This window comes from Mycena indigotica (assembly GCF_014461135.1).
Source record: "Mycena indigotica strain 171206Taipei chromosome Unknown Mind.scaff0005, whole genome shotgun sequence".
Lineage (NCBI taxonomy): Eukaryota > Fungi > Basidiomycota > Agaricomycetes > Agaricales > Mycenaceae > Mycena > Mycena indigotica.
In genome coordinates, this window is record NW_023503004.1 from 4,746,053 (window position 1) to 4,867,308 (window position 121,256).

The 121,256-nt window shown below is 52.1% G+C and overlaps 14 protein-coding genes across 14 annotated transcripts; 7 read left to right on the forward strand and 7 right to left on the reverse strand.

Annotated features, from left to right (window-relative positions):
- Positions 1 to 12,154: 12,154 nt before the first annotated feature.
- MIND_00644900 (uncharacterized protein) lies at positions 12,155 to 13,592 on the forward strand (the record flags this gene model as incomplete). The annotated part of the gene is made up of 9 exons (XM_037363184.1): positions 12,155 to 12,189; positions 12,247 to 12,332; positions 12,386 to 12,489; positions 12,537 to 12,602; positions 12,643 to 12,719; positions 12,770 to 12,904; positions 12,952 to 13,050; positions 13,095 to 13,399; positions 13,450 to 13,592. 9 exons carry the CDS (start codon positions 12,155 to 12,157, stop codon positions 13,590 to 13,592), a joined length of 1,050 nt encoding a protein of 349 aa, XP_037221105.1.
- Positions 13,593 to 31,610: 18,018 nt separating this feature from the next.
- On the forward strand, positions 31,611 to 33,338 carry MIND_00645000 (uncharacterized protein; the record flags this gene model as incomplete). The annotated part of the gene is made up of 3 exons (XM_037363185.1): positions 31,611 to 32,107; positions 32,154 to 33,243; positions 33,291 to 33,338. 3 exons carry the CDS (start codon positions 31,611 to 31,613, stop codon positions 33,336 to 33,338), a joined length of 1,635 nt encoding a protein of 544 aa, XP_037221106.1.
- Positions 33,339 to 33,433: 95 nt separating this feature from the next.
- MIND_00645100 (uncharacterized protein) lies at positions 33,434 to 34,884 on the reverse strand (the record flags this gene model as incomplete). Its single annotated transcript, XM_037363186.1, has 9 exons — positions 34,832 to 34,884; positions 34,690 to 34,775; positions 34,538 to 34,641; positions 34,425 to 34,490; positions 34,316 to 34,380; positions 34,127 to 34,261; positions 33,979 to 34,077; positions 33,627 to 33,931; positions 33,434 to 33,576 (listed from the first exon to the last, which is right to left on the reverse strand). Exons 1-9 carry the CDS (start codon positions 34,864 to 34,866, stop codon positions 33,434 to 33,436), a joined length of 1,038 nt encoding a protein of 345 aa, XP_037221107.1. The 5' UTR covers positions 34,867 to 34,884.
- An 8,911-nt stretch (positions 34,885 to 43,795) lies between these two features.
- On the reverse strand, positions 43,796 to 45,751 carry MIND_00645200 (Chondroitin AC/alginate lyase; the record flags this gene model as incomplete). The annotated part of the gene is made up of 9 exons (XM_037363187.1): positions 43,796 to 44,428; positions 44,477 to 44,612; positions 44,657 to 44,824; positions 44,874 to 44,892; positions 44,940 to 45,035; positions 45,086 to 45,250; positions 45,305 to 45,360; positions 45,411 to 45,477; positions 45,529 to 45,751. The coding sequence occupies 9 exons, from the start codon at positions 45,749 to 45,751 to the stop codon at positions 43,796 to 43,798; spliced, it is 1,563 nt and encodes a 520-aa protein (XP_037221108.1).
- Positions 45,752 to 46,929: 1,178 nt separating this feature from the next.
- On the forward strand, positions 46,930 to 48,640 carry MIND_00645300 (Auxin efflux carrier transmembrane protein; the record flags this gene model as incomplete). Its single annotated transcript, XM_037363188.1, has 7 exons — positions 46,930 to 46,982; positions 47,038 to 47,125; positions 47,179 to 47,251; positions 47,297 to 47,437; positions 47,487 to 47,590; positions 47,642 to 48,429; positions 48,475 to 48,640. 7 exons carry the CDS (start codon positions 46,930 to 46,932, stop codon positions 48,638 to 48,640), a joined length of 1,413 nt encoding a protein of 470 aa, XP_037221109.1.
- A 5,300-nt stretch (positions 48,641 to 53,940) lies between these two features.
- Positions 53,941 to 55,379, reverse strand: MIND_00645400 (DDE Tnp4 domain-containing protein; the record flags this gene model as incomplete). Its single annotated transcript, XM_037363189.1, has 3 exons — positions 53,941 to 54,504; positions 54,551 to 54,956; positions 55,006 to 55,379. 3 exons carry the CDS (start codon positions 55,377 to 55,379, stop codon positions 53,941 to 53,943), a joined length of 1,344 nt encoding a protein of 447 aa, XP_037221110.1.
- Positions 55,380 to 67,329: 11,950 nt separating this feature from the next.
- On the reverse strand, positions 67,330 to 69,797 carry MIND_00645500 (uncharacterized protein; the record flags this gene model as incomplete). Its single annotated transcript, XM_037363190.1, has 5 exons — positions 69,304 to 69,797; positions 69,147 to 69,254; positions 68,862 to 69,101; positions 67,523 to 67,659; positions 67,330 to 67,469 (listed from the first exon to the last, which is right to left on the reverse strand). The coding sequence occupies exons 1-5, from the start codon at positions 69,711 to 69,713 to the stop codon at positions 67,330 to 67,332; spliced, it is 1,035 nt and encodes a 344-aa protein (XP_037221111.1). The 5' UTR covers positions 69,714 to 69,797.
- A 2,760-nt stretch (positions 69,798 to 72,557) lies between these two features.
- On the forward strand, positions 72,558 to 73,025 carry MIND_00645700 (uncharacterized protein; the record flags this gene model as incomplete). The annotated part of the gene is made up of 1 exon (XM_037363191.1): positions 72,558 to 73,025. Exon 1 carries the CDS (start codon positions 72,639 to 72,641, stop codon positions 73,023 to 73,025), a length of 387 nt encoding a protein of 128 aa, XP_037221112.1. The 5' UTR covers positions 72,558 to 72,638.
- A 14,448-nt stretch (positions 73,026 to 87,473) lies between these two features.
- MIND_00645800 (uncharacterized protein) lies at positions 87,474 to 88,883 on the reverse strand (the record flags this gene model as incomplete). Its single annotated transcript, XM_037363192.1, has 1 exon — positions 87,474 to 88,883. The coding sequence occupies one exon, from the start codon at positions 88,881 to 88,883 to the stop codon at positions 87,474 to 87,476; it is 1,410 nt and encodes a 469-aa protein (XP_037221113.1).
- A 971-nt stretch (positions 88,884 to 89,854) lies between these two features.
- On the reverse strand, positions 89,855 to 92,200 carry MIND_00645900 (Saposin B-type domain-containing protein; the record flags this gene model as incomplete). Its single annotated transcript, XM_037363193.1, has 12 exons — positions 89,855 to 89,980; positions 90,040 to 90,293; positions 90,338 to 90,445; positions 90,490 to 90,511; positions 90,564 to 90,710; positions 90,766 to 90,889; positions 90,943 to 90,972; positions 91,024 to 91,145; positions 91,198 to 91,375; positions 91,425 to 91,645; positions 91,700 to 91,966; positions 92,024 to 92,200. The coding sequence occupies 12 exons, from the start codon at positions 92,198 to 92,200 to the stop codon at positions 89,855 to 89,857; spliced, it is 1,776 nt and encodes a 591-aa protein (XP_037221114.1).
- A 1,715-nt stretch (positions 92,201 to 93,915) lies between these two features.
- Positions 93,916 to 94,462, forward strand: MIND_00646000 (uncharacterized protein; the record flags this gene model as incomplete). The annotated part of the gene is made up of 3 exons (XM_037363194.1): positions 93,916 to 94,158; positions 94,206 to 94,343; positions 94,391 to 94,462. The coding sequence occupies 3 exons, from the start codon at positions 93,916 to 93,918 to the stop codon at positions 94,460 to 94,462; spliced, it is 453 nt and encodes a 150-aa protein (XP_037221115.1).
- Positions 94,463 to 104,506: 10,044 nt separating this feature from the next.
- MIND_00646100 (Oxidored-FMN domain-containing protein) lies at positions 104,507 to 105,768 on the reverse strand (the record flags this gene model as incomplete). Its single annotated transcript, XM_037363195.1, has 4 exons — positions 104,507 to 104,632; positions 104,686 to 104,963; positions 105,018 to 105,456; positions 105,502 to 105,768. The coding sequence occupies 4 exons, from the start codon at positions 105,766 to 105,768 to the stop codon at positions 104,507 to 104,509; spliced, it is 1,110 nt and encodes a 369-aa protein (XP_037221116.1).
- Positions 105,769 to 107,927: 2,159 nt separating this feature from the next.
- Positions 107,928 to 110,026, forward strand: MIND_00646200 (MYND-type domain-containing protein; the record flags this gene model as incomplete). The annotated part of the gene is made up of 4 exons (XM_037363196.1): positions 107,928 to 107,981; positions 108,030 to 109,277; positions 109,326 to 109,470; positions 109,533 to 110,026. The coding sequence occupies 4 exons, from the start codon at positions 107,928 to 107,930 to the stop codon at positions 110,024 to 110,026; spliced, it is 1,941 nt and encodes a 646-aa protein (XP_037221117.1).
- Positions 110,027 to 117,323: 7,297 nt separating this feature from the next.
- Positions 117,324 to 118,437, forward strand: MIND_00646300 (uncharacterized protein; the record flags this gene model as incomplete). Its single annotated transcript, XM_037363197.1, has 6 exons — positions 117,324 to 117,400; positions 117,454 to 117,534; positions 117,580 to 117,674; positions 117,727 to 117,865; positions 117,913 to 118,257; positions 118,305 to 118,437. The coding sequence occupies 6 exons, from the start codon at positions 117,324 to 117,326 to the stop codon at positions 118,435 to 118,437; spliced, it is 870 nt and encodes a 289-aa protein (XP_037221118.1).
- Positions 118,438 to 121,256: the final 2,819 nt, after the last annotated feature.

Consider the following 121,256-nt stretch of genomic DNA (forward strand, 5'->3'; position numbering starts at 1 on the left):
ATCCTGCATGCCAAACCCCGGAGCTGCTTGCGGAACTCCCGCTCCACTACCGCCCTACTGCCCACTCCAGGCGCAGATCCGCGGCATCCACGCCGCCAATGACTATACCGGCGCGGACACTCTGAATCTGCGCGCACTGCCACAGACATGTGTCCGGCTCCGGTCCGTCTTATTTTTTGGGCGCAAATCGTGATAGAGAAAGAAAAAGAATCGAAACGGGCGCCGTTTATTCCTGAACTCCCGCAGTGTATGGCGGCACATCTACATTTACTTTGAGCTGCCGGGATGCCATCAACAGGCTCTGGGAGCAACCACTGTCCACATGAATGTGAGCAGCGGGTCGAGAACAAGCTGGCAGTGTTATGCAGAGCAGTGGATGTGAGGGCCAGCTCACTGACTGTCACCCCCATGAATGCAAATGCCAAGGGGGAAGGAAGAAAAAAAATTAAAGGAACATACGCACAAAATATTTTTTGAGGGCTCACAGGCAGCCCGACCGACCGTGACATGCGTGACATTTGCCTATTTTGGCAGGTGGTCCCACAGTCACATGGTCCACAGCCACCAGCAAATGAGACCAACTTTAGAGGTGGCTTGTTGCTGGTATATGCCATGAATAGACTTGTAAGCAAATCTTGTTTGAAATATCAAGGGCTGAATGTGAAGCTTGACATCCTGAGGGTCACAAATCAGTGACCAACATGGCCAGATATGATAATTTACTGATGGGAAGGCAGAGCCTAGAGCCTAACTTCATACGACATTGAAAATATACAGACTCATCTGTGTATACCTATCTATGGCTGCCTAAAATATGAAAAAAATTAATTACAGAAATACAAAATTAAGCCTGACTGGGGGACCCTCCGACCACTATCATGTACATGCTCCCCCCTTGGCAAATGCACCCTCCGACGCTGACCACATTTGCTCAACTTGACCTCCTCCGTCGCAACAGCATCCCAAACATTCCCCGCACCGATGATATTCCACCTGAGAACAAGCCATACAACTCCAGATACAGCTTGGCATCCACTCTCCCGGATACACCAGGTCCATCGAAAAGACAATCCAGCCCACCCTCTGCGACAACATCCAGCAGGTGCTGTCTTGGAGCACAATGGCACAGTCTGAGGGCGACAACACAAAAGCGTATGGCTCTGGCACCGCGGAGCTGAAGGGCATAGATTGCGCCAACGACACCGACTTAGAGGAACTGGCTGGCCTGCCAGTACTCCCTCCGCTCAGCAGCGAGCAACCTCCATCACCGTCCGTCACTGCATTTGAAGCCCAGGCCTATTCACGGCTCTTTTTTGAGTTGGACTGTGTGCAGCACACACTCAAATCGTGTTTTTTGAGTTGGACCGTGTGCAGCACACACTCAAATTGTGTTTGGAGGGGCTGGAGAGCTCTTCAAATCCAGCTGCATTCACAGCTGATGAGAATGCTCATCTGGCGGAATTTGAGGATGTTGTTGGACATCTTGCGACTCAGTTTTGCGCCCGACGTGTCAGTGCAATAGACTTGATTGCAACTGGTTCTAAGACCAGCTCTACTAGTACTGCCGCTTCTTCCGCCTTCGCCCGAGAAACGCCAGCACCATCATCAGTTATATGCAGCTACTTAGTACTTAGATTAGATTCCCAATGAAACATGTTTTTGGTTCAATTTTTCCTTGAGATCTATTGTAGTTACCAGAATAGGCAGACAATGGATCGGAGACCCAACCCAAGGAAGAGGCACATGATGTCACAAGTTCCCTGGACAAGCCAGAACGCCCGCTGCGATTTGAGCCATTTAAGGCTGCCAAAATTGTGGCAGGCACATGTGTCCGGACACCCCAGTGAGCTACTTGCTCCAATGTCATAAGACCTGTAATAGATTAATAGACCTAAGGGGTGCCATCTCCCAAGGAGGTGATATCAGTGGCATCTTCCAGAGTTGCTGGATCATGATGATAATTCTACCTTCTACATACTGTATTAATTAATTGATAATACCTGCATCTGTGGCAAAAACAGTGCACATTGATACTGTAAAGTAGTTGGTGCTAGTGATAGCATCTCTTAATTGCTAATTTCTTTAGCATTGGTATGTTTAGTGATGGCCAAGTCCGGTTTGGTCCGGTTCTTGGCCCTTTTCGGCCGAACGCCGGACCGCCGGTTCGGTTCAAAACGGGATTTTGCCGAATGTGAACGCCGAACGTCGGTTCGAACCGGCCCCGAACCGGCGTTTTTGGACCAAAAACGGCTGAACCTGGCCGAACCGAGGGCCAGGTTCGGTTCGGAAACGGCCTTGGCCGAACCTGAACGCCGAACGCGCGTTCAGTCCGGTCCGGTTCGGGTTCGCGAACCGGACCTGGCCATCACTAGGTATGTTACATATTGTAGCCAGGATGTTCTGTAAATATAACATCTGAGCTGGTGCTCAGTGGGTTAATATATTGATAGTTGTCCAACAATAAGTAGCTACTGGGAGCTCCACATATTATAGTGCTACTAGTAGTGATAGCATCTCTTGTTTATTTAGCATTGGTGTGTTAGCTTTCTAGACAGAAGATTCTGTGAGTATAACATTTCAGCTGGTACTTAGTCAATGTATTAATAGTTGTCCAACAACAGGTAGCTACTGGTAGCTCTACATATTGGTTGGCAGACAGTTGTAAAATACCAGTACTGGCAGTTTACTTGAGTACTCACAGAGCCTATACTTGATTCCTTATCTTTGACCTAAATGATTTAGCTCAGAGCTCTCAAGAGGTGCAGAGAGCCTCCATTACTAGTATGACAGCAGTTTTTCATAATAGACAAGAGAGCCTTGAACATGTCATATAACATATTGGTAGTTTCAGAACTTCAAATTAAAGCAGTCCTTCCAAAGGGGTCAAAAGAAGATTAATATATCATCATAACAAGTATAGCCTGAGGCTAAGGCTATGGTAGATCATAGTGTAGCTATATTAATAACATTTTGATAGACAGGAGTTTATAAAAAGCATAAGAAGACAACTAAGGATTATTTAAAAAATAATATATAATGAGGCTTTTTATAAGGAGGACATATTTGGTCTGGCAGGAGCATCTAGTGGGAGCACTGGGAGGTGCAGTAGCTCACAAAAATATTATGTTCAAATATCTTAAAACCAGCTCACAAAGTCCTCTATAAAGTTGCTATTAGGTATCTGAGTGAGTTTCATAGGTATTTTATTATTGTGGCTCAATGTGCTGAATCTGGTAATGCTTTAACCTCTCGTCACATTGAAAGTACTATAGCGAACTAGATTATTCTATGCAATGTGATAAATTCTATTGAGATAGGCATATAATTGATATGAGAGACCTGGACACCTTATAGGAGTTCAATGGTCATTTTTTTTAAGCAAAAAAACCCAATAGCTGTCTTAAACAAGTATGATTTCCATGACATTAGTTTTATTTTTCATGTCTGATAGCACATCAGTAGCTCCTCACACCTACCACTTAAATTTCTATGGAGATGGTTGGTATCATATATTAAAACAGCTCAGTGCCGGCATTGACAGGAAGTCATGCAGACGTACGTGGATTTTACGTGCCACCCCTCGGATACCGCCCGCCGGCGAGCGGCTGTGTGGGCACTGCAAAAGTTCTTTCCATGCCATAGGCACAGGTTGTCAGGGGAACCTCCCTTTCGGCCCCTCGGAGACGCCTCCGATTCCGGTCCGACTCCGGTTCCGACTCCGGTCCGGCCCTCCATCTCGCCCGCACAATCACCGATCCGTCAACGCCCTCCCAACGGTCACCCTGGGACCTTGCCTGCGACGCCGCCCAAGCCTTCTGTGCCCGACAGCGGCAGCTACGGACAAGCAGTATATAGTCAGCTCCCTAGCAGGCGGACCCTTAGAGTTTCTTCTCTTTGGATCCTCCCCTGCTAGGTCAGCTTCATTTGTATTTGCTTACCAATGTTCACGCTTTGGATCCTCCCCTGCTAGGACCTTGATCTCAGGCCTCCGGGGTTGCCCTTACAGCAGAAGAAACTCTCTACGGGATCAACCGGACAAGATTGCTAGGTTCGGCGCTGACTCAGGCTCGGAATACGAGTCCGTTCCGCCCTCGTCACCACCCCCTACCACTTGTCCCCTCCTCCTCTGTCACTCCTGTCATCCCCGCACCTGTCATGCCTTCCGGAGCTACTCCTGACGCTGACACTCGGCTGGATGCACTCGAGGCGAAAATCGACCGCCTAACTGAGGCCCTTACTCTTCTCACCACCCAGGCTTCCGCTGCTGCTGCCGCCGCTAATACTGCTGGCGGACCCCAAACAACACCACCCCCGGAGACGTCGATTCCGACTCCGACTCCGGTTCAGGGCGATTCCGAGGCCCTCTTTGGCGACATCAACCTCGCCTCAAAATTGGTCTTGCGACCAAACCCTCCGTTCACCTTCAACGGCGATCGGAAACGCGGCCGCGCGTTTCTCTATGCGGTCCGCACCTACGCGCGCCTTGCCCCTGAGGCCTTCGTGGTCAACGGAGAGGCGAGCGAGGAAAAGGCCGTCCGCTATGCCATGTCGTTTATGGCAGAAGGACCCGCTCAGCAATGGGCGGAGCGCCACGGAAGCAAAGCCCCGTTTCCGTTTCCATCCTGGGGCTCGTTCGTTTCCGAGTTCCGACTCCGGTTCGTCGAGGAGAATGAGCAAGATCACGCTCTCTCCAAACTGGAGACTTCCGCCTATCACATGGGCACAAAGGATGTCTACCAGTACACCGACGACTTCGAGGACCTGATGGACCTCGCCGGATTCGAAGACGCATTGGTCAAGGTGACCAAGTTCCGCCCACGGACTTGACCCCCTGATCAACAACGGAATCACGTCCTCAAACGACCCCCCGGACCTCCGGGACTACCTTAGCTGGCGCACCCGGGCCTTCCGTCAATACGAGGCCCTGGTCCGGGCCAAGCTGATCAAGTCAGCCGCCCCCAAGACGCCTGGCGGTTTGATTCGGACTCCGTTTCCGGTCAACCGCATCCCGGCTCCGGCCCCTTTCCGCCCGGTGGCTCCGGTCGTGCCACCCGCGGCCCGCGCCCCCGCTCCGGTGCCTCCAGCTCCCGTCCCCATGGAGTTGGATCGCACTAGGGCTCGGGGTGCCCCTCGTCGCGCCTGCTTCAGGTGCGGCGACCCAAACCATCTCGCCCGGGATTGCCCCCTCCCCGCGGACGTCCGCTCAATGGACATCCTCGACGAGGTGATCCAACAACTCGGTGACGAGATGTTAGCAGAGTTGATCGCCCGCTACACGGAGACAGCTGCCCTGCCGGAGACGGCTGCGGAGTCGATGGCCGGAGAGGATTTTGTCCCCTGCGACGAGTGACTGGTGTGCCCTCGTTCGCGTCCATAAATCGTTTCGCTTGTTTGTATGACGAATCAATTCCTTTGCCCTACAACGAGCCTGAAACGAAAGACATACCCTCCCCCGCCCCCGTTTCGACTCCGTCTCCGACTCCGCCCGCGACTCTGGTCATCGTCCTTCGCCGCCTCACTGCCTGGGAAAAGAAATTGCCCAAGCAGTACACCGTCGCTGCCTCCCCTGGAGTGAACTCCCTCCACCTCCCGTTGGAGCTAGAGTCCACCACCAGTGCATTGAAGCTCTCCCTTTCTGGGCTTGTTGACTGTGGTGCCACCTCCGACTTCATCGACACGAACTACGTCGCTCGGAATGGCATTCCGGTCCGCACCCTGGCGCAACCGATTCCGGTCTTCAACGTCGATGGCACTCCGAATGATGCCGGCTCCATCAACCAGATCGCGGACTTGGTCTTACGCTACAAAGGCTATTCCGAGCGTGTTCAACTTGCCGTCACCCATCTTGGTAAACAAGACCTCATCCTGGGGTACTCCTGGCTGCGGAAGCATAACCCGGAGATCGATTGGGAAACCAAGGAGGTCAAGATGACGCGGTGCCCTCGCGGCTGCTCCACTTGCCGCGAGGAGGAACGCGTTGAACGGACTGAGCTACGGCGACTCCGGCTGCTCCAGAAGCGACTCCGCTCCGGCCTGTTCCCCTCGGTCTGCGCCATGGACCTTTCTGGGTCTGATGACGGAGACGATTCCGTCTCTGGTGACGACTCCGGCCTGCCTGATCTGACGCCGGACTCCAACGACGACGATGACGATGGTCAGCTTGAAGATGGTGACCGCATCTTCTACACCTCGTTCCGCCCCTCGGAGGAGATACGCGCTGGCAGTACTGTCTCGCAACGCCTGGCCAAAGCCTCAGCTCATTCACTCAGAATTGCTAGCAAAATCTGGGCTACTGGTCAAGGGTGTTACTCACAAAACCTGGGGGACTGCCCAAGGGTCACAAATGTCACACTTTTTGAAAACTTATTTTATTCATATTTAGGTGTTAGATCATGATATTGATGATGGAATTGATGGCATCTAGATAAAGTAATTGATGTGGAACGATTTTTGATTGACATCAGTGCTTTTGATGGCTCTGTCAAGATACATCAATTAGGATGTATACCTTTGCCCTGCATCACAAGCCTACCTAGATGTTTATCCGGGTCTTCGGCCTGAAGAAATGGTGATTTGCCTTTCCATATCTGGTAATAGCTTAGTCATAGCTATCAAACTCATTGAGATATTCACAATTGATTGAATGTCACATTTTCCTGCATCCCGTTTGGGCTTGCCCAGTTTTGTGAGTAACACCCTTGACCAGTAGCCCAGGTTTTGCTAGCAAAACTGACTGCCTATCCTGGAAGCCTTCGCCAGGAACTCCGCCCCTCCGCCCTCCGACATCCCGGACTGGGCTAAGGAGTTCCAGGACGTCTTCAACAAGGAGTCTTTCGACACGCTACCGGAGCGGAGAACCTGGGACCACGCCATCGAACTCGTCCCCGACGCTAAGCCGACCAACTGCAAGGTGTACCCCATCTCGCCCCTTGAGCAACGCGAGCTCGACGTTCATCGAGGAAGGGCTGTCGACGGGCCGGATTCGCCCCTCCAAGTCTCCGATGGCGTCTCCGGTCTTCTTTGTCAAAAAGAAGGATGGCGGACTCCGTTTTGTCCAGGACTATCGGGCCCTCAACGCGATGACCGTCAAAAACCGGTACCCCCTTCCGCTGATCAACGACCTCATCAACCGGCTCAAAGGCGCTCGCTACTTCACCAAACTCGATGTTCGTTGGGGCTTCAACAACGTCCGGATCAAAGAAGGTGACGAGTGGAAGGCAGCTTTCCAGACTAACCGAGGCCTGTTCGAGCCCTTGGTGATGTATTTCGGCCTGACAAACTCTCCCGCGACGTTCCAAACGATGATGAATGACATTTTCCAGGACCTTATCCTTTCCGGAGACGTCATGATCTACCTGGACGACATCCTGATCGCCCATTCCGACCTCCGGAAACACCGACAGATCGTCCAGGAGGTCTTACGCCGGCTCCGGGAGCATAAGTTGTACCTCCGAGCGGAGAAGTGCGACTTCGAAAAATCATCAATCGAATACCTTGGAGTCATCATCTCCCACAACCACGTCGAAATGGACCCCGTCAAGGTCGCAGGCGTCTCCGCTTGGCCGACTCCGGACAACAAGAAGGATGTTCAACAGTTCCTTGGGTTCGCTAATTTCTACCGCAGGTTCATTCGGGACTTCTCGGCCCTTGTGCGTCCTCTCTTTGCGCTCACCAAGAAGGACCAGCAATGGACTTGGGGCGATGCGGAGGCCTCCGCGTTCCAAGCGATCAAGGACGCGGTCACCTCGGAACCGGTCCTGGCGATTCCGGACGACGCACGGCCTTTCCGACTCGAGGCGGACAGCTCTGATTATGCGACGGGGGCGGTTCTTTCACAATCCGCCCCGGACGGGAAGTGGCACCCTGTAGCATTCTATTCCAAAAGCTTAAATGATGTCCAGCGCAACTACGAAATCCACGACAAGGAGATGCTCGCGATCATCCGCGCACTCGAGGAGTATAGACACTTCCTCGAGGGCGCTGCGCACCCTGTCGAGATTTGGACTGACCATAAGAATTTGGAGTACTTCAGGAAGACGCAGCACCTCAACCAGAGACAGGCCCGCTGGTCCCTCTACCTCTCCCGGTTCGACTTCACGCTGCACCACAAGCCCGGCCGTGACATGGGCCGACCTGACGCCCTCTCTCGGAGACCCGACCACGGAGTCGATTCCGACAACTCTGACGTCGTCCTTCTGCGGCCCGAACTCTTCCACGTTCGCGCACTCGAAGGTGTTTCCGTTTCCGGCCCTGGTTCTGAACTCCTTCGCGACATCCGCGATGCCCTCTCCGGTGAGCCTGACTTAGAGGAGCCCGTCGCACTAGCGGCCCGGCAACTCCTAAAGGTCCAAGGTCAAGCTCAAGGCCCCCGCTCCTCACGTTCTGACGAGTAGGCCGTCTCTGGCGGTCTTCTCCATTTCCGAGGAAAGATCGTCGTACCAAAGGACAAGGACCTCCGGAGACGCATCATCGAGCTCTGCCATGACACCCGAGTCGCCGGACACGCAGGTCGTTTCAAGACCCTGGAGTTGGTCTCCTGGAACTACTGGTGGCCTCAGATGTCTCGCCATATCGGCCGGTATGTTGCGACCTGTGACTTGTGCTGTCGCACCAAGGCACTCCGGAGACTGCCCCACGGAGAACTGCACCCCACGGAAACGCCCCCGGAACGCTGGCATACCGTCTCTGTCGACTTCATCGTAGAGCTTCCCGAAGCCCATGGGTATGATGCGATCATGGTCGTCGTTGACACCCTCGGAAAGCGCGCCCACTTCTCGGAGTGTCATACAACGGTCGATGCAGTAGGGGCAGCCCGCCTCTACTACCGGAACGTCTGGCGGCACCATGGGACTCCGGAGAAGTACGTCTCCGACCGCGGCTCGCAGTTCATCGCGGACTTCACCCGAGAACTTTGGCGTCTAATCGGCATCAAGCCAGCCACGTCCACCGCGTATCATCCACAGATGGACGGTCAGACAGAGCGCGTCAACCAGGAGTTGGAGCAATACCTGCGGATCTTCACCAACTATCAGCAGGACGACTGGGATGAGTTGATTCCGGCCGCGGAGTTTGCTTACAACAACCATGTTCACTCCTCCACGCAGCAAGTCCCCTTCATGACGGACACGGGACGGCTTCCGCGCATGGGCTTCGAACCCGGAGTCCGTTCCGCTATGGAGTCTGTGAATGAGTTCCGCGACCGGATCGCCACTGGTGTTGCTGAAGCCAAGGCCGCGCTCACTAAGGCCAAAGAGGAGTACAAGCGCTACTACGACCAGAGACGCACTCCGTCTCCGGAGTTTAAGGTCGGCGACCGTGTTTGGCTAGATGCCTCTGACATCAGGACGACTCGCCCCTCGGAAAAGTTCTCCCATCGCCGCCTTGGACCATTCAAGATAGTCGCGGAGATCAGCAAAGGTGCCTACAAGCTCGACCTCCCTCCGCGCTACTCGAAGCTCCACCCGGTCTTCCCCGTCGTCAAGCTCGAGCTCGCCCAGGACGACCCCTTCGACGGACGCCCCGGCTACGACCAGCCCCCTCCGGACCTCGAGGACGGAGTCCCGGAGTGGGAAGTAGAGGAAATCCTGGACGCAAGGGTGAGGTATAAACGGCTGAACTACTTCGTCAGATGGAAAGGCTATGACGCATCGCATGACCAATGGGTCCGCTTCGACCGCGTCTTCGCCCCGGAGAAAATTGCGGAGTTCTACCGTAAGTACCCTGGCAAACCACGGCACATCGCCTCTGCGACCTTCGACTCGATTCCGTTCCGGTCTATGCGTCGGGACGCCGCATTCAAAGGGGGGGGGTGATGTCAGGGGAACCTCCCTTTCGGCCCCTCGGAGACGCCTCCGATTCCGGTCCGACTCCGGTTCCGTCTCCGGTCCGGCCCTCCATCTCGCCCGCACAATCACCGATCCGTCAACGCCCTCCCAACGGTCACCCTGGGACCTTGCCTGCGACGCCGCCCAAGCCTTCTGTGCCCGACAGCGGCAGCTATGGACAAGCAGTATATAGTCAGCTCCCTAGCAGGCGGACCCTTAGAGTTTCTTCTCTTTGGATCCTCCCCTGCTAGGTCAGCTTCATTTGTATTTGCTTACCAATGTTCACGCTTTGGATCCTCCCCTGCTAGGACCTTGATCTCAGGCCTCCGGGGTTGCCCTTACACAGGTTATTATACTTGTTCACAGGATGGGACATGCCTTAACATAGCTATAGTTAAAGAAAGCTAAGAGATAGATTTTTGGTCATAAAAATGAATAATTACTATGATGTGAATATAATTATATTTTGGAGAGTTATTCAAGGAATTAAACTACTTTCATATTATTTAAACTGATTTATCCTTTTTTTTGAGTACTCCAGGAAGTTACAAGGAGCAATAAGAGCATCTAACATCTGCTTTGAGTCCAATTTCAGTAAAGGTTGGCTATATTCAGTTACATAGGAAAACTAATTAAACTTAGGGAGTTCCAAGGAGCAAAAGGAGCAGCTCCAGGAGGCTTCTTGAAGCTCTTTATTAGCATGGAAATTTGACCATATTTAGCTATGTTTGATAAAGTAATTCAGGCACTGGATTCAGGCTAGTAACACTGTTATCTTGTGCTTCAAGTAGCTCCAAGTAGGAAAAGGAGCATCTACGGCCTCCAAATACAGATTTAGAGCTTATATTACACCAGACAACCAATGTCATCCCAGTCAAAATTTGTATTTTATTACCATATATGTACCAGGCTACTACCAGCATATATTGAAACTGACTCCCAGACACTCTAAGCTTCTGTAGCTACCAGCTCCCTGATCCTGTTAGGCATATTAATTGGTTACGAAATAGGTGACGTAACAGGCCTTATGGCATGACAGACAGTAGCACACTTAGGTATGTCCAGAGTATTAGCTGCCAGCTGGCATGCAGCGCACACTAGCGGAGAGAAGCTGTGCGAATGACCCATGCCATCCCATGCCACACCACAGCCATCAATGGCATACACGCTGGCTTGGCCACACCACTATGCAAGCTCTGATTTTTTGTAGAGCTGCCCACCCCAAAAGCGGCAAGATATTTTTGCCCATCTGGACAACATCCAATGTCTACACAAATTTTACCCAAACTCATTTTCACGCACTCTCAATTGGGTGATGGGGCCTCAAGGCCTTGGGCTCTTTGTAGTGATGCTCAGGTCTGGTTTGGTCTGGTCCGAGAACCCCGGGTTCAGTTCAAAATCGGGATTTTCCGAACCTCAGTCCGAACCGGCATCTGAACCAGTGTTTTTGGCCTAATTTGGCTGAGGCCAAACTAGGGCCTCGCCAAAGAGCCTCTTTGGCAGTCATGCCTGGGCCGAAACAGGGTTGTCACCCCGACAACTCACAAGAAAACCGGAGGATTTTTTTAAAATTTTTTAATGATGGTAATAGTGGTTGAAAAAATGGTGGCCTTTATCGATTAGAAAAAAGGTTTAAACAATGTGAACTAGATAGAAAGGAAATCTAACCAGAAAAATGCTTCTCAGATTGGAGGAGAAAAATGGAAGATATCTGGGCATAACAGGCTTTTTTATATGACAATGTTGATTCCTTTTTTTCTGATAGGATTGCTGTTCTACTTTATGGTGTCTTTTTAAATCCATTTTTCCCAACAGATAAAGGTGTGCATTTTTTGGGTTATTATTAAAATTGAAAAAAAAATCCTCTAGTTTTGTTCCAATTCCTCAGTGTGTGTGTGCAAGAAGGAGAGCGCTCCAAGAGCGCTCCTAAGCCCGATACACCGCACCTTGTACTACATCGCGCGGTCCAGACCCTCTACCCTTGGATCAGACTCGGAGACCGCTACGTCCAACGGATTATGCGCGCCGACATCGTTTCAGAGCTGGACGGCTGCACACCAGGCGTGGTTTGGAATTCGTGCAGGTTTCAGGATACACTCAAGCCGAGTATCGATGTAAATCGCCCCCAGCACCCTGGGATAGCTGCCATACGCCAGGGCGAATTATATAAGGACGGGCGTCTCTTGCAGTTTGGGCCGGCCGCCGGACGCGGGGCCTGATCGCCCACTGTCACAATTTCACACGTCCGAGGCACTTTGCTCTCGACGACCATCATTCTGAGCGCACGTCATGGCTTTATTAACCCGTTCGGGCTTTTCGGGTACGCCCTCATGGCGACCGCTGCTTCCCTGCAGAACATCTTTGCGTGCGTGATGCTGATGTGGTGGCGCACTCCGACGTGCCCGACTGATGTCCCCTGCAGGCCCGTTTTGCTTGGCTCATGGCTCAATGCGATGGTCTACACGCTGGAGCTACTGCTCGCGTATCAGTACTACTGGAACAGGAAGCGTGCGTGCTTCTTTTTTCGGTTCTTGCCTGCGGCTCAGGCGTCCCACTGGCAGACTCTTCTCCCGGCGCAAACACGACTCTGGTGCGTTGCGTTGTGGGCTTGCAGCTTTTTGTCGACACGCTTGCCACGCTGTCTGTGTTCGCATACGCGTATCTGGTGCGTCTTGTCGGTGGCCTGGGGCGTTGTCCATTGACTGCTTCAAGTTCTTGGTGGCTCACTGGGGAGAGCCGGCGTATCTCACGCGGAACCCATGGCCGGGGTCTATACACGTGCGTGGCTTGTGCACTGCAGGTTCTTTCCCTCATGCAGACGATTGACCAGGCCATCACCTCGGGCATTGGCTCGTTCATCGTCCACTTGTATCTGACGTGGCGGTACTGGAACTTGTAGGGTTTTTTTTTTGTCAGACCTGATGAGCAACTCACTGTGCGCTCAGGTCCAAGAACTACCTCGTCGCTGTCGGGCTGGGTCTCGCCGCGCTGACGTCGACGGCGGGCGCCTTCGCTGCAGGCATCGTCTCCGCAATGCGTGACGCGGTCGTGGAAAGGGACAGGATCATCCCCATCTGCATGTGCGCTGCCCGTTTCCCATCGCAAGTATATACTGACTCGCCGGCAGGGTCTGGCTCATTGCCTCTGTCGTCGCCGATATCGGCATCGCCGCTGCTCTCGTCTTACAACTGCGCTCATACAAAAGCACCTTTGCGCGGACGCAGTCGTGCGTGCTCTTGCCTTGCTACACACTTCGCTGACAGCCTGTAGTGTTATCCACCGGCTGATCGTCGGCGCGATCCAGACGGGCAGCGTGACTGCGGTCGTGGCAGTCGTGGTCCTCACCACGTTTGTGGTGTGGCCGCGGACAAGCATCTCGCTCGCCGGGTGGTTCCTCCTCGGCCGGCTCTATGGCTGCACGCTGCTGTTCAACCTCGTCGCGCGCCGGCCGGGGAGCGCAGGCGGCACGAACCAGTCCGACGACCCCGAAAACTTGTCCGGATCACGCGGGGCCGTCAGCTTCGTCAGCCACCCGCGCGAGCGCGCGACCCGGATGGACACGTTTGGCGGCATCCGTGCGTGATTCGTTACAAACCTCATCCCTGCTGCTGACCTTTCCGGGCAGATGTCCACCAGATTGTGCAGGTCGCCAAGGACAACGATCTCCGCGGCCGCGGGCTCGAGTCGAAGCTGGCGGAGGACGCGGAGATGGCGGATGACGCGAGCGTGGCGACCGGGATTGGCAAACATGGGCAGCCGATGCATTGAAGACTTTGTGTCCTTTAATTGTACTTACTGCGAGGAGATCAGGTGGATATGTATAACGCGATCCTTCTAAATATGCTTGCTGAACCACTTAAATCGTCGGGTGGAGTACAGGTTGACAACTTGAATCAAAAGGGGGTGGCGGCCCTTTTGATCATTTGGGCCACCATAAATTGGCGCTTCACCGCTTCTACTGCTTCTTTTGGCGCTGCATCGACGCATTATCTCCGCGGTTGGCGCTGCATTACGACATCTTGGCGCACCCATCAGATTGATGTCACGCGCGGATTTTCTTGACTCTGGACCACCATCATCAACTGGTTCCCTGCTTCAACAGAAACACTGACACTCTGTGGATGATTCTCATTCATGAAGGCATCAAACTGGACAACTACTGTCACACCTCTGCTGGTGACGACTCCAACGGCTCTCCGTTAGTCGTAGATTAAGACTCGCAGTGTGCTGGCTGGCAGACCTCCGCTTCGAGAGCTTCCTCGCGGCCTGTTTCGGCTGACATTTAACTCTATCATGGTCTTGTGGCAGCGTGACCGCCACGACTCTCTGCCACTGTGCTCGGCGACTACACTTCAATCTTGGCTCCAGAGGTCTTGCGCAAATCGGAATTGGCGCCAACCGCATACCTGACCCGGTACCGCGGTAATGCATCCAAGCGTATGCAGCCGGTGGCACCGTCCAGTAGGAGGACTTCTGCCCACGGCTTCTCATCAGCAGTGCGCATACATCCATAACCAGTCATTTTTGTGCCGACTGCTGACTCTGCAGACGCAATCACGCTCCCCAGCTTCTACACACTCAACCCGCATGTCAATGACGCGTGCGCGAATCCAAGGTATGTCTCCCTCTTGCGCGCCGTACGAGTAGCGGGTGCTGACCATGCATGGGTAGTGCTTCTGCTCATCTCGCCGGGCAAGACCCAAACGTGTGTTCCGACTAGTATAGCGTATCTATTTGATAAGGCTTCAGCGCACCGGGCTCCTGGGCTGTCCGTGTTTCGCGCAGCAGCTGAATTTGACTTCATCGATGGACATGAATGCTGCAAAGATACCTCAGGCTTCATCGCTTACAACCGACAACCGGCGTACTAAACACTTGGTGGCAACCCAAATGATCATCGGGAACCTGCGCGAAATGCTGCGTCGCGTGAATATCGGCGCCGTTCCACATCTTCGCCGCTCAGCATGCTTTCGAGCATCCTTTCAGCGTACGCCTGCGGGCATAGCTCGAGAGTATCAGTATGCTGGGTGAGATTGTTGCCTGGGCCGTCCTGGTGCACCACGACTTGGGCCGCAGTGTAACCGGCGGCGCTCCTATGGACAATGGCGAGGTCAGCATTGGCTTTGGCGGGGCCATCCATGACTGTCTCGTCGAGTTCAACGTTGACAGCGTCACGGAAGACCTGGACGGTGTCCCCGGCCGTCGCTCGTGGCCTGTTGCTCGAACAGCGTGAGCCACTGTTTGGCGCGGCGGAGAGGGTACTCTGCGATGAACGACTGGTACTGGGCGCGCGCGGCACAGTTTCAGGACGCATGGAGGTGGGATGGGGATTCGGGCAGTCTGCGGGGACTGGACCGTGGCATTCCAGTCCTCCAGGTGTGAGGACGCGACAGCGTGAGCTGTCGTTCCGCGTTTAGCGGCCAGCGAGCCCCGGTGGCGCCCTCACGTCTGGACGAACGCTAATCGTGGAATTCCGACTTGGATCCCGGGCCGGGCGCCCAGCCTATTTTCTCAGCGGCTTCTCGCGTGAAGTTCAGAGCTAGGCATCAGTGTAGTAACTACCAATAGTATTAACTGTCAATGGTCAGTTGCAGCACCCCAGTCAAGCCTTAACGCCGTGCACTGATAAAATGTTGGCGCTGCGCCACAGAATGTTGGCGCAGCAACATGTGATACTGGTGCTTCAGTCACGTCATGCTGGCGCTGCAGTTCTGTCGCACTGGCGCTGCTGTGACGCTGCATTGGTGCTGCGCGTCACACGCTTGACGCTACATGTCACACATCTGGCGCTGCAGGGTGACATGTAGGTCACACTTTGGCGCTGCAGCGTTCCAATGCACCAAGTGCAAAATTTATGACAAGGAGGAAATGTGCTAGATACATAGTATGAGACCTAGTAGATAGTTTCCTCACAGGCTCTAACATAGATTGCTCATAATAAGCCCCATAATTCAATTCTAAGTGAATGAAGGAAAGGGGATTTTGTTGAATTCTGTCATTATTACACTGTATATTGAGGTGCAAACCACATGTAGCTATGCTAGCTAAGCAGTTTTATATATCTGACCCACTAATTCAGTGGTAAAGAAAGAGGTTGGCACATTTGCGTCCACTCACTTCACATCAGTCCTCCTTGATGTGAGCAACATATTACACCGTCACTATCTGTCACAGCCTTGGCGCTTCACACGTCACAAAGTGGCGCTCTGAGCGTGACAGATTGGCGCTTCCAGCGGTGAAGCGCCAATTTCTGGTGGCCCTGATCATTTTAGTTTGAGATCATTTGTAAACGATAATAAACATTTAAATAATCATTTTGTTTGGCTGACTGGCAAACAATAAATAAATGAAAATAAATGATTGTCTTCTAATATAATATCTTGAGAATTAATATTGCCTGGTAATATGATTTGGCCCTACTGGAAAATTACTTTAATTTTTTGGTCCTTGATGTCTGCTCAGAAAATTATCCTTCTTAGAATCATTTGTAAATGATTTAAACCATTTTTAAACATTTATTAATAGTTTTCATTTAATTTGGAATTGCCATAAACGAAGACTAAATGATTGGAGTCCTAGCTGCCGCTTACTGGGGGTGGCGGCAGTGCGACATTGCCGCTGTCCTTGTTCGGCTGGGAGCCGCCCTTCGTCACACGAGCCACGCTCAGTTGTGCGAGAGCCGGGCAGGGCTGCGGCAGAGCTGCGGCAGATCTGTCACCAGTCGCGCACTGCAAAAACCACACAAGAAGCCACCCACCCAAAAAGTTCAGTACTGAGCCAATATGATTGAAGAGACCCAAAATTGCTTTTTGAATTTCAGCTTTGGAACTTTCTGAGGTAAATTTTAGCCTTTGAGCTTGATGTCTGTAAGATTCATAATAGACAGCAGGATTGAAACAGCTAGGGTATATCAGCCATCAATTGTAAGTTAGCATAACATGTTCAAGGCATATATACCATATATACAATTTACTTCAAGTGATCAGCAGATTTCAGAGGAATGTGTGACCCTTGTCATGGATCCTTTATATAACTTAAAAATCATTATGACCTCAATAATAATAATTCTATCCTGGTGGTATAGTCACACAACCAAGTCCCAAACTCACAACAGTAATACTACTGTCCCATTTTGATCAACTGTCCAGGACATGTAATATGTAATGGGATTCCCATAAAAGGCAACTCCAGCGGCAGCCAAATATTCTGTGCCTCTGATGTGCAGACCTACCATATCAGGAGGAGGCCACATGAAAGTTGGCCATTGGCTAAGTTGTATATCTCTGCCTAAGGTCACTGGCCTATAAGATTGAATACAATACCACAGTATTCTCTCACTTCAAGTATATACAATATCTGATATCTGCTTAACTGTTATATCCGTGTCGATTCCGGCATCCGTCTCCGATATCGACTCCGGTATTTGGTTTTTACGCAATGAAGATTTACTGAGCGTTTCCAATTACTCCAATTTATGATCTATGCAATCATCTATGCCTTGTTCCTCATATACAACTCCTCTTCTACTTTACTTGACTTTGTTCTAATCTTGTTACTTACTTTGTTATACCTTATTCCGTTTCCGTTACTTCTCGTACTATAAATAGCTGGAAGCTCTCCGCAAGTTCATTAACAAGAATCTCCGCTCCGGGTTCATTTATCCTTCACGCTCTAGTCATGGCGCACCTATTCTTTTCGCTAAGAAGAAAGATGGCAGCCTTCGCCTTTGTGTTGACTATTGCTCCGCCAGCTTGAACTTGTCAAACTTGGTGGCCATGCCTTTGCCTCCTCCCGTTTCCGTTTTGCCTGGCCGTTATTGAACTTGATCGCCTCCTTGAGCGAAGCCCGGAGGACTGCAAAGTTGAGCGGAATACCTACAGTGACAGCGGTGGTGACCATGGTGAGGATTATGGACCGGTACTGTTTGGGCATGGCGCGAGTGAGGAAGGCGGCGTATACATCATCAGAGAGGATGCCACCCGCAGAGATGTACTCATTGCGCTTCTTGATGAAGCGGTTGATGACAGCCAGAACATCCTTGCCCTCCTCCCCAGTGCATTCGATATGGAGAAGGTCCCCGAGAAGGTCAACCATACCAAGAGTGCTCTTGCCGTCGAATTTTGGGCAGACTGCTTGTGCAGGTACTCGTTCATCGCGTCTTCGTACTTGTCGATGGCGGCTGCATAATCGGCCGGAGTGTCGGCGTCCGGATCACCGGGATCGGCCGCTTTGGGCCGGGGGAGGCTCCTTTGGCTCTTTTACTCACCCTGTGAGGTGCTTGCGGAAGCCTGGTTGCACTATGAGCGCTTCCTACATCTTCTTCTTGTAGGAGACTCAATTGGAGCTGCCCTGCAGCAGCTTGGGTGTTGCGACTCGACCGAGGGAGGTGTCAGCAGTGAAGAGGTCAGATGACATGGTGTAGGAGCAGTCAGATCCTTAATCTGTTAGAAGATGGTGTCAGCTGTGAGAGAAAAGAAGAGATCAGTGTATTAACCTGTTAGAAGATGCTACAGGAATGAGTAAGCTATTGAATGAGTAGAAGGGAATGTGCGTACGCGTCAGCTCTGAAAGAAAAGAAGAGCTGATGTAAGTGTAACATGTAACAATCGATATCGAGCACTTCGTTGGGAGAATGGGATGAAAGAAAGAAAGGTAAATGATGTATTGTAAGTATAATAAATATAGCTAACAGAAGGTCATCTTCACAAACAGCACAGGATATGTTTCTTCTTCTAGCATATCACACACCAGGGATTCAGACAAAAGACAACCCATGGGTTATGTACCCACGGGTTGGCAGGTAGGAAATTTGTTATCTATACCCATACCCATGTGGGTAAAACCCATGTACCCATATGGGTATGTCTTACCCATGCTATTGCCTAACCACAGTGGAGAATGCTATGTCTTTGCTTATTAGCAGCTTATAAGAACAACAGACAATCGACGACTTAACTCATATTATCATATCCTGAACTATTCCTACTAAGTATCGTAGAGAAAATCAGTGTTGGATTGTGTAGCCAATTGCCAGTATAATAGAAATGTGACCTGGAGTACTAATTAACATCACATCTCTCATACTATCCTCTACCACCAATACATGATTATCTCAGCTAACTGTTGCAACCTTTTCTTAACAACACCAGGATAAACCTCCCTGAGAATTCTCATGGAATTTCCAGAATTTTCAGAGAAATTTAACCAGATTCCCTAGAATTTCCAGAAATTTCTGAGAATTTCCATAATCAACAGTCAAATTAACACAAACCAGAACAAATTATAATGCATAACAAGTGTGAAAGTTTATCTCTGCAAGCTTCTATGTCTATCTTTGCTATTTTAATTATAGACTTGGAAATTACATTGTTCTTTAAGTCTGCTATCAAAGAACTGGGCTTAAACTGATCATGTTCCGATATGGTTGACGTGTGACATCCAAAAAAAAAAATTGTACCATTCTTTCCTTTCCCCCCATGTTCTCCCCTTCAAGTTCTTGAGCTTTCGGAAGTGTAGGCCAAGCAGCCGTGGCCACACCCTCTGCACCCTCATCCCCTCTCCAGTGCCACGCAAGAGGCTGTGCATTGTCGTCGTCCCCCACATATGAGCACTGACGACTCTGACGCAGCTGCAAACTGCCAAAGCAGGCACCCTAACTTGGTACGTCCACTGCCCTCCTCTCTGTGTCCTTCCGCTGATATTGCCCACCTGCCAACACACGCCCCTCTCCGGATATGCCAATGACTACACACTCTCAGCGCCCGCCTCCCCCTCTGTAATGCGGAGTTTCTGTTTTCTTCCCCTCCTTATCTGCTGTCGTGAACTGCCCCAAGGCAGGCACCCCAACCCGGTATGCCCGCTGCCCGGCTTTCGAGTCCCTGTGGCCTAGACGGAGACATTTCTTTATATGCTCTCCCTAACCTTAAAACAAATATTCTCCTTGACCAACATCATCTTGTCACCATGTTGGCCTTTGAAGTCACGCTTTTATCATTCTCAAAAGACACAGGCATGGTTATGTTGTCCCTGCTGTTTAAGTAAATGACGCAGTGACTATGGTACGTCGAGAGCATGTTCTGGAAATTGTTAATGTACTTTTTATAAAGATTGTCCCTTGTATAATTTCCAAAGAAGAGTTCCTTACAATTGTTTTTTAATCCTTTGATATAAATGTGCTGTCTGTGGGAGGGTTGAATCCAACAGGGTTAACAGGTTTGCAGATAAATGCATTTTCAGCTTAGAATGGAGGCAACTTTTATTAGTAACATGTCAATATTTCTAATAATCCTAATTAATAAACCTTTCTTGGGATGATGATCTGTTTACCAAAGTATTATCATTATGTGTTTACTTATGAAACTGCAGTCTGATAATATGTTTAGGTAGTAATCCTAGTTTATTTCTGCTGGGGAGGTCAGGAGTTTAGGCATGAGTGGTGGGCAGAGAAAATGGTTGAGTTTATATTGTCTTTGCCTGTAAAGAAAATGACCTGGGTCCTGCATACGGGAATTGCACCAACTGTACATAGACTGTACAGTTACACACAATCAAAGTTGACAAGTGAATAAATTTTTAATTGTAAGCCAGCTGTTATTGCTATGGGAATTTTGAGCTCAGATTCAGATTCAGGGGCTCTGAAAACCCCTATATAATATATATGTAATTTTTTATGTTATATAAGGGTTGCAAAATTTTTTAAGCTATAAAAAAAAAATTGGACCACTAAACCCCCATGACTTCAATCTTATTTGTTTAATAAACCATACCCAACAACTTATAATCCAAAGTCTATATAAAATGTCTCTCTATCTATGGGTTATCTAACCACTTGGTCTATTTTGCAATATCAACCAGAGAATATGCTTTCTTGGTATCTCTTCTAATAGTTTACTTCTGCAAGCAACTGTCTTCTTATATTTTGAATAATATATAAGAAAAGAGAGCTATTTCTTGCTGATACTCATTACTAAAGGCAGCCTAGTAAATTTTTTTAGTATTGATCCTACTAATGTTATTCGCAATGTTAGCAAAATTCCAATCTTTTTTATGGACTTAGTCACCTCAGCATGAAAAGAATTTTACTAGCAATTTAGCCTTTTATTATATTAAAATGCCCTCTCCCTTATTAACAGTCTTTCACTTCTTGGTTTCGGACCCGAGTCTATAACATGAATGCAACTTGCAAAATTTCTTAAACTAGTAGGGATTTCTTTGTACAGAGCTAACAGTTAAGAAGATAATCTAAGTTATCTGGGAAAGTAAAAAAAAAAAAGTGTATTATAGGGGTTGGACCTGCTTAAGTTTGATATTGGGGTTAATAATTATAATAGTGAGCCTTTATAGATGTTTTTAGTCAGTTTTTAATACTTCTAAACAGTTTGCTAAATTGAAAATAAACCCTGAATTTTGATGATCAGCTTAGTACTGATGATAAGGTCACCTGTAGTTGTGCACATTTGACAACTGCACTGAGTGCACTGAGTCAACCTGGTGTCAAATCCACTAGCTCCACTGAGGCCTGAGTGCAGTTAGTGCATTTGTTGTCAGCGTCGGGCTCGGGCCGTATCGGGGCGTCGGGGGGTCCGACTTCGGAGGGGTCTGAGGAGCACGAGAGATGGGTATTCGCCCGGAGAATAGACGATATTAGCCTAGCGACTACATCTTGTAGGTACGACTTTTTTATACGCTACGGTATTAGGGATGGATCGGATGGGCGCTAGGCCCCAGGGCGGATCGGATGGGCGCTGCGCAGGGTCGTAGGGGTGAACGGAAGGGGTTGGAAGAATGAGGGGGCGTCCAGGAGGACGGCGGTATACGGGCCCGTGGGGGGCCCGTTCGGGCCCGTGCGGCCTTACGGCCCGGACGGCCCGACCCGAACCGTGACATCACCCCCTCCGTTGTGGGCGGCGCCTCGACGCCCTATGGGTCGCGTCCCCTGGTCTTGCTTTCGGATTTTCCATCGGCCGTTTACGAGTTCTTCGCGGGGCGCGAACGGGTTGAGAGTATAGAAGTCCTCGAGTGCCTCTTCTGCGCCCTCCAGTTTGTCCCGCAATTCCCACGTCCACTCTTCCCGAGGGTAGCCTTTCCACTGAATTAGGTATCTTAGGCGGTGTCGTCCTTGCTTTGCGTCTGAGCGAGATGGCCTCGACCCGTAGTGAGGCTCGCCGTCCCGCATTTCTGCCGGGGGTGGTGGGGCGGCCCGTTGATGATCCGCTACGGGGGGTTCCAGGGTCGTAATAGCGCCGTGTGGAATACGGGGCTTACGCGCCAAGTTGGGGGTAGCACCAGTTCATAGGATGTTTTACCCACTTTGCGCTTAACTTCGAATGGCCCGAACCTCTTGTCATCCAGTTTTTTTGAGGGTCGATCGCTGGTCAAATTCGTCCCCTGGAGGTAAACTTTATCCCCTTCGGCGTAATTCGGGTCCGGAGAGTGCTTTCGGTCGTAGTATCTCTTCATCGTTTCCTGGGCCTCTTTCATAGCTCCGGCCGCATCGGCCCGGGCTTCCTTCATTCGTTCGGCAAACACCGTAGCGGCCTCGGTCGGGACCTCTTGCGGGGCCTCGGACCCCTTTCTCGGGTGGAATCCCAACGTGAGGAAGAAGGGCGAGAATCCCGTTGAAGAGTTAACCTTGTCATTAAACGCGAACTCTGCTAGGGAAAGCCAGTCTGACCAATCGCTCTGCTGGAAGTTGCAGAATGTTCGAAGGTATTGCTCGACCTCCATATTCGCACGCTCTGTTTGCCCGTCCGTCTGTGGGTGATATGCCGATGAAGATCGAATCTTGATTCCCAGCAATTTGCTCAAGTCGCTCATGAAATGCCCGATGAACTGCTGGCCCCGGTCGCTAGTTACCTCCTCTGGGAATCCGTAATCTTTCCAGACGTGATCGCGGTATAGTCGGCGACTCCTTCCCCGGAGATGTTTCCCGTGCATGGGAGTACGCGTATCCCTTTACCCAGTCGATCTACGATTACGAGAATGGCGTTGTACCCGGAGGATTCGGGTAGTTGAACGATCAGATCGATTGATATGCGCTGCCAAACTCGAGTCGGCACGCTATTCGGGACCAAGGTTCCTACGGGCGTCTCGGGAATATCTTCGTTCGTTGGCACAACGGGCAGGCTCGTCACGTATGCCTGGCAATCGGCTTGAATGGACGGCCACCAGTAGTTGCGGGTCGTCAGCTCGAGGGTTCGATGCCACCCCGGGTGTCCCACGATAGGGATGTCATGGTGTTGCCGTAGCACTCGATGCCGCAGTCCCATAGCCGGGGTACGTATACCAGCCCGTCCGAGTCTTGAAGCCGTCGTGCTGTTCCCAGCCTTCCGGTTCTCCGTCTTCCCAGAGCTTGAGGACCTTTTCCTCAGTGGCCGATTCGGCCCGCCGGATCGAGTCCATCAGCCCGTCGCCCTCCGTATGCTCTAGTGTCAGCATAGCGCGGATCGCGTGTTCCTTGAATAGCCCCGCAGGAAGTAGGACGATGTCCTGATTATCTTCCTTTCCGTTGTCGTACCCGTTTCGTCGGGATAACGCGTCGGCCCGCCCGTTCGTTTTCCCCGGTTTATGTAACAAAGAGAAGTGATACTCACTCAGTTCGAGAGACCATCGTGCCTGCCGCCGGTTCAGTTTCTTAGCCGTCATGAAGTATTCCAGATTTTTGTGGTCGGTCCAGATTTCGAACGGCTTATCTCCCCCGTTCTGAAGATAATGTCGCCACTCGGTAAGGGCCCGCATGATAGCGAGCATTTCTTTGTCATGGATGTCGTAGTTGCGCTCGGTGTCGTTCATAGCTCAGGAGAGAAATGCGATCGGGACCCACTTCCCCTCCTGCTCTTGCGAAAGGACGGCCCCGGTGGCGAAATCGGAAGAGTCCGCTTCGACCCGCCATGCCCCGTGATCCGTAGGGAAGTGTAGTACGGGTTCATCCGTGACCCGGTCTATCAAGGTCTGAAAGGCCTCCTCTTCTTCCGGTCCCCATTTCCATGGGCTGTCTTTTCGGGTCAGCCGGGTCAGTGGCTTGGCGACGCGCCGAAGTCTTTGATGAATCGTCGGTAGAAGTTGAGGAACCCCAGGAAGCTTTGAACCTCTCGCAGGTTACGAGGCAGGGGCCATTCGCGCACGCCAGCGACCTTGATCGGGTCCATGCGGTTGCCCATTCCCGACGATCACACCAAGGTATTCAACTTCGTTCCGCTCAAGTCGCACTTGTCCGGTTTCAGGTACAATTGATTGTCCTTCAGGATCTGTAGGACCTCTTTCACCGTTGCGCGATGTTCGGAGAGGTCGCTAGAGTATATGAGGATGTCGTCCAGGTACACGATCACGCCGACCCTGGGAAATCAGGTTGGAAAACAGTTCGTTCATCATGGATTGGAACGTGGCCGGGGAGTTGGTGAGGCCGAAAAACATCACAAGTGGTTCGAATAGGCCCCGATTGGTAATGAACGCGGCTTTCTCCTCGTCGCCTTCTTTTATGCGGATGTTGTTGTATCCCCAACGTACGCCGAGCTTGGTGAACCACCGGGCGTTACGTAACTTATGCATGATGTCCGATATGAGCGGTATCGGGTATCGGTTTTTGATGGTGATCTCGTTCAACTTCCGGTAGTCCTGTACGGGCCGTAATTTCCCGTCCTTCTTCTTGACGAAGAAGAACGGGGATGCGTCGAGGGATTTCGAAGGCCGAATCCGCCCGGTTGCCAAATGTTCCTTGATGAATGCGTCAAGCTCTTTCTGTTCCTCTCCTGATAGGGGAATGCAGCGCCCTTTGACGGGTTCGGCGTCTGGGTGTAGTTCAATGGCATGGTCCCACTTCCTCCGTTCCGGGAGTTTGTCAAGTCCTGTTTTTCGAAAACCTCTTTGAATTCCTCGAGGTAGTGGGCGGGTACGCTCTCCTCGGTGGTTCGGGGCTTCTCGGCAGCGTGGGCGGCGGCCAGTTTGGTGGCCACGCTCTGCATGGCCCGGATGTGGGCGGGCGCGTTCGGACCTTCGTCGTAAATCCGCGTGACGAAGAGGCGATCCCCTTTGCCCAGGGGTTCGTTGTCCTCTTCGTCCCATTGTTCCAGCAATCGGGCCCGCTTGCACTCGGGCGGGCATCGGGTGAAGGCGATCGCCCCTTCGCGCCAATCGATCACGGGGTTGTGCTTCTTGAGCCAGTGATGCCCGATGATCACGTCGCTGTTCCCGGTATCCGTGATGGCGAATGTCAGAAGTTCGGAGTGATCCTGAATGGTGACTCGTAAGCGGGTAACGTGGGTGATCGCCCCGTCGGCGTTGATCGTCCCGTCAGCGTTGTACACTGGGACTGGGTGCGGCAGGGCTTCGAGTTCCAGTTGCGAGTCCTCCGCGAACCGTTTGTGCATGAACTCGGAGGTGGCGCCACTGTCGAGGAGGGCGTCAACCGAGTACCCGCGGAGGTCGTTGACCCCTTGAAGGGTGACGGCTACCCGTGTAGCCGTGGTGCCCTCACTTTTCCGAAAGGGGGAGCATCTTGCAGTTGTCGCAAGGCTTCGGCTACGTCGGGGCGTACCCCGTTCGTATGAACTCTTCTAGTTCGGGCCCGTTTTCGGCTCGGCGGGCCGGATGTATCCATTGTTGTAGTTTTCGCACGAGCCTTCTCGGGCTGGTCTCGATTTGGGCGACAAGCCTCTCGGCGCTGGCCGCGGGCCAACTTTTCCAAGCGGGCCTTGGAGTGTCTCGTGTGGGTTTGTGCGGGTTCTTCTTGCGGGCGGAAACGGTGGTTTGCGGGGTTTGTTTGGGGTTGGTTTCTACGTCTGGTCCCACGTATCTCTGGATTGGCAACACGGAATATCGATTATGCGGGTTGTAACTAGAGACACTTGTGGTATACGTCGGCGAGGGCGTAGGTTTCACTCGCGACGATCGCCAAAATCCGCTTTATCCGCGTTATCCTTGACAAACTCGGAGAAGATAGCCCGGATCTGGTTTGCCGATGCGGCCCGGTTCGGGCACATCCGACTGATGTGCCCTTCCTGGCCGCAGTTGTAGCAGCGAGTGCTGCGGGCCGTAGCGGGGGCCTGGGCCCGGTCGATCTCCATAGGTGCGGGCCCCGTCGAAGGTCCGGCGACCGTGGTTGCCCCGTTTCCTCGGGGGCGGCCACGGCCGGTCCGGCGGCGCTGATTGCTGCGTTCGGGCCCACCCGTTGAACGGGGTTGCGGTTGCTGAGCCCGCTCTTGGCGGGGGGGGGGGCCGTCGGGGCGTTTTGGCCCGAGGGTGGTTAACCTTGTGGCTTTTCGTCGAAAATGCGGTAACGGCGGAGTGCGCCGTCCTGCTTGATGGCCTCTGCCTTCCAGGCCTCGTAGGTGTCGGGGAGCGTGTCCTTTCGGTAGACCGCGTTCGTAACGCCCCCGGAGCATACAGTTCTTGGCAACGCGAATAAGGTTGACGTCGTCGTAGTGCGCGACTTTGTTGAGAGAGTCGAGGACCGTGAAATAACTAGTTGCGTCCATGTCTTTGGTCTGGACGAAGGTTTCCATCTTCTGCTGCGCGATTTCGGCGTGAGCTTCCCCGCGGAAGGCCGCGATGAAGGCTTTCTCGAAGCCTTCGTACGTAGTATAAGCTGCGGCGGTACGGAGCTTCATGGCTTGGGAGACGTTTTCCTTCCACGTGACCGCGTTCCCTCCTTTGATGTAGGAGAGTGCGTACGAAATCTTTCGTACCTCGTCGTTATAAACATTCGGGTTGGCTTCGAAGGCCAACCAACAATCGGCCAGGAAGGCGTCTACTTCGCTGGCGTCGCCCGTGAACTCCTTAGGGGGAGAGACGGTCACTCGTGTGTTTCCCCCGTGGGGCCGATGAGCCAAGTCCTCTCTGGCTTGGCGGAGCAGATCGTAACTCTGCATGACTCCCTGCTGTACAGCTGCGTATTCCCCGTTTACTCGGGACAGCTCGGCCTCGAGGACCACTTGTCGATTCGTCAGGGCGGTGTTTTCCGCCTTGAGTTGCTCCATCTCCTGACTCGTTCGGAACAGATGGGCGAACAGGAACTCCTGTTGTTCGCTATGGCCCAGGGCCATGAATCGGGCACGTTCGTCCCCCTGGCTTGCGGGGGTGCCCATCGTACTGTCGTGCTCGGTAGACATTTGTCGCGCTTCTTGCGTTCGTGGGGGGAGGCTAATATTCTGTCAGCGTCGGGCTCGGGCCGTATCGGGCGTCGGGGGTCCGACTTCGGAGGGGTCTGAGGAGCACGAGAGATGGGTATTCGCCCGGAGAATAGACGATATTAGCCTAGCGACTACATCTTGTAAGTACGACTTTTATACGCTACGGTATTAGGGATGGATCGGATGGGCGCTAGGCCCCAGGGCGGATCGGATGGGCGCTGCGCAGGGTCGTAGGGGTGAACGGAAGGGGTTGGAAGAATGAGGGGGCGTCCAGGAGGACGGCGGTATACGGGCCCGTGCGGCCTTACGGCCCGGACGGCCCGACCCGAACCGTGACATTTGTCTTCTGTTCCCCTATAAGACTGATCAAACTTTGATATAACATCAGTATTAATAATGATTATACTTAATAAATGAATGTTAAGTTCCTTTTCTTCAGGCCGAAGACCCGTTATATAATTTGGAAGACTATATATATAGAAAATAATTAATAATCCCAATTTGGACAGAAATGATGTAGCTGGTTACAATCATCAAAACTTTTGATGGCAATCAAAAATGTTTCCACATTGATGACATTATCTAGATGCCATCAATTCCATCATCAATTCCCATAATAGTAGTCTTAAATAAATAAAATAAGCCTTTGAAGGAATGTGACATATGTGACAAAAAGCCCTGCTCAGTGTATTTGACAACCGTTATGCTAGCTGTAGCTAGTTGCATTTGTAAAAATATAACGCCTATGGCTCATAAGGTACAGTGGTGGAGAATCAAAGCTGACAACTTCTTAAAACTGTGGCCCAGCTATTACTGCTATAAGAAATCTGAGTTTAGAATCAGATTTGGAGGGTCTGATAACCCCTATATAGTATTTTTACGTAGTTTTAATCTTAGGATTTAGTCTAATCTTTTTAGAATATCTTCTCTGTAGAATAACATGCTAGCATTATATGCTGCTTTGTCATGATCTGATAAAACACATTGAAAATTATTTGGGCAGTGTTTAAGACAGTTGTAAAGAGCAAACACCAATACTATTAACATTGCCCATACAGGCAGACCTTGATTTCTATCTTTAATCTCTGTGTCAGGGGAAACCCTGATGCTGTCACTTTATCTTATTAAGCACCGCATCTGCAGTTACATCTCCACTTGCGTCTCCATATCTCTACTTGCATCTTTGCATCTCCGCTCAGGTCTCTGCACCTCCACACCCTAATGCTCCCTTTACTGCCTTCACCACTGCCTCTTTGGAGCTTCGAGAGCTACTGTCAGGGGAACCTTCCTTTCGGCCTCTCAGAGACGACTCTGATTCTGATCTGATTCTGATGGTGTCTCTGGTCCGGCCCTCCATCTCACCCGCATAATCACCAATCTGTCAACACCCTCCTGACAGTCACCCTAAGACCTTGCCTGTAACGAGGCCTTCTGTGCCCAACAGCAGCAGCTATAGACAAGTAGTATTTAGCTACCTAGCAGGTAGACCCTTAAAGTTTCTTTTCTTTGCATCCTCCCCTGCTAGGTCAGCTTCATTTGCATTTGCTTACCAATGTTTATGCTTTAAATCCTCTTCTGCTAGGACCTTAATCTCAGGCCTCTAGGGTTGCTCTTACAGCTACTAAGTATTCAGCTAGGATCTATCAGCAACACCTGACCTCAGATTTTATAGAGCTTCTAGCTCTTATAAAAACTTAGTATCCTATTTAAGAACAAAGCCTTAAGAGATAACTTACAAATTATAGTCGTTCAGGAAGTATTGAAGAACATAAGGTGAAATCACCTTAGGAATGTGTTTATAAATAAGAGAGGCTTATAAGAGCACTAAATAGCTTGAGCTTAATACAGTGTTTAAATAAGAGTTGATGTTTTACCTTATTCTCCTGTTAAATAAAGGTCTAAATTCTATGTTCTCAAAGACATGCTATTGTCTATTTTAAAAGCAAGCATTTGATGGCATTTGTTATTATTTGTTCTTCAAGACCTTGACTACTTAATCAAGTTGACAATACCATTTAAATCTGTTCTAAATAAACGAGTAAGTCAGGTAAACTTGGAAATGTACATAAGTTACTAGCTGAACTCCCAGTACAGAAATAAAAGAGGTGTAAAGTTATCTTCCAACACACATTCCCAAATAGTATTCAGTAGGCAATTAATTAGTTGATCTTCAGGAGCAGCAATATTCAAGTGCAGTACACCTTCTAGCATATTATCAGGGTTGTGCTCTACAATAGCTCAGAACAAAGATATAGGTTCTATATTGTGATAAACCAGATGTGATGTCAATAGTTCATATTGCTCCTATAGCTGCTTAGATTGAGAAGTAAAAACTTCCTACCAAGTATCAGTTAGAACTAGTTTGAAAAAGGTGATTCGGTCCTAAGGTCCTGTTATATTAAAGGTTAATATTGTTGTGGCCTCTCAGTTAGACTAAGTGTGCTTTGCAATCCTTTAAATAAGGCAGCCAATCTTTGAGTTTTTGCTTAATAGCAGATATTAACTAGGTGAAAGTGTTATGATGGTGCCTTCAAAAGATGTCTAATTTGAGCATGTATTTTGAAAGATAAGCAAATATTGGTAGAAAAGCTAAAAGGACACTTATAATAGGATTTGAATTAATGCATACTTAGAACGTTTTTGTTCTGCCACATCAGGTGTTTGATTATAGCAAGTACAGAAGTTTCATTACTTAGTCAACAGGGTGGAAATAAGCAGCAGTTTTTTTCTTTTTATTATTACTATCACTTGTAATTTGAAGCCTTGTATAAATTAATAAGCTGACTGCAATAAAAGCCTCAAAACCTTTATCTTGACTACTATAGGACAGGGCTTCTAATAGTCCATTAACTTTGCCAGCTCCAGCTTTAGCTCCAGCCACCTGCCTTCTGCTATTAAATACTTCTACTTAAATTTAGTATTCTTGACCTGAGATAGAGACAGGACTAGAAGTTATAGTTTGAGAAGATCTGGTATCACAGCTTAGACCAAACAGGTAGAGGAACATAATTCAATTTATCTGTAACCCTCCAGTTGCGAATAGTCCAATCTAAACTTATAATTAAGGCTCAGGCTTACTCCCAGTTGCAAGACCGTTAAGTTACACTAATAAGTGTCAATTTTGTGCAAAAGCTCAGGTTTGTCTATTGATAGAGTTGGTAATCATTATTTATTAGATTTTTGTTTGAAGCAGAGGAGGAAGAGGAAGCATTAATATCTATATCAATGACCATTTCTTTGACCTCCACCATATCTACCTCTAAATGATCATCAGCCTGCTTGTCTTTGCCTGTTTCACAATCACAATGTCTAAATTCTTGCTCTATTACCTCATCTTTAGTGTCTTTTAGAGGTGCTGAGCCGCGGCATAAAGCTCCTCACGAGTGGCTGGACCTGAGGATGGTTCAACAGGTACCTGAGACCCCCATCCGCAGGTGTAGCCATCCGCGGATGGAGGTACCCTTTTTCCCACGGATGGCAGGGAGTGGAGGTCTTGGACTTAGTTCCTGAAGGTACCTGTAAATTCACTAAAATATCCTCAGAACTGGCATATAATAGATCATACAGTCTCAGATAGTGCAAGTTATACTTGTATTTTGCATTTTAACTTAAAACATAATTTTACTGCTCTGTATTTCCTTTGTTTATACCTAATCCACCTTTGTCCCATCCGCAGGTACCCTTAAAGGTACCTGTATCCATGGATGGAGGTACCTGATAAGCATAAATACTCAAGGATGGAGGTATGGCTGAATTGCCTGAAAAAACCTGCAGGTGAGTGGAGGTACCTTACCTGTGCCAGTCGTGAGGTGCTTTACCGCGGCAATAGGGCAGAGTTACAAGAAAATTTGTAGAAAAATTGTGATGACAAATAATTTCCCTTTCGGGAAGTCACATGGCTTAGTCATGCTTAGTCAATAGGGTAGGGAGGGTCTTCTGGGACTTATTTCACTTTTTCAACCCGATGTCTAGGATTTTTTTTTGTGCCTGCCCCTTGGACAGGCCAGGTCTTATCCATGACAGTCCATGGGGGGTGGTGTAAAATCTTTTGCATAGTAAAAGTTTTAGGCGGTTCTGGTGGATCTGAGCACAGTGCAGCCTAACCAAGGTGTTGTAGGCCTTCCCATAGGAAAGTAGTAAGCATATTATATGCCCACATAGTATTCCATGCTAAAATACTACAAATGTAGTACAAAGCCAACCTCAGGCCTGCCAGAACCCCCCCAAACTTTTGTATAGCAAAAGTTTTTTTCACCACCCCCTGGGACCCCCCCCCTACCCCATGTCCGTGATAAGGATCTTGGGACCCCCTTGGGAGAAATTGTGGAAACAGCCCAGTGCAGGATGACGTAGCAAGTCTTGTGTAAGCGGCACATGACAATGATGACATGCATCAACAACGTGCCTTGCATCTGCTCTTCCATCTCGTCCGCTGGTCGTGCTCGTTCTCGGGGACCACGACGGTGTTCAATGCTCTGTTCCCCATCCTGACATTACAAACCTGTCATCCGGCACGCAGCGGCAACTTGTGCCAGTGGCAAGGCATTGGCAATTGCTCAGATTGCTGTCCATATTACCGGGCACTGCCAACCTCTCCGACACCTGGAATGATGGGCTACAGGACATATGAGCGGCATGTGGAAGCTTGTCCTCCCCCTTGATGTCGCTGCACCTGCTCGACCTCCCCGCCGAAGTCCTCCTCGCATGCCTGGGCCACCTCCCGCTCGGCGACATCCTGTCCCTGCTGGCGCTGCACAACCGGAGTCTGAGCACGCTCATCTATGAGGCGCCGGCGATCCAGTTCCGCATGGAGCAGGCCGCGCACGCAGCGGTTGAGACGCCGTACGGGCGGGGTGCGGCCGCCCCGCTTTTCGCCCGGCGGCAGGCGCTGCGCGACAGGGAGGACCGCTGGCGGGCGTTTTCCCCGGTCGACCGCTGGGAAGTGGCGGTGCGCGACATGGGCCTGTATGACGTGGGCGAGGACTGCTATGCGCTGGCGTACAACGACGACCCACAGAGGGAGACGGGCCTGTTCGACCGCATGGAGTATATGTTCCTGGATGACCGGGGGAGATGGCGCGCGCCGGAGGACATCACGCTGCCTGTTGTCGACTTGTGCGTGGTGTCGGAGCGGGATCTCATGGTGGTGGTCACATTGTGGGTGTTGTGTGTTGTAACTCCGCTGTTTGATGACGTGAAACAGTGCTGCTAGTGCGGATATGTGTGCCCTCGCAGTGCACCTCAGGCAGTTGTCGACCGGCGCAGTGCAAGACGGGCTGCCCCGCAAGATCGATGTCACGACGGTCCCGGAGCGGTACGGCGTGCCGGACATCCGGGTCGAGGCCGCCGGCGCCACGCTCGCGCTTGCCTGCTGCTTCATGAACAGCGACGAACTGGACGGCGAGCACGACAAATTGCACGTTGTCCACTGGCCCTCCGGGCACGCCATCGCCGCGGTCCCGTGTGAAGTGCCGAGCTTCGTCTTCTTGCAGGACACCCTCATCCTCGCGCCGAACCCGCTAGCGCACACTCTTGATGTCCTCGCGGTGGGCGCCGAAACCGCCTCCTGGGTGCTTGCGTTCCGCCTCCCGTGGCTGCGAGTGGGCCAACGCATCTTCTGGGAGACATTTGCCTGCCGCGGCGCGCCTAACCCGCACAGCTCGCCCAGCCTCGCGGATGATCCTCGTTTCTCCGCCGTCAAAACACGCACCGCGTTCCGGCCAGATCCGGAGCAGTCCCTCCTCGTCCTCATGTTCGCCACGGGGCCGACCGACCAGCCTACGCCGGAGCCGGCCCGGACCGTCGTCGTCGTCGACCGGGCCGGCCTCGCGCAGTGCTTCCAGAGGGCGTACGAGCGGGCCGATCTCAGCGAGGGCGCCCCGCTGGAGGAAGTGCCGTTCGAGGTCTGGGCCCCGCAGGCGGCCGTGTGGCTCGACGCCTCGGGCATGGGCCTTTCGGGATACGCCGCGACTGGCGTCGGCACACGCTTCGCGGCACTGTCGGGGATCTCGGAGGCGGATCCGGAGTCGAAGCACGTGCGCGTGCTTGACTTCAGCGCGGCCAGTGTGGAGCACGTGCGGGCACAGCTTGGGGAGCGAGGCGCCAATGCGGACACCTGCATCGTGAGCGAGCACGCGACGGTTCGGCTTGTGAAGCCTGACTTTGATCTGCCGATGCACGACGCGTTTGCGGACGTCCTCGTCTCTGCGCTGCCCTACGTCGATATCGTCTCGCGGGAGGCGGTGGACTGGGAGAGTGTCCATCTCAGCAACGCGTGTATCATCGGGGAGAAGGTGTGTATACCTAACTGTGAATTATTAAATAAATTCATGGCTGACAGGGCTCGGTGGATGGCGGGAGGGTGCTCGATATATTGCACTTTGGATGATGCAATTCAAGTTGGTTCACCAAGTATATTCGGAAGCATCGCATTACATATCCACCTCTTTGAATTAACTACAATTAAAACAGTCGTCCAGCAGGTTAAGGCATCGGCTGTCCGTGTTTGCCAATCCCAGTTGCCACGCTCGCGTCATCCGCCATCTCCGCGTCCTCTGCCAGCTTCGACTCGAGCCCGCGGCCGCGGAGATCGTTGTCCTTGGCGACCTGCACAATCTGGTGGACATCTGCCCGGAAAGGTCAGCAGCAGGGATGAGGTTTGTAACGAATCACGCACGGATGCCGCCAAACGTGTCCATCCGGGTCGCGCGCTCGCGCGGGTGGCTGATGAAGCTGACGGCGGCGCGTGATCCGGACAAGTTTTCGGGATCGTCCGACTGAGTCGTGCCGCCCGCGCTCCCCGGCCGGCGCGCGACGAGGTTGAACAGCAGCGTGCAGCCATAGAGCCGGCCCAGGAGGAACCACGGCGCGAGCGAGATGCTTGTGCGCGGCCACACCACAAACGTGGTGAGGGTCACGACTGCCATGACCGCAGTCACGCTGCCCGTCTGGATCGCGCCGACGATGAGCCTTTGGATGACACTAGCGGGCTGTGAGCGAAGTGTGGGAGCAAGGCAAAAAAAACGCACGACTGCGTCCGCGCAAAGGCGCTCTTGTATGACCGCAGTGGCAAGACGAGCGCGGCGGCTATGCCGATGTCGGTAACGACAGCTGCAATGAGCCAGACCCTGCCGACGAGTCAGTGCCAGAGACTGTGAGGGGAAACGGGCAGCGCACATGCAGAGGGGGATGATCCTGTCTCTTTCCACGACCGCGTCACGCATTGCGGCGCCGATGCCTGCCGCAAAGGCGCCCGCAGTCGACGTCAGCGCGGCGAGGCACAGCGCGACGGAGACGACGTAGTTCCGGGACCTGTAGGCACGGTCAGTTGATAATGAGGTGACAGGTCTGGCATAAAAGCCCTACAGGTTCCAGTACCGCCACGTCAGATACCAGTGAACGATAACCGAGCCGATGCCCGAGGTGATGGCCTGGTGTGCGTTAGGAAACGACATGTAGCGTACAAGCCACGCACATGGATAGACCCTGGCCATGGGTTCCGCGCGAGAAACGCCGGCTCTCCCCAGTGAGCCACCAAAAACTTGAAGCAGTCAATGCACGGCGCCGCAGGCCATCGACAAGACGCACCAGATATGCGTATGCGAAAACCGCCAGCGTCCCAAGAGTGTCGACAAAAAGCGCCACGCCCACGATCCATCGCACTACAGTACTGTTTGCGCCGGGAGAAGAATCTGGGATGGCTGAGATGCTTGAGGGAAGAACGAAATGAAGGCACGCACGCTTCTTGTTCCAGTAGTACTGATACGCGAGCAGCAGCTCCAGTGTGTAGACTATCACATTGAGCCATGAGCCAACCAAAACGGGCCTGCGGGGGACATCAGTCGGGCATGTCGGAGTGCGCCACGCATCAACATCACGCACGCAAAGATGTTCTCCAGGGAAGCGGCGGTCGCCATGATGAGTGCATACCCGAGAAGCCCGAACGGGTTAATAAAGCCATGACGTGCGCTCAGGAGGATGATGGTCGTCGAGAGCAAAGTGCCTCGGACGTGTGAAATTGTGACAGCGGGCGATCAGGCCCCGCGTCCGGCGGCCGCCCCAAACTGCAAGAGACGCCCGCCCAGCGCCCGCCTTTATATGATTCGCCCTGGCGTATCCCAAGGTGCTAGGGGCGATTGACATCGATACTCGGCTTGGGGGTATCCTGAAACCTGCACGAATTCCAAACCACGCCGGGTGACAGCAGCCGCCCAGCTCTGAAACGACGTCGGCGCGCATAATCCGTTGAACGTAGCGGCCTCCGAGTGTGATCCAAGGATAGAGGGTCTGGACCGCGCGATGTAGTCCAAGGTGCGGTGTAGGGCTCACTGCCAGTCACTGGCAGGAGCGCTCTCCTTCTTGCACACAGCCCTGCCAGTTTCGGCTCAGGCATGAGCGCCAAAGAGCCCAAGTCCTTGAGTCCCCCCTGACGAACACTTCAACTGCCGGCGTCATCACCTAATTAGGAGTGAGTTTGGCCCAAATTTCTTTGGAGGATGTTGTCCGGATTTGGCTCAGACTGTAGTATTTTACGCGTCACACTGCCGATAATTCACATGTCACACAGATTCAGGGGGAAACACATCTCTAAATGGTGATTTCTGACATTTCCGGGCACCTCCGGTGCCAAGGGTTGCTATTAAGAAATATTTCAACATCACACCAGATTTGGTATGCAAAATCAAGGGGGGGTGTCAAGATGCTTATCACAGACATGTGGTAGGGGCCCAGGAAGGGTAAAAAAACTTTTGCCATATAAAAGTTTGGGGGACCACATTTGTAGTATTTTAGCATGGAATACAAAGTGGGTATACAGAGTGCCTCCTACTTTTCTATGGGGAGGCTGCAGTTTTATTGCAGTATTTATTGCATAGGCCTTTTGAGTGCTCTCATTACAATTAGGATGGGAGCTGTGATGTATCATCCATCCTAATTAGGTGGGTAATGTGGAATCCACAGGTGGATATCCAAGGCTGAGGTTACCTTGTAAGATTCCAGCCCAGGATTTATTCACTTTATAGCGGCTTTCAAGGGGGGTTCAAGATCCTTATCAGGCACATGGGGTGGGGGGGGGGGGTCCGGGGGGTAAAAAAACTTTTTATATATAAAAGATTTGGGCCTTATATGGGTGTAAAGACACTGAAAATATAGTGTATAAACTCTCATTTCTATAGTTCACAACCCCCATACTTATATCTATATACTTTCAGGCCCATGAGCCTGGATAGTACACCCTATCACAGGCCCATCATCAGGTAATGGATGAGAGGTGATGTCAGGGGAACCTCCCTTTCGGCCCGGAGACGCGCCCAATTCCGGTCCGATTCCGGTTCCGACTCCGGTCTGGCCCTCCATCTCGCCCGCACAATCACCGATCCGTCAACGCCCTCCCGACGGTCGCCCTGGGACCTCGCCTGCGACGCCGCCCAAGCCTTCTGTGCCCGACAGCGGCAGCTACGGACAAGCAGTATATAGTCAGCTACCTAGCAGACGGACCCTCAGAGTTTCTTCTCTTTGGATCCTCCCCTGCTAGGACCTTGATCTCAGGCCTCCGGGGTTGCCCTTACAGGTGAACATATTGAACAGTGATATGGCCTGCCATGTGTATTTAAGGGTTCCAGGTATATAGATACCTACACACATATATATACAAATATATAAAAAAATTTGAAAAAAAAAAGTTTCACAAAGATTAAATTTTTTATGCCAATTTTGATCACATCAGTGGTCACATGATGCTGATCATAGGAACATATTACCCTATATGGTAGGAGGGGGGAGGGGGGGGTCCCCGGAGGGTCGGAAAAAAACTTTCCGACCCTATATCCGTGATTCGGATCTTGAACCCCCCTTGGCGGCTTTATTGGAGTATTTATCACAGTGTAGGGGTTTCAGTGCTATCCTCTCTAATTAGAATGACCAGTGGGGGGGTAATGGGACCAGAACAGAATTGGAAAAAATTTCAGTATTTCTCATCCTGAAGCATTTACACCGGGGCAATGCTTGCGTCAGATGGGAAATAACAGGGCTAGGGAAGACCTAAGGTAGGCGACATTTGATTTCATCGACCGTTACTGATGTGACTGATAGACACAGCCACGAGCGAAATTTTCGAGAGATATTTTGAGACTGCATTGTAATAGCCAGAAAACACCAAATAAACCATTAAATTTTTGGGGGCCCAAATTATGACTGAGAGTTTATGTAAGATCAAGCTAGGTAAGGGCTTAGACTAGCCTCCAAGTATGATTTTGAGCTTATTTCATGCATATCTATAAGTTGTACAAGCTAAGTTCTTTACGGTCTCATGTATAACAGCTAGATATCACGTCGGATGTGATTACATATACATGGCAATCAGTCATGTGATGTGACATATAACGCGCGAATATTTTCAGATCCTTGAGATGAAAATGCTCAGAAAGCCAAATAACAGCCAGAAAAAAATAAGGAATAATTTCTTAAAGAGGAAGGTATAACTTCATATTGGGGACAGATACAGCAAATCTAAAACCCACAATCTGCTCAGGCTACTAAATGCTTCATTTTCTAGGTTTTAAAATTTCTCCAAGTCATTCCCTCATGACGGAGTGAGGATGTCACGGATTTGATGCCATCACTCGATGAAATCAAATGTCGCCTACCTTAGTCTCTTTCAACTCTTTCAACTCTTTGTATACCACAGTCATAAAATTAAACATTATAATTATTCTTTGATGGCTGATCAAACACGCCGCCTGCCTTATGGTCTTTCAGGCTCTTTGTGTCTTTCATGAGAGGCAATGCTAAATACTATGCCAGTGGGCGTATTTGATCATTTAGCATCTTACTCCCTTCCTCATTCATGCCTGGAGTCAACATAACCAACAAGCGCAAGTGCATGAACAGCAACAGTCAGCAGCCCAGCACATCTAAGCGTGGTTGTGGAGGACGCGCAAACACTGCACAAGCCTTCTCCACAGTGGGTGCCAGCACCTCAATGTCCAGGGCTGGTACCACCCTCTGCAACACCACCTTGTAGACATGCATACCGGGCAGTATCATCAGATTTGGAGAATGCAACTGCGGTGTGTGGGCCCTTTATCTACTGGCAATTATGCTGTCAGGGGAACCCCCACTTCGGCCTCCTTCGGACTGTCCAAGCGCATCCGCGGCGTATCTGACCAGTGCCCCTCAGACGCCCCGACCTACCCCGACCCTCGGCCTCGGCCTCCTTCGCCCGCACAATCACCGATCCGTCAAGACCCTCCCAACGATCACCTTGGGACAGAGCCTGCGACGCCGCTCAGGCCTTCTGTGCTCTACGTCAGCAGTTACGGATGACCAGTATATAGTTAGCACCCTAGCAGGCGGACCCTTAGAGTTTCTTCTCTTTGGATCCTCCCCTGCTAGGCTTTCATCGGAGTCTTCAGGGTTGCCCTTACATATGCTTACTGCTTGTTCTACAGCAAACTTTTTAAAGCTGGGTTTGTTGCCTCAGTGGTGTGTTTAAGCAGACGCTGATGCAGCAAAGAGTGGTATGATCAGCGCCATGCTCATGTCGAAAATCTCCAGGCGCATGTGGATGATCTCATCATCAAAGCCAAGCAGCCAGTGCAGGATGTGCTGGCCCGTGCTTACCAGCTCCTCAGTCGCGTGACAGCAGGGACGATGAGCATATTGCTTCAGCCTTCACTATGATCTCACTTGCTGGTCTGAATGCATTTCATCCAGATGTCTTTGGTTCTTCCCAATTGCACTACAAACAGCTCCATCACATCACCATCTTCACTTTCCAAGCAATTGCCTGTTTCTTTGGGTTTACTGAATCATCTGTTTCTCTTGACATTGCACTTGATTCAGTGTTCCTTACTGATGATGTCTACAACCCTTTTATCATGTCAACACTTGGTCCTGATAGTTGTGCTGAAGAAACTAACCCTGGCTCAATTCTTGAGGCTGCAGTGCTGGATGCTGATCAGAAAGGCCGTTAGTAGGTATGTCCTGTGCTTGATTTTCTCCCCAGAAGCTCTGTGATCGCCGCTTTGACTAAGCCATGCTTGAAGACCTTCTAAAGCCTATTCTACAGATAGTCGGGCATCCTGCTTTGTGTGCGATGAGGCACATGACTGATGGAGGCCTGACAGATCAGCGCCAGGATGCCCAACTAGTCCCCAGGTGGATGATAGGCGGTAACAGGGTAACAACTCTTGACGGTTTGCCTCTGTACTACTAGAAGGTGCAAACTATGACTATTATAGGTCAGCTTTTGCGTAAGCCAGCAAGGAAGCAGGGTATCTTTAACACAAACCGTCGGTGCTGCATCACTGAATACTGTGGGCTAGCTGTGTCTCTCAAGGGCTTTCGAGCAAGGGTCTGACTGGTTGTGGCTGGACAGGGTACTCGGTGACCAACCACAGGTTCTGGTGCAGGTCTAGGCACTGGACATTCACCTGGCAGCACTTTTGGCTGAGTTTACTGGGAGTACAAGCCTGGTAGCAATTAATGTTGGATGCTGTAAGGGCAACCCTGGAGATCCCAACAAAAGCCTAGCAGGGGAGAATCCAAAGCGTGAATAAAGGCTATAGGAAATACACGGAGGGACCGACCTAGCAGGGGAGGATCCAAAGAGAAGAAATCCTACCTAAGGATCTGCCTGCTAGCGCACCAATTACATACTGGTCGTCCGTAACTGCCGACGTAGAGCACAAAAGGCCCAAGCGGCATTGCAAGCTCTGTTCTAAGGTGATCATTGGGAGGGTCTTGACAAATCGGTGATTGTGCGGGCGAAGGAGGCCAAGGACAAGGGTCGGGCTGGGACAGAGCGTCCAAGGGGGCGCTAATCGGATGCGCCTCAGATGTGCTCGGACGGTGCAAAGGAGGCCGGAGCAGGGGTTTCCCTGATAGACACGGCAAACCCAGACACGTCTCGACGTGTCCTGTACCATGAGGCGGTGGGCTCGCTCATGTGGGCAGCTATTGGCACACGGCCTAATATTGCCTTTGCCATGGGATTGTTGTTGAAATTTCACTGGTAAGCTGTTAAGCGGGTCTTCCACTACTTAGTGGGTACCAAGTCCTTGCGTTTGACTTACAGCGCTGGCAGAACTGGACTGGAAGGCTATTCTGACGTGGACGGCATGTCCCAAGAAGATCGACATGCCATCTCTGGCTATGCGTTCATCATAGATGGTGGTGTGGTCTCCTGGGGCTCAAAAAAGCAAGAGCTTGTAACGCTCTCAACCATAGAGGCTGAGTATGTCGCCCTAACCCATGCCTAAGGAGGCGATTTGGTTGTGCTTGCTCATGAGTCATCAGCGAGTTATTCCGCCCTCGAACACCCTATCACACTCTATGGCAACAACCAGTCGTCAATCGCCCTTGCTCATTCTGACATCGGACAGTTTCATGCACGAACTAAGCACATTGACATTCGGTACTACTTTATCTAATACGTGCTCGAACTCAGCACGATCCTACTTGTTTATTGTCCCACGGCGGACATGATTGCCGACTGCCTGACTAAGGCACTTCCAAGTGCGAAGGCAAAGCACTTCGCTGCTGCAATGGGACTGCATAGGGTTTGAGGGGAAGTGTTGGATGTAGCAAACCCACACCACGCCAAGTGGACGCCCTGACACGTCTTGAACGTGTCTGCACACGATACATGGACAACCAACTGCCCAGCATGGCAGTGATTATATATTTGATGGTGCTCGCAATGCGCCTGTCTCACGTTTTATCCTAACTGCTCATTCTGTATACTTATGACTATGAACCTAAGTTTGTATTTAAGTAGTGTCAACTCTACAATATAGTTAGTTCTTTCTCTCCCTTTTTGTCCCTGTTCAACAATCAATATATATGGATTCTCCACTATGACATCATAATGTAAAATGCTTAAATACCATATCTCTTTTCTGTAGTAGTTAGCTTTTTCCCAAGGTCAATTTACAGCTTACGCTAGTTCTATTGGGTCCCCATGTTATTTTACAGAGAAGATATTCTAAAAAGATTATATACTAAATCCTAAGGTTAAAATTACGTAAAAATACTATATGGGTTTTTCAGACCCTCCGAATCTGATTCTGAACTCAGATTTCTCATAGCAGGAATAGCTGAGCTACAATTTCAGTTTTAAAGAGTTGTCAGCTTTGATTCTCCGCAACTGTACCTTATTATCAGTACTAAGCTGATCATCGAGATTCAGGTCTCATTTCCAATTTGGAAAACTGTTCAGAGGTATCAGAGACCGATCAAAAACATCTATAACGGCTCACTGTTGTGATTGTCAACCCCAACATCAAACCCAAGCAGCTCCAACCCCTGTAGTGCACTCTTTTTATTTACTTTCCCAGATAACTTGGATTATCTCCTTGACTGTCAGCTCTGTACAAAGAAATCCCTGCCAGTTCAAGAAGATTTTTGCAAGCTGCATTCATATTATGGCCTTGGGTCCGAAACCAAGAAGCAAAAGACTATTGATAAGGGAGAGGGCATCTTGATATGATGAAAGGTTAGGTCGCTGATAAAATTCTTCCCATGCTGAGGTGACTGAGTCTATAAAAAAGGTTGGAATTTTGCTAACATTGCTATAACATTAGTGAGATCAATGCTAAAAATTTTACTAGGCTGCCTTTAGTAATGAGTATCAGCAAGGAATGGCTCTCCTTTCTTGTGTATTATTCAAAATATGAGAAGACAGTTGCTTGTGGAAGTAAACTATTAGAAGAGATACCAAGAAAGCATATTCTCTGGTCCATATTGCAAAACGGACCAAGAGGTTAGAAAACCCATAGATAGAATGCAGAGACATTCTATATAGACTTTGGATTATTATAAGTTGTTGGGTATGGTTTATCAAACAAATAAGATTGAAGTCATCAGGGCTTAGCGGTCTGATAAATGTCTTTTTTTTTTCTTTCATAGCTCAAAAATTTTGCAACCCTTATATAACGTAGGAAAATTATGTAAATGGACGCCCGTGCCGTGAACGTTATGCAGACAGTACCAGAAGGTGCTTTGCCAAGATATCTTGGCACCACAGTTGACGACGATCAGCACACTTTGATGTGTTCTGATGGGAGCCGACAGGGTGTCGCAGACAACTGACCGCCATATAATAGTCGTTGAGGTGTCGTGGTCAGTGATTGCCCAAGGTGCCAAGGCCCTTGGGATTGGATCTTGATTGCATCATCTGTATAATCTGTATCTTGCTAACGCCAAAGCTGATGCAATCCCTGATGATGGCACTGTGTACCTTTCGGCTGACAATGACTATATAGAGAAGTAGCATTCTGATATGCCTAGGTCATAGAAATGCATCTATACTATCCATCAAAAATTGATGATCGCCATCAAAAAGGGTTAGCCTCCTAGAAAGAGGCCTCTGGCCCTTCCGAGTCCAAGGCCATTGGGTTCCTGCCACCAGCCAAAGAGGCCTCTTGAGCGATCACTGCCACGACTCGTGGTCGCCACCATAGGACCAGGGATAGCCTCCACAGAAGGTCCCACACCTGCCCACGCCACGCCGACGCGTGCAGTCCCATTGGCGCAGGCCCACACCGTTTAGCCACACCCACATGTGAAGTCTCTAATCGCTATAGTCACTGCATCATTTACTTGGACAGCAGGGACAACATAACCATGTCTGTGTCTTTTGAGAATGATAGAAGTGTGACTTCAGGGGCCAACGTGGTGACGAGAAGATGTTGGTCAAGGAGAAAGGTTAGGGAGAGTATATAAAGGAATGTCTCCATCTAGGCCAAAAGCAGCTCATTCACTTAGGATTACTAGTAAAAACATGGCTACTGGTGAAGGGCCTTCCTCATAAAACCTGGGGGAGGGTTCATGAGTCACAAATGTCACACTTTTTTTTTTAAAAAAAAAAAACATTTTATGCATATTTAGGTGTTTGATCATGATATTGATGATGGAATTCATGGCGGCGAGATATATTGATCAATGTGGAACAATTTTTTATGGGCATCAGTGCTTTTGATGACTATATCAGGATACATCAATTTTGGCCTAATTAGGATGTATACCTTTGCCTTAGATCACAGGCCTACCTAGATGTTTATCCGGGTCTTCGGCCTGAAAAATAGTGATTTGCCTTTCCATATTTGGTAATATCTTAGTCATAGCTGTCAAACTTATTGAGATATTCACAATTGATTGAACGTCACATTTCTTGTCACCATACTTCTGGCCATTGGTGGCATGAGCTCCCCCAGGTTTTATGAGGAAGGCCGTTCACCAGTAGCCACAATTTTATTAGTAAAACTGGGTGCACATCCTGCCAAAAGTAATATTTTGGAGTTTCTCCAAGAGAGGGTCTGTCTGCCAAATTCCAATTTGATAGCTGTTTCAAGCTTTTCTTGTCAAAAAAGGTTGCAATGATTAGTTGAGATAATCGTGTATTGGTGGTAGAGGATATTATGAGAGATGTGATGTCAATTAGTACTCCAGGTCACATTTCTATTATACTGGCAATTGGCAACACAATCCAGCACTGATTGTCTCTACAATACTCAGTAGGAATAGTTTAGGATATGATAATACAAGTCAAGTCGTCAATTGTCTGTTGTTCTTATAAGCTGCTGATAAGCAAAGACATACCATTCTCCACTGCGGTTAGGCAATAGCATGGGTAAGACATACCCACATGGGTACATGGGTTTTACCCACATGGGTATGGGTATAGATAACAAATTTCCTACCTGCCAACCCATGTGTTGTCTTTTGGCTGAAACCCTGGTGTGTGATATGCTAGAAGAAGAAATGTATCCTGTGCTGTTTGTGAAGATGACCTTCAGTAAGTTCTTAAAATATATAGTACAGCATAAGATCAGTGTGAATGTCCAACTACAACAGTCCAATTACAGCACCCACCACACCCACCCACAAGCCCAGCATTGACGATGCCGAGCGTCCGCTCGCCGATCGCCCAGGAGCACCACCCGCGTTGTTGTTCGGGGAGGTATTGTCCGCTGGAGCCCCGCCCTGGCCACTGCTCCCGACGCTATTTCCACTGCCGGTTGCCGGCGGGCGCGGGCCAGTGCTGCTCGTCGCAGAAGACGACGGCTGTGGAGCACTATGAGAAGGCAAACTAGATCGTGACACGGCGGCAGAAGATACCCCACTCCCAGTCCGCACGCCCAGCGGCTGGTCCCACAGGAAGAACGCGTCGCCCGCGTACGGAAAGCCCGATTTCTTCAGGAAGTCTATGTATTTTCCATCGGCGTCGCCATATGTCGCCGCAACGGCGGCAACATTAGGGTAAATCTCGTAGGTGACGTCTGTCTCGCCCGACTTGGCGGGGTCTGTGCTCATGAAGAAGTCGACCGCCTTCTGGATTGTCGCCCCTGGCGCGAGACTACTGGTCTGCCACACATTTGAGGAAGGGTCCGCGTATTTTAATAAACGGGCAGCGGTGATCATCCCCGCGATGTTGAAGCCGCGGTAGTGGTATGGATGCGTCCGTGTAGCTTCAAGTGGCTGTAAGATGTCATTAGTTTGTCCTTCAAGATATGCTTGAAAACTCACCTGATCGCCATCCGCTGCGATCTGGTTCTTGAATTCGCCATCAAAGTACGCTCTCCCCGTCTTCGCTGCGCCGTCGTTGTCACCAACGAGGACCTGAAGTGCCATGAACTGGCCGGCGAAGAACGTGCCATGGTTACTATGGACTTTAATCAGGGATAGACGGACAGGTAACACACACACTTTTTCGCATCTCGGGCTTCTTGCGCAGTCGGCGCCGTCTGCAACCAGTTGATGTATGCCTTGCACCACTTGACGAATGCGCTGTCGATGTCCTGCGTCCACGCCGCCGCCTTCGTCTCGCGAAGGATGAGCACACCCGAGACGACTTTGGCCATCATGCGGAGGTCACTGGCGCATTCAGTTAGCGTGGCATCGAAGATGGATCGATGATACAGACAGGATGCCGGTGAAGGTGCCTAAAATAGATCAATCTCGGTCGCGATATCGACATCTGAATACGCACCAAGTTGTCCCGTTGGCCCCAGACGCATCTGGGCATACTTCAGGTTGGGATTCATCGCTGTTGCCTCGTCAAGAAACCACGTCTTGATGTACTTGACTGCATCACCCGCGTTGGCAAGAGCTAAATAGAGAGGTATCTTCACACACCGGCATTTGCCTGATACTTTCCCGCAGAACCCGCCTGGAACGTTGATGCGAGGGAGTTGTACAGGACAGCGTCGGACACGTTGAAGAAGGACTGGAAGTCGTTGGGGATGCTGCGGTCAGGATTGACCTGGCCGTCTCGGTTCACATAGGGACAGGTTGTACGGACTATGAAAGATGAATCAGGCATCGAGTCGATGATGGGGCAGATGGACGGCGTACTTTCAGCGGGCGTAAGAACCGTCGTATTTTTAACTGACGAGCAATCGGGCCATTGGCTGTTACCGGTAAGGTAAGCGAAGCGCAGAAAGGATAGTGGACGACGCACTATGGGGCCCAGCTCATGTAGTCATGCTTATCGTTGCTCGGGGCGACGACGGGCTTGAAGGTGACGCCTGAGGGAAACTATATCAGTGAGATTAAAAACCAGCAAGGTAGACACGCACTCCAAGGCCCGTGTGAATTCAGCTCCTCGGCCCACGCAACGATGGTGTTCTGCGCGCTTTTCAGGCTGGCAGGATATTTTCCGTTCAGCCCCGCGATATATCCGGGGTCGATAAAGTCATTAGCGTATTGAACGAAAGGGTTGGCCGCCCAAATTGGCGAAGAAAAGATTAACAGTTGAGAAAGAAGGGAGAGGCGAAGGAGTGAAGGTGTAGAGGGCGACATTAGGGAGAAACACGCGGGCGGCGCCGCAGATGGGTAGGCGGGTTGGGGGGAGGGAAAGGGTGGGACAGAGGAGAGGTAAAACCTTAAAGTAAGACCATGCTGCGGAGGCAGTGCGTGTGAGTGCGATCTTCCCGTCCGATAGCTCGTCCATCAACTCCGTCTTGCAAATCGTCTCTATGCTGATCGTTAGACTTGGATGCCGAAGTTTGGACAAGCGCCGAGCTGGCGCCGAGTGGCGTTGCCCAAGTTTCGACAAGAATTTGTTTCGAATGCTTGGGGCGCTGATGTCGGTCGGTCGAGGCTAGATAACGGGCGCCGAGCAATATTGCTGGTTCGGCGCGGCCTTGTTGGGACCCGTTACTATTTTCTATCCTCGGCATTCAACCCACAATCTGGAAGGAGCATTGAATAGACCTGGTTGAACCTGAGATTGACTTGAGACCAAACACCCAGTTTGACGGCGTCGCCATCACGACTGCGTGGATAGGATAGGATTGCTTACACAAGACCGGGAGTAAAAAATGAAAAGGGGGCGCAGATCGCGGGATGGCAACAAGCAGTGTCCTCGGCAACGTCAGCAGAATGCCCCGAAGAAGAGCAAACCGACCACGTTAGACGTCGTCCAACTAGGCTGCAGCCATTGAGCCAGTGCGGACACCATCGATGTTGTCGTCAACGAAAAGAACGCTGTCACGCGTGACGAATTATTTATCGTGACCCGCTGATTGACCCGCTCGGCGGAGTCGTCAGCAAATGTGGGTCAGAAGTTTGTAAGCGTCAGAGTGGGAAACAGAGCCTTTGACTTGCCTGCGAGAACGAGCACGACAAGCGGACGCGCTGGACACAAATTGGATGCAAGGCACGCATGTGCCGCTCACGAAAGCCGGGCTACGTCATCCCGATCAACCATCTTTCCACCCTCCCTCCACCGGCTCACATTGGCCAACGACAAAAGCCGGGGCCGCGACGCTCTCTACTCACGACGCGCAAGGTGTGGCGGCGCCTGGCACTGCGACTCATGGGCCGCCTGTCGGCAACGGGTCATCCATGAGCCCTATCGGGCCGAGCTTCGCTTGGCTGCTCGTTTTTTCCCATCCCTCCGATAGCCTTCGCCTCCCTGGTCCTCCTCCTCGTGCCCGCCCTTTCTTTCCCTCGACCAAGGGGCCTAGCAGCTTTCGATGCTCTCCGCGGGGCAGCTCATCTGGACGTCTTGCCGCCCGTTACTCCGGCTGTGCGTTTGCTTAATGCTCTTAGGGCAATATGACTCATATGAAGCCGTTTTCTAGCGTAATATGCACTGGCTTTGGCTTCGTCGTCACGAAAGCAGACCTGTTCCCTGCCGTCGCTGCTCAAGGCGCGAGCCAAGTTCTCCTCGTATGTCTTTCTTTCCTTTCCGCCCTGTCGCTGCCTCGCTGAAGGGGGTGCAGAATGTTACATACCCCAGCCTCATGTTCAGCAAGATCGTCCCGGCCTTTTCGGTGTCGAACATCCACTCAATAGGTCTGTCTTCTTCCTGGCCTTCTCGCGTCGGCTGACAGAGAGCAGCCCCCATCCTGCTTGTCGCAGTGATTTATATCTTTATCGGCCTGTTCATCGGGTGGGCCGTGAAGCAACTGTTCTGGGTCCCACATCGCTTTCGCTGGGGCATCATCGTCGCGGGCGGGTGGGCTAACACGGGCGACATACGTGCGCGGCCTGCTTCTCTACGCCGTGTAATACTGACAGGAGCCAATAGCGACGGCGGTGGTCGTGAGCATCATGAGTGCGGCGCCGTTCAACGGCACGGAGGATGAGAATCTGAGCGTGGCGTATATATCGGGCTTTCTGTTGGTCGGGCTGGTGCGTGATGGTCATTTTTTCTCCCCCTGCGTAGAGCTTATGCGAAAACAGATGTCGTTCTTTATTCTCGGCGGTATTCGCCTCGTCACGCAGGACTTTGTTGGGCCTGATGTCGAGGACGAGGATGTACGGGCTGAGTTGAAGCAGAGACGGCGGGAGGCGTGGGGAGTGTTGCGACTTTCGGATAAGAAGTCAGCAAGGCCAAAGGAAGACGATGTTGCGGGTGATATCGAGAAAGGCGTCGCTGGCGCCAAACACGTTTCCTTCATGCATGATACGACTACACGCCCCCTGCCGACAACACACCACTCGCATGTCGCTTCCACCACCGCCATTGACGGCGAAGACACGATCGCGGCGCTGTCCCGGCCGGCAAGCCCTCACCCTCGAAACCCCACCTTCTCCTCCCCTCAAAATCGCTTCATCGCCTTCCTCCGGGCGTTCCTGCGCAATCTCATGCAACCCATCTCGGCCAGCATCCTCGTCTCGTTCATTATCGCGCTTGCTCCTCCCTTAAAAGCCCTATTTGTTGCGGACCCCGGCGCTGAAAAATGGCACATCCACCCAGCGCCGGACGGCCTCCCTCCGCTCTCCTTCCTGCTCGACACCGGCGCGTTCATTGGAGGCGCGGCGGTGCCTATGGGGCTCATCTGCCTCGGGTCGGCACTTGCGCGCCTACGAGTACCCAGCCGTCTCCGCGACCTACCAGTCGGCGCCATCGTCGGGCTGAGCATTGGCCGCCTGGTCGTGTTCCCCGTGCTTGGCGTGCTCATCACGCGGGGATTCGTCAAGGTCGGGGTGATCGATAGTGGCGACAAGGTGTTGCAGTTCGTGTGCATGTGTGTATCTGTTTACTTACTATTATCTACTCACTGTTCGTACAGGTTCTTTTCCTGCCTGCCTACAGCAACGACGCAGGTGTTTGTCACCCAGGTCGCGAGCGGGACCGGCAGCGCCGAGCATTTGGCGCCGTTCCTCCTCCCGCAGTACGCGCTGATGCTAGTGTCGATGACGGCGTTGACGGCGTATTCGCTTCAAGCGCTGTTCTAGTACTAGTAGATGCGACTTACGCAGTGGGATGTTCTTAGACTGGGGTTCAATATAGAAATACATGTGTGCCTTCAAAATACTAGTTAGATACCATCCTTTCGGAATTGTGGGACATGTATTCGTCCTTCAATTGTACTGTCACATTTATGAGTTGTCCCAGAAGGATGAAGTAGTAGACAAAAAAGATGTATATTTTAACAATGTGGAAAGCACATGGGGGTTTTGCGCAAAAGCGGCGACCCGGACCTGGGCATTCTTGTGAGAAATCAAGTGCCAAAGTGTAGGTACCTGCAAGCCTAGGCTACTCATCAGCAGTGACTACCCTGGACATACCTGCTGGTGGCCTGTCATAAGTACTAATATGACTCCATATCCATGCCTTACCCAACAACTAATGTTTTCCATTTAACACGCATGCAACCTCTCAATAAAAGTTGAGCAATACTTATTTTAATTTATCTAAGACTCCGGGCAAGTCAACATTTTATTGCTTGTCCAAAATCTTGTCCTGGGGTGTTCATAGTAGGGCAGAGTCAAATAAATATATTACACAAGTGTGATACATGCCCAGAAGTGTGTCTATCTTATAAATCTAATTTATATCTCTTGCCTTTTGCCGTCCACTGCCCAAAAGACTGAGCAGCACTGTAATGCCAACGAGACCTTGGAGATAATTGGGATTATGACTCCCCATCTTCTTGGCATCAGCTGCCCAGTTATTATGCTGATTGGGGTCAATTGTCTCTTTGAGCAGTAGTAACTCGGATTTCAGCTGCAGCAATCTTCACTGGGCTGTTTCCATAATTTTTCCCTGTGTGTCAGGGGAAACCCTGATGCCGTCACTTGATCCCATCAAGCGCCGCGTCTCCGCTCATGTCTCCGCATCTCCGCTCACGTCTCCGCATCTCCACTCACGTCTCCGTGTCTCCACCCGAGTCTCTGTATTCCTGCACCCTGACGCTCCTCCTCCACTTCTCCCACCACATCCCGCATCCAGTGGTCTCCAACCTCCGACTCCCATGGCCACCCCTTTCTGGGAGTCTCTCCGGAGTCACCATCAGGGATTACTAATGCCATCGGAGACCTCTCCGGATGTGGACGCACCACTTTCCTCTGAGACCTCAAGCCTATGGCCTTATAGCCTCTCTGGGCTGTCGCTCATCAAGGTCTCCCTGCAACCTCTACCCGTTGGACCTCTTGGGTGTCCCCAACCTATGTCAGCGTTCGGGCTTACGTTCGGATGGCTGAGCCCCGCCATGGCTCCGCCCCCCACTCCGCCACCACGGCCCCCGTGATCGGGTCTTCCTTTGAGTGAGGCCTACTGCCGTTAAGGCTCGTGCCTACTGCAGCACCCCAGGTTGCACGCCCTCACACCTCCACCTCTTTGGAGACGTCCGGGGACGTCTCCAAGTGACCCTCCTGTCGCTACCCTCCAGTGGTCATGGCTGGCCGCCATTCCCATCAGTCCTTTCCGACACTCCCCGGCCCTTGGGCTAGACCGACTTCTGATTTTGAGCCTTGCAAGGTTGCCCTTACACTGTGAAAAGTTAGGTAAAAAATATTTCAAATTTCGAAGAAATTTTAAGTCAAAATTTGAACTTTTTTTTTGGCAGCTTTTGCTTCAAAAATGTCAGAAAAAAACTTTTGAGTTTTTACCTACTTATTACTAAGAAAAATGTCAGACTATATATAGAGAAAAAAACTAGGAGGAAAATTTCAAGTTTCTCACCTCGGCTTGCTTATGTCATTCACTACAATGCCCCAAAGTTGCGTAATCCGCCCTTGATCGTGGTGTATGACGGCCACATCAATGATGACAGTGGAAGGTGGTCAACCGGCCAGTGATTGGGGAAGACGTGATGCCAATGGGTTGGATTTTGGTTGGTGGGACTGACTGAGATCACTAGCATCAAATTAGTATACTAGTACCATAATTTGCACTTTACATAGAAGATAACCCTAGCTGAGCTGTGGGGTAGACCCTAGGGTATAAAATAAATATCTTATTTCTCTCTCACTTTCTGTATCTCCAAAAAGGCCATCTTTTGTTGCATGAGAAAGGTGCAGGGAAAGATGTTCTTTCTCTTTCTCTTTCTTTTAGAAACATAGAATATCTTTATATGGCAACAAAAGAGAAAGAGAAAGAACAACTTTCTGAGCGTCTTTCTGCATGATTGAAATCAGTTCTTTGTGCAGCTTAAAAGGGAACACAATTTCAAGTGATCTTTTAGTTTTTACACAAAGGTGACCTTTTTATGTAAACAGAAAGAAGCATTGAAAGCCCATCTTTCAAATGGTCTTTCATGATCGGGGAAAGGTCAGCTTTCTGTCTGTCTGAAACACAAGCAAAATGGCATTGTTTTGATATCTGTTTCCATGCAATTAAAATTCAGTATTTCCTTCACTGAGAAATGTATATAAAAGTGTGTAAAATTAATTCATGTTTTTACTGGGAATGAAATTTTTCAATTTGCCATGTGTATATATTAAGATATATGCATACTAGATTATAGTTGGCTATATTCATAACATATTCATATTTTGCAGCTGAATATGATTATACTACCATAAGTTCAGGTGACACATTCCACGTGTACCTGAACTGAACCTAATTGAAATAAGTTACGCGTGAATTGACTAACAAATGTGTCCTAATTAGGCGGTAATATATCAAAAAAACTTCGGCCGGCTATCGCCGGCCTACCATGTATAGTAATTCCATCAATAATGAACTTGTTACATTACAAGTTCATTGTGCGACGTTTCACACCTGCTGAACTATACTGTATACTACAAATATATTCTTGTGTTGGAGCTCTGAATATGATATAATTATAATATATTATGCCCATAAAATAATATAATCATATTTGGCCAGCACTAAGTAGGATACATGTTCTGAGCCTACTTATACAGTAATTACCTGGTAAGCAAAACAACTTAGTAAAAACAGACCGGGCTAGAGTATTAACAGAATCTCTCCACCCTTTCTGCTGCCATCATCTACGTCAATAACAAGATATACAACAGATAAAGGCATAGTACATAGGCCCCTAATATCATAGAATCAATGACTAAACCGGCTCAAATGGAAGCGCCCGAGACACGGCCGATCGCGGTCCAGGCCCTCCGGCATGCATATCCCTGTGCTCGCTGCTCGCTGCTCGCCACATGCACGCTTAGCACAAACGCGCGGGACGACCACCTTCCCACTCCACCCACCACACGGCGCGGGCCTGACCAGGCCTGACCGTCGCCGCGGCGCGCGCGGATCTGCCTCCCGCTGTTGTGTGCACAGTGCGTCATCACGGCAAGCGCCAGCGATCGGGCGCGCACGCCGGTATCGCCTACACATCGCCCCTGGTGGAGCGTCACGTCATTGCGGACTTGCCGAGGGGCTCGGCGTGCCTGAACTGCGTGCAGGCGCGCTGGAACAGGCTGGAACCAACAGCGCCGTAGCGCCTACGCCACGTGGGTCGTCGCGCCGAGCCCACTTCACCCACTTCCACGCGGTCTGCTACAATCGGCTGTTGATGCGGTCATCGCTCTCTGACCGCATCAACGGCACGCCCATTTGATTGGCGCCGCGGCAGCATGATGGCGCGTCATCGACGCATCAAATCATGCAGGCCCAGCGAGGCCCTTGTCCCCAAAGCGTGCATGCACATCCGCACCGCGTAAATTGGCAAAGGTAATGCCATTAGGGCCTAGACAGGGATTAGACGTGCGTCGCAATCGTCGTTCAGACTCGTTCTGCTCGTTCTGCCTGCCCGTCCTGAGCCAAGATGTACACAACATGTTCTTCTTCTTCATTCACTTCTTTCCAGAAAATATAGCTAAGTATACGTGGCTGTACACTAGACGTGCTCAATTCTTAGGGCTCGAAAACCTAGAATATTTAGAACCAATATTTTTATTAAGCGAGTGCAAATGACATGATGGACCGGTGCTTGGCGCCGGTTTCTTTACCACTCAACGGGAGCACGTCCAAACTCCAGGCTTCTCAAGCCAAAGACGGTGGCCAGCGACTACCTGGTGCAGGCTCATCTGCGTAGCAATGGTGAGTGACAGTACAGCTGCAGGCTACCTCTGACTGGTCCTCAGAACCCGGCGCTCAGTCCTCTCAATGCTCTTGAAGCACTCGCAGAAATGGCGGCAGAGCGTAGCCATACAGCTCATGCCCACCAACCAGGACCACCAGAGGCCGGGGAAGTGATGCATCACCACTGACAATCTCCCAAGATGTCATGAAGCTTCGCGGCTGGTGATCGCTGATGCCCAGGGCGAAGCTTCATTGATCAGAGAACTGTCAGTCAACTTAGACTCAAAATATACTGTTTTTTTACTTAGTTAGGGTTCGGTTAGGGTTAGGTTTGGTTGGTTAGTGTTTGGGTAGGGTTGGTTAGTGTTTGGTTAGGGTTTGGTTAGGGTTTGGGTGAGGGAAAAGGTACGTTTGATATGCTGTTGGGGGACCTCTGGTAAGCTGCCAATAACGAAGCTTCATGACAGGTCTGACAACTGTCAGAGATATGAAGCTTCATTTCCCCGGATAGGCCTGCCAGGACACGACATTCAGACCTCTGCAGAGCTGGGACATAGTCCGGTCAACCCTTGGGATTCCGACACCTGTTCTACTGCAGCCAGTGAACCGACACGCAATCCGTTTGCTGCACATAACTTCGACTTTTCTGACTGGTCAACTCACTCTTTGCATGGGCTCTGTCCAGCCCCGAGCCTCGGAACACCTTCTCCCCACACTTCTCAACATCGCTATGCATTGGACCAATACTACAAACCTGACAACACGGGGTCTTCTGGCCAGCGCTACGAAATCATGGGCCAACATGTAATCTTTAACCCGCCATCCCCTCGCGATGCTCCATTTGCAACAACTACGTGATTCCCACAAATCCCCCGTCCCACTGTGCTCCCACCATCGACAGGGCTGTGTCGCAATACTGCAGAACTTGAGAGCCTGTTGGCTGTCGATGATACTCAACAACACGACATCACCAGGAAACGGAGTGCAAGTCCGACGCTTGCAAGCTCGCAGCTGACAAAGAGGACTCATATTGACCTGCCGGGCGACTCCACAATGATGCCCAAACGCAAGGGACCCGGCCGTCCCGAAAGGAGCGAAGAATAAGAAGGGGGGCGAGAGGTCCGGCTGTCATGCCAAAGGTCGAGGCGCCAAATATGAAGAATAAGAAGGGGGCGGGAGGTCTGTTCTTTATTCTTCCTACTATACATGGTTTAACGGAAATAGATGATCTAGCAGCTCTTGACGTTTTCGTAGACCTTCAGCCTTTAGCCATGCTGCTGTTATATGCCGGTACATTTGGCATAATAAAACCTGGTTCCGCTTCCTCTGGAATATCAGCATCATTGCCAGCCGTATCAATTGCAAGTTGGTCACCCATTCCTGGTGTATATTCCTTGAACCGATTTGGATGATCATCATGGATTAGGCACATATTATGCATTATCATCATGGCTTCAATTGCACGCCAAACGTTCTGTACCTGTTTGTGTCCCCCCATCATCTGCATACTGCGAAACCGTAGCTTGAGACAACCAAATGCATGCTCGACTGTTATACGTTGAGTCGATAGCAGGTAGTTGAAGTTCTTCATGCGGTGACGATCAGCAGCAGATGCGCTGGCTAGTTCAGGCTCGCTAAATGGGCGGATCGTAAAGGGCGTTGAGGCATATCCCTTGTCAACCAGAATTCGGTGTCCAAACTGCAGATATTGGTGTCGGAAGCGCCAAAAATGTGAATTCTTGAATACACGAGCATCTGTCACACTTCCTGGCCAACCAAGATCCCAGGCGGCAAAGCTGTCCACAATGGCAAAAACAGAGTACTAAATCGTGGTCAGCTTAATTTCTTCTGGTCTCTGAAAATCATACCGCCATAAAACCTTTGCGGCTGAGATACGCAGAACCCATCCATAGTGGTTGCTCAGACGATTGGACTAAGGATCCATCACCACTCCCAACACAGTCTGTAAACCCAGTCCGTTGACGAATGACATCAATTGAGCACTGTTGCTCTTCCTCCGAAAGCCAGCTAGCATACTTTGATTTCAGCATCCGAATTGCTCGGATTACTCGGCGGCAATATGACAAGACGGTCCCATAGCCAACTCCTAGTTTCAGAGCTGTATCCTGCACAGAAGAGCCTAGTTGGCCATATCTGATCAGGAATGCGCCAAGTTGCCAGCTGATATCACGCTGCGGCTTTCGACCAGTTGAATGGAAGATTGGATTAGGGCCAAGTATCGTGCAGAATGTGTCAAATGTGGGGCGACTAATCCTGTGAGCCTTGTCAGTAATCATTGAACATCTGTGAAAGAAATGGATACCGAAATACCGATCGAAATTGTCGATCGGGAAGATCCAGAGCTCGTACAAACCAGTCGTTTGTTGTCAGCATACGAAAGTAGGGTCCACGGGTACCATCCCCACGTAAACTGGCAGCCTCATCGACCAACATTGCTCCAAACAAAGTCAATGCAGTCTCGGTCTGCTGTCTGCTATCCACGAGCATCTGCTCAAGCTCCCCACCATCTTCGGAGTCTGAACCACTCTCTGATTGCCCTTCTTGTGAGCTTGTCTCTGTGTCGTCATCATCATCGTCGGCCTCTGTGTCACGTCCGAGTAGATCCGCGATGAACAATGCTGTAGCAGCAGCATCGAGGACGTCGTTCTCAATATCTGCCAGCGTCTGATAAGGCATGGCCGTTGAGAGGTGTGAGAAGAAACCGGCGCCAAGCGCCGGTCCATCATGTCATTTGCACTCGCTTAATAAAAATATTGGTTCTAAATATTCTAGGTTTTTCGAGCCCTAAGAATTCACGTATATGACGATAGGTAGGTAGGGAATATAAAGCCACAGAGGAGGTATTCATGCCATGCAAATGTGAGTTCTCCATGTGAAGGATAACCGAACAGCCGCGACGGGTCATGGAAGCAATTGTCGAGCGGCATCATGGTGCTGCGGCGCTGGGGCGCACAGGCCAAGGGCAGGAGAAATGCGCTACTCATATTCGCGCGGATCACGGCGTGCAAGACAAGACCCGACGCACTGACGACCTGCTTTGTCAGGCGTATATCGATGAGCTCCATGAGCGAGTGCGTGGCGGGGTTCACGAGGGACGCGGGCGTGTATCGGCGAAGCGGGCATCTGCGGACCTAGGGCGGACGGAGCCCAGCCCAGCGCGCAGCAGCGCCTTACTGACTGGTTCTGTGAGAGTGAAACACTTAGAGGACTGTTACAGGCCTGAAACACTGAAACAGCCAGGATTATGTGCGGAAATTCCCTTTTTGGGAGTGGCTGTGGGCGAAAATTGCCTAATTTGGATAGGTTTGGCCGTGAAACATAGGGCCCGTTACCTATTATGTTTCACTCCCACAGAACGGGTCAGTATATGTATTTACTCGGCGTGGTCGTGGCGAAAATAGTGGCAGCCGTCAAACAGTGTCCGAAAGCAGATGACTCACCCGAGCCGCGCTGGCTCAGATGGGTGCGTCCCGATTTGGACAGGCCCGATCGAGGCGCGCGCCGGTCAGCGCGGAGACGTAAGCAGGCGACGACCGCGAATTTATGGCCCGTGGCGCAGGCAGGCGATTATGTAACGTTGAACAGGCAACGCGGTCATTGGTGGCTGGCACGCAACCTGGGCCATCATTAGGATTGGGCGCGCAGCGCCAGCGCCGTCGCCTGCTGAATAATCGTGTTCCTCAGCCAAGGCTCAGTAGTCAGCAGCTTATTCTCAGAGGATCCCCGGGCATCAAAGACAAGCCATCCGCAATTGCCGAGCGATAAATTGGCGGTAAAATGGGCTGACAGCGCGTCCTCTCGTCATCTCTTTTCCCCACATCGACGTCAGCTGCCCCTCCGAGCCCGCCCGGACCCCGGGGCGGGCCAACGATGTACCTTGTCGCGCACGCCGCACACCGGGCGGGGCCGGGTCGGGCACGTACTTGGTTACTTTTAGTATTAGCGTCGAGTTCTGTGCTCCGCGATACACGGAATTCGTCGACCTCGCTGATAGCAAACAACGATAGCCCTCTATCGCCGGGCCTGGCGCAGACGACAGCGTACATCGCAACAGGTCGCATCCGAGCGGAGCCCGAGCTCGCCATCAGCATCACCCGCGGCGCCACACGCACGTCCTCTATAAGCTCGCTAGCCAGGAACAAAGGGCCAAGGCCGCTTCGGCACGCTAACGAAGTCAAAGTCTAAGCTTGAAACTCGCCATCCGACATCCATGATCCGGCCCCGGGATCCGCCGCCTGCCGCGTCGGCGCTTCGCGGAGCAGGGAGAGCGCTTCCGGGCGTAAATACGCTGTCATCAAGTTCGCGACGCGGTCGGTTCTTCGCCTTCTGATGCGCTGCTCGCTTGCGGCTCGGCGACGTGCACGAGCATCGCCGGCGGAATGGAAGGCGGGGGATCGGCGGAGGTACCGCTGCCCTTCATCGGCGGGGAATCTTGGGGGAATCATGCAAGAGATAAGTGTCAGTATCTTCCAGTAATCTTATCTAATCCTCCCTATCCGCCTGACGTGATTGGCAGGCCGTGGGAAACAGCCTGGGGGCCAGGAAAACTTCGCTCCTCCTGCCACGTCGGCGTCTGTCCACTTTTCGCCCTGCGCTGCGAATCGACCTATGTGCAGTGAATGCAATCCCAGTGTGAGATGAACGCCGCTACTATGAGACCGCGGTCCGGCCCGGCCCCGCCATCGATCGCGAGTCACGAATGCAGAATCAAAGGCGATAAGCGAGGGGCGATATCATCCGATGACTCGCCCAGAATCACTGCAAGGCGTCAATGTTAGAGTGCGCCTCGCGGCTGCCACACAAAGGGATTCTGCATGCCCACAATGGCTGAGTGGCGGCCGCTCCTGTGGACGCCCATTGTCCTTTCAGCGTTACTAGTAGCCGACGTTGGCAACTGGACCGCAAACTGGCTCAGTTATGGCTTCGCCGCAGGCACGGCGTCTAACCTATGGCTTGTTGGTGGTCTGTACAGCAGCGGCGTGGGCCGCGTGGCATCCGCCACTGGCAGATATCACAATCCAATCTACTACATCACGGGTGCGAAGCGCATTGTTCTTGAATCTTGGACGGCATCACACAATAGGCTAAGCTCGTGTCCGGAAGTGATGCTGCTGTGGCGGAAGAAGCGACCCCCTGCGAATCGCGAGCATATCAGCGCGATGCGGCCCTGTATGCTGTTGCGATCGAGAGGGATTCAGACTCGGATGCAGATGGTGTGCTGAATGATGATTCAAGTTGTACAACTAGGACTATGGTGGATTGGTGTGCAGACAAGCGGATTCTTCCTTCTGATCTTGTGATTCTATAATAGTGTGATTTTATAATAGTAGCAGCAAGGCCGACACCCAACTTGAACCGACACCATCTGCAGAAACAACTTATTCAAGTTGCTGGTAAGCTTGTGTGCTCATTACAGTATTACAGTAGATCTTACCACGTTGCTAAAATTAATAGGAATCTTCAAATCCATTATAAAGACCAGTTTCAATTGGAGACGAGGAAAATGTGAAATGTGTAAAATTTATGACATTTGGTAAATGATTTTCCTGACCATAAATGGAAATATATATTTTGAAAAAAAAAATCCATTCCGAAAACAGTAATTTCTTTCTGCAGACAGTGAATTTCACAACGGACTTTCCTCTTGTGGAAACCATTTGTTTCCAGTGAAATAAAAAAAAAATTTAAAAGAAACATTTCAAATCTAATTTGTGGAGCTGCATTCTTTCTGTGCCGAGAGTACCTGTGTCAGGGGAACCCCTGTAAGGGGAGCATGTGATGTGACGGCTGTGACTGATCACGTGACTGGTCCGTGCGCAGATAGCCCTGTACTTAAGTAGTTGGCCGTGGGGCTGTTCCCCCGGCTTTGGTATCAACTAGGCACCTGGACCCTCATCCCCTGACAGCATACCAAAGCCTCTATATCGACTCTGGCACTCTTCTAGCCCCAGTTGATCCTCTCTATCTCCTATATTTGTCCTCACCCTACTGTGCTTGCCTGCTCTTCTCCAATGACGACTCCTGGCGTTCCTGTTGACCTGTATTCGTACTGCCTGCTCCTGCAGAGCGAAATTACTCGCCTCACCGACCGTCTAGACCGCCTTGAGTATGGTACGCCTGCTCCACCCCCTGCTCCCCCTTCCCCTGGTCCTACGTCCCACGGTGTCTGGGATGGCAGTCGCTGGGTTCTTCCAACAGTCCCGGCCCCTACCCCTGCCGTCATTGCTGCCGCCCACACTTCTATACCACTTGCCGAAACCTTCCCTCCTACTGCGCCTGATACTGTCACGCTTCTCTTGTACGCTTGTGGTGCCTGACTCGACTGTCGGGCATATCGTGGGTCGTGGCGGCAAGGGTCTCCACCAAGCTCACGACACTTCCGGTGCTCAGTTGCGCGTACTCTGATCGCGCTGCGCCTGGCGAGCGCCGGGTCTCTATCCGGGGAACCGACCAGCAAATCGGTGAAGCGCTTATTGCGCTTGGGAAACGGTTCATGCGCAAGCGTGTCCGTGCGAAGAAGCAACGTCAGCCACCGTCTGCTGAGGGACCTGCCCCCCCTCCTCCTGCCGCGCCTGTGCCTGTACCACGTGCCACGAAGATGGATGTCGACCGTGCCCCTCCGCACCGCTCGTCCACCGTGATCCACGCCCAGTCTCAGGTGCCCCGCGCCACTACTGCGGTTCGACCTGCCACTCATCCGAGGGCCTCGGCCGCCGGTGGGCCAGCTGGGCATTCGCGACTGTCTTCCCCCCTCTTCCCGTCTTCCCTACCCCGCCAACCTGCTGCCGCCACTACCCAACCTATGCAGGCCGCGGCACCATCTCTTCCTACCCCCCAGCCTTACCCTACTCCCTTCGCACCCTCGGTGGTTATGGCCACTCCGTCGGCGCTGACCAGTGCGTCACCTACCCCGATCGGCTCTCCTATGCAGATCGACGTAGCTCACGCCCGGCCGCGTAACCGGCAGACCGCCCGACGAGGGGGCGTACCTGCGCAGTCATCGCGCGTCATAGGCGACAACCTCTATTTCCCTGGCGATCCCGAATACGAGTTCGCAGAACCCTACACTCCGCCTATCCGTCGAGGCGACGGATCTTGAGGAGGGGTTGGTGTAAGGGGAGCATGTGATGTGACGGCTGTGACTGATCACGTGACTGGTCCGTGCGCAGATAGCCCTGTACTTAAGTAGTTGGCCGTGGGGCTGTTCCCCGGCTTTGGTATCAACTAGGCACCTGGACCCTCATCCCCTGACAGCATACCAAAGCCTCTATATCGACTCTGGCACTCTTCTAGCCCCAGTTGATCCTCTCTATCTCCTATATTTGTCCTCACCCTACTGTGCTTGCCTGCTCTTCTCCAATGACGACTCCTGGCGTTCCTGTTGACCTGTATTCGTACTGCCTGCTCCTGCAGAGCGAAATTACTCGCCTCACCGACCGTCTAGACCGCCTTGAGTATGGTACGCCTGCTCCACCCCCTGCTCCCCCTTCCCCTGGTCCTACGTCCCACGGTGTCTGGGATGGCAGTCGCTGGGTTCTTCCAACAGTCCCGGCCCCTACCCCTGCCGTCATTGCTGCCGCCCACACTTCTATACCACTTGCCGAAACCTTCCCTCCTACTGCGCCTGATACTGTCACGCGCTTCTCTTGTACGCTTGTGGTGCCTGACTCGACTGTCGGGCATATCGTGGGTCGTGGCGGCAAGGGTCTCCACCAAGCTCACGACACTTCCGGTGCTCAGTTGCGCGCGTACTCTGATCGCGCTGCGCCTGGCGAGCGCCGGGTCTCTATCCGGGGAACCGACCAGCAAATCGGTGAAGCGCTTATTGCGCTTGGGAAACGGTTCATGCGCAAGCGTGTCCGTGCGAAGAAGCAACGTCAGCCACCGTCTGCTGAGGGACCTGCCCCCCCTCCTCCTGCCGCGCCTGTGCCTGTACCACGTGCCACGAAGATGGATGTCGACCGTGCCCCTCCGCACCGCTCGTCCACCGTGATCCACGCCCAGTCTCAGGTGCCCCGCGCCACTACTGCGGTTCGACCTGCCACTCATCCGAGGGCCTCGGCCGCCGGTGGGCCAGCTGGGCATTCGCGACTGTCTTCCCCCCTCTTCCCGTCTTCCCTACCCCGCCAACCTGCTGCCGCCACTACCCAACCTATGCAGGCCGCGGCACCATCTCTTCCTACCCCCCAGCCTTACCCTACTCCCTTCGCACCCTCGGTGGTTATGGCCACTCCGTCGGCGCTGACCAGTGCGTCACCTACCCCGATCGGCTCTCCTATGCAGATCGACGTAGCTCACGCCCGGCCGCGTAACCGGCAGACCGCCCGACGAGGGGGCGTACCTGCGCAGTCATCGCGCGTCATAGGCGACAACCTCTATTTCCCTGGCGATCCCGAATACGAGTTCGCAGAACCCTACACTCCGCCTATCCGTCGAGGCGACGGATCTTGAGGAGGGGTTGGTGTAAGGGGAGCATGTGATGTGACGGCTGTGACTGATCACGTGACTGGTCCGTGCGCAGATAGCCCTGTACTTAAGTAGTTGGCCGTGGGGCTGTTCCCCCGGCTTTGGTATCAACTAGGCACCTGGACCCTCATCCCCTGACAACCCCCACTTCGGCCTCCTTTGGACCGTCCGAGCGCATCCGAGGCGCATCCGACTGGCGCCCCCTCGGACGCTCCGACCCACCCCCGACCCTCGTCCTCGGCCTCCTTTGCCCGCACAATCACCGATCCGTCAAGACCCTTACAACGATCACCTTGGGACAGAGCCTGTGACGCCGCTCAGGCCTTCTGCGCTCTACATCGGCAGTTACGGACGACCAGTATATAGTTGGCGCCCTAGCAGGCGGACCCTTAGAGTTTCTTCTCTTTGGATCCTCCCCTGCTAGGTTGGTCCCTCCGTGTATTTCCGTAGCTTTTATTCACGCTTTGGATCCTCCCCTGCTAGGCTTTCGTCGGAGTCTCCAGGGTTGCCCTTACAACCTGATAGGGAAAGCACAATATAACTTCAGGTTCATCTTTCTGGTCTATCTAACATGTAATAATACAGAAAGTCGATCAACACAGGACAGTATTTTTCTACCATTTACACATATATATTATAGTATTAAAAGCTTGAGTTTGTGTAATGTGCAATTTGACCCTCTGAACTGAACACTGCAGCGTCGTTCATCTCAGATTGTCAGGGTATCCCACTTTGAGAGGTTCTGAGTAGTGCTGCCCAATGATACAATATGACCTGATATATTTTGAATATATCGTCGAAAATACAGTTATGATCCCTAAATTTGAGGGCCATATTACTCTTATATTAAGCAGATATCGTGGGAATGTATACACATGTTTGGCATGAGCTTTAACAATTAATTTGCTCCACACTTCCATTTTTGGGGTCATTGCTGTCAAAATCCTAAATTGGTAAGAAAAGCTGTGAGAATGTGACTAATCCTTTGTTGGGATGCAAAGCTGTAAGTGATGTCTTGCACCCAGTACCGTGAACCAGTAGTATATAATGTTATTTACAAGTAAATTCTCAAATTGACCATAAATTGAGAAATAGGTATAAAAAGTTTAGTGACTTGGGTTGCGCTCAGCATATACTAGCAACAGATATTTAAGAAGGCTATTAAGCATCTGTGTACCATTCTGTAGGTGGGAATTTTCTTAATGTGGAAATTTATCATGTAAGCTTTATTCAAGTTCAAAGCTGGGGCGTAGCCCCAGCCCTGTCTAGTCTGTCATATCGTTTTGATGAGTGAAAAAGTAAGAGTTTGGGGCCTTTTCTCAACCTGTCTGAATCCCAAACATTATACTAAGTAAGTTTTTCACTTCCTCCTAGAGTGATTGGAACCCTTTATTCTTCATTTTATGCCCCAAAATACAGATATGATATGCCAAAATGTATATCCTATCTATATTTGGACAGCACTAGTTCTGAGGAGCCGATATCAAGTCCGGTATTTGGTTTTTACGCAATGAAGATTTACTGAGAGTTTCCAATTACCCCGACTTATGATCTATGCAATCATCTATGCCTTGTTCCTCATATGCAACTCCTCTTCTACTTTACTTGACTTTGTTCTACTCTCGTTACTTACTTTGTTATCCCTTATTCCGTTTCCGTTACTTCTCGTACTATAAATACTTTGATGTATTACTACATACTTCAGTTTGTAAATTAATGTTGCTGGTCTCTATCTCCCAGCATCGTCTCGACTCCGCTCTTGTCTTCTTGTCTTATCTTGGTCAACTGGAAGCCCCAATCACCCAAACATCCTTCTGCAAGTGCTCTCCGACTTCAATTCCGTTTCCCACTCCGACTCCGTCTCCGGTCCTTTGGTCGACACGGCACTTAACAGGAGCATGAAGAGATGGGTGTTCAGCCCAGAGAATAAATGATATTAGCCTAATGAATAGAACCAGTAGGTATGGGTTTTATATGGACACATATTAGGAATAGGATCAGGTGGGTGCTATAGGCATTGCATAGGGTCTCTGTAGGGGTGAAAGGTGGGTTGGAGAGGGCGGGTGGTCAGGCCAGACCAGCCCCATGGGCAGGTGGTCCGACAGCCCAATCTAAACCCTGACAAACACCAGAAATTGAGTAATATGTAAATCACTAAATTTTCATCAAAATCTGTCAAAATCCATCAAATATTTCAGCTAGCTAGCACCAGAATTTCATATAATCGACTGATTATCAATGTGTATGTGTAATGCATAAGACAGGCTGAACTTAAGGTTATCATACCATAATACTCTAATTGATCTGAAGCCTATCAACAAATCATCCATGTGAGACAGTCATGATCCAATCCAAGGGGGTGTTATTATTTGAAAAACAGATATACTCTTGAAAAAGTTTTTAGGACCCCTCCTTTACCATATTGGGTAATAAACTCACATGATCGCTCATCATGTGACCTCATGACACAATCAAAAGTCTAGAATTCATATTTCCAGTTCATTAAAATACTCTTACTTATGGATATAGGACTTGAGCCCTCACAGTCTATAGAGTCACCAGTATAGGCCATCTGTCACGGATAAGACCTGGCCCATCCACTCTGGCGCTGGTGTCAGGCCATCGCAGGCCCGCAACACACAGCACGTGATGACAGTGAACATGCGCCCCAGTAGGAGGAACGCACATGTGGGAAGCATGTGACCAAGAACAACGTGTCAAGCTGTTGCCAAGCTCAACTCAGACACTAGGGGACTGGGGAGGAGTGCTAGGAGGTTAGGAGTAGCGCCTGGCCAAGGGATGTACGATCGTCCCCTCTGCGGCCAGGAACAGGGGCGAGGAGAAGCAGGAGAGGCCAGGGTGTCCAATCACCCCTTTGCGGGCCCGCGTATATAATGTGCTGATAAGCCGCAGTCTGGGGCAGACCAGAAAACGACTATTTTTGTCGATTTTGTTGCTCAGTGCACGTCTCGGAGTTGACATGAGTCCCGAATGGTGTGATCTGCCAAAGAACCAGTCAAAATCTATCAGATCGCTCTCAGTGATTCTGAAATCTTGACTAAGAAAAGTTCGCAGAGCCTGTTTCTTGCTAGGATCTATCCAATCCTATGCAAAATACCCAAAGGGAATGTAAACTAAAAGGCATATTCGGTTTGGCACGCACTGGAGACTCAAGATCGACTTCTCCTAGATAAGGGACACCCCTATCTCTGTTGGTATCAACGACTGACATCATTGGAACATGGTTTCGGATCTTGCTGGAGGATTGAGAGTGCCAAGGGACGGTTAAAGGGGAGAAACCAACTCAATAGATTGGGGCCTGGACCTGTGATCAACAGCGACTCTAAAACACTGACAAGGAACTGGACATCTGAACACTGGATTTGCGCCAGGAGAGTTGGGACAAACACCGCTGAGGCCATACGCACAAGATATGGGTTATGGGTGTCATTTGAGAGCTGGGAAGCGAGCTATCAACTTATCCTACTCAAGATCAAGGGATTCTTCACAAGCAAAGCTAGATGGTCACGAATACAGAAGATTTACACAGGTCATTGACACCAATACACGTGATACCAGTCATCTGGACCTGGATCTTCGACTCTGGGCCGTATGGCAAAACGATACCAATACAATTATGCACATGGACTACTTTTCTTACTCATGATCTACCTGATTTTATCATTTTCGTTTTAGTATTTATATTACTGTCTTGTATTTGGGGATTGCCCCACTCTACTAGGTGCATTTGGGGATCTAGCTCGTCAATTTATCTTGCTAGCTCTTTCAAAATAGTATCATCACGTCGAAGGATTTATTGGTTGAGGGTTTCAGTTGCTGAATACAAGAGTTCCGGTTGCTGCATATTGGGTTTCGGTTGCTGGTCGAGAGTTTAAGGCAGTTAGTTCCTGACTCAAGACAACTCAGTGGGTTTAAGGCAGTTAGTTCCTGATCCAATGAATATAAACTCTCTGGGCATCATATTGGCGCTTTTCTATTGCAGAGTTTCGTCGATAGTACGCTTTGGGGCATGCAAAATCGAAGTTTTCGCAAGAAGACTTGTATCTACCCTACAATCTTACACATCTGTGACAAGGCTCTGTTCACAGGGGCCTGTTCCCGCACAAGGAGAGGATGATTTTTGGGTTTTGTGACTTTTCCTACTCGACATTATACATATCTCTCTCTACGACAAGTTGAAGTTTGGTTGTTTTTGTGGGTTAGATTGGTTAGAGAGCTCATTTGCTGTCTGCACTCCGCACTTGTCGGCACAATAGTGTACCAAGGAGGAATCACCGACTCATCGGGCCCGACACGACCCAATTCGAACCTTCGACTACCAATAGCGACAAGGGACCGAGTTAACGAGCCCTTTCGGTTTTGATCTAACCCACTCGCCATACTCATGGGCCCGGCAATTCATCTGTTCTGTTCCGGGCACACATTCTTAGGAGAAGACCTTACACGGCCCGACCTGCAGTCTGACACCATCCATAACTATTGTATGTAATCAATGAGCAATGATACATGTATGACACAAGCCACACTCACACTGTACCCTAAGTAAGATGTTGAAAGCCTTCCCATAGGAAAGTGGGCATTCTGTATACTCACTTTGTATTCCATGCTAAAATACTATAAATGTAGTGTAAAGTGTAGTGGGCTGGGGTGCAACTCCACTGCCGCTCCAATATAAACATCTGATATTTGTCTCACCTATGATTATGAGCGCATTAATTCTTGCTTTAATGATGTCATTCTTTCACTAGTATATAAAAGCCTGTATGAACTAGAGTTTCAGAGAGAAATAACTTTACACCTGTTCTTGCACTCTTGTGATCTGTGTGGTGGCACCTTAGTCTTATACTGTGGTATTTTCCTCCATTCGAATGCCAAAAAATAGTGTGACATTTGATATGAAAATTTAAATTCAAATTATTTCCTAATTAGGAAGTTCTTGGTGAGGCTCCCGGAAATGTCAAAAAGTACCTTTTGGGACATGAATTTGAGCAAAACAATGTGACATGTGAAAAAAAAAATCGAATTTTATAGGCTGTGTGACGTGTGACATACAAACTGAGTAAAATACTACAGTATAGAAAAAAAAAAATTCAGGACCAAGCAGTTGGTAAATGCATTGGTAAAGCACTGTCAACAAGTCAAAATACCTCACGAGACAAGTATTAAGACAAGTTTATAAGCTATTTTTTCATTTATTCATCAATTGATGTAAATTATATGACCTTTGCAAAGGCCTTTGAATCGTCTAGGGCTACCATCCATGCCCGGGCCAGCGCTGCTCTGGGATAGTGCCCCAAAATCTGGGGCACTATCAGTTGGTTTATAAAACCGAAAAACCGGTTGATAAACAGGGTTTCAGAGGCTATTTTTATCAAACCATTTGATAACCTCCAAAATCTTTACAAACCAAGCCCTACCCCAAATCCGAGGTTTCTTGCTGATTTGATCACCTTGACACGTAGCAAAGGGCCGGGAAAAGAAATTCAACCTTACATATCCGGACTTTTTTTCGAATCTTAGACCCTGGTAAAGAACAGTGGACATTGTCCTTTGACTCCTTTCAGGCTGTTTCAGCGCAGTGGTTTGTGAGCCGGCTCGCCCATATCACGTCGCCGCAGTTGCCACACAATCTGCCTCGTGGTATGAGTACACCATTCCCTCAACAATGGGTGACTCAAAAATACTGCGACAGGCCCAGTGGCCCACGGCGATCAGCCTGCGCTGTTCTGGAAACCAGTCAACTCACCAGATCATGATGCATGGTCGAGTACAGCATATCCCTGGATGTTGCTGCTGTGAAAGAAGTCGAGAAGAAGCGCTGAGCTCAGCAAAGAGAAGATCCCCGCGGGTCATCATATCAGCCCGATGTTGACTGTTAGTACAGCAAACCTGATCATCAGAACTTTGATCATACATCCCTCGATGTTGTTCCGATTCCGCACTCGCGTTCCTAGTTCGACGATAGCCGGGGTCGAATATGAGGATATATGAGTACTTGCTATCTAACAGCACAGCGGCTGCTCATTCAATCAAGTTGCTGTTTTACAAAGGCGAACAATGCTACAACACCAACTCGTAAATCTTATCACTAACACAACAACAACATAAGTTACAGCAGCATCAGTCTTCCCATCGACACCTACACCATCACTGTCCCACCCACAGGCACCCCCTGCGCACCATGGCCACTAGGTGGCGGAGGCACAGCAGGGGCGCTCTTCCGCGGCCGCCCACGCGGACGTTTTACCGGAGCAGGTTCTCCACTCGTCGCAGCACCTGCTGAGGCCGCGGCGTCAGACGGAGGTGCCAACGGAGGAAGAAAACAAGCATACCAGCCCCTGACGGCGCACTCGCCGGCGCGCGTTTCCGCTTCTTCACGACAGGGGCAGCAGCCTCCCCCGGGCCGGTGTTCGCGGCGGGCGGAGCGGGACCGGCGCTTGGCCCAGCGGCGCGTCGTTGCTCGAGGTACCTAGGAAATTCACACAGCAGTCAGCCAGATAAAAGAAAGAGGGGGGGAGACGGCACGTGGCAGGAATAAGACTGAAACTAGCCGCAACGAAAACGACAAGCGCAGATCGCCAGTTTTCGTTGGAACTGCGCGAGCCACGGACGAGCCGCTGGCATCTGTCACTGCCCCTTCCCATGCCCACTCCGGTCTCCGTTCCTGACATCTTCCGCCTGTTACGCCAGAACCGGCCGGTGGACAGGGCACGGGAAACAGAACCAGAAACCGCGAGGAACGGTGGGAATTACCCGCCCGCCACGGACACGGATGTGGACAGATTCCTCGCATAGACGCCGGCTCGCCATCACGAGCTGAGATAGCGAGGGAGAGGGAGACAAGAATAGACAAGAAAACCGGACTCGAACCGTATGTGCGCTAAGTCCGGCCCGCGAGCCGCAGCCCCACACTCGATGCAGTGGACAGCTCAAGCGCTGAGGCATAAGCTTCCTGAAGCGCTCAGGCGTTGTAGCCTTCCGCGCGGAACCAAGGTGGAGACTGGCGACGGCCAAGGAAGAAGGAACGAGGGAAACGAACCAGTTTGAGCCTTCCGGGGACAGGAGACCCAAGCATATGTGAATGGTGGTGGAGCCCACTGTTGGCAGATGGCATGGCAAAGCCCAATGGATCCAAGTGCCTCCAAGCTTCGGTCCAAGCGCCAAGACAGAAGGACTTGGCCGTAGTACCATTGCGGCCGAACGAAGGACGAAGAAAAGCGAGAAGGAAAGGAATGATAACAGCCATTAAACTGCGTCGTGGCCACCCGAGCCAGCGGTGATTGCGGTTCTGCGGGCGTAAGATGCCGCTACCGCCACAGACAAGAGCGAAGAAGTTGCGATGGCAATCCAATCCGGCTCATCCCATGCACCACTGGGTAGTTTCGGTATCGATGGGTGTAGCATCAAGCTAAAGCGCCATATGGCAGCCAAACGGAACAGCGAAAAGAAGTCGCGATGAGCGGCTCAGCCCATAGATGAGCTAGCCTTGAAAAGTAGCGGGACCGAGGTAGCCCGTGAAGAAGGAGGATGGGGGGAAAGAGGAAGAGAACTTGAACGGAAGAAGCAAGATGGACGCCGACTTCGCCCGCGATGCAGCGCCGTCAACACCACAGGCAATACGGTGCCCAGTGAAAGAGGTAACTGGGAAAGCAAAAAGACCAGAACACTCACTCGCTTCCCAACCCTTCCACCATCTCTCTCAAACTGGGCAACGGCGGCTGGCCTAAATCTTTCCTGAGCCTCTCCACTTCTCCCCGCGCCTCCTTGTACTCTCCTTCCTCCAACTCTGTGATTTTGTTGCGCAGCTGTGTGCGCTCGCGCTCGAGAGACGTTTCGAGCAAGTCTGCGGCAGTACGGTCGTCGTTTATTTGCGCGAGGAGGTCGATGAGCCGTTTGCGTTCAGATTCGAGTCTTTATGAGAATAAGATTTGGTTGCGTTAGCAAAGGTAAGTGCACCTGTTCTTCTGCTCTTTCACATCCTCGACTGCCCGACTCTTCTGGTCTATCGCAGCGTGCGCGGAGAGTATATGTGCAGTGTGCAGTTGCAGTGTCAATGCGTGTTTTCTAAACGCGGGAAGTTAGAGTAGACACAACTTGGCAAGTAAACACGCACTTGAGCTCCGCCGTCTTTGCTAACTGCACCAAATCCTTCTCCCAGTCGCCCGTCGCGAGGAGCGGTTGGGCCACGACCGCAGCCTTCGCTTTCTCTTTCGCCTTTCCCTTCTCTGTCGTTGGCGGCAACGGCAGGGTTGGCGTAATCGAGGTTGTTGTCATCGTCGGCAATGCCCCACCGCCCCCATTCCCATTCGTCGTGGTCACCTTCCACGTCGTCATCCCCCGCCTCATCGCCGCCTGCGCCGCTATCCGCTGTGTCTCCAGCGGCGACCCCGCCATCGCCAGCCCCAGTCCTTGCTGCTGGGCGTGGTACTGGGCCTGCTGCAGCGGTGCCAGGCCTGGCGGCGTGAAGAAGACGTAGCGGGGCTCGATGGTGCCTCCAGTCGTTGGTGTCATCCCGTTTGCCATCTTGCTGGACTCTCTCGCCGCGGCGGGCCGGACGTGTTGTTCACGCTGGGAGAGGAAGGAGGAGAAAAGGTGGCGGGGTGTCCGGGGTCCCCTGTCACGCGTCACAGGATGATTGGCGATGGCGATGACGTGGCGTGAGTGGACAGCCTTCCTTCTGGCGACGACGAACGCGCGCTGAACCGCGTTCTAGAAGGGCTTGCCGGCGCCCGCGAGTACACGGACGCTGCGCCTGGGGCTGACACCTCCTCTGCGGAACTTGATTCAGAACTTCATCGTGGTTTCACCTGAGTGTGCTCCGTCTAGCACCGCAATGAGCAGAACTTACGACGGAAGACTCCTGCAGTAAATGAACCATTCCAGGCCGCGTACTCCGTTTCCCTGACACTTACATACTCCCCGCATACTACAGCCTTGCCCCCCGACGGCCCGACAATACTCGTAACTCGCCGAGCCGAGCCGATGGGCCTCAAACGAATGATATACCGCTCGCGGAATCCCGCAGCCACGAAGCAGTGCGCCCGACGGGTCTCGCTGCGCTGTGCGGAGTCGTGACGCAACCGCGCCGATCAGCTGACATTTCCGAGTGAGTCTTGTTCGTTCTTTATCATCAGACTCACTCTGCGTCGCACCGATCCCGCGCGCATCAATCACTTCAACCCAGGGCAGTCCACGCGGCAAGTCGATCCTTGTCCCTCCCCTGCGTGCCTCGAACGTGACCAAAAAACTGCCATTGTCATCGTCTAGAGTGCTGCCAGTACTGTCCTTCATATAGCAGGCGACAATCTATCAAGCCACCGTCGACTTCCGCCCCGCTCGTGCTACCCAGATCCTGCCACCAGTGTCAACGCACTCAGGCTGTAGCTCATCTGTCAATTCCTAGCAGCAATTCAACTCGGATGCCTGGCCAGGGGGCTTGTGCAACGTGAACCGGAAGCACTCCGAGTCTTCTTGGCCGAATACTTAGCGTCCACCGTGGTGCCGAGCGCAAGCATAATTTTTTAATCTGCTCCGAGTCCTGTCAGATATCTGTACTACAGCACAACTTGTAACAAACAACTTGTAACAAACAACAATCCACCAAAATTTTTTGAAGTCCATTTTTTGGATCAAGCCCAGCCCGGACCCGTACTCAGCGAGTCTATAGACGACATGCGGTTTTCACCCGCTAGTTCACATGTGCTCTTCTGCTGTTGAGGATGCATTCATTCTTTTCTTGATCTCATAATTAAGCACTGTATGTACATGGCTTCGTGATATGCAAATGGGTACTGTAGTGGTATATACCAAGGACGCATGCGGCGTGCTGCGCTCATTGGCGCTGGTGCCAACCAACGGGCCAGGAAAAGCGAAAGGCGCTAGGCGGATCGCAGACAAGACGGGCACAACATCGTCGGCGCTGGCGATTACGCGACGCGGACACGCTGGTGGTGCGCATGGTGTCGGATGGGAAGGGGTATAGGGAAGACGCGGAAGGCGTCGTTCACCCGGCCCTTCGGCGGGGCAGCGACGTCCACGGGCACGTGCTGCTGTAGCGGTGTCGGTGGCGAGAGCGAGTCGAGCGAGGACACCGGCGAACTCGGCGCGAGCTCCGGAATCGACATGGAGGAGGGGTGCCGGGTGTGCGTACGTGTGTGTGGGCGAGTGAAGGCGGGGGGAAGGTGTTTGGAGGGGAAGGTAAGGGCCGAATGGTGGGCAAGGAGGTCGGCTTCTTTGATGGCGAGCTCCCAGTCGAGCACATCGAGGAACTCCCTCTCTATTCTCCCCACGTCCCGTTTCCCAAAGACGCCCGTGCATAACGCCCAGTGGATGTTCTTTAGTGTTGAGTCGTTGGTGTATTTTGAGGCGACGATCAGCGCGCCGAGGAAGACACGCTCTAGCGCCCATTCTTCAAGAGCGATAGAGAGGTGAGGGCGGGCACGTGAGATGTAGACGAGGGAAGCGAGGACGGTTGCAGGAGTGACTTCAGCCCTTGTAAGGACATTGTGCACAAACGTGGTGAAAGAGCTGAGGTAGCGCGACGGGTTTCGGCCCCTCGGGGTCGAGGGACGGCCCATGGCAAAGTCGACGGTCTCGACGACACTGTCAATGAGGTATTCTGAAAGAAAAAAGTGAGTCAGACAAACAAAGGCAAGACAAGAGGCGACGCACCGACAACAGGCTTTGTCAAGCGTATGTCAATGAGCTGGAGCATGGCGGGTGAGTGGTTAGCGGGGTCCACGAGGGACGCGGCGTGCAGTGTGGACGAGAGGGGAGAGCTGGAAGAAGGCATCTGCGATGGGCGGGAGTAGCGGGAAGTGAGTCGGAAGGTGCCCAGCCCGCAGCGCCTTATATACCCCTGCTTGGTCGTGGCGAAAAAGCCCGTGGCAGCGGTCAAAGAGGGATCCCGAAGCGGGTGACTCACGCGAGCCGAGCCAGCTCAGATCTCCGATCGACCCGCGGCCCGATTCGTCGTTGCCGATTGATGTGGATCGGTCAACAGACAGACGTAAGCAGCCTTGAAGCAGCCACTTGCTGTTGTAGTTGTGTTGTAGGCAATTAACAGACAACAGCAACCCATTTACCCAACTATACAGATAGGCTCACCGTGGCTTCTCTTCACTCACGCCGCCCGCTTACCACTTGGGCTCACCAATCCTGTTGCTCAGCGATTTCTCAGCAGCAAAAAATATGCACCGGTGATTCGCCGGTGATCAACCTTCAATTAACGACAAAGTGGGGATGACAACCCGTGTGATGCGTCGGCATTCCGGCATATCTCGTCATCACACGCACGTGTTGCCACGTCACTTCTCTCTCCTTACCCCACGTCGATGTGGTATGCAGACGTACTTTCTGTAGGAAGTCGGGTGCGTTCCGTCGATTCGGCGGGGTAACCATGTACCGCGTCGGCCGAGGAGCGCGCAACCCCGGTGGGATTGCTCCGGGATGCACGGGAAAATTTCTTCCTATGCTACTTGGGAACATCCTGGGGCCAAGCGGGCGTCCAAGCAGCGACACATGCAAATTCCCGACTTCAGCGCACAACCACTCCAGCGACCCAAGCGCCTGGTCGTTGCACCGCAGCTTGGGCCGCTTACACCATCCCAACCATCTCAAGCGCAGGCGCATATGCTCCTCCTCGCTGGCCGCGGCGATGCTTTAGTCGACGCGTACCTGGTCCTGAACCACCTTCCTCACAACATCCTCATCTGCTCGAATCATGAATATGGCAACACCGCGGTTAATCGGCGTACGATCAACGCATCACGCATCAACGCCGATCCCGGCCCGCCCACGCTCGACTGGGAACAAGGGCACGGCGAATACGCGTGAATACAAGGGCAAGGAACGCGTATGTATCTGCGTGATGCTGTGCATACCCCTTTCCTACGCCGCGCCCCCTGCTGGCTGTCTGTCATCTGGGTGTGTGCGGGTTAGCTCGCGACTCGCGACTCGCGACTCGCAACTCGCAACTTCAACTCCAGCATGGCCGCGTCCGGCGTGCCCAGTTCGGATTCTTTGCTCTTCAAATCCCAGCGCTGAACTGAACACGCATTTCGAATTCGGCCCGCTGATCCCGCTGCGATCGGAGGCTCCAAGCGACTAGTTATTCGTAGTGTCGCTTCATTGCCTGTAACTCTGGGAGCGTGCGTCAAGAACTCTGTAACGCAACGGATCGCGCTCTCCGGACTAGGCGTATCTTTCTCTCGGGAGTAAATCAGGGCTGCGCTGACATTCGACGCATAGAGAATACCAATCAAAACGACGTCGGGCAACGACCGCAGGGACTATATTCAATAGACGACCACCTCCATCGCGAACGACCGGGTTCCCTCCGCCTGTGATGACATCTTGGAATGGTATACATTGCGAACTGTCTTGTACGCCTCACAATCATCAACGCTAATTGCATCTGATTTCCGTTGCAGCTATGCAACGAGCGTCCAATTGAAACAGACTAATATCTGTTATACATCCAATGGATTTGGTCTCGGGATCACGGATGGCCTAGACTATGATCAACACAGGCATCAGGTCCTCTTCGCAGTTCGCACTCACCTCCCCGCGCCTGGCCTAACCGGCGCATGACGCTTGATCCACAGGCTCACACCGTGCCCATTGCGACATAATGACCTACTGGACTCTAAGATTGAAATACAACACCGCCAAATTTGGCTCCAGCAGTCGGCGCTATAGCGCTACGGATGCTAAGTAAACCAGGAGAACTCGTCAAAATCGGCTTCACTCCGTCAGCGCTATTACACTGCGCTAAACTTGCCTTGGCGGCGCACAGCGCACACAACAGAAGTCATAGAAGCGAGTGGTGGAAGAGCAGGGACTCGGACGCCGCGTGTAGAGTGTGGAGTGGAAGTCTGGGTGGCCATGCCATCGATGCGCCATGTCTGCACACCCAGGATGACAAGGCGGGTAGTGGGCAGTCAGTCCCCGCCACACGGACTCGAATCGCGCAGCGCGCTACTACCGCAGGCAAGCTGACTGAGCGATGGATGATTGGCCGAGCAAAGCGGAACACAAATCGCAGACCTGATACGTGGTTTCTAAAAGCGAAAATCAAATGAAGATTATCTGCGACTGCCCCGTCAGCCGGCCCGGTTGCGCTTCCGACATTCTGATTTGCTGCTGTGGGGACCTGCATGGAGGCTCATGGGAGAGAAAGGTGCCGGAGGTCTAGACTATGACGACCGCCAAGTAGACCGAATGTCGCTGGGCCAGACTCTGATGGCCCTCGGATCGGATGGGACCGGGACGTGTCTCGAACGCTCACCCCGTTCTGCCATCCGTCCAGTCGCGAATGCCGCCCCAATCAACGCGACGAATCAGCTGCGCGCGGTCTGGACGCAGCGTTGAGCCGGTTCAACTTGTCGGCCTGCAGTCGGGGGATTGCGTTGGTCACATCGGTAATCGCTTGTCTCGCACGTTCGTCAAGCAATGAGCAACGACAGATGAATCCAGGTTCGACTCCCGCGCGCACCGTTACATTTTTTTCCTTCTGTTCACATCCACACAGCGATTTTATGGAGTTCTTCCTCTTCCCGAATCACCAGCAGGTCGACATGGGCCACTGGTGAGCATCAGACAATCATCTCATTTCGCCGAACTTGGCTGTGGCACCCAAAGCGACCTTTTGCCTCCCTCCACCAGGCCCACGCCCCGTTATGGGCGTCAGCCATGCACGCGTGCATCACGGACGCGCAGAGTATCATCACGGCAATCAGCAATTTAGAGTTTCCCATCAGCTTCCACCCAATGTCCTTCCCGCCCCGCCGGCTTTTGTTGTGTGCGTGCCACATCGCGGGATCGCGGGATCTGCGCGACCCGTGTTCGCCCCGGCCGGTGGCTGCTGACCATATGGAAACCGCACTGACTCAGCTGCCCCAAAGCTGCCCGCAGCCCCAGTGGGCTTAGTCCCAGACTCTCAGTCCTATTTCAAACGGTTTTTGGTGGTTACCCTAACCCCGCCGCGCAATCGGAGCACCAGTGTGTCATTAGAAGGGACGTTGACACAGTGTGCGCCGCGTAAGCGTTGCGCCACAGCGGCCACTGTGGGGTCTCTGCCAGATCTAATATGTGCTCAAATGTCTGTCTTCAAGTTGTAGCGGGTCATGATAGGAGGACAGTGGCAGTTAGTGGCCATTGCTGCTGAGGCCTGGGAAGAATCTTGCTATCTCCTGCAACACTGACACTGGCCATGGTATATTAAGTACTGTAAATCATTTAGATTGCCAAAATTCACATCTCTCACCAAGGGGTTCAAGATCCTTATCAGGCACATAGGGAGGAGGCTTGGAGGGACTAGAGGTAGCAAAAAGACACCCTTTGTATAATGAATACCCGCAACAAATATAGCTCTAGAGCCAGTGGAAATATATAATACTCACTACATATTACCATATTGCTCAAGTTATTTGCAAGTTATGCGACATATCTGAAGAATTCAAGGTTTTTTTGGCAAGTTTGGTTTGGATAGGTGGAAGGGTCCTAGAGGGTTAGAAAAGAAAGAAATCCAACCTTATATATGAGATTTAAATCTTAAACCCCCCCCTTGTGTCTCACATCACATCACTAAACCAACAGGATACAGCGAGGATAATTGGTCAGTTGGTGGGTCCTGCCTATCAACTTGAAAGTTTGTTATAGTAGTATTTTTCTTTGCATCAAATACTGTAGTATTTCAGTCAACTATCTGCCAATTTCTAATTTTTTTGTGGGTGTGTGTGAGATAGCTGAAAAATAATTATTTTTAATTTTAGCAATCCTTTGTAAGGGCAACTAGGGTGTGACAGAAGCTGACTAAGGTGCTGCCACACGGATCACAAGGGCACAAGAACAGGCGTAAAGTTATTTCTCCCCGAACATATTGTTTAGATACTACGGAAAGGAATGACATCATTGGAGTGAATATCAAGCAAACATCAGCGGCAACGCGCTGAATATCACAAGGAGACAAGTATCAGATCATTACACCGAAGTGTCGGCTGAGATTAGGCAACTGCACACTGTAAGTTAATCTGGTTTATAAACCAGATAGAACCATGCTTTCAAAAACAGTATTAGTTTTCAATTCCTGGGGGTTGTGTGTGTTTGTAAATAGCCATATCTGACACAATCAATTCAAAATAGTATTCAGGATGTGAGTCTTATTTCTCTCTCTGACATGGGCCAAAGCATTGACTTACCACCAAATATCAGCCCTATTGCACCTACACCACAAACCTAGCCTGATGTTTTCCCGATGTCATACCAAAACATCACCCGACATCATATAGTGACATTGGCATTTATATGCATTTTTCTAGCAGAACTAGTTGAAACATACTTCATACTATGTTATATGGGATATTGTCAGGGGAACCCCCGCTTCGGCCTCCTTCGGACCCTCCGAACGCATCCGAGGCGCATCCGACCGGCGCCCCCTCAGACGCTCCGACCCACCCCGACCATCGTCCACGGCCTCCTTCGCCCGCACAATCACCGATCCGTCAAGACCCTCCCAACGATCACCTTGGGACAGAGCCTGCGACGCCGCTCAGGCCTTCTGCGCTCTATGTCGGCAGTTACGGACGACCAGTATATAGTTGGCGCCCTAGCAGGCGGACCCTTAGAGTTTCTTCTCTTTGGATCCTCCCCTGCTAGGTCGGTCCCTCCGTGTATTTCCTGTAGCTTTTATTCACGCTTTGGATCCTCCCCTGCTAGGCTTTCGTCGGAGTCTCTAGGGTTGCCCTTACAGCAGAAGAAACTCTCTACGGGATTAACCGGTCAAGATTGCCAGGTTTGGCGCTGATTCAGGCTCGGAGTACGAGTCCGTACCCCCCTCGTCACCGCCCCTGCCACTTGACCCCTCCTCCTCTGCTCTTGTCGTCTTTACGCCCGCTATGTCTACCAGAGCTGCTCCGGACGCTGATGCGCGCATGGACGCACTTGAGGCGAAACTAGACAACCTCACCAATATCCTCACCCACCTTGCTTCCCAGGCTTCCGCTGCCGCACCACCTTTGGCAGCTCCCGAACTGCCTTCGGCAGCTCCGAATGCCCCCGACGCAGATGCGTTATTTGGTGACATTACTGTCGCCTCAAAACTGGTCTTACGGCCAAACCACCCGTTTGCGTTTAACGGAGATCGCAAACGCGGCCGCGCCTTCCTATACGCGGTCAAGACTTTTCGCTACGCCATAGAGAGCCGAGCGAAGAAAAGGCCGTCTGATACGCCATGTCCTATATGGCGGAGGGACCTGCCCAGCAGTGGGCAGAGCGTCATGGAAGCAAAACCCCGTTCCCCTTCCCTCGGTGGAACCTATTCCTCTCCGAGTTTCGCCTTTGGTTCGTTGAGGAGAACGAGCAAGACCTCGCGCTCGCCAAGTTGGAAAGCGCGGGTTATCACATGGGAACGCGGGACGTCTATGGATACACCGACGACTTCGAGGACCTAATGGTCCTCGCCGGATTCGAAGACGCGTTGGTTAAGGTGACCAAGTACTGCCATGGACTTGACCCCCTGATCAACAACGGCATCACGTCTTCGAACGACCCCCCAGACCTCCGTGACTATCTGGGCTGGCGCACTCGGGCTTTCCGCCAATACGAAGCCTTGGTGCGGGCGAAGCTCATCAAAGGGACCACCCTGCGGATGCCTTCGGGGGCTCCGCGTGGCGCATTCCCTATCACCCGTTCGGCAACTCCGTTCCCCATCCGCCCGGTGGCCGCACCTGCGCCACCCGCGGCCCGCGCCCCCGTCTCGGTACCTCCGGCTCCCGTCCCCATGGAGTTGGATCGTACTAGGGCTCGGGGCGCCCCTCGTCGAGCCTGCTTCAGATGTGGGGACCCCAACCACTTGGCTCGGGATTGTCCGCTCCCCGCCGATGTTCGCCATGTGGACATCCTTGACGAGGTAATCCAGCAACTTGGCGACGAGATGCTGGGAGAGCTGCTTGCGCGGTTGTCCGACACCGCGGCCTTAGCGGAGGCGCATTCGGAGGCTCCGGCAGAGGATTTTGTCCCCCGCGACGAGTGACTGGTGTGCCCTCGTTCGCGTCCATAAATCGTTTCACTTGTTTGTATGATGAATCAACTTCCTTGCCCTACAACGAGCCTGAAACGAAAGACGCACCCCCTGCCCCCTCCGAAGCCCCCATTCGGATTCGCCGACTTGCCTGGGAGAAAAAGCTACCTGGCAGCTATACCATCTCTGCCGCTCCTGGGGTTAACTCGCTCCACCTTCCTCTCGAGCTTGAGTCCACTGCGAACGCGCTCAAGCTCTCCCTCTCAGGTCTGGTCGACTGCGGAGCCACTTCGGACTTTATCGACACAGAATACGTCAACCGAAACAACGTGCCAGTCCGAAATCTCTCAGTACCCATACCGGTCTAAAATGTCGACGGTACCCCCAATGATGCTGGGTCTATTCGCCAAATCGCGGACCTCGTTCTACGGTACAACGGACACTCCAAACGCGTTCAGCTGGCTGTAACCCACCTTGGGAAACAGGATTTGATACTCGGATACTCCTGGCTCAAGAAACACAACCCCGAGATCAACTGGGAAACGAAAGAGGTGAAAATGAGTCGATGCCCCCGAAGCTGCTCCACTTGCCGCGACGAGGAACGGACCGAGCGCGCTGAGGTTCGGCGCCTCCAACTCCTCAAATCACGTTTGCTCTCTGGCGCCTTCCCCACCGTTTGCGCTATCGATATTGCCGGTCCAGACGATGCTGACGACGAACTCGGAGCTACTTCGGACCCTCCGAGTCCCTCCCCAGACCTCGACGACGACGAGCACCTTGAAGACGGCGACCACATCTTCTACACCTCCTTTCGCCCAATCGAGGAGATTCGCGCTGGGAGCACCGTGTCCCAACGCCTTGCAGAGGCCTTCGCCCGTAACTCGGCCCCCCCGCCTTCGGAAATTCCGGACTGGGCCAAGGAGTTCCAAGACGTCTTTGACAAGGAGTCCTTCGACACGTTACCAGAGCGCAGGGCTTGGGACCACGCTATCGAACTCGTTCCCGACGCAAAGCCCGCTAATTGCAAGGTGTATCCGATCTCCCCCCTTGAACAGCGCGAACTTGACGAGTTCATCGAGGAGGGACTTGCTACCGGCCGTATCCGCCCTTCGAAATCTCCGATGGCTTCCCCCGTCTTCTTCATTAAGAAAAAGGACGGAGGACTTCGGTTTGTCCAGGACTACCGCGCCCTCAACGCTATGACGATTAAGAACCGGTACCCCCTCCCGTTGATTAATGACCTTATCAACAGGCTCAAGGGTGCCCGTTATTTCACTAAACTCGATGTTCGTTGGGGCTTCAATAACGTCCGGATTAAAGAAGGAGACGAGTGGAAGGCGGCCTTTCGGACTACCCGAGGGTTGTTCGAACCTTTGGTGATGTATTTTGGCCTGACAAACTCCCCCGCGACCTTCCAGACAATGATGAATGACATTTTCCAGGATCTCATCCTTTCAGGAGACGTTATGATCTACCTCGACGATATCCTTATCGCACATTCGGACCTCCGTAAGCACCGCGAGATCGTCCGCGAAGTCCTTCGGAGACTCCGAATGCACAAGCTGTACCTTCGCAAGGAGAAGTGCGACTTCGAGAAATCGTCGATCGAGTACCTGGGGGTTATCATCTCTCACAACCACGTCGAAATGGATCCCGTTAAGGTCGCCGGGGTCTCCGCATGGCCCCCGCGCGAAAACAAGAAGGACGTCCAGCAGTTTCTGGGGTTTGCTAATTTCTACCGCAGGTTCATTCGGGATTTCTCGGCCCTCGCGCAGCCTCTCTTTGCGCTCACCAAGAAAGACCAGAAATGGACCTGGGGAGACGCCGAAGCCGCCGCCTTTCAAGCTATCAAAGACGCGGTCGTCTCAGAGCCCGTCTTAGCGATCCCGGACGACTCTCGGCCTTTCCGACTTGAAGCAGACAGCTCAGATTATGCGACGGGGGTGGTTCTTTCACAACAATCCGCCCCGGACAGGAAGTGGCACCCTGTAGCGTTCTATTCCAAAAGCTTAAATGATGTCCAGCGCAACTACGAGATTCACGACAAGGAGATGCTCGCGATCATCCGCGCACTCGAGGAGTATCGGCATTTCCTCGAGGGCGCCGCGCATCCGGTCGAGATTTGGACTGACCATAAGAATTTGGAGTACTTCCGAAAGGCGCAGCACCTTAACCGTCGGCAAGCCCGATGGTCGTTGTACCTTTCTAGGTTTGACTTCACGCTGCACCACGTCCCAGGTCGCCAGATGGGCCGCCCCGACGCTCTCTCTCATCGGCCTGACCACGGCATCTCCGAAGACAACTCGGACGTCACCCTCTTGCGCCCCGAGCTTTTCCACGTTCGCGCGCTCGAGGCCGTCACTGTCTCTGGGCCGGGCTCCGAACTTGTCCGCGACATCAAGGAAGCGCTATCCGGTGAGCCTGACCTAGAGGAGCCCGTCGCGCTTGCGGCCCGGCAACTCTTGAAGGTCCGAGATCAAGTTCGGGGACCCCGCTCATCACGTTCGGACGAGTGGGCCGTCTCGGGCGATCTCTTGTACTTCCACGGCAAGATCGTAGTCCCCAAAGACAAGGACCTAAGGAGGCGCATCATCGAGCTCTGCCACGACACGCGGGTCGCCGGACACGCCGGTCGGTTCAAAACCCTAGAGCTGGTTTCACGCAATTACTGGTGGCCACAGATGTCCCGCCATATCGGACGCTACGTCGCGACCTGCGACTTATGCTGTCGTACGAAGGCCCTCCGAAGGCTTCCGCACGGGGAGCTACATCCAACCGAAGTCCCCCCTGCGCTGGCACACTGTCACTGTGGACTTCATCGTCGAGCTCCCCGAAGCTCATGGGTACGACGCGGTCATGGTAGTCGTCGACGCTCTTGGTAAACGCGCCCACTTCACCGAGTGCCATACGACAATAGACGCGGTCGGAGCCGCCTGGTTGTACTATCGGAATATCTGGAGGCACCACGGAACCCCCGAGAAGTACATTTCTTCACGCGCGAACTCTGGCGCTTAATTGGCGTCAAACCGGCCACCTCTACGGCTTACCACCCGCAAACCGACGGACAAACCGAACGCGTTAACCAAGAGCTCGAGCAGTACATCCGGATCTTCACCAACTACCAACAAGATGACTGGGACGAGCTTATCCCTGCCGCTGAGTTCGCCTATAACAACCACGTTCACTCCTCCACTCAACAGGTATCCTTTATGACGGACACTGGTCGGCTCCCCCGAATGGGTTTCGAGCCAGGCGCCCGCTCAGAGTTGGAGTCGGTGAACGAGTTTCGCGATCGGATAGCTAACGGCGTCTCCGAGGCAAAGGCCGCGCTCGTTAAAGCCAAAGACGAGTATAAACGGTACTACGATCGGAAACGTTCAGATGCTCCGAATATCCAAGTTGGTGATGAGGTTTGGCTGGACGCTTCTGACATCAGAACGACTCGGCCCTCCGAGAAGTTCTCCCACAAGCGCCTCGGACCGTTCAAGGTGCTTGCAGAGGTTAGCAAAGGTGCCTACAAGCTCGACCTCCCCCCGCGTTACTCCAAGCTCCACCCCGTCTTCCCTGTTGTTAAGCTCGAGCCCGCTCAGGACGACCCCCTTCGATGGACGACCCGGCTACGACGAACCGCCCCCCGAACTAGAGGACGGAGTCCCCGAATGGGAAGTCGAGGAAATCTTGGATGCCAGGATAAGGTATAAGCGTCTTAACTATTTCGTCAGGTGGAAAGGCTACGACGCCTCACACGACTCGTGGGTTCGGTTCGACCGTGTCTTCGCGCCAGACAAGATTGCGGACTTCTATCGGAGGTACCCGGGTAAACTACGGCACATCGCCTCAGCGACCTTCGACTCCTTGCCCTTTTGAACTATGCGTCGGGACGCCGCATTCAAAGGAGGGGGGTGATGTCAGGGGAACCCCCGCTTCGGCCTCCTTCGGACCCTCCGAACGCATCCGAGGCGCATCCGACCGGCGCCCCCTCGGACGCTCCGACCCACCCCGACCATCGTCCACGGCCTCCTTCGCCCGCACAATCACCGATCCGTCAAGACCCTCCCAACGATCACCTTGGGACAGAGCCTGCGACGCCGCTCAGGCCTTCTGCGCTCTACGTCGGCAGTTACGGACGACCAGTATATAGTTGGCGCCCTAGCAGGCGGACCCTTAGAGTTTCTTCTCTTTGGATCCTCCCCTGCTAGGTCGGTCCCTCCGTGTATTTCCCGTAGCTTTTATTCACGCTTTGGATCCTCCCCTGCTAGGCTTTCGTCGGAGTCTCCAGGGTTGCCCTTACAGATATATGTTACAGAACCCTTATAGAATTAGATGTGCAAGCCATCTTATGGTCACTGACACATTTTGGATTTCTTATCTCCTAAACACCAAGAGAAGATATTGGCATGATGTGCCTTGCGATATCCTATGGACAGTTCCATGATAACAATCCAACGTTCAGCATCTGATTCTGATAGCTGAATATCTTCGGCCAACATCATATTGACATTGATGCTTCTCTCCCATTGATGTCTTGGGCTGACATCAGTTCAGTATGCGGATGTGGAAGTGTGGAATGTGCCTTACATAGCTTTCCCATATGAGACAGTTTCTGCTTTAGGATGCTCATCATCAATATTCGATGCGGCTATTTGTTTGTAGTCTATATCATCTTTTAATAGAACTCCTCATCCCCCCCACAACTACCACTGAGTTTGCAACCAGTGCCGAGATTGCTCCACTGAGGTTGCTACTAGGTAGTGATTTGCAGGGCTGGGCTTGGAGGGCTCAGGCCAGGAAAAACCACAAGCCCTGGCCCTGCCCAGGGCTCAGGGCTTGGGCCCCGTTAGTGTGGTTAACACCTTGTTTCAATTGCATACTAGTAGTACCTACAAAATGTTTAGACTTGAGTCAACAGCAGCTCCATTGGCACCCTCGTCCTTGCTGTCCTCATAACAGTCATTGTCTAGCTCGCAATTCCACACTACATCGACTCTCTTTGCTTTGAGACCTATCTGGAGCTTGACCTTGTGGAATTCTGCTGCCTCAAGCTCCTCCTCATACTTGAGTGAAGCATGCTGTTCTCGGAATTACAGCTGTTTTTGTATGCAAACTTAAGGGTCTGAAAGGCTACAACAATGTCCAATTTCAGTTGATTGCGTTGTTTCATCATGTAATTGGTAACTGCGGCCATTCATAAAGGAGAATGAATCAACTTTTCACCCTCATTCAACTTCTGTCCTTCAACACTCTCTTGAACCTGGTTAAATTGATCATGTTACTTCTCACTCAACCATGCCTGTGATAATCAGTGTGCAAACATAGTGAGTAGAGCAATTGACCTTCACTGCAATTGCACGGACTTTGCCTGATACATCAATACCTGCAGGGAGATGAGCCTTGGGGTTCTTTACATCAAAGGTAGCTGATTTGCTAGTCATCGAGATGAATTTCTGGATGGCAATATTCACAACATGGGAGATGCAGCTGTTGAACAATGAGAATCACATCAGACACTGGTGCAGCATTAATTTTACTGGACACAACATTTGACAGCATTATAATGCTCTCCGGTTTTCTCTGCAATAAGCCGTGCCATTTCTGTCATCATCTTGTCATTGACCGTTGGGCCATCCGATGTAACATATCCAACCTGCACTCAAGATAAGCCACAGTTGAAGCTAGAAATATATTCATACCTTCCCCAAAATACTTACCTGTTCACATACATTGACAAACTCTTAACAAAGATACTTGCCAGAATGGTGAACAAGATTTATAAAGCCAATGATCCATATCTCCAGCTTCCACACCCATCAAAGTAACCGTCACTATTGTCGCTGCTCTAGCAGTTCACATGAATGGTGATGAGCCCTTGGACTGCCTAATGATGATAATTAGCAAGAGATCCAGTCCGCTGTCAACTCATACTGCAAGCTCCTTCTGTGTATCCTGAATATACCAAAAGAAATTGTCGAGAATGAGTTGACGTGTTGCCTGGTGATTCAGCAGCTGGACAACACCATCGGGAGCCAGTGCTACCATATTAATCATGTCGGGGTCCACTATTTTTGGTTGGGTATCTACAGTTATTGTGTCAACATCAAGGACTTCAACATTCTTCAGCATGCTGTTGGTGTCTACATTGTCAGGATTGGTAATGAGTATTATCGGTGAAATAATAGATTGAATAGTAGATTACGCAAAAATCTACGAGTAAACAACAATTGATAACGTAGTAATAGATTACATGGTTTAGCCTTCTTCTGTGCCAGCAGCTTATCTTGTATCTTGATATTATAATCAGTCTCCCTCAGCCCAGCATCGCAGGGTAGTCATCATTGTTACCATGAGCAGAGCACTTGCCGGTGCTTGACAGTCTTCAGATCGGTTCGCAAGCTGGACATAAGAATGAAGAAAGAGAAATGATACATTACACTCACACTCAACAACTTCTCTAGTCATTATATAGGATATGAGCTAAAGAATATTGAATTGATTTACTACAAGCCTAACATGACAGTATACATCCAGCGCTGCGACACAGGCATTATGCACTGTTACCAACATGCACTCTGCATTTGCACCCTTGATCTCTACAAGTACTGTCGAATTTTATTCAATTCGAATGCCAAAAGTAGTGTGACATCTAATACAAAAATATCCATTGGAATTATTTCCTAATTAGGAAGTTCTTGGTGCCGGAGGGAGTCTATACCAGATTAGGCCCGCACACCTAATTAGGAAATACAGCACATACCGCTGAAATCCGGCACTTGGCGCAAAATCCGGCACTTGAAATCTGAAATTTTGCACTCCCGTATTTGGGAACTCCGCATCACGTGTGAGGTCGTGTGTTGTTGATGTGACATGTCGGGTGTGACAACCCTTCTCTTCCGCTAACCACCACCACCCTTCGTCCACTGCTGCCGCTGCCATCGACTGTCATTACCCCTTCCTCCTTCCAATTGCCTCACTCGATGCCTTGTGTATTCGAATGCATCGATCTCATGCGCTCTGACAGGTATAATGCGGAATGCAAAGGTGGAATGGCAGGGCATCTGGGTAGTGAAGGTGTGTCAATCGGGCCATAAATCACGACTCCTGTGTTTATATTCTCATGGTGCAGCGAAAGCTGTGAGCAGGAGCCGATTCCCTTGATTTTACGCACATCGAAGACGGCTTCGAGGCCAGTTCGTGGGTGAGGAGGTAGCCGCACAGTTGTGTGCTGGTGCGGTGCTTGGAGATGGGGCTGAGCGACCGGTGAGTGGTCTTTGCATGGTCTCAACAGAGCTAATATAGCCGCAAGTGCATGCGCTGGGGCGCTCACAAAGACATGAACGCTAGCAGCATGGTGGCGTCGATGGCATGACTGCAGCCGCGAGCCCTTCCCTTCCTTTCTCCTACCCTCCCTATGCACCTATGCACGCTACTCTTCGCCTTCGCCTTTGCCGCCAAAGATCAATTTGGCACTTACAGTAACCGTGTGGCACGGCGTGATCTGCAGCTCGTCTAGGCCGTTAGCCACTTGTAGGACCGATGGGCAGTGGAGGTGGAGCAGCGAGGGCCCGGTCATCTACAGGTGGGTGCTTATTATCAAGAACGGAGCTGGTCAACTGGGTTTAGGTACAAGTGCAAGAGCCATAACGACAACACGGCCGGAATATGCACAAGGCATGTACATCCGAGCCCGCGATCTCCATTCCCGCGCCGTTCTACCCCAGATGCCTTCCCAGCAGCAGCCACAGGTGTCGCTCAGCCCCTCCGCAAGCCCTTCAGTGAGCGATTATAAGTGGTGGTGCTTTGAGTTGTACGGCGGGGAGTTAGATGGTACTGTACAGCATAGACGAAGTAGATGAACTTGTACAGAGCATCAAATCAACTTTGCAATTGTTAATTGAAGTTGTTGCTGAGTGGCCGAGATAGTGCAGTATTTTAGGATGCATAGTGCAGTGTTTTGTATGATGTGCAGTATTCTGTGGGCATGTGCAGTATTTCCCGATTAGGTGTGCGGGCCTAATCTGGTTGGTCCCGTGCTGGAGGCGCCAGGAACTGTCAAACATTGCTATTTTGGGAGAGGTTTTCGAGCAAAATGGTGTGACATGCAAAAATCTTTCGAATTTTATAGCTAGTGTGACATGTAACATATGAACTGAATAAAATGCTACAGTATGGTTGCTTAGGGTGCTGTGAGTAATTCAAAAAGAATTACTCACTGCTGTTTCGAAACTGGTTTCGAAACAGGCCCGTTTCGAAACAGTTTCAAAACCGGGTGGCTTGATGAGGCAAGTCACCGCCGGTCGGTGACAGCCTGACGGGGCCGATGACAGAGAGGCCGGCCCAGGGAGCGAGCCGCATATCAGAACACATGCTCATAGGCCGCACATGTGTCTGTAGCTACTGCTGCAGTCCCGGGAGACCGATTCACGTGCCAGACACGTGTCCGGGCATCTTGGATATGTCACGTGCCTGTTTCGAAACCGCGGTCGGGCCGCGGACATTTCAAAACTCACACCTGTTTCGAAACTGTTTCGAAACGGGTTTCGAAACAGGTTCAACTCACAGCACCCTATGGTTGCTCCCACCCATTCAAAATTGACCTCCTTACTCGCATGAAAATGCTCAAAACAGCATGGGATGGTGGGACTAAAGAGACAATTGCCAACTGTTTCAAGCACATGAAAACATGTCCGCCTGAGCCTGATGCTGAGTGGGACAACATATTTGTTGCTCCTGATGCACCCTCAGACTGCTCGGACTCCGAACATGAAATGGAAGATATGGCAACTGCCACAGTGTTGAATCTGGTGTCAAGAAGGCTGGAAGGGCATGCTTGAGTTTGCAAATTCTGATTCAATGACTCTACCCATAGCTAAGGAGCAACTAGAGGCGACACTTGGTGTGTGTTCCAATGATAGTATTTAGTGTTAGGATAACCACCCTGACGTAGCTACTTCTGTCTTTGGTAAACTCGTTGTTCAGGGCCCAGGCTGTGGACCGTGCGAGTATAATATATCCCCCCCCCTTGGTAATCTCTTTAAGCCAACTGACTGGTCATCAGTGTTGAAAGCTATGATGGATGCTGAAAATGATCATATGGTTGCACTGGCAGAGGCATCTGTTTGTTGCTTAATGTCAGCCTTATCCATGTGAAGGCACCACCATTACTTCCAAGGGTTTTTGCGGCAGATTAAGGCTTGTTGCATGCAGGGGAGGATAAGCCATGTTTTGGAATACATCAAGAAACCTGCTACTTCTTTATCTACCAGTTCTTATACAGAAAATTCCTCAATCCGCCCAGTGCAGCTCGCGCACTCCAACACGCGTATTCCAAGCTTCATGGCACGCGGCATAGCCTCCTGTAAGGCAGCTTTGTACACTATTAGATCTACACCCTCTTGATTTCCCATCAAGGTGTCATGGACGAAGTGCGGAACATAGTGAACCTCATGGGTCGACGGGGTTTCCGGGCACATCAGAATGTACGCCGCGAGCAGCGTATCAAGCTCTACCAGAGTTGCGCAGCTGGTCGGCATGTGGGTCGCGTACTCGTAGTCAACGGGGATCTCCGCATGCAGCGTTAGCTGTCGGAGCGCAGGGGCCGTGGGAAGGAGTGTAAGAAGAAGAAGCAGTAAAAGCGGTGGCGGCGGGTGGGATTCCGGGGCATTGCAGACGCGAGGGTCGGGGAATGCGAAACGAAGATCGAGAGAGATGAGACGCGGAAGGGCAGGGAGGGAAAGCAGAGCCGTTCGCCGAGCAGGGGCATGGCGACGGCCGGAAAGGGCGAGCGACAGGTGCTCGAGTGTCAGTTGGACAGCACCGAGCAGGGGACTTAGGTTTTCCTCGATCTCAGCCGAAATTTCGAGCTGATTGACGATCAGAATCCGCAGCGCGTGCGTGCGGGGGTAAAGAAGTCGAAGAATGGGGGAGGTCAGTGATGGTGCGTTCGTCTCGAATCGAACGATGTCCGTTGGTCCCGCTTGCGCTTCGGGAATAGAGTCGCCCTCTTGACCTTGAGCAACGGCAACATCGAAGAGCCCGACCTGCCCGCTCGTTCCCAATACCTCCCCCATGAGTTCCATCGATATATCACCGAAATGGTGCAGATTAACGCTCTGGAAGCTGCCTCGCCGCCATAGATGCTGGACTCCACTGCGAAAGGGTGCCGGTAGGGTGCTCCAAATGGTGCTCGGCGCATTTGCGCTTACGGTGAAAACGGTGATGTTGATGAATCGACGCAGCAGGCCTTCCAGAACTGCATAATCACCTCCCTCGCTGTACTGCAGATGTAATTCTTTGACATGTCGCGCAAGATGCGGGAACGCGACGAAATGACGGTTGGTGCTGGGGAGGTTGTGGCCGTTGAGCAGGACGGTGCGGTACATCAACCGCTGACAAGGGTACTTGAAGGCCCGCGCCGCACGACACGCGGCGCGAATTGTCTGCCTGTCTGCCCCTGCAACATCTTGATAATCAAGATGCTCGACGACATCCGCAACGAGCTCAGGAGGAAGTGTGTGGCCCATGGGCACAGGGCTCGGGCGTGAGGATCCGGATTGAGGGGAACTGGTTGTTGCCGGCAGTATATATAAGTCGTCGTGCGGGCTTTGCAAGCTGCTGACCGACGGCGTTAGAGCGCTGCTTCTGGTTCCGAGGCCTGGCGAAGGGCTCATTTGCGACATTACAGTGGATCCGAAGGGGCACGGTTAGCCAATTGGGAAGCTTTCTCGGTCGGAGACGGAGTGCTCGATGATGAATGTGGGAATAAGTGGTGTAGGTGGGCAGCATACGGGGCATGATGCAGGTCCTTCGAAGGGAACACCGAGGATTGGGGCAGTTTGGGTATTTTCAAGAGCCAAACCGTGTCTGAGGCCAATCGATGGCGTAGAAATACCTGGAATGGGAAACAAACGGAGGTAATCCAGCGCTCCGCCGAGCCAGAAGAAGAAGAAGCAAAGACGTTTCGCGATGCTGAGGCGATGCGACGTGATTCGCCGCTTGCTGACCGAAATTGCACGCAATCGCCGGGTGGAGAACCAATTGGCCGAGGAAAACGACTTCCCCGTCGCAGGCCGTGCAGGTCTTCCAGTTCAAAATCACCCCGAGTGGATAATGTGAAAGCGCCTGGCCTGAAGAAACGCCGCTCCGAGCATCCAGATGCAATACGAAAAACTTAAAGGGGCGAAGCCTGCCAATGGTGACGCTATATATGAACGAGCAAGGGTCGGCAGCGAGAAGGAACGATATGAACGCACCTGACCCCGCGACAACACAAACCGCAAGACTCTACGCCTAGGCTCTCGCCCAGGCGAGAGCGGTCCGAGAAGTACAGCCGGGGAAAACCGGGTCGGCTTGAATCTTCATATTCGGACGGGATGACGAGGAAAAAGAACTGGGGACGCGCATCGTCGTCATGGGCTAAAAGGAAGAAGAGTTGATCGCTGTCACCATGACACATCATCTTTGATTTAATCAAGATTTAATATGGAAATGCGCACAAACTAAAATAAAATAAAAGGAGTCGAGGCCTAGTACAAGTACTAGTTTTGGCGAGCTGTGCATGATTGCATCACAGCGGAGTGAATGCTATTTTGTACCAGTCAGCAAAACGACCAACATCATGATAAAGCCAGCGATACCGGGTATATGTGTTCTAAGCCCATCCCGCCATCGCCCGAAAGACGTCCGCCAACCCAACCCCCTCACACTTCGTCTCCACCAGCCCGCTGTCTTCGCCCTCCATCCGCCTTCGCAACGAAAACCCCGGCGTGGGGACATCCTGCGCCGGCACTAGCTTGAGCACACAGCCTTCCTTGATACCCACAATACAACACTCACACAATTATCCTGGCTGCGCATCGCACGCAAGTCACACACCGTCCTGTTCCTGCACCCGTCAGCGTCGCTGCACACCGACGCTGACGCGCCGCGGCTGATCCGTGCAATGTACGCATCAAACAGCGGCTGATTGGCGAGGAACGCGACGGTGAGGTTGTGCCAGAACACCGGGCCGAGCGGCGCGTTTTTCGGGAGCGGCGGGTCCACGAGGGGACCGTAGGCTGCGCGCGCGGAGTACAGCGGAGCCCATGTCGCTTTGTGGTTATCAGATCACACAAAGGGCACAGAGAAGACGTACGGGAGCTTTGAAAGGCGCCGTCCGAGGTGTTGGTGAAGTACACCGTAGAATCCAGCAACTCGTACGTGTCAGGGTCCACTTCGTACAGCTTGAACGCAGGATTCCCGCCTGACCAGCGCTCAGCAGACCCCACACGTGCTTCAAATACTCACTGTTTGGCGTCAAAGATGGGCCCTATACTCGTCAACGGGTCGCAGAACTTTAGACATTACCAATCCGGACTCACAATCATCGCCACAGAAACTGCATTCTCCGCCGTCCGCGCGCTATAATTTGAGTAGGCGATTTGGAACTGGTCGCCGTGGGTGTGCCCGAAGAACAGCCCCGCGATGGTGTGCTTGTAGCGCTGCAGCACCTGATCGTAATGATTCGACTGGCGAGACAATCGTATCAGTGGAGGAGCAGGTAGAAAGGCATGATCACAGTACCGAGTCGACGGAGAAATCACTCCCCCCACTCGGGATGTGCTGCACAATCCAAACACGCTCGCCCGCATCCTCCGCTTGTTGGAGCTGGGAGACCATAAACGAGAACAGGCCATTTGGGTCCGGTCTAGAACGTACAATGAGTGCTTCTTTCTCGGCGTATTTTCACCGTCGACCTACTGAAATGTGTCGCTGTCGTATAGCCAAAAGCTAACTAATGTCGACATTGCCATTATCAAGGGCGAGAACATGGGGACTTACTTCTGAATGTACCAATATTGTGTATTGAGCGCAAGAATACGCAGTTGCGTACCCGGCACGAGGGCCGAGTAGCTCCCTGAATGATGCGTGACTTGAGAGGCAGCAGCAGGCCGGATCCAACGCTGCATCACGTCAGACATCCCGACCGCCGCAGGGTGGGAAATCACTACGCACTGCCCAGTCGCGGCCATCGATGTCGAAGACCCACTGCGAATTGTTGACGGTGTTGGACGTGCTCCTTGCAAAAAGATTGACCGGAGATGTGTCGTGGTTGCCAACGGAGGGGAAGACAGGCGCGGACAGCGTCCGCGCCATCTCCACGTTGAAGTCATGGAGGTCTGTCGAGACATCGCTGGGGCGTCGCCTTTCAGCCCGGTCTTCCTGCTAAGTACGGCACGTACGATTGGTTAACAAGCCATACCAAGCGCTCCGCGACGTCGCCCGTGAAGATTGAGAAGCGCGGCTGGAGGTGCTCAACTGCGGCCAGCATCGACTCCGCCAGCGACACGGGGCTATCACAGTGCGCGTTGCCATTCGGGCCCGCCGGTGCGCTGGGTGTGGGCGGCGAGTCTGGGAAGACGCGACAGCAAAGTGGTTTGGTGCAGTTTGCGTCGGCGCCCGGCTAAAAAAGCATTCATTTAATATAGCCTTGAAGGAATAGAAGCGAAAAACCCACGGTATACCCCCGGTCAATGTGGACGTCGCTAAGATGCGCCACGCGGAACGGCACCCGGCCCCGTGATTTCCAGACCTTGGGATGCACCGGTGGCGGCTTGGGGAACGGAACGGTAAAGGGCACGGGTGTTTTGGTCGTGCAGACATTCATCAGCGCTCCACACAGGCGCTCGCCTGTCGGGCCGGTGACGTTGATCTGTCGGAGGGCTGTCGCGAGGACGGGGCCCGCGCCATTGACGACGCCGCTGCAGACATCGGCCGGGGCGGCCTGCGGGTATAATATTGGTCAGCTGGTGGAACAAGAAGGAGGGGAGTAACGACGCACGCCCAGCTGGATGCAAAGTCCGGTCAGTTGGACGACGAGCGCGTCGGTGCTGGACTTTGCCAGCGGCTGCAGCTGGGAAAGGAGGCCAAGGCAGGAAGGGCAGTCGACTGTCGCGCGGGGAAGGATTGCTCGGATGGACTCCGCTGCCACAGCAGCGAGGAGAATAGAAGGGCGCATGGTGGGGAAAGGCAAGCAGCAATGTCGGGCTCCTCAGTTACCGACTGCCACGCGCGTGCGACATAGCTTTATATTTGTCGTGTCTCCATCGCCGACCTCGCCGAACGGCGCGATTGGGCTGTGGCAAATGGCAGCCAATCTCCCAAATACGTCGCTCATCCCGCCTTTCCGCCCGCCCATCGAAGTCAGCTAACCCGTAACAACGAACTTGGAGTCAGCATATGACAAGATGTATGGTCGAATGTGACGGCGCTCGCATCACCACACAAGATTGAAAGCCTGTTCACTGGTGGTCTTCATCATCTGCTGCTGTACACCTGAAGTCACAAGCTCACCGGATTTTCCAAGATTTTCGCTCATACGCCCACACTCCGCCGTTGCCGCATTGACTCCCATTTCTTTCGCATTTATCGGCGAAGCGGCTCGCCCAATGCCATGCCATGGTACTATGGAGCTTCACCGTCGAGCAAGCGCATGATCTAGAAGGGCGGCGTAGTGACGGGATGACGAGCAAGGAAGAAGAATAAAATAGATTGGTCACACCGTCACTCCTTCTGACATCAGCGATCATCACGCGTGATAGATGTGACACCGCTTGGCAACGTCGTTGACGACGACCAGCACGACCGCCACCGCGACAACACAGACAGAGGGAACATGGCGGAATGGATGGCTGCGCCGTAGACGTGCAACTTTGGGCGCTAGCGCTGGCCATGCTTCTGATTCGGCTTGCCTACCACCGACACAATGCATTCGTACACGGGGCATGGAATCTGCGCGACGGAGAGGAAGCTGCCGGTGAGGTGCGGCCGGAGGGAATGGGATTGGAACGCGCGTGTGTCTTTCTCTCTCTCTCCCCCGCAGGTATTCTGACTGTCCTGGAACAGGTTTGCAGAGCAAGATAGGGCTCCACGGGCGGGTAAGCCTCTTTCCCTCCCTCTTCCTCGCCGCCCCCATTGTCTCCGCCCTTTCCGATCGTCTTTTTCCTGACCCGTGCTGGCGGCAGCGTCGTGCTCGAAATGGCACATGCTCTGGCAAGGGGAGGAACTTGAAGCTGGAGACCGCTTCCGGCGGGACCGTCATCTACCCCAGTCGCACATGCAATGTTTCTTTACAGCTGATATATATGCAATAAACGCATATGCTGATGAGATGGGCTTCGGGCAACCCCCACCGGACTTTGGAGGCCGATCTCTTCTCGACCGTATGACCCTCCGGGGGAGCTCGGCCCGGTGGTTGCCTTGGTCGCACGCCGCTTGGGCCCGCTTTCTGCGTGTTGATACATGGTGCTGACGAACGTGTTTTCATTTGCAGGCATTTGTTGCTTACGCGTTTGAATCAAACTGCGAAGATGCCATGGAAGGCACAGCGCACGGCCTGCGCGGGATCGGCTGTCCGCGAACATACCGCACGCTACAACCACCTAGGACTTTGTACGCTTGTCAACGTCCGAGGAACGCGCTCGCTCACCCGCTGGCTGCGTATCCACACGCTCGGAGTTAGCCCGGCACCTCCCGCGACGTCGGCAGGTGTCTAACCGAATGCGGTAACCATCCATTAATCACATCACGCGCCGCAACCTCGTGGGTGACAGCGCGCCACGCTAAATTGGGGCCTCGTACACGTTTCGGCGTAATTACACGTCGTCCTTTATAACGCCCTCGGCTGCGACTTCGGAAGGCACTCCATTTCTCTCCGCTTTAGCTTGTGCAACCATGTTGGGCCGCAAACGCTCGCCGTCGCCACCCAAGACGCGGAGTAGCAAGCCCAAGCCGAAGCCTGCGAAAGCATCCAAGCCGAACCACGCGCCGTCCGCGTGGTCGACGGTGTCAAGTGCGAGTGTTGGCACGCCGCGCAATTCGTTCACAGAGACGGACTACTACCGGAAGACGAAGGAGGAGATCCACTCGCCCGTCTCGTGGGCGGCGTACCGTGGGGAGATTATGGAGATCCATTCGGTGGGTCGCCTTTCGTGGTGTTGGGGCTGGTACTGATGGGGCTGCAGACAGCTTATACGTATGCTGCGGACGACGAAGAGCAGCAGGACCGACGGCGGAGCAAGGCGCATGTTCTTGGGAGTGAAGAGCCTGAGGCCGACGACGAGCAGGCGAAGGCACAGGTGCGGCGGACATCGGCGTTGAGGGTGCGTCTGTTTACGATGTCCTGCTTGTTGCTAATGTGATCTTGCAGCTCGTCATCGAGACACTCTTCCGCAGACGCAAGTCGCGCCGAGCAAGTGCAACAGACAAAGCCCAGCGCTAGCCCCCACTGCTTTTAATGCATACAACTCCCGACTCTACCCTGCGCTCCCATTACTCGCTGCACTCCCTCCAGCCCGCGGGTCCACGCTCTTTCGCCTTCCTGTCTCCCCTTGCATATCTCATTACCCCTCGTTTCTGCATTGTACATGTGCCCACCCAACATCGCTCTCCGCTGTTTTCTTGTACCATACTGCCTACGTATACTCACCCAACTAACTTGTACCACGCGTTCTTTTCTACTCCCTGTCCAGTGTACCAACTAATCAACTTAGTAACTACAAGTATACAATACTGTCAATACACTGTCTTTTGTTGATGGCGCGCATGACTTAGTGTCGCCTGTCGGCGGTGGCCTGCGGTGGCGCCACCAAGGCGCCACAGCGACCGGGTAGGCGGGTTTTGATCGTGACTCGCCGCATGTAGGGAAATTTCCACGATCGTCTGGCGTTCACACGCGCCTGACGGCTGACTCGGACGATCGGCGGTTGGTGGCTCCCACGTGCTCGCGCACCACCGTTCGGGCAGCGCTAGTTGGACGCCGGCCATTCTATATATACCGATATATTGTGATTCGTACTCGGACAAACTCACTGCGCCAATGCCGCCCGAACGCACACCTGACTATTTTGCTCTGGAAAATGTGACATGGACGATGCAGAATCAATGGCATTCTCAGGAGCCTGCCTATATACTTAGGCAGTTTGCTAGTCATGCACATTTTTTTGTCATATCCAGGTTTCCAAATACTACTGATGTTGAATTTTTTTTATGTTGATTTTTTTTTCACATGTCACACAAATTTTGTGCTGCAAAAAAAGTAATTTCTGACATTGCCGGGCACCAAGAGTTGCCTAATTGGGAAACAACTTATACTGAATTTTCGTATTGAATGTCACACCAAAAATAGCATTTGAATTGAGTTAAATACTCTAGTAGCAGACTCTTATACAGGTTCTATAAGGCCACAGTTCAAGCAGCTTCACACGGATCAACTATTGACATCATTGGAACACTGTTTCGGGTCTTGCTTATGTCATGGGTACTGCTGGAAAGCTAGGAAGCCAAGCTAGATGACTATACCATCAACAGTTAGCAGACCATTCACAACACACGTAGACAGTCACAAGTTAGGAGGATTTACAAAGGTCATTGCTTTATGGCGAAACAATACCTTACAAATTATACACATGGATGTGACAGAAGCCGGACCGGGCCGGGTTTGGCCACGTGGATCAGACAAGGCATCACTGACTCATTGGGCCCTAAATGACCTGATTTGACCCCAACACTGACTTCAACAAGGGACCACATTAATTCAATTTAATTCGCCCTTTCAGTTCGATTCGACTGGTGCTTGTTCCATTTTTTGTGACCCAATATCTGAGTTTTTTTTTTTTTTTTTTTGCACAGGCCCCTTGAGAGGCAAAGTCAGCAACCCTTAATGATAGCACCATTGAAATCGATATTTCAGAGGTCAACTAGCCATATCTTTGTTCTCTTCTCTTTTTCAATTTTTGGGGCCTTCAAACATTTCCTTTTTTTGGGTGCCCTAAGGCCTTAAAGTAGTCTAAGCCTTCTAAGCTCCATGCCTCAAGCAAAGCTCCAAGCACTTAGCTACTGGAGCAGCTGATCGGTAAGGCCTTAGGGTGAAAACTGGCCTAATATGAGAGTAATAGTCATATAACCAAGCTCCCAATACTAGTACCGATCATGATCAATATATATTATCTACTATATACTCAATATATTGGGTTATAACTCGATACTATCCATATCCCAATACAATACAGCCTTGGAGTGTATATGGATAGTAATTAGTTGGAGCCTTAAGTAGGTTTAGATTCTACTTAATAAGAGACCACTGTACTATTTCATTCAATTCTGCAGGCCTGTGACCTGTGACTGTAAGGGCAACCCCGGAGGCCTGAGATCAAGGTCCTAGCAGGGGAGGAGCCAAAGCGTGAACATTGGTAAGCAAATACAAATGAAGCTGACCTAGCAGGGGAGGATCCAAAGAGAAGAAACTCTAAGGGTCCGTCTGCTAGGGAGCTGACTATATACTGCTTGTCCGTAGCTGCCGCTGTCGGGCACAGAAGGCTTGGGCGGCGGCGTCGCAGGCGAGGTCCCAGGGCGACCGTCGGGAGGGCGTTGACGGATTGGTGATTGTGCGGGCGAGATGGAGGGCCGGACCGGAGTCGGAACCGAAAGGGAGGTTCCCCTGACATCAACCCCCCCCCCTTTGAATGCGGCGTCCCGACGCATAGACCGGAATGGAATCGAGTCGAAGGTCGCGGAGGCGATATGTCGTGGCTTGCCAGGGTACTTACGATAGAACTCCGCAATTTTGCAGAAGGGGGTACCGGTTTTTGACAGTCATCGCGTTGAGAGCACGGTAGTCCTGGACGAAGCGGAGTCCGCCATCCTTCTTCTTGACGAAGAAGACCGGAGACGCCATCGGAGACTTGGAGGGGCGAATCCGGCCCGTCGAAACCCTTCCTCGATGAACGCGTCGAGCTCGCGTTGCTCAAGGGGCGAGATGGGGTACACCTCGCAGTTGGTCGGCTTAGCGTCGGGGATGAGTTCGATGGCGTGGTCCCAGGTTCTCCGTTCCGGGAGCGTGTCGAAAGACTCCTTGTTGAAGACGTCCTGGAACTCCTTAGCCCAGTCCGGGATCTCGGAGGGCGGAGGGGCGGAGTTCCTGGCGAAGGCTTCGGCCAGGCGTTGCGAGACAGTACTGCCAGCGCGTATCTCCTCCGAGGGGCGGAACGAGGTGTAGAAGATGCGGTCACCATCTTCAAGCTGACGATCATCATCGTCGTCGTCGGAGTCCGGCGTCAGATCAGGCAGGCCGGAGTCGTCACCAGAGACGGAATCGTCTCCGTCATCAGACCCAGAAAGGTCCATGGCGCAGACCGAGGGGAACGGGCCGGAGCGGAGTCGCTTCTGGAGCAGCCGGAGTCGCCGTAGCTCAGTCCGTTCAACGCGTTCCTCCTCGCGGCAAGTGGAGCAGCCGCGAGGGCACCGCGTCATCTTGACCTCCTTGGTTTCCCAATCGATCTCTGGGTTATGCTTCCGCAGCCAGGAGTACCCCAGGATGAGGTCTTGTTTACCAAGATGGGTGACGGCAAGTTGAACATGCTCGGCATGGCCTTTGTAGCGCAGGACCAAGTCCGTGATCTGTTTGATGGAGCCAGCATCATTGGGGGTGCCATCGACATTGAAAACCGGAATCGGCTGATCAAAGGTGCAGACCGGAATGCCATTCCGAGCAACGTAGTTCGTGTCAATGAAGTCGGAGGTGGCACCGCAGTCGACAAGCCCAGAGAGCAAGAGCTTCAACGCGCTGGTGGTGGACTCTAGCTCCAACGGGAGGTGGAGGGAGTTTGCCCCAGGGGCAGCGGCAACAGTGTACTGCTTGGGCAGTTTCCTTTCCCAGGCAGTGAGGCGGCAAAGGACGATGACCGGAGTCGCGGGCGGAGTCGGAGACGGAGTCGGAGTCGAGGCGGGGGCAGGAGAGGGTGTGTCTTTCGTTTTGGGCTCATTGTAGGGCAAGGAACTGCATTCATCATACAAAGAGGCAAAACGATTTATAGACGCGAACGAGGGCACACCAGTCACTCGTCGCGGGGGACAAAATCCTCTCCGGCCATCGACTCCGCTGCCGTCTCCAGCAGGGCAGCTGTGTCCGTGTAGCGGGCGATCAACTCCGCTAACATCTCATCACCGAGTTGTTGGATCACCTCGTCGAGGATGTCCATCGAGCGGACATCGGCGGGGAGGGGGCAATCCCGGGCGAGATGGTTTGGGTCGCCGCACCTGAAGCAGGCGCGACGAGGGGCACCCCGAGCCCTGGTGCGATCCAACTCCATAGGGACGGGAGCTGGAGGCGCCGGAGCGGGGGCGCGGGCCGCGGGCGGGCCGGAGCCGGGATGTGGTTGACCGGAAACGGAGTTCAAATCAAACCGCCAGGCGTCTTGGGGGCGGCTGACTTGATCAGCTTGGCCCGGACCAGGGCCTCGTATTGACAGAAGGCCCGGGTGCGCCAGCTAAGGTAATCCCGGAGGTCTGGGGGGTTGTTCGAGGACGTGATTCCGTTGTTGATCAAGGGGTCAAGTCCGTGGCGGAACTTGGTCACCTTGACCAGCGCGTCTTCGAATCCGGCAAGGTCCATCAGGTCCTCGAAGTCGTCAGTGTACTGGTAGACATCCTTTGTACCCATGTGATAGGCGGAAGTCTCCAGCTTGGAGAGAGCGTGATCTTGCTCGTTCTCCTCGACGAACCGGAGTCGAAACTCGGAAACGAACGAGCCCCGAGACGGAAACGGAAATGGGGCTTTGCTTCCGTGGCGCTCTGCCTATTGCTGAGCAGGTCCTTCTGCCATAAACGACATAGCATAGCGGACGGCCTTTTCCTCGCTCGCCTCTCCGTTGACCACGAAGGCCTCAGGGGCGAGGCGGGCGTAGGTGCGGACCACGTAAAGGAACGCGCGGCCGCGTTTCCGGTCACCATTGAAGGTGAACGGGGGGTTTGGTCGCAAGACCAATTTTGAGGCGAGGTTGATATCGCCAAAAAGGGGTTCGGAGTCGCCCTGGACCGGAGTCGGAGTCGGAATCGACGTCTCCGGTGATGATGTTTGGGGTCTGCCAGCATTATTAGCGGCGGCAGCGGCAGCGGAAGCCTGGTTGGTGAGTAAAGCAAGGGCCTCAGTTAGGCTATCAATTTTCGCCTCGAGTGAGTCCAGCCGGGCGTCTGCGGTGGGAGTGACTCCGGATGGCATGACGGGTGCGGGGACCACAGGAGTAGAGGAGGAGGGGACAAATGGCAGGGGCGGTGACGAGGGCGGGATGGACTTGTAATCCGAGCCTGAGTCAGCGTCAAACCTGGCAATCTTGTCCGGTTGATCCCGTAGAGAGTTTCTTCTGCTGTAAGGGCAACCCCGGAGGCCTGAGATCAAGGTCCTAGCAGGGGAGGATCCAAAGAGAAGAAACTCTAAGGGTCCGCCTGCTAGGGAGCTGACTATATACTGCTTGTCCGTAGCTGCCGCTGTCGGGCACAGAAGGCTTGGGCGGCGTCGCAGGCGAGGTCCCAGGGCGACCGTCGGGAGGGTGTTGACGGATTGGTGATTGTGCGGGCGAGATGGAGGGCCGGACCGGAGTCGGAACCGGAATCGAACCGGGAATCGGACGCGTCTCCGGGCCGAAAGGGAGGTTCCCCTGACAGTGACATGTGTGGCAGAAATATGCAATTCAGCCAAGGTCCTGCCTTATATGGAAGTTCTGCGCACTGTAGGTGTGGAAAACTTTTAGAAATTACCTTTTTGGGAAGGTTTGAGACCAAGGAAATTTGCTGTGACCTGTGACAGGCAGAAAATTTTCGGCCAAAAAAGTCAATGTGACTGTGACAGGACTAATTGATTGAAATAATACAGCAGACTAGCTACACAGCCATGATTCAAAAATGTTTATAAAGTTTTGGAATTAAATTTTTGTTATGTAAAAAAACTTTCAGTTTTTCTACTCAACTGAAATGCTTACTTGGCTGGGGTGAAAGCATTTTCAGGACCAAAATATTGAATGTTTTATAATCAAGGAAAACTTTATATATTCCCAGTAATATTTCCCACTTAGAATATTTTTGAATCACAGCCATAGTACTGTACATGTACTTAGTATTTTCCTCATTTCAAATCTCACATGTCATACCAAACTGCAATTTTTGTATACAATATTACAGTATTTTTGCCACTCAAATTAAGTAAAATAGTATAGTATCTTATAATATAACTATGATATATGGTCAACCTTACTCAGTTACTGGCAGCATATGAACTGGTTTACAAATACCCCTATATAAACCAAGCCCTTAGTGTAGGCCATCTCAGGAATATATTGCTTCAGTTACACTACTGAAAGAGAGCCACCGTTACCTCAGGTTGCAGTGTATACTGCTTCACTGTTGCTCAAAATCAGCATTGTTGCACCTCAGACAAGGCATTCCTTACCATCACTCAAGCCTGCACGCCGCTTCCGCGCCAGCTCGTCGGCACGGGCCCAATAGTCCATCGCACCAAGCGCGCTGGCGCTCCACTCTGCCGCCCATTTGCCGAGCCCGTCGGGGAAAACGACGAAGCCCGGGTGGGCAATCAAGCGCTCGTCGTAGCGGAGCGGCGACGGCCCCCCTGCGCTATAGTGGATGATTATAAACACGGTCAGTGAGTCGATGGGCGAAGATAGCGTGTCGAGCAGGGGTTCCACCAACCCCGGGCTGTCGTTGAGCAGGTGGCTATCGGAGATAGCGAAGTGTGTAAGCGACGGGAGCGCGAGTATTTGCATCCACAGGCGAAGATTATCCAGCTCACCGCCGTCGAGGAGCTCGAGGTGAGTGATACTTGCGAGTGATGGTTGCCTGTAGAAACTCGTGGCGACGGCGCTGTCGTGCCAGTCGAACAGACGGCCAAGAGTGCCTCGAAGCCGCCGCAATTCACCGGGAACAAGTAAATCGAGTGCGCCGTAAATGGAAATGAAGGGTAGGACCATGAGCTCGTGGGCCTGCGGGCAGGCTTGGAATATCGTGCGCATCTGCGCGGGATCAAGGTCATGCCCGAGGAGTAAATTTCGCGCTTCCTTCTTCAGCATCACTATTTCGATGGCAAGACTGCCGATAGCATTCGCACCGACGTGGACCTCCTTCTCAGCAATGTCAAGAAGGACAACAAGAAGGACTATTATGCCTTCTACTTCGCCAGCATCAAGAGGACCTTCACCGACAAGGCTGAGCCTGTATACTCAGACCGGAAGGTATGGTACTCGCCTTTTGGAATCCGGGCTGACATAATGGCAGGGCTTGTTTCGGCACCCACTCATCTTGTCTACGCTTGCAGCGTACTTCAAGCTTAGCAAGGCCGAAAATGGGACACTGGGGCCCTGCGAGACGGATTCAGTAACCGGTCAGAATACTGCCAAGTATCACCCAGCTGGTGCACTCGCAATGTCGGTGCAAGCGGTGCGTTGCTGTCCCAGTATAGTCATCGTATGAGAGCTACTGTTTTGGCGTGGCCGAATGGCGTGCGCCAGCGCCAAGTGGCGTGGCGTGGCGTGGGAGTGGCTTTTGGCTGTGGATCAAAGCCCACGCCAGCCATCAGGCGTGCACGCCAATCGGTCGGCTTGGCACGCCCAACACAACTGGCGTGTGCCCAGCGTTTCCAACGCCAACCAACGCCGTCCCACACGCCTGCCCATAGGCCCGGGCTGGTGCCCCGAGCGCCGGCCCCCTCTTGACGGCCGCCATCGCCCGCAGGCCCGGAGAGCAATGCCCACGCAGTCGAGTGCGTCGACCGCATTTGCTACCTAGCAGTCATGCTGATGATGGAGCTGGAAAGACACCACAGAGTCCGTTGGCCTGGTCCCGGCTGGCCGGGAGTCTGAACTCCGAGGAGACAGTTTGAGGCGCCACAGCGGTTGCTCGATGATTTGTGGGGTGTGGCTTCACGGCGGCGGCGGCGGCGAATACACGAATACCGTCAGATACCAAGAGTGAAACGGCCGCGCAAGGCCACGGTGCTTGCGAGTCGATATCACCAAAGCAACAGGCCCCGCTATAGGGAGCGCCGGAGCGGAGTCCCTACGAGCGCTGTGCGGAAGCCGCTACCATGACGCAAGTACCGCTGGCTGTCCCGGCGTTCTCGAAGCTGTCGCAAAGATTCAGCCATGTATGTGCATCACAGTCCATGAAAACTTGAAGGTTTGAGAAAGGTCGAGTAACTTGCACTGCATTGTGACAGCGATGACAGCGAGCACGAGGCGCACAGCCTCGACAGCGCCAACGCTTCTTCTCTTCTGCCACCATCCTGGCTTTCACTTCCTTGCTTTCGCATTTGAGACCGCCGCAAACCTGAGATCAACCTGAGTCAATGCATGCTAGTCACTACAAGCTGGCCAACCACTGTCTACGCAGTCCCATTTGCTCTCCTTCGCCGCACACACTTCTTGTCTCCCTGGGGTCCCTTCCAAGTGGCTAGAGGTGCACAGAACGCCTGACGTGAACTGGCGTGCACGCCAATCCGGTCGACCGATTGGCGTTGATGGCGTGCGGATCCGTGTCGATCCACAAGAGCTTGGCGTCTACCGTCTCAAATTCAAGGCGGACTGGTCATTAAACGCAAGAATGGGGCCGCGGATGCGTCTCTGCATGGGCGGGCCATCGTCCAACCACTCAGAATGCAAAACGACGGGCGGCGTGGCGTGAGCACAAGCAGATCGGTGAGGACCGAGTCAACCGCTCAAGCCTGCGCAGGCGCTGCTTACCACCTCGGCATGTGCATGCAGATCGTGATGGTACGATTTCGTTTTTTTTTTCTATCTGCACTTGTCTTCCGCACTAATTAGGTGCAATGCTTGCGCGCTTGAGACGCTTATTCACCTGCCGTGTATTGCCGCACAAAGCCATCGCCACCGGACTTCCAGCGCCGGCCAGCCATACCGGTGATCATCGGCGCCGCAGCACAGCCTCCACGCACCGGTCAGAAGCGCAAACGGAAAGACCAGACTGGGATGGCCTTAGAAGCTCCCGCGGCAGTCAAGAAACGACCACGCCCTCGGCCGCTACATCCTGCAGAGCCTGTCTCGGGTCGGCGCCTCCGCAATGGGAAGCTTCACTAGATCACTGTCGCCGGCGCCTCCGATGACATTATGGATTTTTTGAGGTTATATATTGACAAATTCGTAGTATGTACATAGCTAGGCGCTAGTTAATGCCATGCAATGCTCTCAGTCCCATCCCGGTGGCCTCTGTCATAATGGAGAAAATCCACTGGAGACACCACACGCCATCCCACGCCACGCCACGGCCATCAGTGGCGTGCACGCCGGCGTTTGGCAGGCGCACGCCATTCGGCCACGCCACTATGCGAGATTTGTCATCGTATTGACTTCTCCCCAGGTCCACCGTGCGCTTGACCTGTACAAGACGGGGGTCCGCATCCCTCCCCCTACGCTCTAAGGTCAAACTCCCCCCGTTTTCGAAGGACATATGGGGCGACCGAACCGGGGATGGTCGCGCAGGTGTAAACCGTGTCCATAACGTCATTGACCTTCTCTCAGCCAACAAATGGGCCAAGATCATGAGTGGAGCTCACGCCGCCGCCACACCCAAATCGCCCCTTAGGACGGAGCTGGAAACTGAAGACGTGGAGGTTGACCTGCCACCAATCGGGTTGATTGATGATGAGTCTGATGAGGAGAACGGCATGGAGTTGGATAATGGGGCAGGAACATCATCTCAGTAGTATAGTATTGCAAAAATGATATTTTCCTGCATTTATGATTGATCAGAGGGTCTTAAGAATGGTCTTACTGAGTCTTATGAAAGGTCTTAGTGAATCTTATAAAAGATCTTTCAAGCATCTTATTATGTCTTTTCCATCTTATGTGTCTTATTTAAGACATGGACTTGGCCTATTTAAGATGCATAAGATCTTATGGGTCTTACAGGTCTTATTATGTCTTAAACATCTTTTTTGTGTCTTATTTGTCTTACAAAAGTTGGCTAAGATATGTAAGTGGTTTTGTCATTTTCCTGATGCTGATGATTCAGATTTCAGCAGTTCTTCGAAGCGCGCGAAGATGAGATTTGGGATGGCTCTGGAGGTATGAGAGATGCGCGGGGTAGTCGAGGTGATGATCAGGCAGCGATACAGCATTGGCTCGACCCTGCAACATTAGTAAGTTGACTGGTTTATACAAATATTCGGTAGCCTGGGGCACACCATTGTTTTACGCGCCACGCGATGCGCATCAGCAAAGGTACGCCTGATGGGCTTTGGTATGCTGCAGCACAAAAGATGACGCGTTCCAGCTCAGGTGGAAGATGTGGCTCGTCCGGCGGCGACATGGACATGGTGGTATCAGATCAAGGAACGTTTCGAAGCTTCCTGCAATCATTTGATCCCACTTCAATCTTTTGAATTTCGATCTTATTCTTGGAAAATTGGATATAACGAACCATTGTTGTTTAGTACTCAGGATAGCAGTGGTGGACTATTACCCGGTCAACCGGTGTAGGCAAACGGGTAATCGGTGTATCCCTTGGGATCTACACTCCCCGGGCAATAAAAGAACGCGCGATCGGCCTTCGTGAGCGGTATATCGTGCAGCAAACGGAATGGCAGGTCGGGCTTCAAGGGAATCAACATTCTTCCTGAAGAATAAGCCAAGGAAACAGGCGCACATTGGATATAAACAGCCGCGAAAACGCGACGAGGTCGCCCTTGTCGTCCGCAGCTTGGATCGCCGTCGCACGCGTCGATCCACCACCGCTGATGAGCGGACGACGATCCCAGATGGCACGGATGAAGTCGTTGGAGCTGCCCTCAGGCACGAATGCGACGTCTTGGGCGCCGTCGAAGCGCGGCTCTACGACGGCGAGGTAAGCGAGGTCCGGAAAGCGGTCACGGAGCTGGGTGACAAGGTATGTGTAGGTGGGGATCGGGTCTTCAAAGTACATGTCTAAAGATAAAGGGTTGGATAATCAATGACTTATGACGCGGGTGGAGAGCGCACCGTTAAACGTCCCCCATGGGCTAACGCGGAACCCCGTTCTGCTCTGCCCGACGGCTTTCGTCACCGCCTCGACCACTGCCAGCGGAAACCGGGCCCTGTTCTCGATAGACGCGCCTCCATATTCGTCCATCCTGTCATTGGTTTTCGGGTTGAAGAACTGGTTCAGCAGGTACCCGTTGGCGCCGTGGATGTCGACTCCGTCGAAGCCCGCTTTGTGCACAGCGTTGGACGCAGCAACGGCATACAGCTCAAGGTATTCGTTAAGCTCTTCTGTTGTCAAAGCCCGTGGCGGGCGATCGCGGTCGTTCTGCTGGACATTGGAGGCGGAGACGTAGGCGAGCCCGCCCTCCTCTTCAAGCACGTCAGGCTCCGCCGCCCGGCCAGTGGCCCACAGCTGGAGGTACATGAAGCATCCCTTGGCATGAACACGGTCAACAATCTGATCGCTATGAGCCTTTACTCGCTCAAACCAGAGGCAACGCACCGTTTTCCAAGCTGATATCTGCTCGTCCGACCAGATGCCCGGCGCGTTTCGGTTCCCGCCCGCGCACGGTGCAATGAAGTTGGCCTCGGTGACGATGAATGTCCCGGGCGTGCTCGCACGCTGCTCGTAGTACTCCACGACATGCGGTAGGGGCACGTGCACCTTGCTCGCGCGGAAACGCGTCGTCGGGCCAAACACGACGCGATGCGCGAGCTCCATTTCGCCGACGCGGATGGGCTGAAAGAGTCGTGAGGTGGACGGAGGCATTGCGGAAGTTGGGGGGGGGGAATATTTACCGACCGGGTGCCGCCAAGGACTGGGATTTATGGGAGACTGACCCGCAGTGTCCGGTGATTGACAAATGGGATGCCGAAGCACTAGGGTGAGAACAACTCCCAGCAGACCTGGTCGATTTGTTTATGAATTGAATGGAACACTGCTGTTGACCTAGAGACCGGAGGCCGGAGTCGGCGCTGGTGATGTTAATTCATTTGTGGGAGCTTTGGGAGCCTCTGGGCCCCAGAGCATCAGGATTCCTGCGGGGTCGACATGATGATGAGTGTCGTCGGAGAGATTGAGTGATGTGACTTGGATGTGTGACATATTTTTTTTCCTCTCCCGATCAGCAGCCGCCCTACTTTCCCTCCCCCTTTCATTCGAGCGCTGGTGACATGCTTCAGGGCTCGCTCTGTCCTATTGGTGTGGCTAGCGTGCATCCCGCCATCCTCACTGACTAACCTGCTGCGCCAGCGCCATCTTTCAATACCCGTCCCAGCTGGTGGCCAGCTGGGACGGATATTGGGCCGCAAACTCAGCTCGTTAACAACAGCCGTCGACATGAATAGCAACAGATAGCGACCCATCATCGAGATGTCGCGGTCAAGCCGGTAGAACTGTGAGTTGCCAGGTTTCTTCTCTGCTACAGACAGACCTCTGCCACTCACACCTCTGTGTGCAGCCCAACAAGACTCGAGATCCTTACGGGCCGACTTACTACTAGTACTACTATCCTTCTTTCGCGCCTCTTCAGGACGCTCGCGTCTTTCAAAGTTGGGACTGGAAAAGGGTCTGCGGCCACTGCCGGCCAGAGCCAGAGCAAAGAGTTTAAGTCGGGGGCGGACACTGGCATACAGGTGCGTTTGCTGGCACTTGTGCACTTGCAGAAACTGACGTGTCAGCGTGATAGAGGTCCTTCCAACCTCACTGCTCACATCCATGAAGCCATACTATGCCCTTCACTTACGACTCCTCGGCCTTTCGTCTACCAGTCCACCCTCCAATCCCCATTGCACTTTTATAGCAGACAAAAAAACACCTCTGTCTTGCCAATTCTCCTTCCCGCTGTTGCTGTTATTTCCGCACCAGAGGCCTTCTTACCCGCTTTGATTCTGTTGAACCGTTCCACGTGTTCTCGACTACACTCTTACGGGACAACCATCCTTCTTCGTACCCTCTTTTTGATTATATACATACTAGTGGTTCTATCCTCTACCTATACTCCATTTTGAGGGACGACTTCGTAGATGCGACGGGGTGTCGGATGCCAATACACATATTCCGTCTTGCGGAGGGGCGGAGGCAATGGCGACATACCATCGGCAAGCTGCTCATCGACATGGTATATCCCGTATCGACGCGGATTACCACTGCTCGAGCGGCTTGCGCTGCGGGGAGCTCCTGGCGCTGCTTGTGCTACTGCTTGAAGGGGAGTTGCACCAGTGCGGCTCGGTGAGGCCAGGGGCCTGCAAGTCGAAGGGCAGACTGTTGTCTGGGACGAGACGAGGCGTGGGTGGCACGGGCTCCACGTAGGCGTGCTCGAGTATCCGGCGCTCGAGTATAGCCTGTGGGATGGGAGGGGGAGGCGTAGCTGTCCGGAAGGGCTGGAAGACCTATTAGTGAACGCAGCAATGGGGCGCATCTCAATAAACGCACGATGGGTGGCACACGATGCTGCGACTTGCTGCGCTTCAGCGTCAGCCAACCGCGTTTATTGGTCTTCGTTTTGCTATCCTTCTTCACCTTCGGCGGCGCTGACTGGGCGGAATGCGACGAGGACTCCGACTCCGAGCCGCTGGTGGGCGCAGCGCGGCGGATGTCGGGTGTGGAGCGGAAGCGGCGCAGGGCGAAGTCGAGCATGGTTGACGAGTGGATGGATGATCACTCCTCGCAGGGCTCTGCTCGATTTTATAGGCAACCTACGTTGGCTTGGGTCAAAGCGCGCTGGGTCCGGCGGCGTACGCTTTGTTCGAACCTTAAACAATGCGACCTCGAGTTCGGACCATTTGTGCTTTGACTTCTGGGTCACAATGTTCATGCTTATGCCCTTAAACTCTCTGACCAAAAAATAATAATTTAAAATAATGGCGTCATCATATGACCCGTCACATCAATCACATTGCCGATCCTTTTTTTTTCTTCACTCCATCATGCACCAGCTCTTCCACCTCACACAGCTGAATCGTTTGCCAATGCACCCCCGTGTCCGTACCGTTGAAGTGTTACTAGATGCTGTGCTGACGGATTGTTAGCTTCGGGCGCGCCTTGCGCTGAGCGGCACTGTGGACCAGTTTGCAGACTTCACACATCATTTTACTGGCGCGGAGAGCCCGAATTTCGACACGTTACTGGCGCTGCCTCTTTACTGGGCAGCATTAGACCCGGCCCATGCCGAATCCATTCCAACGCACCTTCAAGGTGTCGGGCCTGGCAGCGCGGAAGCTCAGGCTGCCGTTGAGCGGCTAGAGCGGGCGGTGATAACAGCCATAGGAATCACGGCGATTTTGACGCGCTACATGGGACAAGGCCGAGTGCCTCTCGAGGCCCTGCGGGAGCTGTGGGCCCGGCTCTGGTTTTGGATCGCGCTCATTGACAAGCTTTGCCATGATATCGATGCTCTGGTTGTGGAGCCAGGGAATAAATCCCCGATGAAGGACCGCTACGAGATCTTCCTGGCTGCCTTGGGAAGCATTTACCGCGAGTTTGCCGGTAACACTCCGCCCCCGACATCGGGGATATGGGTTTTTGTGGGGCGGGCATGGGCGAAGGTCAATGATCACGAGCTTCCTGAGGCTTTCGGAGACGTGTGCGACCTACTTGCAGGTGTACCGCCCGATAGTATCAGGGATCTGGCGCTCGGGGCGGGAGGCAGCTGGAACGCGCTGGTGCGTCTCGTGATCATCCAAATTGCATTCATCGTGAGGCACCCCGTGCCTCTCAAGCACAACCTTCTCAAGCAGCTTATGTCGTTGAAAGCGCTTCTGCATGGCGCTGCTGAGCACAACCCCGACTTCCAGTCCGCACTACTCGCACGAGATCTTGCACCCGCCCTCGTGCGCACCGCCCACGCGATTCAGACCAGCGCAGCCTCCCAGCCATCTGCCTTGACGATCCCGCTCCTTGACGTGTATTTCTTCCCCGCCATCCAACTCCTTACCCAGCCGCCCGACGTTGCCGTCCTCGCGGACGCATGCCGTGGTCCGCTCGTCCAAATGCTGCTCGGGCACTCACTCTTCCCCGACGAACGAGTGCGGGCAGCTGCTCTGCGGATGATCCTGGAAATCCTTCCGCAGTGGACACTCTACGCGTCTATCCTCCCCAAGTTGAACAAGTCTCTTGCTCAGGCAAATACGCTTGCTCCTCGGGTCCTGCGACGGGCGTCCCCCGAGTTCATAGAGGCGTGGAACAGTTTTACCGCACTGGTGACCGCGCGGATGGAAGTCTATACGGCCTTCCGTCAGGACGACACTCCGCGTATGGCAGGTTGCGCTGGTTTACAGGTTAGTGGCGATGTCCAGGCTCGAGGATTCCGTGTTTACCATGTACAGTGCTCCAAAATTGGCCCAATCCACGAGTTCAAACGGTGCGGAGGGTGCTTTTCTATCTACTACTGCTCGAAGGCGTGTCAACACGAAGATTTCCTCAAAGGGAGCCACCGTGAAGATTGTTCTATGTGGCGTGAGCAGTTCGAAGGTACGTATTTTGTTTATTCCTTACCGCCACCATCTCAACGAATTTTCCTACATATCCGCCAGAAGAACACCAGCTGTTCCTCCCCATTGACCGCCGCTTCTTCCGTGCGCTTGTCCGTATGGACTACGCACATCACCGCGAGTCTATGTACGTCAAAGGGCTGCAGCGCCTTGTGCGCTCCCCGTCGCCTGAACGGCCTGGCGTCCAGGTCGCGCTGATGTATTCCGGTGGCAAGCTGAACTTTACGGCCCCGAGCGGTCCGGAGCCTGGGATGGCTTTACGCTCGGAGCTCGAGCGCCGACTCTGCCAGGGCGGCGTTGAGGGGCTCGTCGCGGGTCGTCCAGTTCTGGCCGGCGGCTCGCTCGAGTCGACCTCCGTGATGCTGCTTATGCCCATTCGCAGGGCAGCCGGCGCTGACGACGTACACGGCCGCCTCCGCACCATTGCGGATTCTATGCGTGCGGACGGAGCGGAAGAGCCGGCGGAAAAGGAATGCCTTATTGCGGTGCAAAAGCTTTTAGCGGGCCCGGGAATGCAGGAGTGGGTTATCTGTTGAAGCACGATCTACAGTTCCAAGAGCGTCCCTGTGAAAATGCAATCCAAATCATTCGGGTATCGTGCCGTGGCGAGCGAAAGGTCGGATCCCCTCAAACTGGTGGCTGGGATTTATCGCAATCAACTGCACCATGTTTTAGTCGTGGGATCTGAGCCCATAGATTTTGCTATCATTTGTTGGCTATTGCTATTTGTTGAATTTTCCTCAGAACTGTTCAATGAATTCTGTTGATTTCTAGTCCCAGAGTCGTAGGACTTTTCCTTGTCATCAGAAAAATGACAAGATCTTAGAGGAGTCTTAGAGAAGATCTTATATCACCTTATTTAACTCATGGACTTATATCAGCCCTCTAACATGAATTAGACTGTCTCTAAGATACAATGCATCTTATATGTCTTTAAGATCTTATCAAAGGTCTGGGACAGCACTACTTATAATGTCTTATGGGTGCTTGTGAATTGTCTTTTATATATCTTATTTTTGACTTAGAACAACTTATTCATCTTATTCAACTTATATTAGAAAAAGACCTAGCTAAGATAAGATGCATAAGATCTTATGAGTCTTATGAATCTTATGATGTGTTATTGAAACTTTTTTGTCTTTTCAAGTAGAATACTGTAGCAATTTATTCAATTCGGCAGTCACGTGTCACACCGGCCCTCTGTCAGGGGAACCCCCGCTTCGGCCTCTTTCGGACCCTCCGAACGCATCCGAGGCGCATCCGACCGGCGCCCCCTCGGACGCTCCGACCCACCCCGACCATCGTCCACGGCCTCCTTCGCCCGCACAATCACCGATCCGTCAAGACCCTCCCAACGATCACCTTGGGACAGAGCCTGCGACACCGCTCAGGCCTTCTGCGCTCTACGTCGGCAGTTACGGACGACCAGTATATAGTTGGCGCCCTAGCAGGTGGACCCTTAGAGTTTCTTCTCTTTGGATCCTCCAGGTCGGTCCCTCCGTGTATTTCCGTAGCTCTTATTCACGCTTTGGATCCTCCCCTGCTAGGCTTTCGTCGGAGTCTCCAGGGTTGCCCTTACACCCTCCGGCGCCGAAATATTTCGGCGTGTCACGGGCCCACAGCCAGATGCCGAATGCCAAATGCCCATCAAAGCATCAAAAAAATTTTGGCGGCCCTCCAGGCTGCTAAATAGGCCGAAAAATTTCAGCTGTCACACACATCGACAGGCAGCACCGAAAATTTAATTTTGGCGCCGATGTCACACCATTTTGGGGCGCCGAATTGAATAAATTACTACAGTAGTGAGTTTGCAATGAGCCACCGTGGCTCTGGTGGCTCAGTAATTTGTTATTTTCTCAAAAGGTTCTGAATGAAAATTTATGAAACTTGCACAAAATATTGTCATCACAAAGGGATATACAGCCTATAAATATGGTTTGAGTCAATTGACTGGTTGCTGAGAAACCACAGCCACCAGGTGGCTATGGTGGCTCATCGCAAACTGTCTAATACTGTAGTATTTTATTCAATTCGGCACCAATTTTTGCTGTGACATTGGCACTGAAATTAAAATTTTGGCAGTGCCAGGTCATTTGTGTGACGGCCGAAAATTTTTCGGCCTGGAGGCCGCGAGAATTTTTTTTTTGATATGCTGATGTCCATCTGGCATTTGGCACCTGGGCCACCACCCTGTGACACACCGAAATATTTCGGCGCCAGATGCCCAGTGTGACCTATGATTACTGAATTGAATAAAATGCTACAGTAAGTTGCATTAGACCTTTTGTCATTTTCCTAATGTTCAAGTATTTCACATCTCTACCAACCACAGTAGTTGGCTACAAGGGGTGTCACATGTCAAAAAGTGATAACAGGGATGGTCAGTCAGTCCCCCCTCTAGACAGACTCAGTCCTACTTTGATGGGTCCCAGTCCTACTTCCGCGGCCCCAGAATGGGACTTGCTTCCCACATATCAACTCCAGTTGATAGATCGACAACCATCACATCAACAGGGCTGTGGCACCAGCCGGTGTTTTCCACCCTGGACCCTGACCAGGAACTTTGCCCTGGACCCACCCTGCAGGGGTCTTCCGCTTATCTGCTTGCTGCGGGGCCCGCTGCGCAGAGCATGGTATCTTGTTTCAGGCTATTTCATTGTCTTTGATTGGTAAGCCTGCAGCTTTTTGACATGGTTGCGGGCAGCAGCCTGGATTTTCCACCCCGAAGCCTGACCGGCAACCAGGGACTTTGCCATGGACCCACCCTACCAGGGCTTCTGCTGCACACACTGCCACACAGACTTGCGGAATTTCCGCCCCTCCATGTGATATACCAATTTGGGAACAATAGAGTCCAGTGGAGCGGATGCCACGGAAGTCAATCGTGATCGGTGTAGTCATATGTATGTAGTCATCAATTATCACGCGCCCCGACGCCCACCGCGGCCTCTCCCCTGCCCGCCTCCGGTATTCCCACCATCAGCCTGGGCACCCTCGGACCCGGAGCTGTGCCGATGCTTTCGTTTGTGCTGATTTTTGCCTGTCGACTTGTTTTTGGCAGGTGGAAGCATGGCGTTCCTTGTCAAAGGCCACTGTTTCTGATTGGGAGGGATCCTCTGCTTGGGAGGCAGAACCGCTGCCGCGTGGTCTGATGTCCGTAGAACCAACTTGTCCAGAGCTTGTTCAAGTTCAACAAAGCTTGGGTCAGCTATAAGAGTTGTGTCTATCTCAGCTTCAAGACGAGCAGACAGCACTTGTAGCTGCTGCTGCATGCGTGTCAAACGGGGGTGAGCCTTGGGCATAGGTGGTGTGGCAGTGGATAGAGGTAGTCGCCGTGCAGGGGAGATGGGAGGTTGTGCCGAGAGCTTGATTGGCAGAGGAAGGTCTAGACGATCTTGAATAAGTGTGTCGACAGCATTGAGATGCTTGCAAAATTTGAGCAGAGGGTAGTCGGCGCAGGTGCAAGTAGCCAGTGCAAGATCGACAGTATACTTGACTGGGCGTGATTTTGATGCCACAAAGTACAGTCCATTGGCCTGAGGCTGTTGCTGTATAAGATCAATAGGTCAACAAAAGATAGACAATCATACCTCAATGTCCTTGAGAGTGAAGGCAGATGAGCGCTCAATGATATCTCGACGCTTGACTGTCTCCAGATCGTCACCCTTGAACCCATTTTCATAGAGATGCTGCTTTGCGAATGAAGAAGGGAACAACATCTTGGACCAGTGTGTGAAGAAGGAAGTCCATGCGCCGATTACGCTTGCCTAGCAGGAAGTGCGTCTTCAGTAGATGATGCCAGGCCTCGACAAGCATGTTGGTGTCGCAATGTTCAAAAATTGTCCGCTCGGTTCGAAAGACACCAGACCACATAGAGAGCACCTCGAGGAAAGAAATGAGGTTGGTGCAATGTTTCGAATCTTCTCCCATAGAACGTTGAACTCAGTTGGGTCTGTAAGCCGAAGAAGTTTCTGCAAGAGGTCCCACACGTCTGGATGACTAGCTTTGATCAGATGCTTTGCCCAGGCCCGGAGGACATGCCACCAGCAGAGTAATATGACTGCTGACGCGTATTGATGCTTGCACGCGTTGATTTGTGCACGGTCAAAGTCGGACATGATGTAGCGAGGGGTAATGGTCGGATTGCGTGCGTGATGGGTCTTGAGAAAGAAATAGATTGTGTCTTCGGTGCCCTTTGAAGCCAACATCCACGAGACTGGAATGCCATGTCCCCATCTATCCCGCACGACAAGTGTTGTAAGAAGGAGGTTGGCATAAACTGTAACATTGTGTGTAGCATCGATGCACAAAATGTTGCTACCGTATTTCGTGAACATCTCCCGTTGCCATTGCGTCTGGACAATGAGCAAGAACAAGTCAGCCTCGAGATGTGAATTTGTTGGCGGTGGATCAGCACGCGACTTGAAGAATAGTACTGCGTCGTGTTGCCGTAGGTGTTGGACATGCGCCAGGGTGGATTCGCCGTCATCGCGGTGCCTGCGGATACTCTCTTCATCAATGCGCTTCTTGATTCGATGAATATCGGCCAGCTCCAGGAAATGTTGCCGAATAGCGTGAGATGTAACACCTTTGTGCGGATTGTAGACACCTTTGTGCAGCTTCTTGAGGATCATTGAGGCTGGCAGCCCGTTGCGGACATGTCCAGCAATGAGTTCGCGAATGGTCTGGGGTATTCGTGTGAATGGAAGGTTATTGACACCGTCGTTGTGGTTGTGCTCGTTGTATACCCACCCGAGCATGCGAGATGTGCCCTCGTACACCTTCACAACAAGGGCAACTTCACACCCAGTAATCTTGCGCGGCTTCAGAGAGTTGCGGTTGGTATGCTTCTTCTGGTACATCTTTTCCCCACCAGTTCCCCCTCGGCTGCAGACATAGCGCATTCGGATGGTCCCAGCATTTGTTTTGTTGCACTTCTCCTTCCGCGCAAATTGAATTCCTGTTGATTGCTCTTCGTCGTCAAGAAAGTTTTGAAAGTCAATCCATGAGTCCCAGCAGTATTTATAGGTTTGCTGTGCGATATCATACTCATAGGTAGATCTTGAGGTTTGGTGTGCTATTGCCTTGTCCCCTGGGGTTGCTGTTTGGGTGTTGATACGAAATGTGTGCAAGCTTGCAAGTTGATTATCGGTGCCAATGGGAGTTGCGAGATGGACACGGAAGGAAGAACACCCTAGCATTGTTGCCTGACTGTGCTGGGGTAGTAGGAGAGGTTGTACAGGCGGAGGTGAAGGAGAAGCGAGCCTATTGCGAGGTTTATAGCGGTCAAGAGCGAGCCCAGCATCTTCTTGCCAAAGTGTAGATTCATCAAGACGCTGCCCAGCGAGAAGCCATTCCGGCGGCAGAGTTGTTCCTTGGGCATGGCGAGGTTGAGGGCAGACTATCATATCCATTGGTGCACGAAAGAAAGCGGCGCAGCTGATATCCACATTCTGAATTAACGAAAAGCTACAAGGTGACAAATCTACTATATGTATCATAACGACTTCCTATTGTATCATAAAGTGGCCGTAAATAAACTACGAAGGTGAAGGAGGGAAGGAGGAGAACACACTTGATGTTGTGGATGTTGTGGAAGTCAAGGGTGGTGTGGATGGTGTTGGGGAGAACGAATCGATATGCAAGCGCTCCAATCGTGGCCGTTTGCGAAGCGGGGGCTTTGCGTCACTATCGTCTTCGGAGTCGCTGATCTCGATGACATCGTTGTGGCGGGCATGGAACTTTTTTGGACCAACGGCAAGCGGCATGAAGGTATTCGCGTCTTCAATGTCATCGTTGTCAATGTCGATGACCTCCGTTCTGGGCGCGCCACATCCCGAGACAGCAGCAAATCGTGAAATGGTGGCCTTTTCGTCCTGGCAGCGTATCCCAAGGTTCCGAATGAATACTGGCTGACCACGTCGAACCCGGTGCTCATAGTTAGCTGCAACTTCAATCCAGCAGCCATAGTCAATTGAGTATGACTCATAGCGGCGTATTTGAGCCTGCCAACGCCAGCGAGCACCGTCTGTGAGATTCTGGACGGCTTGGACATGGGGAGCAGTGCCGCTAGAGTGCCAAGTGACGATGATGGTGTCGAAGGTAGGAATGGGAAAGGTTTCTGGCGAGGGCGACGGGGTATCAACGATGGGAAGGTGGGCAACAGCTTCGTTTTCACGCTGCTTGGCGGTAGCACGTTGTTTTGCAAGGGCCTCGTTGGGGTGCCAGCCAAGGATAGGTCCGAGGTCGTCGAAGGATTCAGTGAGAAGGTGTAGGCGCTGTGGCGAGGCTGGAAGTCTGACTGGGCTGCTGACAGCACGAGAGGCCGAGGCTACGCGGTGAGGTGTGGCCACGCCGACTGCAACCGCCATTTGCGCGGCAGCAGGCAGCGCACATGCGCCCCTTCTTGTTCTTGCATTCCTCGCTGACTTTGGTCTTGTGGCAGCGTCGTGCAGCACATTCAGTGGCTTGTATGTCCTCGCTCTCGTCATCGTCACTGGAGTGGGTGGTGGTGGAGCTGGGGGCAACACCCAGAGGAAATGTTGAGTGGAAGTGAAAGTCGGAACACTTGAATGATGATTAGCAAAGTCAATATTAGAGAAACGCGTTGCCGCACCGCGAGATACCAGCAGCCATAGTTTTTTTTTGCTGGATTATCGCAGTGCTTGAGGAGAAGCGGCTGCCCACAGTCCGGCTCTCGGCAGCGCTTTGGCGGGTTGTCAATATCGTAGCCCAGCCGGCGAGGAAGAGAACGCGGGTTGGGTGGCGACATGGCTTTGGAAGGGAGAGGAAATGGTGACCGTGTGTGACCTTGCACGGATCACGCTCACACCCGCTGTCAAGCGTCATTTTGCTCCACAGTCCGAATACGGACTATCACATGCGCGGGCGGAATTGCAACAATAGCCACACAGCGTGGGATCTTGTTTCAGGCTATTTCATTGTCTTTGATTAGTAAGCATGCAGGTTTTTGACATGGTTGCAGTTGCAACCATGGCTTTGCCCCAGACCCCACACTACCAGCAGCGGGCTGCTGTCTGCCATAGAGGCCCACTGCGCAGACTCACTTGTTGTCCAAATACAGATATGATACATGATTTGGCATATCATATCATATGCATATCATCTTTGGGGCCAAATCCGCATATCGTATTCATATTTTGAGTTATAAAGTGGTCTAGAGTGGGCTCTAATAGCAATATGAAGGAGCAGACTGAATTAAAACTCACTTAGGTGGCCAATTGGAACCCAGAACATGCAATAAAACCCCAAAAAGCCACCCTTTTTACCCTATCAAAATGATATGTCATGATACGAACATCAATTATGCGTATTGTATGATTATTTGTATCCGAATTTTGGACAATATATTCAAAATATATTTTCTGTATTGATTACTCAGCTATATGCTCCTGGTAGCGTTCACATGCCATCCATGATATCTCCCATCGAAATGTTACGCATCATGATAATTATAAGCCTAAGCAAAAAAGGCATCGCAAAGAGGATACAGAACATGTATAGCAGCAACTCGCCTCGATCGAGTGACCTCGGGGTTATGGGCCCCGCGCGCTTCCATCTGCGCCATGCTGCTGCTTGGTCGAGTCATTCTTGCAGTCCCTGGCACAGTGATGCCCAATGGGGATACACGGCGATCGCCGATCAGCAATCGTCACGTCGTTATGTGGTATGCGTGATGGTGACGCGTCATCAGCCTTGCAGACGACGCCCATCGCGCATCGTCGTCAATCGCACTTGCCATTCCGCACGCTGACACACACGCACGTACCTTACTGCACAACGATCGGGGATTCGGACCCATAGTGCTGGACCATGAGCGGACACTTTAGCGCACGCGACGGGGACGAAGAGGACAGGGACGGCGAGCGGGAGTCGTGGTTTGCGGGGAAGTGCGTGTCCTATCCTCCTTCTTTGACTGGGACTTGTTAACTTGTGCCTCCAGTGGACTCTCTGTGCAGAACCCGAATGCTGGAGCGGGGAGAGGCGGAAACTTGGTTCAGGACCTGCTGCGGAAGGCGGAAAGGTGAGTGACTGCTTCTTCGTCGACTTGCTCTGAGGAAGTTTTCAGGGAGGGTGCTGCCCGTGCCAGTGGCTCTGGGTCGGGCGCATTTGGTGGGGCTGGGAATACGGTGGGTGGGGCAAGTGTGCCAGGGGCAGAAGATGGTGTGTCTGTTTTCTACATTCTTCCGTATATGCTAACGGATAGCTTATGCAGAGGGTCCTGTGGTTGTCCGTAGACTCACCTTTTGGCGCACCGGCTTCACGGTAGATGCGGGGGAGGGTACGGAGGAGGGAGAGCTGAGACGATACGACGACCCTGCCAATGCGAATATCCTCCGGGCAATCGATGCAGGGTGTGCCCTCCACCATTCTCTTTTGGTTGCTTCCTCACCCTTCACAGTGAAGCTCCGTTGTCAATTCTCAACGTCCTTCCCGGGCAGCCCGTCGACGTGCAGGTCCAGCGCCGCACGGACGAGGACTGGGTTCCGCCCAAAGTCAAGCCCTTCTCTGGCACTGGCAACCGCCTCGGTGCACCAACACCCGCGAGTGCGGCCGCAACCCCTGCTGCCGCTGACAGCAGCAGCGAACCAACAGGCCGCAGTGCCGCGAGCATCCACACACGCTTCGAAGTGAATCAATCCCTCCCTATGACGAGTGTCCAAATCAGGCTAGCGGACGGCACGCGCATGGTGTGCCGCATGAACTTGACGCACACTGTTGGCGATTTGAGGAGCTTTATCAATGCGTGCGTAATCACTTCTGCTTGGGGACCGGTCATAATGCGATCGCCAGCTCCCGCCCGGAGAACCTTACGCGTGCGTACACTATCGGTACGACTTTCCCGAACCGTATCCTCGAAAACGATGCGGAGACCATTGAGGCGGCGAAGGTGGGTGGCGCGGTCGTCGTCCAGCGGTGGGTGTGAATATGGCTGCACAAAGTGCCGGAGATGGAAATCAATGTCCTTTTGTACTGTAATAAGTTGTCATCTTTCTGCTTGCGACATGTTCGCCTTACCAACATCAGTTATGTATATAAACTCAGCATGCCGGTTCCAAAACCTAACATACTCTGTACAGTGTACAAATGGTTTCAGCAGTGTCTCCTTCAGCTGCCACAAATATCTGCTTCGAGGAGTGTGCGTGCGTTGTCGTTGATAGCACAAAAGGCGCCCCGGCCACAACTGGTGAATGATATCGAGATTTGGTGAGCAGCGAACTGAGGGACGATGGGAGGATAATGGCGGACGAGAGTAGTTCTGCCCAGATGGCTGCTCGCTAGAGTAATATTGAGCAGTGCATATGCATCTAGGGCTCGAACTATTTAAATTTGTGTCTGTTTATCAAGATTTTCAATGGCTTTAAGCTTATGGTATTATACCAATTCTAATAGCTTTTTGAACACATACTTATGGCTCAATATATCCACATCTCTCTGCTACTCTCAGCCTAGGTCCTACATCCTGTCCAACCACCCCCATCGTTGTTGCCGCTCGGAATACACGGGATGTCATGATTGACATCGGGTCTTCTCGAATCAGACACGGATGCAAACACATGCCCATATTTGGACATAGGCCGCCACAGGCACTGCCCATGAGCCTTTTAAATGAGATGGATACACAAACATAAACAGCAATAGATGTTTTTAAGACTATTTATGAATTTACTTGCGCTTGCTAAGCTGGAGAGCGCGGGTTATCACATGGGAACGCAGGATATATATATATATAGAAGGTAAATCACCTTTTCTTCAGGCTAATGATTCGATATGTAATATTATGGACTTAATAGAGCAGAAAGAGAATATCAATATCAAATTGAGTGGGAGTGATGCAAGATCACACAGTCATCAAAATCAATGATCTCTTGCAAAAATGGTTCCACACACAATAGATTACACAAGGACCATTGATCCCATCACTATATACATGATATAAGACACCAAAACAGTCAAAAAGATAAAAATGAAATAAAGTAATTCTTGCATTGAAGAAGACTTGGTTAGATCCCATATGTTGTGCATTGCACTTTTGGGTTATAACCAAGATGTTGCGCATTGCACCAGGTGTTCCAGCTGAGAAGAGGCGCATTCAGAGGTTCCAGTAGAGGATTTTCCCCCTGCGACAAGTAATGGTATGCCCTTGTTTGCATCCATAAATCGTTTCACTTGTTTGTATGATGAATCAACTCCTCTGCCCTACAACGAGCCTGAAATGAAAGACACACCCCTACCCCCTCCGAAGCCCCCGTTCGGATTCGCTGACCTGCCTGGGAGAAAAGGCTAACTGGCAGCTATACCATCTCCGCCGCGCCTGGGGCTGACTCGCTCCACCTCCCCCTAGAACTTGAGTCCACTGCAAATGCGCTCAAGCTCTCCCTCTCAGGTCTTGTCGACTGCGGAGCTACCTCAGACTTCATTGACACAGAATATGTCAACTGAAACTATATACCGGTCCGAAACCTCTCTGTGCCCATCCTGGTTTATAATAGTTTGTGAGCACTATTTCCACATGAGTCAATCGTGGAATACCTGCCTAAATAGGCAATTGTCACACATGTCACGGTCGGTCGGTCCAGCTGTGAGCCCTAAAACTTCTTTAGTGCATATGTTCGTTAATTTTCTTTTTCCCTCCGCCTTGATTGTAGGCTAAAACAACAACTACAACAATCACCAAGGGTTATTACCATGATTCAGCTCTGAAGTCAGTAAGATTCCCATGATATTTCACTCTTCTGTTTTTTTTATATAAACTATTTCGGCGCTGCACTTATTTATAAGTGAATTGTGGCACAATGTAAGGGCAACCCAGAGGCTCTGACAAGAATCCTAGCAGGGGAGGATCCACAGAGAAGAAACCCTAAGGGTCTGCCTGCTAGGGACTGGTTGTCCACAGCTGCCGACGTAGAGTGCAGAAGGCCTGAGTGGCATCACAGACTCACATCGGGAGCAAGGGGGTGTCATTATTCAAAAATCAGATATACCATCAAAAAAATTTCAAGGGCCTTCTGGGACCCCCCCCTCTCCCCCCCCCTTACCATACCGGTGATGAGTGTGGAGTGTGGACAGCAAATGAGCTCTCTAACTAACCAAACCAACAAAAACAACCAAACTCCACTTTTCATAGAGAGAGAAAGATGTATAATGTCGAGTAGGAAAAGTCACAAAACCCAAAAATCGTCAACTCCTTGTGCGAGAACAGGCCCCTGTGAACAGAGCCTTGGCACAGATGTGTAAGGCTGTAGGGTAGATACGAGTTTCTTGTGAAAAACGTTGATTTTGTGTGCCCCAAAGCATACTATTGACGAAACTCCGCAATAGAGGAGCGCCAATACGATGCCCGGAGAGTTTATACTTGTTGGATCAGGAACTAACTGCCTTAAACTCTTGAACAGCAACCGAAACCCAATATGCAGCAACTGGAACTCTTGTATTCAGCAACTGAAACCCTCAACTGATAAAGACTTCGACGCAATGATACTATTTCAAAAGAGCCAGCAAGATAAATTGACGAGCTAGATCCCCAGATGCACCTAGTAGAGCGGGGCAATCTGTGAATCTGCCAAATACAAAACAGAGATATAAATACTAAACAGAAATTGATAGAATCAGGGAAAATCATGAGTAAGAAAAGTAGTCCATGCGCATAATTGTATTGGTATCGTTTCGCCATATGGCCCAGAGTCGAAGATCCAGGTCCAGATGACTGGTATCACATGTATCGGTGTCAATGACCTGTGTAAA